General features: G+C 51.3%; 3 protein-coding genes and 1 long non-coding RNA gene across 4 annotated transcripts; 3 read left to right on the plus strand and 1 right to left on the minus strand.

Moving 5' to 3' along the window:
* Nucleotides 1-6,462: 6,462 nt before the first annotated feature.
* On the plus strand, nt 6,463-16,796 carry LAYN (layilin). Its single transcript, XM_038753715.1, has 7 exons — nt 6,463-6,547; nt 8,566-8,866; nt 11,250-11,407; nt 12,097-12,141; nt 12,744-12,824; nt 13,429-13,531; nt 15,573-16,796. Exons 1-7 carry the CDS (start codon nt 6,463-6,465, stop codon nt 15,982-15,984), a joined length of 1,185 nt encoding a protein of 394 aa, XP_038609643.1. The 3' UTR covers nt 15,985-16,796.
* Nucleotides 16,797-35,477: 18,681 nt separating this feature from the next.
* Nucleotides 35,478-108,772, plus strand: SIK2 (salt inducible kinase 2). Its single transcript, XM_038754099.1, has 15 exons — nt 35,478-35,642; nt 60,176-60,292; nt 62,176-62,239; nt 89,483-89,644; nt 98,431-98,555; nt 98,894-99,017; nt 99,762-99,982; nt 100,834-100,986; nt 102,006-102,203; nt 103,548-103,776; nt 103,884-104,168; nt 104,313-104,476; nt 105,047-105,172; nt 105,743-105,819; nt 106,475-108,772. Exons 1-15 carry the CDS (start codon nt 35,505-35,507, stop codon nt 107,067-107,069), a joined length of 2,778 nt encoding a protein of 925 aa, XP_038610027.1. The 5' UTR covers nt 35,478-35,504; the 3' UTR covers nt 107,070-108,772.
* On the plus strand, nt 49,219-50,064 carry LOC119934569. Its single transcript, XR_005452964.1, has 2 exons — nt 49,219-49,286; nt 49,647-50,064. It is a non-coding gene; the product is annotated as an uncharacterized LOC119934569 (long non-coding RNA).
* A 1,198-nt stretch (nt 108,773-109,970) lies between the features above and the next one.
* PPP2R1B (protein phosphatase 2 scaffold subunit Abeta) lies at nt 109,971-121,569 on the minus strand (the record flags this gene model as incomplete). Its single annotated transcript, XM_038754287.1, is given in 16 exon segments — nt 109,971-110,481; nt 110,846-110,937; nt 111,356-111,444; nt 111,446-111,499; nt 111,905-111,974; nt 111,976-112,148; nt 112,533-112,605; nt 113,245-113,435; nt 114,816-115,028; nt 115,462-115,653; nt 116,010-116,157; nt 116,456-116,664; nt 116,759-116,777; nt 119,464-119,539; nt 119,870-119,895; nt 121,235-121,569. Coding segments are annotated over 16 exon segments (1,977 nt in total), but the record flags the coding sequence as incomplete, so codon positions are not given.
* Nucleotides 121,570-126,101: the final 4,532 nt, after the last annotated feature.

Raw genomic sequence — 126,101 nt, forward strand, 5'->3', positions numbered from 1 at the left:
TAAAGCTAGATGCACATCATTAACAAAATGAATAGAATAGTAAATATGTACAAGTAAAATAAATAGAGTAATAAATCTGTACAAATATATATACAGGTTCTGTGGGGAGGGGAAGGAGGAGAGGAAAAAGGGGGCTCAGTCTGGGAAGGCCTCCTGGAGGTGGTGAGCTCTCAGTAGAGCTTTGAAGGGAGGAAGAGAGCTAGCTTGGCAGATGTGTGGAATGGAGGGCATTCCAGGCCAGGGGGAGGATGTGGGCTGGGGGTGTGTTTTTTGTTTGTTTGAGGTATTAAGTACTTACTGTGTGCTAGGCATTGTATTAAGTGCTGGGGTAGATACAAGATAATCAGGTTGGATGACTTGCCCAAAGTCACACAGCAGACAAGTGATGAGTTGGGATTCGAACCCAGGCGTCCTGACTGCCAGGCCTGGGTTTCTTTGTTTTTTATGGCATTTGTTAAGCACTTACAGTGTGCCAGGCACTGTATTAAATGCTGGGCTTGATACAAATTAATCAGGTTGGACTCAGTCCCTGTCCCACAGAGGACTCACAGTCTTAATCCCCATTTTACAGCTGAGGGAACTGAGGCCCAGAGAAGTTGAGTGACTTGCCCAAGGGCACACAGCAGAGAAGTAGTGAATCTGGTATTAGAACCCAGGTCCTTCTGACTTCCAGGCCTGTCCTCCATTTATTAGGCCACACTCATTTTCCACTAGGCCACATCCCGGCCCACGTCATCCCCCGGGCCTGGAATGCCCTCCCTCTGCCCATCCGCCAAGCTAGCTCTCTTCCTCCCTTCAAGGCCCTACTGAGAGCTCACCTCCTCCAGGAGGCCTTCCCAGACTGAACCCCTTCCTTCCTCTCCCCCTCGTCCGCCTCTCCATTCCCCCAACCTACCTCCTTCCCTTCCCGACAGCACCTGTATATATGGATATATGTTTGTACATATTTATTACTCTATTTATTTATTTATTTATTTTACTTGTACATATCTATTCTATTTATTTTATTTTGTTAGTATGTTTGGTTTTGTTCTCTGTCTCCCCCTTTTAGACTGTGAGCCCACTGTTGGGTAGGGACTGTCTCTATATGTTGCCAACTTGTACTTCCCAAGTGCTTAGTACAGTGCTCTGCACACAGTAAGCGCTCCATAAATACGATTGATTGATTGATTGATTGATTGCATCACCAGGGGCTCTTCTCTCTCCTTCCTCTACTGACTAGCTGGGACGACTCTGGTCTCTATCATGCTGCCGTGGCGGGGGGCGGAGAGAGGTGTGTGTGTGTGTCTGTCTTTCTCTCTTAATACCCCAGGGTGAGAATCAGCCCAGCAGGCAAAGTGGAGAGGGAGGGTGGGGGGGAGGCCGGGAATGACAGAACCAAATCTGAAAGTGCTGGATTATCTGGGAAATGATCCCACAGAACTAGGATGACATTCATCACCAACCAGATGCGGGGTGAGCACGTGGGGATGAAAACCACACAGCCCCAGTCTAGGATGGGGAGAGACTAGCCAGGCCTAAGTCCAGCATAAAAGGACCTGGAGGTCAGAGTGGACCAGAAACAGCATTGTCTTGTCTTATGCTGTCAGCTAGTCTCCGACCCATAGCGACTGCATGGTCATCGGGAGGAAAAAGTCATATAAAAACAGAAATCCCACCCAAATTAAAAGAACAGGAAAATTCATGGATCCAAATCCCAACAAAAAATCGGCGGGCAGATTACCGTCATATTTCCCTGACATCTCTTTGTGTTTCCTGATTTAAACTAACTAGTTTTTCATACTTGTCCTCTCCCCCTCCTCCTCCTCCCCATCCCCCCCCCCGCCTTACCTCCTTCCCCTCCCCACAGCACCTGTATATATGTATATATGTTTGTACGGATTTATTACTCTATTTATTTTACTGGTACATATTTATTCTATTTATTTTATTTGTTAATATGTTTTGTTTTGTTGTCTGTCTCCCCCTTCTAGACTGTGAGCCCGCTGGTGGGTAGGGACCGTCTCTATATGTTGCCAACTTGTACTTCCCAAGCGCTTAGTACAGTGCTCTGCACACAGTAAGCGCTCAATAAATACGATTGAATGAATGAATGACCCATCTCTCCCAGAGTGCCCCAACTCTACCGGCAATCGTTCTCTTAGTGGATCCCTATAGTTTTCTTGGCAAAAATGCAGAAGTGGTTTACCATTGCCTTCTTCCCCGCAGTAAACATGAGTCTCCACCCTCGACTCTCTCCTGTGCCGCTGCTGCCTAGCATGGGGGAGTTTTGAGCCACTGCCCAAGCTAGGAATGAAATGGGTATGCCTTGCTTGACTCTCCCTCCCATAGCCGAGACTGGTAGAGTACTGGAAACTCTCCGGGTGCGACCCTGAATGGGGAAAAACAGCATACAAGTCAATCAATCAATCAATCAATCAATCGTATTTATTGAGCGCTTACTATGTGCAGAGCACTGTACTAAGCGCTTGGGAAGTACAAATTGGCAACATATCATGCTGCCAGTCCCTACCCAACAGTGGGCTCACAGTCTAAAAGGGGGAGACAGAGAACAAAACCAAACATACTAACAGAGTAAAATAAATAGAATAGATATGTACAAGTAAAGTAAATAAATAAATAAATAGAGTAATAAATATGTACAAACATATATACATATATACAGGTGCTGTGGGGAAGGGAAGGAGGTAAGAGGGGGAGGATGGAGAAGTCTGCAATTTCCCGCCAGGTCTCCTGTAAGGTCAAGGTTGCTTTCTTGCAGAACGAAGCGAACTGCTGTTCCTAATGAAGCCAGCCTGAGGCCCAGCCTTGGGAGCCACTGACAGGCAAGAGATGTCCCTAATCTTCTACCCCTTCTCCCCTTACTGGACTTGCCCTGGAAGAACGGGCCTCATTCAATCGTATTTACTGAGCGCTTACTGTGGGCCTCATTTGGACCACGTCAGAAGTGGATTGAAAGAAGAACGGCAGGTCCTAGGAGAGAAGTCGGAAGGAGCTGGAGATGGAAGAGTTTAGTCCACTGAAGGATCAGATCTGCGAGTCCTTAAAAAACACCAATTCACCAACAGCAGCTCCTAGAGGATGCAGAGTGGGATACTGGGCACTTGTGAACATTCAATTGAAGTGAGAGGCAAGGTCCCTGCCCTCAAGGAGCTTGCCATCAAAACGGGGGAGACTAGCAGATCCGCATCGCCAAACCTAGAACGGCTAAAGGATAAGGATCCCAGTGATAAACAGGAAAAGGGAATTAAACAACCCGATGGGCTGGAGGGTCAACATCACGGCATTGGCCTCGCCAGGGGTTGAGTTTCTGTGGGGGCACTGACCAGCAGTTCTGCAGCAGATCAGGAAGAGATGGGCTGAAGGTGCAGCAGAAGTGATTATAGGCGGACACAAGGTAGAACCTTCTGCCTGTCAGGGGTGGGCGTTGGGGGAATAAACACTGAGAGGGACTGCACGTGGTGTGACTCATCCTCCCTGGGAATCTTTAAGGAAGACTAGCACCCCCTGACCTGTCCTGGTGGATTTGTCACCCACCTGCCAGGAGGCAGGGGGCTGGTCCTGACGGGCCGTCAGGATTACAGAGCCTGTCTCCTCGCTGACCTCCCTGCCTCATTTCCCAGATCATTTTTCAAGCCATGTTTCCCCCCTCCTCAAGAACCTCCAGCAGTTCCCCATCCACCTCCACATCAAACAGAAATTCCTCACCATCAGTTTTAAAACAGTCCACCACCTTGCCCCCTCCTACCTCATCTCATTCCTCTCCTCCTCCAGTCCAGCCCGTACACTTCGCTCCTCTAATGCCAACCTACTCACTCCAACTCATCTATCTCACCACCAACCTCTCATCTACGTCCTGCCTCTGGCCTGGAACGCCGTACCTCCTCATCTCCAATAGCCAATGACTCTACCCTTCTTCAAAGTCCTATTGAAGGCACACATCCTCCAAGAGCCTTCCCAGACTAAGTCCTCTTTTCCCTTTCTTCCACTCACTCAATCAATCGTATTTATTGAGCGCTTACTGTGTGCAGAGCACTGTACTAAGCGCTTGGGAAGTACAAGTTGGCAACATATAGAGACAGTCCCTACCCAACAGTGGGCTCACAGTCTAAAAGACTCCCTTCTGCGCTGCCCTGACTTGCTCCCTTTATTCATCTCCGTTCCCAGCCCCAAGACACTTCTGTCCATAGCTGTCATTGTATTTATTTTTATTAATGTCAGTCTCCCCCTGTAGACTGTAAGCTCACCGTGGGCAGGGAATGTGTCTGCTAATTCTGTTGTACTCTCCCAAGTGCTTAGTACAGTGCTCTGCATACAGTAATAATAATAATGATGGTATTTGTTTAGCGCTTACTTTGTGCCAAGCACCGTTCCAAGCACTGGGCTAGATACGTGGTAATCAGGTTGTAAGCAGCGTGGCTTAGTGGAAAGAGCCCGGGCTTGGGAGTCAGAGGTCATGGGTTCTAATTCCGCCTCCGCCACTCGTCAGCTGTGTGATTCTGGGCAAGTCACTTGATTTCTCTGTGCCTCAGTTCCCTCATCTGTAAAATGAGGGTGAAAACTGTGAGCCCCACGTGGGACAACCTGATTACTGATGATGATGGCATTTGTTAAGCACTTACTATGTGTAAAGCGCTGTTCTAAGCGCTAGGGAGGTTACAAGGTGATCAGGTTGTCCCACGAGGGGCTCACAGTTTTAATCCCCATTTCACAGATGAGGTAACTGAGGCCCAGAGAAGTTAAGTGACTTGCCCAAACTCACACAGCTGACAGTTGGTAGAGCCGGGATTTGAACCCCTGACCTCTGACTCCAAAGCCTGGGCTCTTTCCACTGAGCCACGCTGCTTCTCTGACCCCAGTGCTTAGAACACTTCTTGGCATATAGTAAACGCTTAACAAATATCCATTGTTAGGTAGGGACCGTCTCTCTGTGTTGCCATCTTGTACTTCCCAAGCACTTAGTACAGTGCTCTGCATGCAGTAAGCGCTCAATAAATCCGAATGAATGAATGAATGAATATGAAACCCCATTTTATAGATGAGGTAACTGAGGCCCAGAGAAGTGGAGCAACTTATCTAATCAGACAAGTGGCAGAGTCGGGATTAGAACCCAGGTCCTGTGACTCTTTCCACTGGGCCAGGCTGCTTACGATTGAGTAAGCAGAGAAGCAGCGTGGCCCAATGGAAAGAGCCCGGGCTTTGTAGTCAGAGGTCATGGGTTCAAATTTCGGCTCTGCCACTTGTCTGATTAGACAAGTTGCTCCACTTCTCTGGGCCTCAGTTCCCTCATCTGTATAATGAGGATGAAGACTGTGAGCCCCCCACGGGACAACCTGATCACCTTGTAACCTCCCCAGTGCTTAGAACAGTGCTTTGCACAGAGTAAGCGCTTAATAAATGCCATTATTATTATGAAGGTGGGGGGCGACGGAGAGAAGCAGAGAAGTAAGCAGAGAAGCAGCGTGGCTCAATGGAAAGAGCCCGGGCTTTGTAGTCAGAGGTCATGGGTTCAAATCTCGGCTCTGCCACTTTGATTAGACAAGTTGCTCCACTTCTCTGGGCCTCAGTTCCCTCATCTGTAAAATGAGGATGAAGACTGTGAGCCCCCCATGGGACAACCTGATCACCTTGTAACCTCCCCAGCGCTTAGCACAGTGCTTTGCACAGAGGAAGCGCTTAATAAATGCCATTATTATTATGAAGGTGGGGGGCGACGGAGAGAAGCAGAGAAGTAAGCAGAGAAGCAACGTGGCTCAATGGAAAGAGCCCGGGCTTTGTAGTCAGAGGTCATGGGTTCAAATCTCGGCTCTGCCACTTTGATTAGACAAGTTGCTCCACTTCTCTGGGCCTCAGTTACCTCATCTGTAAAATGGGGATGAAGGCTGTGAGCCCCCCATGGGACAACCTGATCACCTTGTAACCTCCCCAGCGCTTAGAACAGTGCTTTGCACAGAGGAAGCGCTTAATAAATGCCATTATTATTATGAAGGTGGGGGGCGATGGAGAGAAGCAGAGAAGTAAGCAGAGAAGCAACGTGGCTCAATGGAAAGAGCCCGGGCTTTGTAGTCAGAGGTCATGGGTTCAAATCTCGGCTCTGCCACTTTGATTAGACAAGTTGCTCCACTTCTCTGGGCCTCAGTTCCCTCATCTGTAAAATGGGGATGAAGACTGTGAGCCCCCCATGGGACAACCTGATCACCTTGTAACCTCCCCAGTGCTTAGAACATTGCTTTGCACAGAGTAAACGCTTAATAAATGCCATTATTCTTATGAAGGTGGGGGGGGCGACGGGTGGTCTGGGATGTAGGGGGTGGGGGCTCCGTCCCCGACGACGGAGGGGAGGAGAATGGGCGGCAGGGAGGGCGGGGGGCCGGAGTCCCCGCCCCCCGAAGTGACATGACGGGCTGGAGGTGGGGCGGATCCGCAGCTACCGCCCGGCCCGAGGGGAGCGGAGGGCGGACCATGCAGCCCCGGGCGGCGCTGACCGCTGTGCTGACCGCTGTGCTCCTGCTGGGGCCCCGGCCTGGACGGGCCCGGCTGCAGAGCGGTGAGGTCGGGGCCGCAGGGGCAGGGGGGCTGACCCCCGGGGGGGGGGGGGCGGACAGGACCTCACCCCCTCTTCACTCCTTCTTCCCCGGCCCCGAGTCCCCGGGGTCTCTGAGCTGGAGGGGGTCGGGGGGATGCCCAGTTGGGGCCGGAGCAGGTCTCTCCCTTCCCCCTCCCCAACCCCTTTCACTTCTTAGACCCCCACCATGAGGAGAGGGCAGAGGGGGGAAGAGGTTGCCGGCCAAGTTTCAGAATTAGCCTCCCCCCCCATTAAGCCCAGAAAAGAGAGAGCCACAGTAATGTCCTCATTGTCCAGTTCAGTCAGAGGCCAGTCTGGCCCCACATTTCCCCCCCAGAGTCTACTCCAGGCCTTGGTCACAGCAGAGACAGGGACGGGCTGTGGGGGACCCTGGGACAGGGGCTTGGACTACAATGGAGACAGCGACTTGGGCGGGGGGGGGGGGGGCAAGTTTCAGAATTAGCCTCTCTCCCCCCCCCGCCCCCATTAAGCCCAGAAAAGAGAGAGCCACAGTAATGTCCTCGTTGTCCAGTGGAGCAGGACCCAGTTCAGTCAGAGACCAGTCTGGCCCCACATCCTCCCCCCCCCAGAGTCTACCCCAGGCCTTGGTCACAGCAGAGACAGGGACGGGCTGTGGGGGACCCTGGGACAGAGGCTTGGACTACAGTGGAGACAGCGACTTGGGGTGGGGGCAAGTTTCAGAATTAGCCTCTCTCGCCCCCGCCCCCATTAAGCCCAGAAAAGAGAGAGCCACAGTAATGTCCTCATTGTCCAGTGGGGCAGAGGCCACTCTGGCCCCACATCCCCCCGCCAGAGTCTAGCCCAGGCCTTGGCTACGGCAGAGACAGGGACGGGCTGTGGGGGACCCTGGGACAGGGGCTTGGACTACAATGGAGACAACTACTTGGGGGTGGGGGGCAAGTTTCAGAATTAGCCTCTCCCCCGCCCACCCCCATTAAGCCCAGAAAAGAGAGAGCCACAGTAATGTCCTCATTGTCCAGTGGGACAGAGGCCAGTCCGGCCCCACATCCCCACCCCGGAGTCTAGCCCAGGCCTTGGCCACGGCAGAGACAGGGACGGGCTGTGGGGGACCCTGGGACAGGGGCTTGGACTACCATGGAGACAGCGACTTGCGGGGGGGGGGGGCAAGTTTCAGAATTAGCCTCTCTCACCCCCACCCCCGTTAAGCTCAGAAAAGAGAGAGCCACAGTAATGTCCTCATTGTCCAATTCAGTCAGAGGCTAATCTGGCCCCACATCCCCCCCCCCACCCCCCACCCCCAGAGTCTAGCCCAGGCCTTGGCTACGGCAGAGACAGGGACGGGCTTTGGGGTACCCTGGGACAGGGGCTTGGACTACAGTGTAGACAGCGACTTGGGGGGGGGGGGGGGCAAGTTTCAGAATTAGCCTCTCTCACCCCCGCCCCCATTAAGCCCAGAAAAGAGAGAGCCACAGTAATGTCCTCATTGTCCAGTTGGGCAGAGGCCAGTCTGGCCCCACATCCCCACCCCAGAGTCTAGCCCAGGTCTTGGCCACGGCAGAGACAGGGAGGGGCTGTGGGGGACCCTGGGACAGGGGCTTGGACTACAATGGAGACAGCGACTTGGGGGAGTCACTGGTCCCAACAGTGGAGACAGCGACCAGGGGGAGTTACTGGTCCCAGCCCCAGCAGCAAACTTCTGGCAAGTGAATCCCGAGGACGGAACGACAGGTGGACAGACGGGCAGTCAGACAGGGACTGCTGGCTCTGTTTGTGGAGGGCTGGGCCAGCTCCCCTGGAAATAAGCCAGGTTTCTGCTCTTTGGGGGACCTCCAAATGCTTACGAGACCCTGAAACCAGAAGCGGCTTTGGGGTCAGTGCAGGGAGTCCACAGGCTCAGGGTCTGTCTGAAGCCCCAGGCCTGCTCCCCTCTCCCCTCGCCCCCTCATCCCCTCCCACTTCCACCCTCTCATTCCCCCCCTCCCGCCCCCCACCTCTCACAGCAGGCTTCTCCTCTCCAGGACAGACGGTGTGCCGGGGTGGGACCCAGAGACCCTGCTACAAAATCGTTTACTTCCACGACGCTTCGCGCAGGGTCGGCTTCGAGGAGGCCCGCGCGGCCTGCGGCAGGGATGGCGGGCAGCTGGTCAGCGTTGAGTCGGAGGCCGAGCAGAGCCTGATGGAGAAATTGATCCGGAGCCTCGCAGCTTCTGATGGGGATTTCTGGATCGGGCTGCGGCGGCGGATGGAGGAGAAGCAGGGCCCCGGCCCAGCCTGCGGGGAGCTGTACGCCTGGGAGGACGGCAGCCCCGCCAGGTTCCGGTAACGGTAACGAAGGGGGGAGGCCTCTGACCCCCGCCTCAGCCGTGGGGACTGGACCAGACTGGACCCGGATCCCAGACTGTCCCCACTGGGCCCGTCGGGTTTGCCAGAGGGGTGGGACAGTTTACTCTTCCCACATTCAAAGCCTTACTGAAGACACATCTCCTCCAAGAGGCCCTCCTTGACTAAGCCTGCATTTCTTTTTCTCCCACTCCCTTCTGAATCACCCTTGCACTTGGGTTTGCTTCCGTTATTCACCCCTCCCTCAGCCCCACTGACCTTAGAGGAGCAGCATGGCATAGTGGAGTCAGAAGCTCATGGGTTCTAATTCTGGCCCTGCCACCTGTCTGCTGTGTGACCTTGGTCAAGTCCCTTCACTTCTCGGAGCCGCAGTCACCTCATCTGTGAAATAGGGATTGAGACTGTGAGCCCCATGTGGTACGGGGACTGTGTCCAACCCAATTTACTTGTGTCCACCCCAGCGCTTAGGACAGTCCCTGGCACATAGTAAATGCTTAACTTAACAATTATAATAATAATAATTGTGGTGTTGGTTAAATGCTTACTATGTGCCAAGCACTGTATCCATAATATATTTATTTATAATAATGTCTGTCTCCCCCTCTAGACTATAAATTCGTTGTGGGCAGGGAAATGTGTCTACCAACTCTGTTACAGTGTATTCTCCCAAGCTAATGCAGTGCTCTGCACTCAGGAAGAGCTCCATAAATAGGATTGTTTTGTTGTCTGTCTCCCCCTTCTAGACTGTGAGCCCGCTGTTGTGTAGGGACCGTCTCTATATGTTGCCAACTTGTACTTCCCAAGTGCTTAGTACAGTGCTCTACACACAGTAAGCACTCAATAAATACAGTTGAATGAATGAATGAATGATTGATTGTTTGAGAGGCCTGGCCAAGGTGATCAGCTACAGGTGGCAACCTCCTGTATCTGTTCCTTGTCCACCCACACTCCTCCTTTCTAGATACCACTGTTGGGTAGGGACTGTCTCTATATGTTGCCAATTTATACTTCCCAAGCGCTTAGTACAGTGCTCTGCATATAGTAAGCGCTCAATAAATACGATTGATGATGATGATGATGATAAGGGCCACAAATGAGACGGTCAGGGCCAGGCACAAGTGAAGGAACCTCAACCTCAATATTGTAAGCTCCTTGTGGTAGGGGAACATTAAGTGCTTGCTGTGTGCCAAGTACTGTTCTAAGCACTGCAATATATACAAGGTAATAATAATAATAATGATGGTATTTGTTAAGCACTTACTATGTGCCAAGCACCGTTCTAAGCGCTGGGATACACACAAGGTAATCAGGTTGTCCAACGTGGGGCTCACAGTCTTAATCCCCATTTTAAAGAGGATGTAACTGAGGCATAGAGAAGTGAAGTGATTTGCCCCAGGTCACACAGCAGATGTGTGGCAGGCTCGGAATTAGAACTCACATCCTCTGACTCAAGCTCTTTCTACTAGATCACGCTGTTTCACTTCTGCTCATTCATTCAATTGTATTTACTGAGTGCTTTCTGTGTGCAGAGCGCTCGTAGTAAGCGCTTGGGAAAGTACAATACAAACATTCCCGGCCCACAGTGAGCTCACAGTCTAGAGTTGGGGAGGCAGACATCAATACAAATAAATAAAAATTGCAACTATGTACATAAGTGCTTTGTGGTTGGGAGAGGGGAAGAGCAAAGAGAGCAAGTCAGTCAGAAGGAAGTGGGAGATGAGGAAAAGCGGGGCTTAGTCTGGGAAGGCCTCTTGGAGGAGATGGGCCTTCAACAAGGCTTTGAAGTGGGGGAGAGTGATTGTTGGATTAAAGGAGGGAGGGCATTGCAGGATGTGGGCTAGGGGTTGGTGGCGAGACAGGCAAGATCGAGGAACAGTAAAAAGGTTAGCATGAGAGGAGTGAAGTGGCTGTGTTGCAGAAGGAAAGAAGCGAGATGAGATAGGAGGGGGCAAGGTGATTGAGTGCTTTAAAGCCAATGTTGAGGAGTTTTTGTTTGATATGGAGGTCGATGGGTACCCACTGGAATTTTTTGAGGAGCAGGGTGACAAGTCCTGAGCACTTTTGTGGAAAAATGATCTGGGCATCAGAGTGAAGTATGGACTGGAGTGGGGAGAGACAGGAGGCTGGGATGTCAACAAGGAGTCTGATGCAGTAATCCAGGAGGGATAGGATGAATGATTATTTTAACGTGGTTTGCTTGCCAAAGTCACTTCTCTTGCTCGCTCTCTGCTCTGCTGGCCAAGGTTCAGGCTCCTGCACCCAGGTTCAGGTTCTCAGGCCCGGGCAGGGCCATTTCAGTCTTCCCCCCCCACCCCACCCTGCCCCTCCCTGGTCATGCCATCCACCCCCCTGTCTCCCACAGGAACTGGTACTCAGATGAGCCGTCATGTGGGAACGAGGTCTGCGTGGTCCTCTATCACCAGCCGTCGGCACCTGCCGGCCCCGGGGGCCCATACCTCTTCCAGTGGAATGATGACCGGTGCCACATGAAGAACAATTTCATCTGCAAATACTCAGATGGTAACGGCTCTTGCCCCTCCTGGCCGCGGGGGAAATCTAGTCTGGAGTCAGGTGGACTCCCCCTTGGTTCACCCTAGTCTCCCCCAACCTCCTCTGTCCAGACCTGGGCGATTCATTGGTGACTTTTCCACCACACCAGTTCCTCCCGCTTAGCCTTTCCCACTGCCTCAGACTTTCAGAGCACACTCTTCTCTACCATTAGATTCCCACTCCTCAGTGCCCACTGGTGACCCTGGACTCTCCCCTGAACCCTTGCCCACATGCTTCTCCTTCTCAGCCACCTCCCAGGAGCTGTCCCTCCTCCTCCTTCTCCTCCTCATAAATCCATTCAACCCCTTATCCGCACTCCTGACCCATCCCTTCTCAGCTCCCTAAAGGCCTGACTCCCCACTCCCTCTCCTCTCCTGAAATAGGTCAAAGAGGAGTACCCACCACAGCCCTTTCTGGTGATCCGTCAATTAATCAATCAATCAATCAGTGGTATTCATTGATGATTTACACTGGGTCACCTTTAAAAACACCCCCCCCACACACACACACCCCTCCACAACCCCTCCTTCCCCCAGTCACCTACACACTCGCACTTTTCCAGTTGCTGCCTGGGCAGCGAGGGGATGGTGGGTAGGGTTGGCGGTGCTGGGTCTCCCCAGACTCAGGTTTGATTGACATGGACAGTTTATTCCCTGCAGAGAGAACGACAGCTGCTTCGACGGGATGGGGAGCTGGGCATAGGGGTGAGCCGCCACGCCAATCGGGTCGAGCAAACCGGAGGGGCCCCACTTGCCCATATGTTTCTCTCCCCTCCCTGTTATGGAAATGCCTTGTGCTGAGTTGGGCATTGATGGAGCCCCACTGGAGGTGGGGGTCATGGCACAGGGGCCACAGGGGTCCCCAGGTGGAACCAGAGGGAGTCTTCAGCCGAGCTACCGGTTCCCGTTGGCCCTGAGGAAAGGGTTTAGCGTGAGGTCACGATGCAGGGAGATCCTGTTTGGCATGGGACTGGGGAAAGAGAGAAGCAAAGGCCCCATTCCTCACCTTCCTCTTCCCCCTCTGTTTTCTCCACCCCCACCCCCCACAGACTTTAAGGATGGGATACCCTGGCTTGAAGGCAGGAGGGAGGGACTCGGGGCTGGAGGATTCACCAGGGAAAGCCACCTGGAGGGGACGGCTTTGCCGGAGGGGAGGGACGTGGTTAGGCAAAGTTGAGGGGGATCCAAGCGCAAATGGGTCCCTGCGGAGCAAGGGATGGTCAGGGCGGGGGACGTTCCCAGGACGGGGAAGGGCCAACTGGGGCTATCGGTTGGTCCTGAGACCCTGACCCTGCACACTGCTGCAGGAGAGGGGCCCGAGCCGTTGACACCAACCTTGACAGGACAGCCCCGGAGAGACGCCAATGAAACGCTGAAAGAGACCAAAGGTAACCACAGGGCACAGACCCTGCAGCCTTCCAAGCAAGCCCACCCAGCCCAGAGTGTGTGCTGGCCCGAATCCTCCCATCCTCTGGTCCGAGCTGAGGAGGGCAGGGCAGTGGGGGTGACGGTTGGGAGATTCGGGCCTGCCCCTCAGCCCTTACCCCACCTTCCAGCCCAGCTACCTGCTCCTCAGATCAGCTCTCTGTCCCTTAGCTGGGCTCGCCACCCCTCAGCCTAGTTTTCCACCCCTCAGCCCCCGCTTCTCACCTCTCAGCCTGGCACCCTGCCCAAGGCCTGCTCCTTCTTGGCCAGCCTGGTGAAGTGAGGAGGGCCAGGGCCCTCTTGCAGCCCCACTGAGCCAACTCCACTCTAGTTGGCATCCCAGCTCGGCCAAAAATGCTGAATTTGAGACCCAAACACTCCTGCTTCTGTGGGCCTCGAGGTCCGGCCTGACCTAACCTGGCTTGGGGCAGGGATAGACAGGGAGCTCTGTCTCTCTCCACCCGCGGCTCCCCGGGACGCCCTGGGCTGGGTGGGCACCACAGGCTCGCTGGCGACAGCTGAAGTATCAGCGGCTGCCAAGAGTGAAATGAGCGTTTGTGGTTCCAGAGGCCGGTCTGAACATCCTCTCCATCCTCATTCCCAGCATCTCCCTGCTCCTCCTCCTGGCTGTCACCGCAGCCGTGGGCTGTGTTTGGATCGGTGTGAAGAGGCAGGTGAAACCGTCCATCGTCCGTGGGGAATGCAGAGAATTCAGAATCGGGGGTAGCCACACGAGGGTGGGAGCGGGGGGCATCCCGAGGCTGTCTCTGGGGAGTCTCCCTTCAGGAGCGAGAGCTGAACCTCCAACTTCAGGGCCAAGGGTCTGCGTGGAGGAATTGATGAAAATGCTAGTGGCTTGGATGATGCCATGGGTCCTCGCTGGGGCATGGAGTGCAATGAGGAGGCGGGCAAAGATGTGCCTTTGCCCATATTAGCTGCTACAGGCAGAACAGGGGCTGGAACCCAAGTGTCCTTGTTCCCAGCGTTGGCTTTGGGTCCTCCCCACTTCCCCCAGTTGCAGTCAGTAGATTGTGGTAAGGCAGACGGGGAGTCCTGTGTCCTTGGAGTAATTTTGGTCAGGATAAAGGGAAGTTGCCAATGTCCACTTCAGGGAAATCTGGATTTGGGGGTTTGGGTGGGCGTTTGAAGAGTGATAAATTTGAAGAGTGATAAATTCTCTACCCAAGAGATTTGCCGTCATGCCTGCCCTGGTCCCGGGGGAAGCACCAGTCAGTCAGTCAATTAATCATATTTATTGAGCGCTTACTGTGTGCAGAGCACTGTACTAAGCACTTGGGAGAGGACAATATAGAATTATACCAGACACATTCCCCGCCCACAGTGAGCTTACAGTCTAGAATGAGAAGCGTATGAGAAGCAGCATGGCATAGCGGATAGAGCACGGGAGTCAGAAGTTTATGGGTTCTAATCCCGTCTCTGCCACTTGTCTCCTGTGTGACCTTGAGCAAGTCACTAAACTTCTCTGGGCCTCAGTTACCTCATCCGTAAAATGGGGATTGAGACTGTGAGCCCCACGTGGGACAAGGGACTTGTCCAACCCGATTTGCTTGTATCCACTCCAGTGCTTAGTGTAGTACCTGGCGCGCTTATCAAATACAATAATAATAATAATTATTATTAGAAGGTTTAGGGTCAGGGCTCAGAGCTTGCCTAGTGTGGCTGGTCTCCCCTTTTCAGAGCAGGGATGGGGGTCATCACTCCAGTTTTCCGGATGTGGAAGCTGAGGTTTGGGCAGGGGTCTGCCCAGATGAGTGCCACAGGGGCAGGAGCGGGTGGGCAGAGGCCGGTCCCAGGCCATTAGTTCTAGTCCATCGGTCTGCTGGCCGTCGGTTCTCAGGTTTGCCAGTTAATTTCCCTCCAGCTCTTTCCCTATCTACTCCCCCAATGGACCAGCATGGCAACCCCGAGTGTCTGGGACCCCAGTTGGTCTCAGCGCAGCAGTTGTTACCCCAATCTCGGGCCCTCACCCTAACCCTGCTCAACAGCCATGCGGGCTGGAGTTGGTGCCCTGGCCTGCCTTTGCCCCCGAACTTCCCCAATCAATGGTATGTAGTGAGCGCTTACTGTGTGCAGAGCACTGTATTAAGTGTTTGGGAGAGTACAGTTCAACAGAATTGGTAGACACGTTCCCTGCCCACAACGAGCTACCAGTCTAGAGGATTCATCCCGGCTTCCATGTGGCCACCTTTGCCCCCGAAATGCCCCGATCAATCAATGGTATTTATTGAGCATTTACTGTGTGCAGAGCACTGTATTAGTGTGTGGGAGAATACAATTTGCCAGAGTTTGTAGACCCGTTCCCTGCCACAGTGGGGTTAACCATCTACAGGACTCATCCCGGCTTCCGTGTGACTGACTTTGCCCCCGAAACGCCCCAGTCAATCAATGGTATTTAGTTTGCGCTTACTGTGTGCAGAGCACTGTTCTAATCACTTGGGAGAGTACAACTGAACAGAGACACATTCCCAGTCCACAACAAAGCTTCCAGTCTAGAGGACTCATCCTGGCTTCCATATGGCCGACTTTGCGCCTAAAATGCCCCAATCAATGGTATTTAGTGAGCGCTTACTGTGTGCAGAGCACCGTACTAAGCACTTGGGAGAGCACGCTTCGACAGAGTTGGTAGGCCCGTTCCCTGCCCACAGAGGGGTTACCATGTAGAATACTCATCCTGACTTCCGTGTGGCTAGGAGGCGAGAGGGGGCTGGCCCCTGGCCGAAGAAGCAGAGCACCGGGGAGCCCCCCCGGCCCCCGAGCAGCCCCAACCTGGAGGTGCACAACGTCATCCGGAAACAGGACGAAGCCGATCTGGCCGGGACGCGCCCGGCCCCCGAGAACATCTCGTTCCTCCCCCGCCCGGGCACCGGACCCCGCCTTGGTCCTCCAGGGGCTCGCCACCCCGAGACCCGGGACCTGCCCGAGGCAGGGCTCGGGACGCTGGTGAGCCCGGAGAGTGGATTCGTGACCAACGACATCTACGAGCTGTCCCACGACCGGAGGGGCAGAAGCAAGCAGTCCGCCTGGGTGGAAAATGATATTTATGGTTACGAGCCAGACTGGCAGAGTTCCAACAGGCCCCCGCCGTGCCAAAAGGAGAAGTGAGAGGGTTTTCTCCCCACGGGCCGCAAGTCTGGGCCCCTCTGGCTCCAGTTTCTCAAGGACAAGGACCACGAGACACCCCCCGCTTCCCCCATCCCCTCCCGACACCTAGAGCATGGGCCTGGAAATCAGAAAGACCTGGGTTCTAATTTACATGTCTGCTGTGTGACCTTAGTCACTTCACTTCTCTGGGCCTCAGTTACCTCATCTGTAAAATGGGGGTTAAAGACTGTGAGCCCCATGTGGGAAAGGGACTGTGCCCAACCTGATTAACTTGTACTTACCTCAGCGCTTAGAACGGTGCTTGGCACATAGTGCTTAACAACTACCATGATAATTATTAATATTATTGTTATTATTCCTGGGTCTGGGCCTCTCTTCTTTGGCAGCCTCTGTCTGTGCTCCCAAAGCGCCTTTGCTCTTGGAAATAAAAAGCAAACCCACCCACTGGCTTCCAGGCCTCTGTTGCAAGGTTGTCTCAAACAGTAGCATGTTCTTCATCTGCATCACCTTTCACCCCTACCGGTGTCCCCCCTACTCGGCCAATATCTCCCTGAAGGGGGAGGATTTGGGCCCCAGGCCCCCAGAAGAAATGCTGCTATGTGATGGCAGCATAGGTGGACTGCAGAGGAACGGGCCTTGGGTGGGGCGGGCAGGGAAGGAGGGGTAGATCTGGGACTTGATAATGTTCTTGCAAAAGTCATTTCCCAAAAATCCAAGAGAGCAAAGCCAGAGAGTGGCTGGGATCAAGGAAGGAATTTACCTGCCATTGCTCAGGTGGGTCGAGCCATAATAAATTCTGTTTTTGCCATTCATTCAATTGTATTTATTGAGCCCTTACTGTGTGCAGAGCACTGTACTAAGCGCTTGGGAAGTACAAGTTGACAACATATAGAGACGGTCCCTACCCAACAACGGGCTCACAGTCTAGAAGGGGGAGACAGACAACAAAACAGAACGTGGACAGGTGTCAAGTCATAAGAATAAATAGAAGTAAAGCTAGATGCACATCATTAACAAAATAAATAGAATAGTAACTATGTACAAGTAAAATAAATAGAGTAATAAATCTGTACAAACATATATACAGGTGCAGTGGGGAGGGGAAGGAGGTAGGGCGGGGGGGACAGGGAGGAGGAGGAAAAAGGGGACTCAGTCTGGGAAAGCCTTATGGAGGAGGTGAGCTCTCAGTAGGGCTTTGAAGGAGGAAGAGAGCTACCTTGGTGGATGTGTGGAGGGAGGGCATTCCAGTCCAAAGGGAGGGCGTGGGCGGGGGGTCGACGGCGGGACAGGTGAGAAGGAGGCACAGTGAGGGGGTTAGTGGCAGAGGAGTGGAGGGTGAGGGCTGGGCTGGAGAAGGAGAGAAGGGAGGTGAGGTAGGAAGGGGCTAGGTGATGCCTTGAAGCCAAGAGTGAGGAGTTTTTTGCTTGATGCGTGGGTTGACAGGTAGCCACTGGAGATTTTTGAGGAGGAGAGTAACATACCCAGAGCATTTCTGCACAAAGATGATCCCGGCAGCAGCATGAAGTATAGACTGAAGTGGGGAGAGACAGGAGGATGGGAGATCAGAGAGGAGGCTGATGCAGTCATCCAGTCGGGATAGGATGAGGGATTGAACCAGCAAGGTAGCGGTTTGGATGGAAAGAAAAGGGCGGATCTTGGCGATGTTGCAGAGGTGAGACCGGCAGTTTTTGGTGGTGGATTGGATGTGAGGGGTGAACGAGACAGCGGAGTCGAGGATGACACCAAGGTTGAGGGCTTGTGAGACGGGAAGGGGAAGCCAGGCACTGAGGCTGAGGCTGTGGTTTGGTCAGGGTATGGCTCTGGCAAGGGCAGAGTCGAGGATGACACCAAGGTTGCAGGCTTGTGAGACAGTTCAACTCTAACTTTCCAGTCTTGGGCCTCAGGACATAGCTAGATGCTCCTTTTCCCAGGCATGTACAGACCCTCCAGAGGAAATATTCTCCCAGACCAGAGCAGTTACAGAAACCCCAGAGTAATTACAGAGGAGGTAAACACTACCCCGAGCAGATACACACTCCCCAGTGAACATACACACTACCCAGGGCAGATACACTCCCCAGAGCAGATACACTCTCCTCAGAGCAGATACACACTTCTCAGAGCAGTTACACACTCCCCACTGTAGACAGACACTTTTCTGAGCAGATACTCCCTTTCCAATACAGATACACACTCCCCAGAGTAGCTACACACTCCTTAGTGCAGTTACACACTCTCTAGTGCAGTTACACACTCCCTAGTGCAGATGCACACTCCCCTGCGAAGTTACACACTCCTCAGTGCAGATGCACACACCCCAGTACAGATACCCACTCCCCAGAGCAGTTATACATTCCCAAGTGCAGATATACATTCCCCGGAGCAGATGCACCTAAACACTCCTCAGAGTTGATACACATTCCCCAGGGCAGATACACACTCACCAGAGAAGTTACACACTCCCTTGTATAGACACACACTCCCCTGTGAAGATACATACATAAATAACTTTCCTCCTCATCTGTAAAACACTGTGAGCTCCATGTGGGACCTGATTACCCTGTCTCTACCCAAGCATTCAGCACAGTACTTGGCAAATAGTAAGTTCTTGACAAAAAGCACACTTCAATAATAATAATCATGATGGTATTTGTTAAGCGCTTACTATGTGCAAAGCACTGTTCTAAGCACTGGGGAGGTTACAAGGTGATCAGGTTGTCCCATGGGGGGCTTACAGTTTTAATCCCCATTTTACAGATGAGGTAACTGAGGCCCAGAGAAGTTGAGTGACTTGCCCAAAGTCACACAGCTGACGGTGGAACCGGGATTTGAACCCATGACCTCTGACTCCAAAGCTCGGGCTCTTTCCACTGAGCCATGCTGCTTCTCCAATAATAATAATCGTTATTATTAGTAGTATTAATAGAATAAATACCTGTTTTCCCTCCCCTTTAGACTGGGAGCTTCAGGTGGGGCAGGGATTGTGATCTACCGTGAGAAGCAGTGTGGCTCAGTGGAAAGAACGGGGGCTTAGGAGTCAGAAGTCATGGGTTCGAATCCCAGCTCTGCCACTTGTCAGCTGTGTGAACTTGGGCAAGCCCCTTAACTTCTCTGAGCCTCAGTTACCTCATCTGTCAAAGGGGGATGAAGACTGTGAGCCCCATGTGGGACAACCTGATCACCTTGTATCCCCCCAGCGCTTAGAATAGTGCTTTGCACATAGTAAGTGCTTAACAAATACCATCATCATTATTTTTATTATTATTATCTAATTAGAGTTATATCTGATTAGAGTTGGTACAGTATTTGGCATATTATGGTCACGGAACATGCCTGCTAATTCTTTTGTATTGCACACTCCCTAGCACTTAGTACAGTGATCTGCTAATAGTAAGGGCTCAATCAATATTCATGCATTCATTCATTCATATTTATTGAGCACTTACTATGGGCAGAGCGCTGGACTAAGTACTTGGGAAGTACAAGTTGGCAACATATAGAGACGGTCCCTACCCAACAGTGGGCTCACAGTCTAGGAGGGGGAGACAGAGAACAAAACCAAACATATTAACAAAATAAAATAAATATGTACAAATAAAATTAATAGAGTAATAAATATGTACAAACATATATACATATATACATGTGCTGTGGGGAGGGGAAGGAGGTAAGGCGGGAGGGGTGGGGAAGGGGAGGAGGGGGAGAGGAAAGACGGGGCTCAGTGTGGGAAGGCCTCCTGGAGGAGGTGACTTCTCAGTAGGGCCTTGAAGGGAGGAAGAGAGCTAGCTTGGTGGATGGGCAGAGGGAGGCCATTCCAGGCCAGGGGGAGGATGTGGGCCGGCGGTCGATGGCGGGACAGGCGAGAACGAGGTACGGTGAGGAGATTAGCGGCAGAGGAGCGGAGGGTGCGGACTGGGCTGGAGAAGGAGAGAAGGGAGGTGAGGTAGGAGGGGGCAAAGGGATGGACAGCCTTGAAGCCCAGGATGAGGAGTTTCTGCCTGATGCGCAGATTGATTGGTTGTGAGCCCCACATGGGACAACCTGATCACCTTGTATCCTCCCCAGGGCTTAGAACAGTGCTGTGCGCATGGTAAGCGCTTAACGAAGGCCCAAATTATTATTAATTATTATTCTGGAAGCCCTCTTAGGTCCAGGGCCGCCGGCTTGGCCCGAAGGGGCGGTCGGAGGCGTGTTGACAGGCGTTGGCCACCAGGTGGCGCTGTCCGGGAGCCAACTCACTTGTGCCAGTCAAGAAATCTGGGGGTCTGGTCCCCACTCATCATCATCATCAATCGTATTTATTGAGCGCTTACTGTGTGCAGAGCACTGTACTAAGCGCTTGGGAAGTACAAGTTGGCAACATATAGAGACAGTCCCTACCCAGCAGTGGGCTCACAGTCTAAAAGGGGGAGACAGAGAACAAAACCAAACATACTAACAAAGTAAAATAAATAGAATAGATATGTACAAGTAAAATAAATAAATAAATAAATAGAGTAATAAATATGTACAAACATATATACATATATACAGGTGCTGTGGGGAAGGGAAGGAGGTAAGATGGGGGGGATGGGGAGGGGGACGAGGGGGAGAGGAAGGAAGGGGCCAGGAGCCCCCTGGGCCGCCAAACAATCATTCATTTCATTCAGTCGTATTTATTGAGCGCTTACTGTGTGCAGAGCACTGGACTAAGCGCTTGGGAAGTCCAAGTTGGCAACGTATAGAGACGGTCCCTACCCAACAGTGGGCTCACTGGAAGGGGGAGACAGACAATGAAACAAAACATATTAACAAAATAAAATCAATAGAATAAATATGTACAAGTAAAATAGAGTAATAAATCCGTACAAACATAGTCCACCCCAGGGCTAGCCAAAGGGGCAAGCAGGGGGTTCATTCATTCATTCATTCAATCGTATTTATTGAGCGCTTACTGTGTGCAGAGCACTGGACTAAGCGCTTGGGAAGTCCAAGTTGGCATCATATAGAGACGGCTCCTACCCAAAAGCGGGCTCACAGTCTAGAAGGGGGAGACAGACAATGAGACAAAGCATATTAACAAAATAAAATCAATAGAATAAATATGTACAAGTAAAATAAATAAATAAATAGAGTAATAAATATGTACAAACATAGTCCGCCCCAGGGCTAGCCAAAGGGGCAAGCAGGGGGTTCATTCATTCATTCATTCAATGGTATTTATTGAGCGTTTACTGTGTGCAGAGCACTGTACTAAGCACTTGGGAAGTACAAGTTGGCAACATATGGAGATGGTCCCTACCCAACAGCGGGCTCACAGTCTAGAAAGGGGAGACAAACAAAACAAAACATATTAACAAAATAAAATAAATAGAATAAATATGTACAAATAAAATAAATACCTAGAGTAATAAATACATACAAACATATATACATATATACAGGTGCTGTGGGGAGGGGAAGGAGGTAAGGTTGGGGGATGGGGAGGAGGGGGAGAGGAAGGAGGGGGCTCAGTCTGGGAAGGCCTCCTGGAGGAGGTGAGCTCTCAGTAGGGCCTTGAAGGGAGGAAGAGAGCTAGCTTGGCGGATGGGCAGAGGGAGTGCATTCCAGGCCCGGGGGATGACGTGGGCCGGGAATCGATGGCAGGATGGGCGAGAACGAGGCCTAACGGTGAGGAGATTAGCAGCAGAGGAGCGGAGGGTGTGGGCTGGGCTGTAGAAGGAGAGAAGGGAGGTGAGATAGGAGAGGACGAGTTGATGGACAGCCTTGAAGCCGAGGGTGAGGAGTTGGGAGAGCCTGCCTGGGACCCCATGGTAACAGGAAAAATCCAAATCCTCTGCCCAGGTTCCAGGCGCCCTTTGGACGCCTCGAGCCACAAGGGGGTTAAGGTGTCGGCTTTGTCCTTTTTGGACTTCAAGGGAAAATGCAACAAACAGTCATGGGACTGGCTGGCCCCCGCCCAACGCCAGGGAGTCACCAGGAAGCGCGAACGGGCCAACAGGCTCTTGGCAGGATGAGTTGGGCCCGGAGCGAAAACAAGCGGCCGCAGGATGGGCCCGGGGTCGGAGCCGCCCGGGCCGGAGAGGCCCCGCGCCCAGGCCGGCCTCATCTCGGGCAAACGTTTAAGAAAAAAAATATTTCTCCGTTGCCATAGCTCTTTCGCTCTATTTTTATTCGTAAAGTGGAAGGAGGAAAGTTTGGCTCTCTGCGGCCCGTTTGACGGGGCCAGGGCCGGCGCTCCAGCGCTTAGAACAGTGTTTGGTACATGGTAAGCGCTTAACAAATACCATTATCATCATCATCATCATCATCCTGGGAGCTTGGGAGTGAGCAGAACTGGAACTGGGGGCCCTGGGCCGGACAGCGGCCCCTCCCCTGCCCCGCGGTCACGGCCTCACCAGGACTATCGGAGCTAGGCTAGAGCGAGGGGCTGTGGCGGATGAGGCGGGGTGGGTTTGATTGAGTGCCATGGCCCTGCTGGAACCCTAAAATCCAATCCTTCCCTGCCCACCCTGCCCCTTCAGCCCTCCTGCCAACCTTCCGTGGGTAAGGGCTGGAGTTCCTGTGCTCTATTGCTGAGCTGGAACAAAGCTCGCAGAACCTCGCTGGTCTCTGTCTCTATATGTTGCCAACTTGTACTTCCCAAGCACTCAGTACAGTGCTCTGCACACAGTAAGCGCTCGATAAATTGTATTTATTTTACTTGTACATATCTATTCTATTTATTTTATTTTGTTAGTATGTTTGGTTTTGTTCTCTGTCTCCCCCTTTTAGACTGTGAGCCCACTGTTGGGGAGGGACTGTCTCTATATGTTGCCAACCTGTACTTCCCAAGCGCTTAGTACAGTGCTCTGCACACAGTAAGTGCTCAATAAATATGATTGATTGATTGATTCTATTTCTTTTGTTAATGATGTGCATTTAGCTTTAATTCTATTTGTTCTGACGACTTGACATCTGTCCACATGTTTTGTTTTGTTGTCTGTCTCTCCCTTCTAGACCGTAAGCCCGTTGTTGGGTAGGGACCGTCTCTATATGTTGCCAACTTGTACTTCCCAAGCGCTTAGTACAGTGCTCTGCACACAGTAAGTGCTCAATAAATACGATTGAATGAATGAATGAATGAATAAATACGATTGATTGATTGATTGATTGCCCTGCCAGCTTATCCCTCTTGAAGCAGTGTGACCTAGAGGAAATAATAATAATAATAATAATAGTGGTAGTATTTGTTAAGCACTTACTATGTGCCAAGCACTGTTCTAAACTCTGGGGTAGATATAAGGTAATCAGGTTATCCCACGTGGGTTCACAGTCTTAATCCCCATTTTACAGATGAGATCACTGAGGCACAGAGAAATTAAGCGGCTTGCCCAAAGTCCACAGCTGATAAGTGGCGGAGCCAGGATTAGAACCCACAACCTCTGACTCCCAAGGCCGGGCTCTTGCCACTAAGCCACGCTGCTTCTCAAGGCCCAGAAAAGAGCCTGGGAGTCAGAGGACTTGGGTTCTAATCCCGGCTCCCCCACTCGTCCACTGTGTGACCTTGAGCAAGTCACTTCACTTCTCTGGGCCCCAGTTCCCTCATCTACAAATTGGGAATTATTCATTCATTCATTCAATCGTATTTATTGAGCACTTACTGTGCGCAGAGCACTGTACTAAACGCTTGGGAAGTACTAGTTGGCAACATATAGAGACGGTCCCTACCCAACAGTGGGCTTACAGTCTAGAAGGGGGAGACAGAGAACAAAACAAAACATATTAACAGAATAAAATAAATAGAATAAATATGTACAAGTAAAATAAATAGAGTAATAAATACGTACAAACATATATACATATATCATCAATCGTATTTATTGAGTGCTTACTATGTGCAGAGCACTGTACTAAGCGCTTGGGAAGTACAAATTGGCAACATATAGAGACAGTCCCTACCCAACAGTGGGCTCACAGTCTAAAACGGGGAGACAGAGAACAAAACCAAACATACTAACAAAATAAAATAAATAGAATAGATATGTACAAGTAAAATAAATAAATAGAGTAATAAATATGTACAAACATATATACATATATACAGGCATATATACATATATACAGAATTAGACATCTTTTCTTCCTCCTACTTAGACTGTGAGCTCCTCGTAGGACCTGATCACCTTGTATCTACCTCAGGGCTTAGTACAGTGTTTGGCACATAATAAACACAACGAATACCACAATTATTGCTTTGATTATTATTATTATTACTGCTATTCAGGCAGCAGAGGCACAGCTGTGCTCTGTCCTTCACATCAGGTCCTTCTGCTGCTGTGTGAATTGGGGCAAGTCAATTAGCCTCTTTGGGCTTCAGTTTCCCCATCTGTAAAGTGGGAATAAGATAGCTGGTCTTCTTGCCTCTTAGATTGTGGGTCAGACACTGGACTGGAAAGCTCACCTCCTCCAAGAGGCCTTCCCAACTAAGCCCCCTTTTCCTCAGCTCCCCCTCCCTTCCGCGTCACCTCAACTCGCTCCTTTTGCTCTCCCCCCTCTCCCTGCCCCACAGCACTTATATATATAGGTATATGCCTATAATTCTATTTTTTTATATTGATGCCTGTTTACTCATTTTGATGTCTGTCTCCCCCATCTAGACTGTAAGCCTATTGTGGGCAGGGGTTATCTCTCCTTATTGCTGTATTGTACTTGGTTATTGTATTTGGTACTTGGATTGTGGCTAGTACAGTGCTCTGCATACAGTAAGTGCTCAATAAATATGATTGGATGAATGAATGAACACTCCAGAATTTAGTCCAGTGCCTGGTACATTGTAAAGTGCTTAATAAAGGCCAGGACAAACTAGCAATCAATCAATGGTATTTATTGAGCGCTTTCTGTACACAGAAGCACTCTACTAAGCTCTCAGGTGAGGACAACGGTCGGTGGACACATTCCCTGCCCACAAGGAACTGACAGGCTAGAGGGGGAGACAGACATTAAAATAACTTATGGTTATGGACAGAAGTGCTGTGGGCCTGAGGGTGGAGTGAATATCGAGTACTTAAAGGGCAACAAAAGATGGATTTTTTAACACGCTGAATTGAACAAACAGAACAACTCAACCAGTTAATCAGTGGTATTTACTGAGCCTTGACTGTGTGCAGAACACTTAATTCCAGCCTCAGAGTCACAGCAGAATGGCATGGAAAGTCCAAGCTGACTGACACGAATGCTGAAACCTCCCTGCCGGGGCTGGCAAAGGAATTGGGGCATCTAGGGTCTTTGGCTGGGGGTCTGTTTCCCCATGCACAGCTGGGTTTAACAATAGCGTAATATCATAGTGTATCATCACACACTTATGTGCTAAGCACTGGGATAATAATAATCATAATTATGGTATTTGTTAAGTGCTTACTATGTGCCAGGCACCGTACTCAGCGCTGGGGTGGATCCACGCAAATCGGATTGGTCACAGTCCCTGTCCTGCGTAGGGCTCACAGTCTATTCCCCACTTTACAGATGAGGTAACAGAGGCACAGAGAAGTGAAGTGACTCGCTTAAGGTCACACAGCAGACAAGTGGTGGAGCCGAGATTAGAACCCATGACCTTCTGACCTCCAGGCCTGTGCTCTATCCATTATGCCATGCTAGGATCATCAGCACAGATTTAATCCCCCCTCCCACAAGGGGCTCACCATCAAAGGGAAGAAGGAGAACTGGTTTCTTAGCCCCATTTTATGGACGAGGAAATCGAGGCCCAGAGAGGTTCAGGGACTAGTCGAAGGTCGGCAGGCCGGCAGCAGGACTGGGATTAGAGCAGGGTCTCCCCTTTGCCCGGTCCTGTTGCCGAATTTGCCCGCAGAGGGGCCCCTCCCCAGCAATACCAGGGTTTCGGGAAGTTTACACTCTCTCAGTGTCTCATTTTTAAGGATGAGAGGGCAGGGCAGAATTTTAGAATATTTTGTTTGTTTGTTTGGCAGTGCGCTGCCACTGAGCCCAGAACATTTCCACTGACTTCTCCTCCAAGAGGCTTTCCCTGGCTAAGCCCTCATTTCCTCTACTCCCTTTCCCTTCTGTGTCGCCCTTGCACTTGGATTTGTACCCTTTATTCACCCCTCCCTCAGCCCCACAGCACTTTTCATTCATTCATTCAATCGTATTTATTGAGCGCTTACTGTGTGCAGAGCACTGGACTAAGCGCTTGGGAAGTCCAAGTTGGCAACATATAGAGACGGTCCCTACCCAACAGTGGGCTCACAGTCTAGAAGGGGGAGACAGAGAACAAAACAAAACATATTAACAAAATAAAATAAATAGAATAAATATGTACAAATAAAATAGAGTAATAAATACTTACAAGCATATATACATATTCATTCATTCATTCATTCGCTCGTATTTATTGAGCGCTTACTGTGTGCAGAGCACTGGACTAAGCGCTTGGGAAGTCCAAGTTGGCAACATATAGAGACGGTCCCTACCCAACAGTGGGCTCACAGTCTAAAATGGGGAGGCAGACAACAAAACAAAACATATTAACAAAATAAAATAAATAGAATAAATATGTACAAATAAAATAGAGTAATAAATACGTACAAACATATATACATATTCATTCATTTATTCATTTACTCATATTTATTGAGCGCTTACTGTGTGCAGAGCACTGGACTAAGCGCTTGGGAAGTCCAAGTTGGCAACATATAGAGACAGTCCCTACCCAACAGTGGGCTCACAGTCTAGAAGGGGGAGACAGAGAACAAAACAAAACATATTAACAAAATAAAATAAATAGAATAAATATGTACAAATAAAATGGAGTAATAAATACGTACAAACATATATACATATTCATTCATTCATTCATTCATTCACTCATATTTATTGAGCGCTTACTGTGTGCAGAGCACTGGACTAAGCGCTTGGGAAGTCCAAGTTGGCAACATATAGAGACAGTCCCTACCCAACAGTGGGCTCACAGTCTAGAAGGGGGAGACAGAGAACAAAACAAAACATATTAACAAAATAAAATAAATAGAATAAATAAGTACAAATAAAATAAATAGAGTAATAAATACGTACAAACATATATACATATATACAGGTGCTGTGGGGAGGGGAAGGAGGTAAGGTGGAGGAGGAGGAGGGGGAGAGGAAGGAGGGGGCTCAGTCTGGGAAGGCCTCCTGGAGCACTTCTGTCCATATCCGTAATCCGTTTTTTTATGATATTTGTTTTTTTTTAATGGCATTTATTAAGCACTTACTTTGTGCAAAGCACTGTTCTAAGCGCTGGGGAGGTTACAAAGTGATCAGGTTGTCCCACGGGGTGGGGGGGGGGGGGCTCACAATCTTAATCCCCATTTTACAGATGAGGGAACTGAGGCCCAGAGAAGTGAAGTGACTTGCTCAAAGTCACCCAGCTGACAATTAGCAGAGGAAGAATTCGAACCCAGACCTCCGACTCCAAAGCCCGGGCTCTTTCCACTGAGCCACGCTGCTTCTCTTATTTGGTGAGCACTCACTATGAGCCAGGCACTGTTCTAGGAGCTGGGGAAGATACGAGATTATTTATGTTAATGTCTGTCTCCCCCGCTAAACTCTAAGCTCATTGTGGGCAGGGAACATGCCTACCAACTCTGTTATATTGTACTCTCCCAAGTGCTTAGTACAGTGCTCTTCATGCAGCAGGCGCTCGATGAATACCCTCGACTCGACTGATTGATTCCAGCATGAATAGAAAGTATTTACCAATGAATAATAAGGCACCATGGGTACAAAGTCAAAAGAGCACAACTAAAAGCTAAGCTCCAAATGTAATGTTTCCCTCCCCTGGGCTTTTTCTGGGATCTGGTGACCTTAAAGGTTTGAGACTCTCCAGCCACCGGGAAACCCTCCAGGACCATAATTCAGTACAGTCCAAACCTTCCATGAATACAAAAAGATAAAAAATAAATTCCTGGAATTTAAAACCCAGGAAAGTCTGAGCTTTTCTCCGCAGGACAAATCTCATCTCCGTTTCCCTCCTCAAGCTTTTGGCCATCTCCACCTCCCCTTCCCCCGACTCCCCCACCCCCAGATGATTATTTCAGCTGCAGCCTTCAAGTTCCTTGGTTTTCCTCATTCCTCTGTAACCCGTTTCTCCAGCAACCCGTGCCCTGCCATGTGACTCGCCTATTTCAGCCTTCACTTTTGGACTTGGATTTCCTCTGCCAGTTGGGCGGGGAGGTTTGGAAGCAGCTTTCCAAGAGGGCCAGCTCAGTCACGGAGCTGGGAATTGAAGTCTCTCAAGCTCTGGGCTGAGCTGGGTGCTTGACAGAATCAAAAATTAGCCATTTTCTCCAGGCCCTTGGGCTCTCTAGGGCTCCAGACATCCCCAGGGAGGAAAAGGAGGACGCAGGATTGGGAAGACAAAAAACCTCCACGTTCCCCATGTCTTATATTGTTAGATGGTACTCTCCCAAGCACTTAGTACAGTGCTCTGCAATGCAGTAAGCGCCCAGTAAATACCATAGTCTGACTAAACCCTTGCAGGTCCTATTTGAATCCTATTTGACCCTGGCCATTTGGGTTTAGATCAGGGTAAGTGGTTAGAGAAGCTAGTGGAAAGAGCCCGGGCTTTGGAGTCAGAGGTTATGGGTTCAAATCCCGGCTTTGGGGGAGAAGCCAGAACTGTCTGGGTTGGATCCCCAGTCTTACACACCTCAGGTCAATAAACACAACTGACTTAATGACTGACAGAGAATAAGTCTATCAGCTATTGAACACTGCTCTCCTTAGCATTCGGTGCAGTAGTCTGCATGTAGTAAGAGCTCAATAAATATCACTGATTGAATGATTGTACTTTCCCAAGTGCTTAGTACAGTGGTCTGCACACAGTTAGCACTCAATAAATTCATTCATTCATTCAATCATATTTATTGAGCACTTACTGCGTGCAGAGCACTGAACTAAGCCCTTGGTAAGTACAAGTTGGCAACATATAGAGACGGTCCCTAACCAACAGCGGGCTCACAGTCTAGAAGAAATAATAATAATAACAATGGTATTTGTTAAGCACTTACTATGTGCCAAGCACTGTTCTAAGCACTGGGGAAGATACAAGGTAATCAGGTTGTCCCACGTGGGGCTTACAGTCTTAATCCCCATTTTACAGAAGAGGTAACCAAGGCACAGAGAAGTTAAATGACTTGCCCAAATTCACATAGCTGATAGATGGCAGAGCCGGGATTAGAACCCATGTCCTCCATCTCCCAAGCCCGGGCTCTTTCCATTGAGCCACGCTGATTGATTGATTTTGTTGTGGGCAGGAAATGTGTCTGCTAATTCTGTTGCATTTTAGTCTACCAACTGCTTAGTACAGTGCTCTCCTTCACATCGCTAAAATCTGTCATTCATTCATTCAATTGCATTTATTGAGCGCTTACTGTGTGCAGAGCACTGTACTAAGCACTTGGGAAGTACAAGTTGGCAACATATAGAGACGGTCCCTACCCAACAGCAGGCTCACAGTCTAGAAGGCTGTCCTTTCCTCTCCATCCAAACTGCTACCCTGTAATTACAATCGCTCAGGCTGTCCCACCTGGAGTACTAGGGTGATTCACTGCAAAGAGCATGGGCTTTGGAGTCCGAGGTTGTGAGTTCAAATCCTGGATCTGCCAACTGTCAGCTGTGTGACTTTGGGCAAGTCACTTCACTTCTCTGGGCCTCAGTTCCCTCATCTGTAAAATGGGGATTAAGACTGTGAGCCCTCCGTGGGACAACCTGATCACCTTGTAACCTCCCCAGCGCTTAGAACAGTGCTTTGTACATAGTAAGCACTTAATAAATGCCATCATTATTACTGCATCAGCTTCCTTGCTGATTTTCCAACCTCCTGTCCCTCTCCACACCAGTCCATACTTCACTCCGCTTCCCAGATCATTTTTCTACAAAAACAATCAGGCCATGTCACCCTGTTCCTCAAAAAACCCCAGTGGTTGCCCATCCACCTCCACATACAACAAAAACTTCTAACCATTGACTTTAAAGCACCTTGGCCCTTTCCTACCTCACCTCGCTACTCCCTTTCTACAACCCAGCCGGTACACCTCACTCCTCTAGTGCCGCTTACCTTCTCACTGTGCTTTGGTCTTGCCTGTCTCACTACCAACCTCTCGCCCACATCCTGCCTCTGGCCTGGAACAGCTTCCCTCCTCAAATCCGACAGACAATTACTCTCCCCTACTTCAAAGCCTTATCCGCCAAGCTAGCTCTCTTCCTCCCTTCAAGGCCCTACTGAGAGCTCACCTCCTCCAGGAGGCCTTCCCAGACTGAACCCCTTCTTTCCTCTCCCTCTCGTCCCCCTCTCCATCCCCCCATCTTACCTCCTTCCCTTCCTCACAGCACCTGTATATATGTATATATGTTTGTACATATTTATTACTCTATTTATTTATTTATTTTACTTGTACATATCTATTCTATTTATTTTATTTTGTTAATATGTTTGGTTTTGTTCTCTGTCTCCCCCTTCTAGACTGCGAGCCCACTGTTGGGTAGGGACTGTCTCTAGATGTTGCCAACTTGTACTTCCCAAGTGCTTAGTACAGTGCTCTGCACACAGTAAGCGCTCAATAAATACAATTGATTGATTGATTGATTGAAGGCCCATCTTCTCCTAGAGGCCTTCCCAGACTGTGCCCCCCTTTCCTCTTCTCCCACTCCCTTCTGCGTCACCTTGACTTGCTCCTTCTGTTCCTCCCCCCTCCCAGCCCCACAGCACTTATATAATAATAATAATAATGGCATTTGTTAAGCGCTTACTATATGCAGAGCACTGTTCTATACATACGTCATTTATTTCTACTGCTGTCTGCCTCCCCCCATACTGGAAGCTCATTATGTCTATCTATGTACAGCTTAGAACTCATTCATTCAATCGTATTTATTGAACGCAGAGCACTGTACTAAGCGCTTGGGAAGTACAGATCGTCAACAGATAGAGACGGTCCCTACCCAACAACGGGTTCACAGTCTAGAATATAAACTGAGAAGCAGCGTGGCTCAGTGGACAGAGCACGGACTTTGGAGTCATAGGTCATGGGTTCAAATTCCGGCTCCGCCAATTGTCAGCTGTGTGACTTTGGGCAAGTCCCTTAACTTCTCTGGGCCTCAGTTACCTCATCTGTAAAAATGGGGATTAAGACTGTGAGCCCCCCATGGGACAACCTGATCACCTTGTAACCTCCCCAGCGGTTAGAACAGTGCTTTGCACATAGTAAGCGCTTAATAAGTGCCATCATTATTATTATTCACAGTCTAGAAGGGGGAGACAGACAACAAAACAAGTAGACAGGTGTCAATAATATCAGAATAAATAGAATTACAGCTATATACACATCATTAATAAAATAAATTAGTACAGCTTAGGACTCTTCCAAGTGCTTAGAGAAGCAGCATGGCATGGTGGCTAGAATCAGAAGGTCATAGGTTCTGCCACTTGTCTGCTGTGTGACCTTGGGCAAGTCACTTCACTTCTCTGGGCTTCAGTTACCTCATCTGTAAAAAGGGGTTCGAGTCTGTGAGTCCCCTGTGGGACAGGGCGGGTTTTGAACCTGATTAGCTTATTCATTCATTCAATTGTATTTATTGAGTGCTTACTGTGTACAGAGCACTGTACTAAGCACTTGGGAAATACAAATCGGCAATATATAGAGACGGTCCCTACCCAAAAACAGGTTCACAGTCTACAATATCAGCCACAGTCTGGGCTTATATTACCCCAGGATTTAGTGCATTCATTAATTAGTTCAATCGTATTTATTGAGTGCTTACAGTCTTAATCCCCATTTTACAGATGAGGTAACTGAAGCCCAGAGGAGTTAAGTGACTTGCTCAAAGTCACACAGCTGATAAATGGTAGATCCGGAATTAGGACCCATGTCCTCTGACTCCCAAGCCTAGGCTCCTTCCACTGAGCCACGCTGGTTGATTGATTTTGTTATGGGCAGGAAACATGTCTGCTAATCCTATTGTATTTTACTCAACAAACACTGTACTAAGCGCTTGGGTGAGTACAATACAACAACAAACAGACCCATTCCCTGCCCACACGAGCTTATGGTCTAGTGCTACGGCCTGGCCCGTAGTAAGCGCTTAATAAGTAATCATAATAATGATGGCATTTGTTAAGCGCTATGTGCAAAACACTGTTCTAAGCGCTGGGGAGGATACAAGAGAAGAGAAGCAGCGTGGCTCAGTGGAAAGAACGTGGGCTTGGGAGTCAGAGGTCATGGGTTTGAATCCCAGCTCCACCACTTGTCAGCTGTGTGACCTTGGGCAAGCCACTTAACTTCTCTGAGCCTCAGTTAACTCATTGGTAAAATGGGGATGAAGACTGTGACACCCTCGTGGGACAATGTGATCACCTTATATCCCCCCACCCCCAGTGCTTAGAACAGTGCTTTGCAAATAGTAAGCGCTTAATAAATTCCATTATTATTACAAGGTGATCAGGTTGTCCCACGTGGGGCTCCCAGTCTTCATCCCCATTTTCCAATCGAGGGAACTGAGGCCTAGAAAAGTGAAGTGACTTGCCCAATGTCACCCAGCTGACAGTTGGCGGAGTCTGGATTTGAACCCATGACCTTTGACTCCCAAGCCCAGGCTCTTTCCATTGAGCCACGACTGTAAGCAACATGTTGGGTAGGGACCGTCTCCATATGTTTCCAACTTGTACTTCCCAAGCGCTTAGTACAGTGCTCCGCACACAGTAAGCACTCAATAAATACGATTGAATGAATGAACGACGAAAAGGCGGAGGCGGAGAACATTAGAGAAGCAGCGTAGCTCAGTGGAAAGAGCCCGGGCTTTGGAGTCAGAGGTCATGGGTTCAAATCCCGGCTCCGCCACTTGTCAGCTGTGTAACTATGGGCAAGTCACTTTACTTCTCTGCGCCTCAGTTACCTCATCTGCAAAATGGAGATTAAGACTGTGAGCCCCCTGTGGGACAATCTGATCACCTTATAACCTCCCCAGTGCTTAGAACAGTGCTCTGCACATAATAAGCGCTTAATAAATGCCATCATCATTATTATTATTGTTGTCAGCTGTGTGACTTTGGGCAAGTCATTTTACTTCTCTGCACCTCAGTTCCCTCATCTGTAAAATGGGGATTAAGACTGTGAGCCCCCGTGGGACAACCTGATCACCTTGTAACCTCCCCAGCGCTTAGAACAGTGCTCTGCACATAGTAAGCACTTAATAAATGCTATTATTATTATTATTATTTTATTATTATTACTATTGTCAGCAGTGTGACTTTGGGCAAGTCACTTTACTTCTCTGCGCCTCAGTTCCCTCATCTGCGAAATGGAGATTAAGACTGTGAGCCCCCCGTGGGACAACCTGATCACCTTGTAACCTCCCCAGCGCTTAGAACAGTGCTCTGCACATAGTAAGTGCTTAATAAATGCCATTATATTATTATTATTGTCAGCTGTGTGACTACGATTGAATGAATGAATGTGACTTTGGGCGAGTCACTTCACTTCTCTGGGCCTCAGTTCCCTCATCTGCAAAATGGAGATTAAGACTGTGAGCCCCCTGTGGGACAACCTGATCACCTTGTAACCTCCCCACCGCTTAGAACAGTGCTCTGCAACCTCCTTCCCTTCCCCACAGCACCTGTATATATGTATATATGTTTGTACATATTTGTTACTCTATTTATTTATTTTACTTGTACATATCAATTCTATTTATTTTGTTAATGTTTGGTTTTGTTCTCCGTCTCCCCCTTCTAGACTGTGAGCCTGCTGTTGGGTAGGGCCCGTCTCTCTCTGTTGCCAACTTGGACTTCCCAAGCGCTTAGTCCAGTGCTCTGCACACAGTAAGCGCTCAGTAAATACGACTGATTGATTGATTGATTGTATCCTCCCCACCGCTTAGAACAGTGCTCTGCAACCTCCTTCCCTTCCCCACAGCACCTGTAAATATGTACATATGTTTGTACGCATTTATTACTCTATTTATTTATTTTACTTGTACATATCTATTCTATTTATTTTATTTTGTTAATATGTTTTGTTCTCCGTCTCCCCCTTCACTTAACTTCTCTGGGCCTCAGCTGTGTGACTGTGAGCCCGCTGTTGGGTAGGGACCGTCTCTAGATGTTGCCAACTTGTACTGCCCAAGCGCTTAGTACAGTGCTCTGCACACAGTAAGCGCTCAATAAATACGATTGATTGATTGATTAATAAATGCTATCATGATAGAAGAGCGCTCAGTGAGAACCGTTGGAGGGACAGTGCCCGCCCCTTCGCCGCCAGGGGGCGCTCCACCCCGGCCCGGCCCCTGAGGAGAAGGGGCCGGGGGGGGCCCGCGCTGACGTCAGCGGAGCGTCGCCATGGTAACGGAGAGGAGCCCGTCCGTGCGTCCGCACGGGCCTGACGCGAGGGAGGGGGGAGGGAAACGTCTGCGGGCCCTGCCGAGCGCGCGAGGGAGCGCGCGTGCGCGCGGGACCCCCCTCCGCCGCGGCCCTGCCGAGCGCTCGAGGGAGCGCGAGCGAGTGCGCGTGCGCAAGCATCATCATCATCATCAATATCAATCGTATTTATTGAGCGCTTACTATGTGCAGAGCACTGTACTAAGCGCTTGGGAAGTACAAATTGGCAACATATAGAGACAGTCCCTACCCAACAGTGGGCTCACGGCTCATTGGGAAGAGGACGGGCTTTGGAGTCAGAGGTCACGGGTTCAAATCCCGACTCCGCCAACTGTCAGCTGTGTGACTGTGGTCAAGTCACTTCACTTCTCTGTGCCTCAGCTTCCTCATCCGTAAAACGGGGATGAAGACTGTGAGCCCCCTGTGGGCCAACCTGACCACCTTGCAACCACCCCGGCGCTTAGAACAGTGCGTTGCACATAGTTAAGCGCTTAATAAATGCCATCGTTACTATCACTCTCCATCCCCCTCTCCATCCCCCCATCTTACCTCCTTCCCTTCTCCACATCACCTGTATATATGTTTGAACATATTACTCCATTTATTTATTTATTTTACTTGTACATATCTCTTCTATTTATTTTATTTTGTTAGTATGTTTGGTTTTGTTCTCTGTCTCCCCCTTTGAGACTGTGAGCCCACTGTTGGGGTAGGGACTGTCTCTAGATGTTGCCAATTTGTACTTCCCAAGAGCTCAGCACAGTGCTCTGCCTATAGTAAGCGCTCAATAAATACGATTGATTGATTGACAACCTGACCACCTTGCAACCACCCCGGCGCTTAGGACAGTGAGTTGCACATAGTAAGCGCTTAATAAATGCCATCGCTCCTATCACGCCGCCGCGGCCCCGCCGAGCGCGCGTGCGCGCGGAGCCCCCCCGCAGGGCGCGCGACGGAGTGAGCGCGCATGCGCGCGCGGAGTCCCCCCTCCGGCGCGGCCCTGCCGAGCGAGCGCGCGTGCGCGCGGGGTCCCCGTCGAGCGCGCGAGGGGGCGAGTGCGCGTGCGCGCGGAGTCCCCCTCCGCCGGGGCCGTCGGTCGGTCGGTCGGTGGGTCGGTGGGTCGTGGCCCAGCATGGTCATGGCGGATGGCCCGAGGCACCTGCAGCAGCGCGGGCCGGTCCGGGTGGGCTTCTACGACATCGAGGGCACGCTGGGCAAGGGAAACTTCGCCGTGGTCAAGCTGGGCCGACACCGCATTACCAAGAGCGAGGCGAGTGGGGGCGGGGGCGGGGGGGTCCCTCAGGGAGCCCCCTCAGGGAGCCCCCTCATCCATCCATCCCTCCATCACCACACAACCCCGGCGGGGCCTCAGAAAAGTGGGCCTCCTCCAGGAGGCCTTCCCAGACTGAGCCCCTTCCCTCCTCTCCCCCTCGTCCCCCTCTCCATCCCCCCCATCCTTCCCTTCCCCACAGCACCTGTATATATGGATATATGTTTGTACAGATTTATTACTCTATTTATTTTACTTGTACATATCTATTTATTTTATTCTGTTAGTATGTTTGGTTTTGTCCTCTGTCTCCCCCTTTTAGACTGTGAGCCCACTGTTGGGCAGGGACTGTCTCTAGATGTTGCCAATTTGGACTTCCCGAGCGCTTAGTCCAGTGCTCTGCACATAGTAAGCGCTCAATAAATACGATTGATGATGATGATGATCCATCCCTCCATCACCACACAACCCCGGCGGGGCCTCAGAAAAGTGGGCCTCCTCCAGGAGGCCTTCCCACACTGAGCCCCTTCCCTCCTCTCCCCCTCGTCCCCCTCTCCATCCCCCCCATCTTACCTCCTTCCCTTCCCCACAGCACCTGTATATATGTTTGTACAGATTTATTACTCTATTTTACTTGTATATATCTATTCTATTTATTTTATTCTGTTAGTATGTTTGGTTTTGTCCTCCGTCTCCCCCTTTTAGACTGTGAGCCCACTGTTGGGCAGGGACTGTCTCTAGATGTTGCTAATTTGGACTTCCCGAGCGCTTGGTACAGTGCTCTGCACATAGTAAGTGCTCAATAAATACGATTGATGATGATGACGATGATCCATCCATCCACCACCACACAACCCCGGCGGGGCCTCATAAAAGTGGGCCTCCTCCAGGAGTCCTTCCCACACTGAGCCCCTTCCCTCCTCTCCCCCTCGCCCCCCTCTCCATCCCCCCATCTTATCTCCTTCCCTTCCCCACAACATATGTATATATGTTTGTACAGATTTATTACTATATTTATTTATTTATTTTACTTGTACATATCTATTCTATTTATTTTATTCTGTTAGTATGTTTGGTTTTGTCCTCCGTCTCCCCCTTTTAGACTGTGAGCCCACTGTTGGGCAGGGACTGTCTCTAGATGTTGCCAATTTGGACTTCCCGAGCGCTTAGTACAGTGCTCTGCACATAGTAAGCGCTCAATAAATACGATTGATGATGATGATCCATCCATCCATCAACACACAACCCCGGGGGGGGCGGGGGCCGGCCTCATAAAAGTGGGCCTCCTCCAGGAGGCCTTCCCAGACTGAGCCCCTTCCCTCCTCTCCCCCTTGTCCCCCTCTCGATCCCCCCATCTTACCTCCTTCCCTTCCCCACAGCACCTGTATATATGTATATATGTTTGTACATATTTATTACTCTATTTATTTATTTATTTTACTTGTACCTATCCTATTTATTTTATTCTGTTAGTATGTTTGGTTTTGTTCTCTGTCTCCTCCTTTTAAACTGTGAGCCCGCTGTTGGGTAGGGACTGTCTCTAGATGTTGCCAACTTGTACTTCCCAAGCGCTTAGTCCAGTGCTCTGCACACAGTAAGCGCTCAATAAATACGATTGATGATGATGATGATGATCCATCTATCCATCACCACACAACCCCCGGGGGGGGCGGGGGGCCGCCCTCATAAAAGTGGGCCTCCTCCAGGAGGCCTTCCCAGACTGAGTCCCTTCCCTCCTCTCCCCCTGGTCCCCCCTCCATCCCCCCCCCGTCTTACCTCCTTCCCTTCCCCACAGCACCTGTATATATGTATATATGCTTGTACAGATTTATTACTCTATTTATTTTACTTGTACCTATCTATTCTATTTATTTTATTTTGTTAGTATGTTTGGTTTTGTTCTCTGTCTCCCCCTTTTAGACTGTGAGCCCACTGTTGGGCAGGGACTGTCTCTATATGTTGCCAGTTTGGACTTCCCGAGCGCTTAGTACAGTGCTCTGCACACAGTAAGCGCTCAATAAATACGATTGATGATGATGATGATGATGATGATGATGATGGGCAAGACGCAGGTGGGCACAGACGGCCTTGCCCCCCCCCCCCCCATTTTCCCTACTATCAATCAGTCAATTTATTGATTATTGATTGATAAGCAGCACGGGGAAGACGCAGGTGGGCACAGACGGCCTTGCCCCCCCCCATTTTCCCTACTATCAATCAGTCAATTTATTGATTATTGATTGATAGCAGCGCGGGGAAGACGCAGGTGGGCACCGACGGCCTTGCCCCCCCCATTTTCCCTACTATCAGTCTTTCAATTTATTGATTATTGATTGATAAGCAGCGTGGGGAAGACGCAGGTGGGCACAGACGGCCTTGCCCCCCCCCCATTTTCCCTACTATCAATCAGTCAGTTTATTGATTATTGATTGATAAGCAGCGTGGGGAAGACGCAGGTGGGCACAGACGGCCTTGCCGCCCCCCCCATTTTCCCTACTATCAGTCAATCAATTTATTGATTATTGATTGATAAGCAACATGGGGAAGTGGAAAGAGCCCGGGCTTTGGAGTCCAGAGGTCGCGGGTTCAAATCCCGGCCCTGCCACTTGTCAGCTGTGTGACTTTAATAATAATAATGGTATTTGCCCACTGTTGGGTAGGGACTGGCTCTATATGTTGCCAGCTTGTATTTCCCAAGCGCTTGGTACAGTGCTCTGCACACAGTAAGCGCTCAATAAATACGATTGATTGATTGATCTATTAAGCGCTTACTATGTGCAAAACACTGTTCTAAGCACTGGAGAGGTGACAAGGTGATCAGGTTGTCCCACAGGGGGGGCCTCACTGGTTTAATTCCTATTTTACAGGTGAGGTAACTGAGGCCCAGAGAAGTGAAGTGACTTGCCCAAAGTCACACAGCTGACACTTGGCAGAGTCGGGATTTGAACCCATGGCCTCGGACTCCAAAGCCCGGGCTCTTTCCACTAAGCCACGCTGCTTCTCTGCTTTGGGCAAGTCACTTGCCCAAAGCACCCTCGCTGCTTTGGGCAAGTCACTTCACTTCTCTGGGCCTCAGTTCCCTCACCTGGAAAATGGGGGTGAATCAATCAGTCAATCAATTATATTTATTGAGTGCTTACTGTGTGCAGAGCACTGTACTAAGCGCTTGGGAAGTCCAAGTTGGCAACATATAGAGACGGTCCCTACCCAACAGTGGGCTCACAGGCTAGTAAGCGCTCAGTAAATACGATTGATGATGATGATAGAAGGGGGAGACAGAGAATGAAGACTGTGAGCCCCCCGTGGGACCACCTGATCACCTTGTAACCTCCCCAGCGCTTAGAACAGGGCTTTGTACGTAGTAAGCGCTTAATAAATGGCATCACTATTTATTGAGCGCTTACTGTGTGCAGAGCACTGTACTAAGCGTTTGGGAAGTACAAGTTGGCAACATATAGAGATGGTCCCTACCCAACAGTGGGCTCACAGTCTAGAAAGGGGAGACAGAGAACAACCTCCTCCAGGAGGCCTTCCCAGACTGAGCCCTCCTCCCCATCCCCCCCTTACCTCCTTCCCCTCCCCAGAGCACCTGTCTATATGTATATATGTTTGTACATATTTATTACTCTATTTTATTTGTACATATTTATTTTATTTTGTTAATATGTTTTGTTTTGTCATCTGCCTCCCCCTTCTAGACTGTGAGCTCCCTGTTGGGTAGGGACTGTCTCTATATGTTGCCAACTTGGGCTTCCCAAGCGCTTAGCACAGTAAGCGCTCAATAAATACGACTGAATGAATGACTGCTAAGCTGGCGCTTCCTGTGTGTGCACTGCACTGTACTAAGCGCTGGGGCAAGGCCAGGCTGCCGCCCCGCGATGACAATAATAATAATAATGATGGTATCTGTTAAGCGCTTACTATGTGCCAAGCACTGTCCTAAGCGGTGGGGAAGCAGCGTGTTTCAGTGGAAAGAGGACGGGCTTTGGAGTCAGAGGTCGGGGTTCAAATCTCGGCTCTGCCAATTGTCAGCTGGGTGACTTTGGGCAAGTCACTTCTCTGGGACTCAGTGACCTCATCTGTAAAATGTGTATTAGGACTGTGAGCCCCCTGTGGGACATCCTCATAGACGTGTAACCTCCCCAGCGCTTAGTACAGTGCTCTGCACTCACTAAGTGCTCAGTAAATACGATTGAATGAATGAATGAGTGATGGCATTTATTAAGCGCTTACTATGTGCAAAGCACTGTTCCAAGCGCTGGGGAGGTTACAAGGTGATGAGGTTGCCAACTTGTACTTCCCAAGCGCTTAGTACGGTGCTCTGCACACAGTAAGTGCTCAGTAAATGCAACTGAATGAATGAATGAGTGATGGCATTTAGTATGCGCTTACTATGTGCAAAGCACTGTTCCAAGCATTGGGGAGGTTACAAGGTGATGAGGTTGCCTACTTGTACTTCCCAAGTGCTTAGTACAGTGCTCTGCACACAGTAAGCACTCAATAAATATGATTGAATGAATGAATGAGTGGTGGCATTTATTAAGCGCTTACTATGTGCAAAGCACTGTTCTAAGCGCTTGGGAAGTACAAGTTGGCAACATACAGAGACGGTCCCTACCCAACAGCGGGCTCAACTATTATTATTATTTTCAGGTTGTCCCACGGGGGGCTCACAGTCTTAATTCCCATTTTACAGATGAGGTAACTGAGGCCCAGAGAAGTGAAGTGACTGGCCCAAAGTCACACAGCTAAGTGGCAGAGCCGGGATTTGAACCCATGACCTCTGACTCCAAAGCCCGGGCTCTTTCCACTGAGCCACAATGTTTCTCCTATGGGCGATCCCTGCCCATAAGGAGCGTACCCGGTCACAACCCTTCGAGGGTTGGCATCTCGGGACCCCGGGGACCCTCCGCTCATTCGACTCACAGGCCGAGCGGGAACGAAAACCCATTTATTATAATAATAAGAATAATGATGATGGTATTTGTTAAGCGCTTACTATATGCCAAGCACTGTGCTGAGCGCTGTTCTATAATCACCATGATCATGGTACTTCTTAAGCGCTTACTATGTGTCAAGCACTGTTCTAAGCGCTGGGGGAGATGCAAACTAATCGGGTTGGACACAGTCCCTGCCCCACAAGATAATAATAATGATGGTATTTGTTAAGCGTTTACTATGTGCCAAGCACTGTGCTGAGCGCTGTTCTATACTCACCATGATCATTCTCCCCCCATCCCCCTTTCCATCCCCCCATCCTACCTCCTTCCCTTCCCCACAGCACCTGTTTATATGTATATATATTTGTACATATTTATTACCCTACTTATTTATTTTACTTGTACATAGCTATTCTATTTATTTTATTTTGTTAGTATGTTTGGTTTTGTTCTCTGTCTCCCCCTTCTAGACTGTGAGCCCACTGTTGGCTAGGGACCGTCTCTATATGTTGCCAACTTGGACTTCCCAAGCGCTTAGAACGGTGCTCTGCACTCAGTAAGCGCTCAATAAATACGATTGATGATTGATTGATTAAGCACTTACTATATGTCAAGCACTGTTCTAAGCTGGGGGAGATGCAAGCTAATCGGGTTGGATACAGTCCCTGTCTCCCGTGATGATAATAATGATGGTATTTGTTAAGTGCTTACTATGTGTCAAGCACTGGGGGAGATGCAAGCTAATCGGGTTGGACACAGTCCCTACCCCACAAGATAATAATAATGATGGTATTTGTTAAGCATTTACTATGTGCCAAGCACTGTGCTGAGCGCTGTTCTATAATCATCATGATCATGGTACTTCTTAAGCACTTACTATGTGTCAAGCACTGGGGGAGATGCAAGCTAATCGGGTTGGACACAGTCCCTGCCCCACAAGATAATAATTATGATGGTATTTGTTAAGCATTTACTATGTGCCAAGCACTGTGCTGAGCGCTGTTCTGTAATCACCATGATCATGGTACTTCTTAAGCACTTACTATGTGTCAAGCACTGTTCTAAGCGCCGGGGGAGATGCAGGCTAATCGGGTTAGACACAGTCTCTGTCCCACATAATAATAATGATGGTATTTGTAAAGCGCTTACTATGTGCCAAGCACTGTTCTAAGCACTGGAAGAGATACAAGGTCATCTAGACTGCAGGCTTGTTGTTGGCAGGGGATGTCACTTGATTGCTGTATCGTCTCCCAATCGCTTAGTACAGTGCTCTGCACCCAATAAGCGCCCTATAAATACCATCCATTGACGGGTTTCTCCCCACCCACTACCCCCAGAGGTGTTGGAAATCAGTCTGGCAAAGAATGCGCTGTCATTCATTCAGTCGTATTTATTGAGCACTTACTGTGTGCAGAGCACTGTACTAAGCGCCTGGGAAGTACCAATTGGCTGTCGTAGGGAAAGTCCCGAAGTTTTGGGTTGGTGAGGGCTCCGGAGTGGCCTGACAGCTTGGCCCCGGCCCGGGCCATCGGGATCCGAGAGGGTCAGATGGCCGGGGCGACGCTGCCCTAGGAGCTGCCAAGAGTGGGCAACTCCTGAAGGTTGGCAGCTCTCTGAAAGGGTCATCTAATAATAATTATTATTATGGTATTTGTTAAGTGCTTACTATGTGCCAGGACTGGACTAAGCGCTGGAATGGGTCCAAACAAATCGGGTTGGACACGGTCCCTTGTCGGGCTCACAGTCTCCATCCCTGTTTTACAGTTGGGAAAACTGAGGCCCAGAGAGGTGAAGTGACTTGCCTGGGGTCACACAGCAGATGAGTGGTGGAGCTCACTGGAGCGGCTCGGACTCCTCCACCACAAGCGAGTCAAGCGCTTAGTACAGTGCTCTGCACACAGTAAGCGCTCAATAAATACGATTGATTGATTAATACCTGATTGTGGCGACTGCAGGCGCTGTACCGCCCGAGGCATGACGAGAGAGCACTGGTGGTACTTAGCTCTGCTTCCAGTCAGGATTATTTATTGAGTGCCTACTGTGTGCAGAGCACTGTACTGAGCGCTTGGGAGAGTACAGTAGAACAGAGTTGGTAGGCACGTTCTCCACTCAAAGCAAACGGACATCTAGAGGATAAATCAGGTCTTGTGATTTCTTTTTATGGTACTCATTAAGCGCTTACTATGTGCCAGGTATTGTACTGAACGCTGGGGTAGGTACAAGATAATCAGGTTGGACACCTGATTAATCCCCACAGTCTTAATCCCCATTTTACAGATGAAGGAACTGAGGCACAGCGAAGTAGTAATAATATTGATGATGGCGTTTGTTAAGCGCTTACTACGTGCCAAGCGCTTTTCTAAGCGCTGGGGGGATACAGTGTAATCAGGTTGTCCTACGTGGAGCTCCCAGTCTCAATCCCCATTTTCCAGATGAGGGAACTGAGGCACAGAGAAGTTAAGCGACTTGCCCAGGGTCACACAGCAGCAGGCAGTTGGGGGAGCCAGGATTAGGGGCCCAGGTCCTTTGGACTCCCAAGCCCGGGCTCTACCCGCTAGGCCCCATTGCTCCTCATCCATGCTGCTTGTGTCGTGAAGGCGCTTTGAAATCCTAGGGATGCTGTTTTCTTATCGGGAATGACGGTGTTGATCCTGAAGACTAGTAAATCTGAGATGCAAGAGTTAGATTAGATGCAAGATTAACTTCCAGAGTTCAATTAGGATTGGAATGGGTCAGCTGGCCTCAGGAACGCTCACCTAGGAGCTGCAAAGGTTGTTTATCGGTGGTGGTGGAGTGGGGTGGGGTTCAGCCATGTCAGATCCCTTCTTTCCTAGGTTTTTAGTTTTCAAACCGCCTTACGATTTAACAGGCCTCACAGGAGAAAATTTTACTGGAGAGAGAAATCGGTGCCGCCGGTTTGTGCAAGTTAGGCCAGGTTTGGGTTCTCCATTTGTGACTGAGCTGGGAAGAGCGTTGCTGTTTACATTTTGTGCAAGAGGCTTCTCTGGTTGGGATCCTGGATTATGCAGCATTAAGCAGGTGTGGAATTATGACCCTGGAGCTTAGACGGACTTTGGGGGTCTCTTTTTTACGTCTTTTAGTCCATCTCCCTCCTCCTTTCCCCTCGTGTGGGTCATGAGAGGAGGATGCAGAGTTAACTCTTGTCTTCACTGCCATCATGCTCGCCTTCCTTCCAGCCTTCACACTCCCCAGTCACTCTGGTGTTGCCAGGGCTGAATCAGTTGGCTCTGAGGGAGGGGCAGGGGGCCTTGATGCCCTCCTAAAGGGGCTCCCAGGTAGCGGGGGCTCTGGGGAAACCACTCCGACTTCCCTCACAGAGTTGTTTTCTCTGAATTTGAGAGGAGGGTGGAATTTAGATGGGACGTTTGCTTTTCTCACATTTGAACCCAAAGCAAATCACAGTACGTCATTCCAACATCTGCATGGGTAGTCAGTCATCATCAATCGTATTTATTAATCTATCAGTGATATTTATTGAGCCCTTACTGTGTACAGAGCCTTGTTTTGAGTGCTTGAGCGGTGTACTAAACCGCTGAATAGTGTCTATTTTTAACTGGTTCCTCTTCTCCTTCCTCGAGCCAAAAAAAATGGGTGTGGAGGAATATGTTCGGTACACATTTTAGGGAGTTCTAAGGGGTTCTATGACTCTTTAGCTATACCAATTGCCCCCTTTAGGTAATTGAACCAAATAATCTAGTACAATGCAAACGCTTAGTACAGTGCTCTGCACATAGTAATATGTGAATAAATATGATTGAATGAATTGATTGGTTGATGCCCTGACAGAGTGCCAGCATGGAGTCAGTTGAGGCTGAGCTAACCTACCCCTCCCAGCTGGGGGTGAGGGCGGGGGCGGGCCGGTGGATGTTTCCCACAAAAACAGCCGTGGTTATCATCTTGCACAAGGGTGGAGGCAGAAATCCCAGCCGGGCATCATTCCTTGGCCGTTTGCTGGGACTCCGAGCCCCAGCAGATGCGCTGCTCATTCCCCAACCCCTGTCCTCCACCATCTCTCCCATCCCGAATTTGGCACCCCAAAGGTTCGGACTCTTTGGCCCCGGTTCAAAAGGACGCCGGGCTGTTGACGGGCCGTTATGGGAATGTCCAGATTGACTCGAGGTGACCAGATTTTGGAGCTCCCGGATTGTAGGCAACGGCATAAAATGGGTTTCTTGTTTCCTCTGGGCCGCGGTGATTTTCTAGGGTGCCGTTTTCAGGCCTCCGCAGATGCTGGCTGAATTCACTAGTCAAACAAAGATACCACTTGTCAGGTGCTTGGCATTTAGACCGGGCCCAGGGTGGCCGGTGTTTACGGGCCTCTTGGAGAGCGGGGATTGGGGCAGGCAAGGCAAGCACGTCAATACCTCCCTGTACTGAGCTGACGGACGGAGCTGCAGCAGAGCCTGCTGCGATTTTTCTCTCTGCGTTTGGCCGAACCCCAGGTCCTATAGCCCAGGCTTTTAATAATAATAATGATAATATTATTAATAATAATAGTGTTAAGCGCATACTATATGCCAGGCACCGTTTTAACCGCTGGGGTAGGTACAAGATAATCTGGTTTGATACAGTCCCCGTCCCACAAAGGGCTCACAGTCTTAATCCCCATTTTACAGATGAGGGAACGGAGGCCCAGAGAAGTGAAGTGACTTGCCCAAGGTCACACAGCAGACAAGTGGTGGAGCTGGGAGTAGAACCCATGACCTTCTGACTTCTAGGCCCGTGCTCTATCCATTAATAATAATAATTTTGGTGTTTAAGCTGTACTATGTGCGAGGCGCTGTACTAAACGCTGGGGTGGACACAAGCAAATCGGGTAGGACACAGTCCCGCGTGCCATGTGGGGCTCACAATCTCAGTCCCCATTTTAGAGATGAGGTAACTAAGGCACAGAGCATTTAAGTGACTTGCCCGAGGTCACACAGCCGACAAGTGGCAGAGCCAGGATTGTAATAATAATAATAATTGTGGCATTTGTTAAGCACTTACTATGTGTCAGGTACTGTACCAAGCACTGGGGTGGACGCAAGTAAATCGGGGTGGACCCCATCCCTGTTCCACTTGGGGCTCACAGTGACAATCCCCGTTTTACAGATGAGGTACTGAGGCACAGAGAAATGAAGGGACTTGCCCAAGATCACACAGCAGAGCCGGGATAAGAACCCTCGCCCTTCTGCATCCCGAGCCCGTGCTCTATCCACTATGCCATGCTGCTTCTACAGCACCTCTACTGTAGAGGAGCTTCTACAGCTTTTACAGTAAGTGCTTAACAAATAACCATAATTATTAGGCTCTGGCAAACGCCCCATTAAAGCCTGTCCTACTTTTTAAAATTTTTTTGGAAGTGGTATTTGTTAAGTGCTTAATGTGTGCCAGGCACTATTCTAAGTGCTGGGGTCAGTACTACAGCGTGGCTCAGTGGAAAGAGCATGGGCTTTGGAGTCAGAGGTCAGCGGTTCAAATCCCGGCTCCACCAATTGTCAGCTGTGTGACTTTGGGCAAGTCACTTAACTTCTCTGTGCCTCAGTTACCTAATCTGTAAAATGGGGATTGACTGTGAGCCCCCCGTGGGACAACCTGATCATCTTGTAATCTCCCCAGCGCTTAGTACAGTGCTTTGCGCATAGTAAGCACTTAATAAATGCCATCATTATTATTATTACTAGCTAATCCGGTCGGATGCGTCCCTGTCCCAGAATGGGGCTCGCAGTCTTAATCTCCATTTTACAGATGAGGGAACTGAGGCACAGAGAAGCGAAGTGACTTGCCCAAGATCATATGCCTGACGAGGCAGAGTCTGGATTAGAACCCAGGCCCTTCTGACTCCCAAGCCTGTGCTCTATCCATTAGACCACACTGCTTCTCAGTCTCATTGCTGTTGAAGTTTACGGGGCAAGTACAAGGGAAAACAGTTTTCCTCTCCATCTCCAGACACAAACCCAGAGAGCAAAGCGATCAGGGCAAGGGGTTGATAATGGTGAATAATCGTCATTATAGTCTTTGTTAAGCATCTTCTGTGTGCCGTACTGATCACTGGGATAGATACAGGGTAATCAGGTAGGGCACAGTCTCTGGAGGAAGTCTGAGGAGGAGGAACAGGGATTGAATCCCCATTTTACCAATGAGGAAGCTGAGGCCCAGAGAAGCAAAGCGACTTGCCCAAGATCATGCAGCAGACAAATGGCGGAGCCCAGGATTAGAACCCAGGTCCTCTGACTCCCAGGCAGGTGCACCGTCCGCTAGGCAGCACCGTGAGGCGATGGCAGCGGGAAAAGAAAGCAGCACCGGGCTGACCGAGGGGCAACCAGCGGGAAAGAAGCAGAGGGATTTGTTTTGGCTACTGAGAGAGAACCGTTTCCAGCTCTCCTCCCCCACACAGGGAGAACCATAGAAGGTTTAGGAGGACCGGAGTGGATGCTGCGTCTCTAGGGACGGAGGGCTGGGGAACAGCCTCCCCTCTCCCCCCAATACTCTGGCTCTGCTCCAGCTCTAAGAAGGAATGTGAGGGTGGCTGGCAGGTGGAGGTGAGAAAATGGAGAAAAAAAAAAAAAAGCAAGCACTAAATTCCTGAAGCCTGGAGATAAGAAGCGAAGGCCTTTGAATGAGGGAGTGAAGTTTGCACCATTAGCTGCTTATCAGCCTTTTTTTTATGGTATTTAAGTGCTAACTAGGTGCCAGGCACTGTACTAAGCGCAGGGGTAGATGCAAGATAGTCAAGTTGGACCCAGTCCATGTCCCACATGGAGCACACAGTGTTAATCCCCAATTTTTACAGAGGACTGGAGAAGTGTAGCGACTTGCTCAAGGTCACACGGCAGAGAGCTGGGATCAGAACCCAGGTCCTCTGATTCCCAGGCCCCAGGCACCATCCACTGGGTCTCGCTGCTTCCCAAGCCTTGCTTGTTTTACTCACTAAAGTCCCATTGAGAAGTGGGTTGGTCGAGTCTGGCTTTGTGCCCTCATTCTCCCTGGATGGGTCCGAGTTTTAGCGATCAGTCAACCATATGTATTGAGCGCTTACTGTGTGCAAAGCACTGTACTAAGCGCTTGGGAGAGTACAATATCACAATAAACCGACACATTCAGACAGTAGAAATGGCAAGAGCGCTTGTCCAACAGAGCTCTGTACTAAGCGTTTGGAAGTTCAAAACAAGCCAGCGACACAGCCCCCAATTGCAAGAAGCCTTCCACTCTGAAAGTCACAACTTCGCCATCAAGTCACACATTTCAAGTGGGAACCTAGAGGACCCGAAGCGGAGAGCACTGCTGTGGTCGTGAACCACTGCCATTCACTCCCTTTTCAAGATCTCCTGGAACCATTACTCCGGTTTGGACTCCACCACACTGCTTTGGAAAGGGAACCCAATTCTACCCCACAAATCCCTCTCATTCCCCTCCCTCTTTTCTCTCACCTTCACTTCCTTCCCTTTCCAGTCAGTCAGTCAATCAGCGGAATTTGTTGGCCTTCATATCCTGGGCCACCTGCGTGGACTTAAGAGGTTGCCGATCGCGCCCCGGCCCCATCCATCGGACGGCCACGTGACACGACGTGGCTCCCGGGGGCCTCAGCGGCATCACGCTACACCGGATCCCCGTTCCGGCTCTCCTCTTCGGCACCGAGGAACCTCCATCCCAACCTGCCTCCCAGCGACAGGGTGGGAAGGAGAAAAGCAGGCACGGCCAGGAGCCGCCTCCGAAAAACCTTGGGGAGACTGTGGCGGCCAGAGCGTTCACTACGGTCGTGGTCGTGACTGGGAACTCTGAACCACGTGGAGTCTGAAATCCTGCCCCTCCCTGCCAACCCACCCTGTCGCTCTCCTCATGTTGCTGTAGTGTTTTGCTTCATCTCTCCTTAGGTACCAGTCCCCTCTCGCCCTTTTTATTTTTAGATCGTGAGTTCCCCAAAGGACAGGGTCTGTGTCCGATTCCCAACTGTGTATTCTTTCCCAGTGCTTAGTACAGTGCTCTGCACACAGTAAGTGCTCTTTTTTTATTTTTAATGGTGTTTGTTAAGCACTTACTAGGTACCAACCACGGTTCTGAGCCCTAGAGTAGGTAGAGAGTAATCAGGTTGGACACAGTCCATGTCCCACATGGAGCTCACAGCCTTAACCCCCATTTTACAGATGAAGGAACTGAGGCACAGAGAAGTGAAGTGCTTTGTCCAAGGTCACCCAGCAGACAAGTGGCGGAGCCAGGGCTTGAACCCAGGTCCTTCTAACTCCCAGATCTGTGCTCTATCCACTAGGTCATGCTGCTTAACTACTATTTAATGAGCATTCATCATGTACAGAACATGGTACTAAATGATTTATCCACTCCACCCTCAGCCCCACATCACTTATGTGCGTATCTGTCATTTATTTATATTTAAGTCTGGCTTCCCCTCTAGACTATAAGCTCCTTGTGGGCAGGGAATGTATTTATCAGCTGTTACATCGAACACTCCCAAGTGCCTAGTACAGTGCTCTGCACACAATAAATATGATAGATCTATTGGGAGAGTACAGTACAGTTGGTAGACAGATCCCTGCCCTCAAGGAGTTTCTACCCTTTTAACTCTCTTTTCCTCTCTAACCCTCTTTCACTTCACCTCACTCTACCCTCTCCCTCTTAGTCAGATCGCCGTCAGTGATATCGAATGACCATCTACCGTGGAGGGAGCTGTCACTTGGGAGACATGGTAATAATAATAATTATGGTATTTGTTATGTGCTGATTATGTGCCAGGCACGATGTACACAAGCGAATCGTGTTGGACACAGTCCCTGTCCTATGTGGGGTTCACAGTCTCAATCCCCATTTTACAGATGAGGTTCCTGAAACCCAGAGAAGCGATGTGACTTGCCCAAGGTCACCAAACAGAGAATTGGCAGAGCTAGGATTAGAACCCTTCATCTTCTGACTCGCGGGACTGTGCCGTATCCACCAGGCCATGCTGCTTCTCCTAAGAAACCCAAGATACAAGCCCTGCCCTTGAGGAGTTTTATCCCTTCTCTTTAACTCTCTTTCACTGTACCTCACTCTACTTTCTCCCAATTAGTCAGATCGCTGTCAACGATACCGAATGGCCGCCTATTGTGGAGGGAGCTGTCACTTGGGAGACGTAAAGAAGAAACCCAGAACGTGTTCCCTCAAGGAACTTAGGACCTGATAGGGAAGACAAGCAAGCATATCTTAACAAATGAACAATCGCTAAGCACATGAAACCAAGTGAAGCTGTATTTGGCCTTCGTATTCAAAGACAACGAAGTTCATCTTTGAGTGATTGTGGCCGGAAAAGCCAATGTGGGACCCACAACCCCAGCCATATTGAGCGCACGCTCAAAAGTCATCCCTTGCGTTGTCACTCTTAACGACTGCAGCATCTGGTGCTGTCTTCTATTTTGCCCTCTCATCTCTTGTTTCTTATAAAACTTTTGCTCCCTCATCTCTCCTTCCTTATAAAGCTTTTGCTCGAAGAGTGCCGCTTCTTTCTTGACGTCTGCTAACTCCGTTACTTTGTAATCTCCCCAAGGGCTCAGAACAGTGCTCCGCACATAGTAAGCGCTCAGTAAATACCATCGATTGATCGCTAGCGGTTCCTACTGCCGATCCACCTTCAACAGTCGACTCCCGGTTTTCGGCTGGGATGCAGCCCTTGTGGGAGGTTTTATGGGACCGTGTCCTTGGAATGTTTCCTCTGCCCTCTCTCGGTCCCCCCGTGCCAGCTGTCCCATCCAGCAGCTGTTAGGGGTCTCCTCCTGTCACTTATTTTCCACCCGACCCACCCAGCGGAGCCGTGTCAAGGTGAGCAGAGCTCTGGTGTTGGGAGATTGCCGACCTTTCCGAACTTCATTCTTGGAATCTTGTCTCGCCTCCTGATCCCGGGTCTGGTCCGTAAGCCATGCCCACTCCAGGAGCCAGATGGAGAGGTTGGTTGGTTTTCTGGTGTTTGAGCACTTACAGTGTGCCAGGCACTGTCCTAAGCACTGGGGTAGATACAGGATAATCAGGTTGGACACAGTCCGTGGCCCACCAGGGGCTCACAGTCGTAATCCCCATTTTACAGATGAGGTAACTGAGGCACGGAGAAGTGAAGTGACTTGGCCAGTGTCACACAACAGACAAGTGGCCAAGCCGGGACGAGAACCCAGGTCCTTCTGCCTCCTAGGCCTGTGCTCTTTCCACTAGGCAATGCGGATCAAGTCGACCGACTCTGTTATATTGGACTCCCTCAAGCGCATAGTACAGTGCCCTGCCCACAGGAAGCATTCAGCGAATACCGTTGATCGATCGGTACGTTTGTGCTGAGGAGAAGAAGAGATCAACCAGGGAAGGCCTCCCAAAAGAGGTGGCTTCGGAGCCTAGTGGAAAGAGCAGGGGTCTTAGAGTCAGAGGACCTGGGTTCTGATCCCGGCTCTGCCTGTTGCCTGCTGTGTGACCTTGGGCAAGTCACTTCACTTCTCTGTGCCTCAGTCGTCCCATTTCTAAAAAGGGGATTCAAAACTTGCTCTCCCTCCTAGATAGACTGTGAGCCCTGTGTGGGACAGCGACTGGGTCTGACCTGATTATCTTGTATCTAGAACAGTGCTTTTGGTACATAGGAAGCACTTAACAAATGCAATAATAATAATATTATTCTCTAGTCTAGAGAAGCAGCGTGGCTCAGTGGAAAGAGCACGGGCTTTGGAGTCAGAGGTCATGGGTTCAAATCCTGGCTTCGCCAATTGTCAGCTGTGTGACTTTGGGCAAGTCACTTAACTTCTCTGTGCCTCGGTTATCTCATCTGTAAAATGGGGATTAAGACTGTGAGCCCTCCGTGGGACAACCTGATCACCTTGTAACCTCCCCAGCGCTTAGAACAGTGCTTTGCACATAGTAAGCGCTTAATAACTGCCATGATGATTATTATTATTAATAGTAATGATGATGATGGTTTAGGAACACTTTGAAGGAGGGAAGGGATGTAGGGGTGGAGGCAGGGTAATCCAGCTTGGGTAGGGAAATGAAAAATGATTTGGAGCTATTAGGAAGTTGGCAAGAGTGGAGTGAAGACAGTGGGTAAGAAGGAGCTGCTGGAGAGCTGTGAAGGTGAGGTTTTTAGAGAAGCAGCATGGCCTAGTGGATAGAGCCTGGACCTGGGTTCTAATTCCGGCTCTGCTATGTGTCTGCCGTGTGACCTTGGGGAAGTCATTTCACTTCTCTGGGCCTGTTACCTCATCTGTAAAATGGGGATTAAGAGAGTGAGTCCCATTTGGGACAGGGATTATGTCCAGCCTGATTTGCTTGTATCTACCCAGCGCTTAGAACAATGCCTGGCACGCAGTAAGTGCTTAACAAATACCACAATTGTTATTCTTGTTGTTATTATTATTATTTTGTTTTGCATGGGGAGCTCTGACCTGGGAGGTTTGAGGAAAGGAGTGAATCACTTCAGACAGCGCCAAGAAGGACTAAAGGGCTACCTGGCCAAATGCAAGATTTGAGGAAGGAGCGTGGTAATGCGGGAAGCAGCGTGGCCTAGTAGAAAGAGCCCCGGCCTGAGAGTCAGAGGACCTGGGTTCTAATCCTGGCTCTGCCAGTTGCTTGCTTGGGTGACTTTGGGCAAATCCACTGGCCTCTTGTGTGTCTCAGTTCCCTCATCTAAAATGGCGATCCGTTCTCCCTTCCACTTGGACTGTGAGCCCCATTTAGGGCAGGGACTGTGTCTGATCTGATGGTCTTGTATCTACAGAGAAGAGCAGAGCAGAGAAGCAGTGTGGCTAAGTGGAAAGAGCACGGGCTTTGGAGTCAAGAGGTCGTGGGTTCAGATCCCGACTCCGCCACTTGTCTGCTGTGTGACTTTGGGCAAGTCACTTAACTTCTCTGGGCCTCAGTTCCCTCATCTGTAAAATGGGGATGAAGACTGTGAGCCCCACGTGGGACAACCTGATTACCTTGTATCTACCCCAGCGCTTAGAACAGTGCTTTGCACATAGTAAGCGCTTAACAAATACCAACATTATTATTATTATTGTTACCCCAGCTCTTGGTCCAGTGCTTGGCAATTAATAAGCTCTAAACACAGACCACCGTTATTAAGGGGGCCGGAACTAAAGCAGTTGGGAGTTTATGGGTGTAAAACAAGGTGAATCTTTCTCTCGTGATCTCACTCATTTCAGCTCATACGCACACGCACACTCTCTGCCAACCAAGGAGCAGGTAACCATGACTCCAGGCCCAGAGGCAGGAAGCTGGCATGGAAGCTCATTGTGGGCAGGGAATGTGTCTGACTAAGCCCTCATTTCCGCTCCTCCCACTCTTCTGCGTCACCCTGATTTGCTCCTCTATTGACCCCTCTCTCAGCCCTACAACACTTATGTCCCTATCATTTATTGATTTATATGAACACCCATCTCCCCCTCTAGTCTGTAAGCTCATTGTGGGCAGGGAATATGTCTGACTGAGCCCTCATTTAATAATAATAATGGCATTTATTAAGCGCTTACTATGTGCGAAGCACCGTTCTAAGCGCTGGGGAGGTTACAAGGTGATCAGGTTGTCCCACAGGGGGCTCACAGTCTTAATCCCCATTTTGCAGATGAGGGAACTGAGGCGCAGAGAAGTGAAATAACTTGCCCAAAGTCACACAGCTGACAAGTGGCGGAGCCGGGATTCGAACCCATGACCTCTGACTCCAAAGCCCGTGCTCTTTCCACTGAGCCACGCTGCTTCTCATTTCCTCTTCTCCCACTCCCTTCTGCGTCACCCTGATTTGCTCCCTTTATTCACCCCTCCCTCAGCCCCACAGCTCTTAGTTCCCTATTTGTCATTTATTGTTTTATATGAATGTCCATCTCCCCCTCTAGATCACCAGCTCGCTACGGGCAGGGATCCCGTCTGTCAACTCTGTCATATCGTACTCTCCCAAGCGCCTAGTACAGTGCTCCGCACACAGTAAATACCATTGACTGATTGATTGATGGGGAGGTGGACCCCAAAGTTTCCATAGCGGGAGGGGTTGGCAGAACAGCTTTAAGGGGTCTGCTTAATGTAACATCGGTCTTCAGGCGACCCAGGGTTCCGTAGTAAAAATAGCTCCAAAGCTCCGTCTTGGCGTGGAGTAATATGGTATTTATTAAAAGATGATCGTAAACCACGCCCCCAGGATAAAAGTAGAAAGGCTTCCAAAATGGTTGAAAAAACAGACCTACATCAGGGGAATAAAGGACTGAAGAAGGGAAATACAAGCTACTTGCCACGAAAAAAACAGACCTACATCAGGGGAATAAAGGACTGAAAAAGGGAAATACAAGCCACTTGCCACGAAAAAAACAGACCTACATCAGGGGAATAAAGGACTGAAGAAGGGAAATACAAACTACTTGCCACGAAACGAGGTTTGGGGAGCTCTGTTTTCAGGACAAACCCCATGTGGGGCAGGGATTGTTAGTATGTTTGGTCTTGTTCTCTGTCTCCCCCTTTTCGACTGTGAGCCCACTGTTGGGTAGGGACCGTCTCTGTATGTTTCCAACTTGTACTTCCCAAGCGCTTAGTACAGTGCTGTGCACACAGTAAGCGCTCAATAAATACGACTGATTGATTGATTGGGTCTGATCCGATTACACTGTAGCAACCCCGGGATTTAACACAGGACCTGGCACATAAACAGCAGCCTCAGTTATTTTTACGATCAGGTTGAGTTTCATGGTTTGCTCCAGCGTGTGCTCTGCACACAGGAAGCGCTCAATAAATATGATTGAATGAATGAATGAACGTGAAAATGCTTTCTGTTAGTACTAATGTTAGTATTAATGAGAAGTAGCATGGCCTAGTGGACAGAGTACGGGCTTGGGAGTCAGAAGGTAATGGGTTCTAATTGTGGCACTACTACTTGTCTGCTCTGTGACCTTGGGCAAATCCCTTTATTTCTCTGTGCCTCAGTTCCCTCATCTGTAAAATGGGGATTAACTCTGTGAGCCCTATGTGGCACGGGGACTGTGTCCAACCCCAATATCTTGTATCTACCCCGGGGCTTAGAATCAATCAATCAATCGTATTTATTGAGCACTTACTGCATGCAGAGCACTGTACTAAGCGCTTGGGAAGTACAAGTTGGCAACATATCCTGGCACTTAGTAAGCGCTTAACAAATACCACAGTTATTGTTCGAAGTAGTAGTAGGATGTACTACTCCAGCAGTAGTAGTAGTAGTATGTATTAAGCTCTTACTGTGTGCAGAGCACTGTACTAAATGCTGGGAGGGTCTTAGTAAGCTGTAAGCTAGAGAAGCAGTATGGCCAAGCGCTTAGTACAGTGCTCTGCACACAGTAAGCGCTCAATAAATTCGATCGAATGAATGAATATAGAGCACGGTCCTGGGAGTCTGAAGGACCTGGGTGCCAATTCTGCCTCTCCCATGCGTCTGCTGTGTGACCCTGGGCAAGTCATTAAACTTCTCTGTCCCCTTCAGGGGACAAAGACTGAGCCCCTTGTGGGACCTGGACTGTGTCCAGCCTGATTACTCTGTATCTTCCACAGTGTTTAGAACAGTCTCTGGCACATAGTAATAATAATAATAATAATAATGGTATTTGTTAAGCGCTTACTATGTGCAAGCACTGTTCTAAGCGCTGGGGAGGTTACAAGGTGATCGGGTTGTCCCATGGGGGGCTCACAGTCTTAGTCCCCATTTTACAGATGAGGTAACTGAGGCCCAGAGAAGTTAAGTGACTTGCCCAAAGTCACACAGCTGACAGTTGGCGGAGCTGGGATTTGAACCCATGACTTCTGACTCCAAAGCCCGGGCTCTTTCCACTGAGCCACGCCGCTTCTTGTAGCTTCTTGTTGCTTCTTTTAGTAAGCAGTTAAATACCATTTAATAGAGAGAAAAAAGTTCATTGTGGGCAGGGAATGTGTCTGCCACTCTGTTACATTGTACTCTCCCAAGTGCTTAGTACAGTGCTCTGCGCACAGGAAGCCCTCAGTACATACCACTGCTTGATTGATGGATGCAACAAGGCAGAGGGTGCCGGTGGAGGAGAGGACAGATGAGGGCTGAGCGATATTTCAGGGTGTTGATGCTTACAGTAGCCAAAAGCGTGGATTGGAGTGGAGACGGGCTTGAGGGTGTGAGACCAACAGGGAAGTTTAAATTGTTAACTTAGACTGTAAGCTCACTGTGGGCAGGGAATGTATCCGTTATATTGTTCCACTGTACACTGCAGAGCTTAGTACAGTGCTTTGCACACAGTAAGGGTTCAATAAATACCATTGATTGATTGTTTGAGAGGCCCCAGTGGCATTTTCACCAGATAACACTCATCTTGGACTGGCATATGGGCGAATCCCAGCGCTGCTTCAGAATAATTTCTGGGGTGCTTAAAAATACTCTTGTCACGCCAAAATTAGACACTTAGCAGTTATAATTGGAAGAGTATGTATCGAGCGCCCACCCGATTCAACACTCTGCGCTAAGCTCTTGGAAGGAAAGGCACTGAGGAGTGACTGCTCTCAAGCAGTTTGCTCCCGAACGGGATTTTATATTGCAGTTTCTCGTTATAGGGGTGCAATCTGTGTAATGCAAGCTGGTTGTGTTTCTTCCAGAGACAGTTTGACCAGCCGTTCAGCGGAGAATAGTCCTGGGAGTCAGAAGGACCTGGGTTCTAGTCATTTATTCATTCAGTAGTATTTATCGAGCGCTTACTGTGTGCAGAGCGCTGTACTAAGCGCTTGGGAGAGTATAATATAACAATAAACAGTCACACTCCCTGCCCACAACGAGCTTATGGTCTAGACAGGGAGACAGGCACCATTATAAATAAGTCCCGGCTCTGCCCGTTGCTTGCCGTGTGAGCTTGGGCAAGTCGCTTCACTGTTGTGTGCCTCAGTTCCCTCATCTGCAAAATGGGGATATCTGTTCTCCCTCCTAGAGTGAGCTCCGTGTGGGACAGGGACTGTGTCCAACCTAATTGTGCTACCTACCCCAGCGCTTAGCACAGTGTTCGACACAGAAGAAGCCCTTTGCAAATACCGTGAAGGAAAACACTCTGTTCTAAGTATCAGTCGAAATGTTTTTCAGAGGGAAGTGATGCGTTGGCAGACTAAGCAGTTGTGGAAGACGTTGCTATTTGGTGGAGATTTTGAACTCCCTCCCGTTGACCAGGCCCGAGGGGTCTGAAGCCGCGAGTTTCATGTGTTCCAAGGGCGAATCCCTCTCTCGGGAGAGTCCATCTCCAGGCAACTAGAAAACATGGAGCAATAATGGGAACTACCTCCCTTTTCCTTGAGTTCACACGGAATCATCGTATTGGGGGCAGGCTGTAGGTTAGAGATGGATTTCCTTTGGAGCTAAATGGATTCCAGAACTCCAATAGAGCGGTCTTCCCGATTTTTTTTTTTCCATCCTAAAGAAATGTTCACGACCAAGTGGCTTGGTTGGGAAGAAGTACGGCCTCCGTCACCCCGCTTAACCTGCACCGGCTAAGGGTTTGGAAGGAGAAAGTGAGTGTTGGGAGCTGAAAGATGAATTGGAAAAAAGCTCCGAATAGAGAAGCTGGCCCAGAATGGATCCCACTCAAAGTTTAATAAATGTAAAAATAGCCAAGCGCTTACCTCACGTGAATGGGGTTCTGTTGGCTTTTTCCAGGATTCTGATTTTTTTTTTTTTAATGGTATTTAAGGGCTCACTGTGTGCCAGGCAGTTCCCTAAGAGCTGGGGTCCGTACAAGGTGATTGGATCAGGCTTTGGTCTCATCTTTAAAACTGGGATAAAACACCTTTATTTGTGAAACACTTAGTATATGCCAAGTCTTGTTCTAAGTAAGCACTGGGGTGAATACAGGCAGATTGGGTTGGGCACAGTCCCTGTCTCACATAGGGCTCACAGTCCTAATCCCTGTTTTACAGTTGAGGGAATGGAGGCACAGAGAAGTTAAGTGACTTGCCCAGGGTCACACAGCAGGCTAGTGACGGAGCCGGGACGAGAACTTGGGTCTAGAACCCAGCTAGAGCCCGGGCCTGGCTTCTAATTCTGGCTCTGCCACTTGTGTGCTGTGTGACCAGGGGCAGTTACTTCAAATCTCTGTGCCTCAGTTCTCTCATCTGCAAAATGGGGATTAAGACTGTGAGCCCCCTGTGGGACAGGGACTGTGTCCAACCCACTTAGCTTGTATCTACCCCAGTGCTTAGAACAGTGCCTGGCACATAGGAAGCCTTAACAAATACCCCCCCCAAGAAAGAAAAACTGCTATCGCTAAAAGCTGTGCATCCTTATCACCCTCTCTGAAGCCAAATCTTGCAGACCATAAGCTCATTGTGGGCGTGGAATGTGTCTACCCACTCTGTTGTATGGTAGCTCTGTTGTAAGTTGTATTTTGCCGGTCGGTTGACTTCTCTATGCCTCAGTTCCCCCATCTGTAAAGTGGGGAGTAAGACTGTGAGCCCTGTGTGTGTCCAGTGTGATTACCTTGTATCTACCCCAGCGCTTAGAACAGTGCTTGGCACACAGTAAGCCCTTAACAGATACTGCAATTATTATTAATACTCTCCGAAGCACTTAGTACAGTGCTCTGCACATAAGTGCTGACTGAAGACCTTTGAGTGGCAAAATCGAGGACACCCCAGCTGAGACTCAGCCAGCTGGCACCCGAAGCGGTGTTCCAGGTGGAGGTCTCGAATCCCGGCTCCGCCACAAGTCCGCTGTGTGACCCTGGGCGAGTCACTTCACTTCTCCGAGCCTCAGTTCCCTCATCTGTAAAAATGGGGATTAAGACTGTGAGCCCCCTGTGGGACAACTACTTGATCATCATCATCATCAATCGTATTTATTGAGCGCTTACTATGTGCAGAGCACTGTACTAAGTGCTTGGGAAGCACAAATTGGCAACATATAGAGACAGTCCCTACCCAGCAGTGGGCTCACAGTCTAAAAGGGGGAGACAGAGAACAAAACCAAACATACTAACAAAATAAAATAAATAGAATAGATATGTACAAGTAAAATGAATAAATAAATAAATAAATAGAGTAATAAATATGTACAAACATATATACATATATATAGGTGCTGTGGGGAAGGGAAGGAGGTAAGATGGGGGGGATGGAGAGGAGGACGAGGGGGAGAGGAAGGAAGGGGCTCAGTCTACTTGATCACATTGTATCCCCCCCCCAGTGCTTAGAACAGTGCTTTGCACATAGTAAGCGCTTAACAAATGCCGTCATTATTATTTTGCCGGGTCCCACCCTACCCTTAGTTGTCCCTAGTGTAATTTAATCCATTGAGACTTAAGACCGCGAGCCCCATGTGGGACAGGGACCGTGTCCAACCCGATTTGCTTTTATCAATGTCAGTGCTCAGTAAAGTGCCAAGTGCTTAGCAAATACCACCACTGTTATTTCTGAACTCCGTCCTAAGCCCCTTGCGGATTGTGTCCAAACTTTTGTTTCTATCCCAGCGTTTAGTACAGTGCCTGGCACATAGTAAGTGCACATAGTAATTTTTTTTTTACTCTATTTTATTTGTACATATCTATTCTATTTATTTTATTTTGTTAGTATGTTTGGTTTTGTTCTCTGTCTCCCCCTTTTAGACTGTGAGCCCACTGTTGGGTAGGGACTGTCTCTATATGTTGCCAATTTGTACTTCCCAAGCGCTTAGTACAGTGCTCTGCACATAGTAAGCGCTCAATAAATACGATTGATGATGATGATGATAGTAGGTGCTTAACAAAGACCACAGTTATTATCATTTGAAACTTATTTGTCCACTTATACTAATGTAGTAATAATGATGGCATTTATTAAGCGCTTACTATGTGCAAAGCACTGTTCTAAGCGCTGGGGAGGTTACAAGGTGATCAGGTTGTCCCGCGTGGGGCTCACAGTCTCAATCCCCATTTTACAGATGAGGTAACTGGGGCCCAGAGAAGTTAAGTGACTTGCCCAAAGTCACACAGCTGACAATTGGCGGAGCCGGGGTTTGAACCCATGACCTCTGACTCCAAAGCCCGGGCTCTTCTCCACTGAGCCACGCTGCTTCTCTAAATGTCTGTCTCCTCCTCTAGACTGTAAGCTCGTCGTGGCCAGGAATGTGTCTGTCTGTCTGTTATATGATACTCTCCCAAGTGCTTAGTACAGTGCTTTGCACACAGTAAACGCTCAATAAGTAACAGTTGAATGACTGAAAGGAAGAGGAAGTGGGCACCTGGAAAATCCGACAGCTCCGAGATTCTCCCCAAGACAGCCACGACCCTTTGCCAGACTCAAACCAACCAGAGCAGCGTGGCTCAGTGGAAAGAGCACGGGCTTGGGAGTCAGAGGTCATGGGTTCAAATCCTGGCTCCGCCAATTGTCAGCTGTGTGACTTTGGGCGAGTCACTTCACTTCTCTGTGCCTCAGTTCCCTCATCTGGAAAATGAGGATTAAGACTGTGAGCCCCACGTGGGACAACCTGATCACCTTGTATCCTCCCCGGCGCTTAGAGCGGTGCTTTGCACGTAGTAAGCGCTTAACAAATGCCATCATCATCATCATCATCAACCTCTTAACCAGCTGGGTATCGGTTCTGTAGCCTAATGGGGGCCGGGCGGTGTCCTTGGTCTTTGGATGCAGGTGGCCATAAAAATCATAGACAAATCTCAGCTGGATGCGGTGAACCTGGAGAAAATCTACCGCGAGGTCCAGATCATGAAGATGCTAGACCACCCTCACATTATCAAGCTCTATCAGGTACGTTTGCCCCCGGCCGCCTCCGAGCCGCTCAGTACAGAGGCGGTCGGTTGACTGGCTCTTCGGCTGTCCCGGGGGGTGGGGACTTGGGTTCTCCTTACGGCTCCGGAGGGGCCGTGGGCTCCCCAGGACGGGCATGGTTCCGTGGTGAGCTCGCTATGGGAAGGGAATGTGTCTGTTGTGGTAGTGTGCTCTCCCAAGCGCTTAGTGCAGTGCTTTGCGCACAGTAAGTGCCCAATAAATACAACTGAATGAAGTGTTCGATCGGCATCTGCCCCTTTAAAAATGAAAGAGGCCTTGCGGTTCGACTAGCCGAAGCGGGGCCCGGGGCGCTGCGCGTGCCAATGGTCAGTGGCATTCATTGAGCACCTACTACTGTGTGCAGAGCACTGCACTAAGCACTTTACAAACCCTACCCTCAAGGAGCTTACAGGCGAGGGATCGTCAAACACCAGGTCAACCTTAGTGAGCGCTTATTGTGTGCAAAGCACTGCACTAAGTGCTTGGGAGAGGAAGATACACTCGAATTGGTAGGCACCAGCTTTACCCTCAAGGAGCTTACCGTCCAGTGGCTCTCTGGAGAACTCTGGGAGTAAGATTGTTATTCATTCATTCATTCAGTCGTATTTATTGAGCGCTTACTGTGTGCTGAGCACTGTACTAAGCGCTCGGGAAGTACAAGTTGGCAACATCTAGAGACGGTCCCTACCCAACAACGGGCTCACAGTCTAGAAGGGGGAGACAGACAACAAAACAAAACACGTGGACAGGTGTCAGGTTGTCAGAACAAATACAAGTAAAGCTAGATGAACATCATTAACAAAATAAATACTCGTTCATTCATTCAATCGTATTTACTGAGCGCTTACTGTGGGCAGAGCACTGTACTAAGCGCTTGGGAAGTACAAGTTATTACAAGTTACAAGTATTACCTCCTGTCAAGGATTTTCTAGGCTTTCGGGTACGTTCCAAAAAATGAGACAACTATGAGAAACTCTTGAGGTAGTCCGAAGAGCGTGGTGAATGGAGCCATAGTGAAGATTGGGTGTTCCCTAATCTTATTCAGTCACTCGATCAGTGATATTTATTGAGCGCTTTATTATGTGTGGAGCATTTTACTAAGTGCCTGGGAGAGTGCAACAGAATCAGTAGACATTCCCTGCCCATAACGAGCTTTCAGTCTAGAGGGGGAGACAGACACTAATATGAATGAATAAGTCATTTAGTCGAGCTGGGTAAAAAAGGCAGCAACCGATTTGTGTGAGTTGTGGACAGGCAATGCGTCTACCAACTCTGCTGTATTGTACTCTCCTAAGAGCTTAGTAATAATAATAATGATGCTGGTATTTCTTAATAACTTACTATGTGTCAAGCACTGTTCTAAGGGCTGAAATAGATGCAAGATAATCAGGTTGGACGCAGTCCCTGTCTCACATGGGGCTCACAGTCTTAATCCCCATTTTACAGATGAGGGAACTGAGGCCAGAGAAGTGAAGTGACATGCCCACGGTCATACAGCAGACCAGTGGCGGAGCAGAGATTAGATCCCAGGTCCTTCTGACTCCCTGTCTTTGAGACCTGTCCTCCCTCCTGCTTAGATTGTGAGCTCTGTGTGGGACCCGATGATCTGGTATTTACCCCGGAGCTTAGTACAGTGCTTGGCAACGTAGTAAGCACTTAACAAATGCAGTGATAGGTATTATTATTCTCCAGTGCCATCATCAATGGTATGTACTGAGTGCTTAGTATTTGCAGAGCACTGAACTAAACACTTGGAAGAGTACAACACAACAGGATTGGCAGATGCGTTCCTTGCCCACAGTGAGCTTACAGTCCACAGTCTAGGGTTTACAGTCTAATTAAAATTTTTGGTCCCTCAACAGGTGATGGAGACAAAGAGCATGTTGTACCTCGTGACCGAATATGCCAAAAATGGAGAGATTTTCGGTAAGTCGCATTTGCGTTCCTCCATTCGAAAAATATTGACTCGGTCACTGTCTTTCTGAGCATATTTCCCCCCAGGAAGGCTATAATTTTGGGTCTCTTCGATGGGGAATAAACATAACTGAGGTTTTGAGATTTAAAAGAGGCATTTTAATCCGCTCAATGGAAATGATGTGTAGGAAGATATATTTCATTTTCAAGAGTCAATTTGAACGCCTCTCTGGTACCCTGCAGTGTTTTTGAAACTGGGTTGCTTTGAACTAAATCTTAAATGATCACATACGATAGTGGAAGTTGTCATGTCCTGAGAGGTATTTTAGGAAATTAGACTTTCCTAGTGGCTGGGGGAGACCTGTTGTGTTAGAGGTTCAATCGGCTGGCTTCCCTCCCCACCTCCACTTCATTTCTTTTGGGACTGTTGGCCTTGTGGGGTGGGGAAAATCAGTTTTCTTTAATCCTGATAAAGTAATTATGCAATAGACATGGTGATGTTGTTTTATATTCGTTCAGGGATGTGGGAATTTTCCATAATGAATTGTTATGAAATGCCCAATTACACCAGTTATGGCACTTTAAAAGGAAAAGTAGCTTGCTTCTTGAGGTCTCGGTTGTCTTTAACCACAAGGAGAGCTGTGGAGAGAGAGTCTTTTTGGTATATTTTAGAGCTGTAAAGTTCCCCATTGTCTATTTTTATCTGGTGTTTTAGCAGAAGTGCTTTTTAAAACTTCCCACAATGGGTTATGAGAGGGAAAAGTTTGAGTGACGGAGAAGCAGCATTGGCTTAGTGGATAGTGCACGGTCCTGAGAGTCAGAGACTGTGAGCCCACTGTTGGGTAGGGACTGTCTCTATATGTTGCCAATTTGTACTTCCCAAGCGCTTAGTACAGTGCTCTGCACATAGTAAGCGCTCAATAAATACGATTGATGATGATGATGATGATGATGATGATGATGAGTTCCAATTCCGAGTCTGCCACTTGTCTGCTGTGTGACCTTGGGCAAGTCGCTCTGCTTCTCTGTGCCTCAGTTCCCTCACTGTAAAATAGGATTAGGACTGTGAGCCCTATGTGGAACAGGGACTGGATCGAACCCATTCGTTCATTCGATTCATTCATTCGTTTTTATTGAGCGCTTACTGTGTGCAGAGCACTGTACTAAGCTCTAGGAAGAGTACAATATAACATTAAACAGACATATTCCCTCCCCACAACCAGCTTAAAGTGTAGAGGGGGAAACATATTAATATGAATAAATAAATTACAGCTATATAAATAAATTACAATTGATTATCTTTTATAATAATAATAATAATAATAATAATGACATTTGTTAAGCACTTACTATGCGCCCCAGTGTTCAGAACAGTGCCTGGCACATAGTAAGTGCTTAACAAATTCCACAATTATTATTGTTATTATTATTATTATTATAAGAAGGCTAAAGAAGGTTGAGTAGACCCCCTCCCACCTCCACCCCCCTCCCGCCCCAGCTAACCAGTCCAGAGTGTAATGGGAGTGGATTTGGGAAGCCAATCCAAGTGCTTAGTACGGTGCTCTTCACATAGTAAGCGCTCAATAAATACGATTGATGATGATGATGCATGGAGCTGGTTATTCATTCATTCATTCAGTCGTATTTATTGAGAGCCTGCTGTGTGAAGAGCACTGTACTAAGCACTTGGGAGAGTACAATACACCAGTAATCAGGCACATTCCCCGCCCACAATAAGCTTACAGTCTAGAGGGAAGCAGCGTGGCTCAGTGGAAAGAGCGCGGTCTTGGGAGTCAGAGGTCATGGGTTCTAATCCCGGCTCCACCACTTGTCAGCTGTGTGACTTTGGGCAAGTCACTTAAGTTCTCTGTGCCTCAGTTACCTCATCTGGAAATGAAGATTAAGACTGTGAGCCCCATGTGGGACAACCTGATTACCTTGTATCTCCCCCAGCGCTTAGAACAGTGCTTGGCACATAGTAAGCGCTTAACAAATACCCAAATTATTATTCTTATTATCTTCCAAGTGCCTTTGGAGAGTCAGCCCCGTAGACCAGCCTGACTCAGCTTGAGGTTTTTGTGTTTTTGTGTCCCACCAACAGACAGCGACTTTGCCGGGAAAGCTCAAATTGCAGCCCAAGAGGGAAACCCCTTAGCAGAATCAATCAATCAATCGTATTTATTGAGCGCTTACTATGTGCAGAGCAGAAGGATTTGGTGCCTGGAAAGAGGAGAGAGAGTATCCAAAAGGGCTTGTGCCGGTCTAACGAGGGCAACCAGTCATGGAGGAGAGCGTGATTATGATGGTATTTATTAAGCGCTTAGTATATGCCAGGCACTGTACTAAGCGCTGATTACTACATGACCTCGTCTGTAAAATGGGAATTATCATCGGGAGCCTTGTGTGGAACCTAATTAGCTTGGATCTACCCCAGTGCTTAGTACAGTGCCTGGCACATAGTAAGCACTTAGTAAATGCCTTAAAAAAAAAAAAGTTGGGCACGATGCCAATTCCCACACCTCTCCGTGGCAAAAGGCGCAGTTCACCAAGGGGTTTGATAGAAGTAACCAACGTTTGGGAAATTTTGGAGTTAAGTCTCCTCAGGCTGCTTCCGTCCACGGGGTTGGCCACGAAGGGGATCGAAGGAGGGCCCCGGTGGCCCCGGCCAGTTGGGACCGGCGGTTGGAGAGCCAGAGGCCCCGACCAGCTGCGGGGCTGATAAGATGTTTGGCAGGCGGTTGGCAGGTTCCGGGCAGAGGAACACCCCGGAGCGAGGCTCGCTAAATGTCTGACCCCCGCTGCCTCGGAGTGCCACGCTGGGTGAGGGTGAAGTCATACTATTTATTAAAGCACTTAGTGTGTGTGCAGAGAAGGAGAGTGACCTAGTGGATAGAGCACGGACTTGGGAGTTAGAAGGACTTGGGTTCTAATCCTGACCCAGCCACTTGTCTGCTGTGGGACCTTGGCCAAGTCATTTTGCTTCTCCTTGCATCAGCTTCCTCATCTGTAAAATGGAGATTCAATACTTCATCATCATCATCATCATCAATCGTATTTATTGAGCGCTTACTATGTGCAGAGCACTGTACTAAGCGCTTGGGAAGTACAAATTGGCAACATATAGAGACAGTCCCTACCCAACAGTGGGCTCACAGTCTAAAAGGGGAATACTTGTCCTCCCAGCCTCTTGGGCAGTGAGCCGCATGTGGGACAGAGACCCCGTCATTATCTTGTGTCTCCCCCAGCTCTTGGTACAGCGCTTAGTACAAACACAGCCATATTCTTCCTCCCACTACTGCCATTGTGTCAGCTGCTTGACCTTGGGCAAGTCATTTCTCAGCTCTGGGCCTCAGTTACCTCATCTGTAAATTATTTTATTATTCTATTTATTTTATTTTGTTAGTACGTTTGGTTTTGTTCTCTGTCTCCCCCTTTTAGACTGTGAGCCCACTGTTGGGTAGGGACTGTCTCTATATGTTGCCAATTTGGACTTCCCAAGCGCTTAGTACAGTGCTCTGCACATAGTAAGCACTCAATAAATACGATTGATGATGATGATGATGATGATGACTGTGAGCCCCATGTGGGACAGGGACTATGTCCAACCCGATTGTATCCACGCCAGTGCTTAGTATAGTGCCTGGCACACAGTAAGCGCTTAACAAATGCCGTTATCATTATTTTATTATGGCATGGCACTGTCTCGTGGGCACTGGAGAAGCAGGAACAAGGCCACTGCTGCCACCCAAGTGGTTAACTGAAATAGTGCCAAGCCCAACAGGGGAGGCAGAACATGGGCCGAGACTGGAAGCTCATGGTGGGCAGGGAGCCTGTCTACGTATTCTGTTATATCAGATTCTACAAGTGCTTAGAACAGTGCCCTGCACACAGTAAGCGCTCAATAAATACCATTGATGTATTGAGTGGCGGGCAAGGTAGGGTGGTCAGGTCTACCTCGTCGACCTTAGGCTCTCCTGAGCCTGTCCAGGGCTCTGAATCATCCATTCCCAGAGCTGTCCTCCAAGAGACCTCCACTGACTAAGCCCCCCTTTCCTCTTCTCCCACTCCCTGCTGCGTTGCCCTGACTCGCTCCCTCTGTTCATCTCCCCTCCAAGCCCTCCGGCACTTATGTACATATCTGTCATTTCTTTTTTTCTATTAACACCTGTCTCCCCCACTGTAGACCATAAGCTCGTTGCGGGCCGGGATTGTGTCTTTTTTATTGTTGCATTAGATTCTCCTAAGCACTTAGTACAGTGCTCTGTGCACAGTAAGCGCTCAATAAATATGATTGAATGAAGAAAGGAATGAACGGAGGGGGTCTCCTCGATATCGTCAAGGAGCAGAAGGGAGGGATTCTTTGATAGCTGGCATCTGAAGACCTGAGGAGGCGGGGGGGCCACAAAAGAGTCATTGGTGTCCATGCTGTGCACACTGTAAGCCCTCGGTAAATAGCCCTGGTGTATCGATTGGCACGAGGATGTTTTCTTAGCCTCAGAGAGGCAGGGGAGCAGAACCCGTGGTTCATCTTTGTGTCAGCAAGAACCTTCCTGGTCAGAGGGGGAGGCTCCTGGGGGGTGGGGTGGATCGGAGAACGTGTCTCGCTCGTGCCACCCTCATGTTGGGCAGAGCCGGCTTGCATAATGCCTTCTGGCAAACTGACGCAAGACGTCAACGGTGCCCTGTGAGCCCACTGTTGGGTAGGGACTGTCTCTATATGTTGCCAGCTTGTACTTCCCAAACGCTTAATGCATCATCATCATCATCAGTCGTATTTATTGAGCACTTACTATGTGCAGAGCACTGTACTAAGCGCTTGGGAAGTACAAATTGGCAACATATAGAGACAGTCCCTACCCAACAGTGGGCTCACAGTCTGAAAGGGGGAGACAGAGAACAAAACCAAACATACTAACAAAATAAAATAAATAGAATGGATATGTACAAGTAAAATAAATAGAGTAATAAATATGTACAAACATATATACAGGTGCTGTGGGGAAGGGAAGGAGGTAAGATGGGGGAGATGGAGAGGGGGACGAGGGGGAGAGGAAGGAAGGGGCTCAGTCTGGGAAGGCCTTCTGGAGGAGGTGAGCTCTCAGTAGGGCCTTGAAGGGAGGCCCTACTGATTGAGTGAATGAATGAATGAAAGGTGTGAAAGGGGAGGCCGACGGGCCCGGCCCGGCTAGTCCTTTTGAAACCCGGCCAGTCCTCGGCGGGCTACCGGGCCGAGGTTTAATAATGGTATTTGTTAAGCACTTAGTATATGCCAGGCACTGCACTAAGCGTTGGGACAGGTACAGGATAATCAGTTCAGAAGCAGTCCCTGTCCCGTGTAGGGCTCACAGTCCTTCATCGCCTTTTTACAGATGAGGGAACTGAGGCCCAGAGAAGTGAAGTGACTTGCCCAAAGTCACACAGCAGACCTGTGGCGGAGCTGGGATTAGAACCCAGTTCCTTCCGACTCTCAGGCCAGGCCTCCGAATCTCTGTCGGATCACTTTCAGAAGCCCGTGGACGTTGGAAGCAGGCAGGCGTCACAATCGCCTGTCCCCCCGCTGGGGACCAATCAATCAATCAGTCGTATTTATTGAGTGCTTACTGTGTACAGAGCACTGTACTAAGCGCTTGGGAAGTACAAGTTGGCAACATATAGAGACAGTCCCTACCCAACAGTGGGCTCACAGTCACCATCGCCATAGTGCACGGGTGGCGGGGTTGGGCATTGAATGCCAGAGAGGGGCACGCAATGGGGGTCGGGGGAGAGTGGGGGGCCACTGTCAGATGACCCCAGGGCATCCCACCTCTGGTCTTAGCTCCTCTCAGGAGGTAGCCCAATACAGTGGACAGGTGGTGGAGCAGGGATTAGAACCCAGGTCCTTCTGACTCCTAGGCCTGTGCTTTATCCACTAGGCCATGCTACTTCAGTAGTGGTGATAATAACAGTAACTGTGGTATCGGTTAAGCCCATAATAATAATTTGTGGTATTTATTAAGCGCTTATTATGTGCAAAGCACTGTTCTAAGCGCTGGGGAGGTTACACGGTGATCAGGTTGTCCCACGTGGGGTTCACAGTCTTAATCCCCATTTTCCAGATGAGGGAACTGAGGCCCAGAGAAGTGAAGTGACTTGCCCAAAGTCACACAGCTGACAATTGGCGAAGCCGGAATTTGAACCCATGACCTCTGACTCCAAAGCCCGGGCTCTGCATGCAGAGGTATGCAGGTATACTGATGCAGAGCACTGTACTGAGTGCTTGGGACAGTAGACTATAGCAATAAACAGACACATTCCCTGCCCACAACGAGCTTACAGTCTAGAACTCCAGGGCACTCCGTGCGTGCCAAGGTTCCCCAAACTCTTTAGCGTCCCGGAGCCCAAAGGGCACTTGGAGAATTTGTGGGAGAGCAAACGGTGTTCGGAGTGAAACGGGCAGCAGGCCGGAAGCACCCCAAGCATGCCGGTCAAACTCATCCCCGGAGCGATTGCCACTGCGACTTTGTAGGAAAGGCCTCAGAGACGAGGTTGGTCTGGGGGTAGTTGTTTATTGCTGGGGGCGGGAGGAAGAGAAAGCGGGCAGTGTGGCCTTGTGGAAAGAGCACGGTCCCGGGGGTCAAAGGTCCCGGGTTCTAATGCTGGCTCCACCACGTTCCTACCTATCGCCCCGGGGCCTTCAAAGTCTTCCGGAAACCATTTGGCTCCCGCTGTACCTGTCTCTTCATCTCCCACTTCACACTCTCCATTTCAACTTAGCTTGTGGCTTTCTGGGACCCCGACACCCCGTCTTCCCTCCCTTCTCTCCTGAGTGACCTTGGACAAGTCACTCTCTGTACCTCAGTTATCAATGAATCAATCGACCGTATTTATTGAGCGCTTACTGTGTGCAGAGCACTGTACTAAGCGCTTGGGAAGTACAAGTTGGCAACATATAGAGACAGTCCCTACCCAGCAGTGGGCTCACAGTCTAAAAATTACATAATTTACATAATTACAAAATTTACAAATTTGCAAAAATTACATAAATTACAAAAATGACATAAAAAAGTTATGTCATCCGCATAATGCAGATTAAGACTGTGAGCTCCGTGTGGGACAGGAACTGTGTCCAACCTGATTAGCTTGTATCACTCCAAGTGCTTAGAACAGTGATTGACACATAATAGGCATTTAACAAATACTATCATTTTTATAAGTACTGTGTGACCTTGGGCAAGTCTGTTCACTTCTCAGTACCTCAGTTCCTTCATCTGCAAAATGGGGATTCAATCCTGTTCTCCCTCTTACTTGGTGAGCCCCATTTAGGACCTGATTATTTTGTATTCACCCCAGTGCTTAGTAAGTGCTGGGCACATCGTGTTTAACAAATTCTAGTATTATTATGATTATTATTACCGTTATTATGATCATTATTATTATAAGAGACTTTTAACCGTCTGCCCCCCCAGATGTATCCAGGGCTCTGGAGACCAAGAGGGAGGCAGTGTGACCTAGTGGAAAGAGCCTGGGCTTGGGAGTCAGAGGGCCCCATCTCCACCTCATCATCATCATCATCAACAATCGTATTTATTGAGCGCTTACTGTGTGCAGAGCACTGTACTAAGCGCTTGGGAAGTACAAGTTGGCAACATATAGAGACAGTCCCTACCCAACTCACTGGAGACATCACTTCATTTCTCTGTGCCTGTTTCCTCATCGTAAGATGGGGATTAAATCCCCCTCCCTCCGATTTAGAATTTGAGATCCATGTGGGACAGGGTCTGTATCCAACCTGATTATCTTATATCTCTCCCAGCGCTTAGTACCCTGCCTGGCACATAGTAAGCGCTTAACAAGTACCATTTATTAAAAAAAAAAAAGGCAGCGAACAGCGAATGGTCTTTTTGCAGTGGCCTTTTCCCTACCCCCAGCCCACCCCGTTGTATGAAACCTGATGCTTCAAACACCAGGTTTTTCCGTAATGATTGGCATCAGCTGTGAAGGCCCGGGAAGCCGATCGAGACGGGCCTTTCGCAGCAGCCTTGGGGAGCCATGACGGGTTACTAGGGAAGGAGGTTTAGATAAACTCAAGGATGAGAGAGATTTCTTTAGGGCTTGGGAGCAGTTCACAGGGATTCATGTAGACTGTAAGCTCGTTGTGGGCAGGGAATGTGTCTTATATTGTTCTATCGCACTCTCCCGAGCCCTCAGTACAGTGCTGTGTGCACAGTAAGTGCCCAATAAATACAATTAACTGACTGACTGACAAATGTGGCCTCCGTGAAACAGCCTGGCCTAGCGGATAAGAGTCTGGACTTGGGAGTCAGAAGGTCTGGGTTCTTATCCCGGTTCTGCCACTTGTCTGTTGGGTGACCTTGGGCAAATCATTTCACTTCTCAATGCCTCAGTCACCTCATCTGTAAAATGGGGATTAAAAGTGAGCCCCATTTGGGCAGGGACTGTATTCAACCTGACTATCTTGTGTCTACTCCAGCGCTTAGGACCGTACTTGACCCATTGTAAGTGCTTAATAAGTACCATTGTTATTCATGGAAGGTGAGGGCAAGATTGAGGGAAGGAGAAGGGAAAGGTAGGATGGTCTGTGGCGGCCATTTTCTTCGGTCGGAATTCAGATTCTCATCCCTGTTCTCATCATCGTCATCAATCGTATTTATTGAGCGCTTACTGGGTGCAGAGCACTGTACTAAGCGCTTGGGAAGTACAAGTTGGCAACATATAGAGACAGTCCCTACCCAACAGTGGGCTCACAGTCTAAAAATCAACCTCCTCACGTGGCCTCCAGTTGGGCAGTTTTCAGTAGGGAAAGCTTTTTGGCCAGCTGGCTACCGTCCTCCCTGCGCAATCACAAGATGGAGGGTGGGGGTCACGCCTTCTCCGATTAAACCCTCTTTTCCCCCGTACTCTCTCCCTTCTACATTGTCTGTGCATGTGCGTCTGTGACCTTTGGGCATTTGGTATTCATCCCCCCCAACCCCACAGCACTTACTCCCTCTCTAGACTGTAAGCTCATTATGGACAGGGATGTGTCAGCTAATTCTGTTGTATTTTACTCTTCCAAGTGTGTAGTACAGTGGTCTGCACATAGCAAGTGCTCCGCAAATATGATTGATTAATTGATCGATACATGATAATTAGGTCGGACACGGTTCCTGTCCCACGTGGGGATCACAGTCTACTTAGAAGGAAGAACAGGTTTTGAAACCCCATCTTAAAGAGGAGGGAACTGAGGCACAGAACACTGAAGTGACTTGCCCAGGGTCCCACAAGTGGGCAAGTGGCGGAGCCAGGAATAGAACCCAGGTCCTCTGGTTCCCAGGTCCGAGCTCCTTCCACTAAGGCACGCTGCCTCTCTGTTTCGCACCGAGTCCTCAAATAGCTGGAATAGCAGTGTGGCCTAGTGGCTAGAGCCCGGGCCTGGGAGTAAGAAGGTCCTGGGTTCTAATTCCGGCTCCACCACTTGTCTGCGGGGTCCCATTGGGCAAGTTACTTCACTTCTGAGCCTCAGTTACCTCATCTTGTAAAATGGGGATTAAGACCGTGAGCCCTACCGTGGTACAAGGGACTGTGTCCAACCCAGTTTGCTTTTATCCATCCCAGCGCTTAGGACAGTGCCTGGCACATAGTAAGCGCTTAAAAATACCGTAATTATTAATTAGTACCATTGTTATAGAGTCAGTTAACTTCTCTGTGCCTCAGTTACTTCATCTGTAAAAAGGGGATTAAGACTGTGAGCCCTAGGGACTGTGTCCAACCTGATTACTTTGTGTCTACCCCAGTGCCTGGCACGTAGTAAGCACTTAACAAATACCATTTTAAAAAAAACAGCCCAGTTGGGGCCTAAAATAGTTGCCGACAGCGTGCAGGAGACGCCGACTTGGCACGGTGACCCCGTCTGGACCTCCCAGTCCCCGGGGATCGGGACTGAAGTTCCCTACAGCCAGGGGTTGCGGGGGGCAGGGGAAGGGGGAGTCAAGAGGGTCCTCGTGTCCTGCTTGGACTGGAAATAGCAGGCAACATGGAATCGGACCCCGAACGGGGAGTGTGGCTCAGTTGGGCAGGGGGGGTCCTTCCTCCTCCGACCCACAAGGAGAGAGGAGTCTCGGAGACAGGCCAAGGGGGCTGGAGGGCGAGCGCTGGGATTATGCCGGGAGGAATTCCATGGTAGGGCCCAGACGACCCGTCAAGAGCATTCAGAAGATTCGTGATTCACAACACGGGCTATTTCGAGTCTTCTCAGAGTCTGGGGAAGATAAGCAGGCGGCAGAATCTGCGGTCGGAAGTTCCCGGTACTTTTATGGCAGTGGGGAGAGAGGGAGGGCAGAATCCCAGCAGCTGATGTGCCATTATCTCTGTGGGCTGTGGATCTGATATGCCGGCTGTCTGTCAGAAGGATTCCATTCATTCATTCATTTAATCGTATTTATTGAGCACTTACTGTGTGCAGAGCACTATACTAAGTGCTTGGAAAATACAATTTGGCAACAGATAGAGACAGTCCCTACCCGACAACGGACCCACAGTGTAGAAGGGGGAGACAGACAACAAAACAAGTAGACAGGTGTCAGTACCATCAAAATAGATAAATAGAATTATAGATATATACGCATCATTAATAAAATAGTGATTAATATGTACAAATGTACAAATATTCCCCCAGCTGATGATAATAATAAAGACAAAAATAATCACAGTGGTGTGTGTTAAATGCTTACTATGTGCTGGGCACTGTACTAAGCACTGAGGCACATACAAGTTCGTCAGGTCGGTCCCCGTACCCGTCCCACGTGGAACCCACAGTCTAAGGAGGGTGTCTCATCTCCGTTTTGCGGATGAGGAAACCGAGGCCCAGAAAATGAAGTGCCTCGCCCAAGGTCACCTAGCAAGTAAGAGGCAGAGCCGGAATTAGAACCTGGGTCCTTTGCCACCCAGGCCTGGGCTCTTTAGCCCACTGTTGGGTAGGGACTGTCTCTATATGTTGCCAACTTGTACTTCCCAAGCACTTAGTACAGTGCTCTGCACACAGTAAGCGCTCAATAAATATGATTGATTGATTGATTTCCACTAGGCTGCTCTGCTTCCTTAGGTCTCCGTTCTAGGTCTAACTGGGAGGGAGGGCACAGGTGCTCGCTTCACCGGTGGACGAGTCCAGAAAGGTCTAGAACATCACAGCTGCCTCTGGGGAGGGCATTGCCCCAAATAAATTCAGCACTTAGAACAGTGCTTGATGCATAGTAAGCACTTAATGCCATCATTAAATACAGCTGCCACTCAAAGAGAAATTCAGCTCTGCGAAGACATTTTGTGGAAGAGTCGTCTGCTCGATGTTGGTGGAGGGCAGAGCACCGACTGGCTTAGGTGCCCACTCCATAGGGTACCTTTTTAAGCCGGTCTCCTAGACTTGTCCATCCCGGGGGAGACCTGAGAGTTTCCAGTCAGGGCTGAAAAGAGCCGAAGTGGTGACTTTCTGGCCTATTGGCTTTTGGAAGCCTGCCCTCTCCCAGTCAGTTGTGTTTGTCGAGGGCTTACTGTGTACAGAGCGCTGTGTTAAACGCTTTGGGGAGTGCAATATAACAAAGAGCAGACACATTCCCTGCCCACAACCTCTGTCTTTCCCTCCCCTCCCCCCAGTTCCTGAAATCCCTAGTCCAACTTCACCCCAGCACTCAAAATGGAAAGCTGACACCTCTCCTGACAGCAGGCATTCTTTTGAGGAAGCTGGGTACGGCAGATATCCCGGAATGGTGAGCGATCTCGAGGAGGTGGTGAGAAAGGTATGCCGGTGTCCTGAGCCCCTCCAGACCATAAGCTCCTTGTGAGCAGGGAACATATCTTGCAACTCTGTATTGTTATATTGTACTCCCCCAAGTGCTTAGTACAGTGCTGTGCTCATGCTGTAAGCGCTCAATAAGTACCACTGATTGAGGGATTGATTTCACATCCAAGTGGATTTTACCTGCAAGCGGGAGAACCGTCTCCAATCCGGAGACTGGAGTGCGGTTGAATTGAGGAACCACTAAAAAGCAGCGTGGCCTGGGGGATAGAGCCTCGGCTGGGGAGTCAGAAGGACCTGGGTTCTAATCCTGCCTCTGCCAAATGTGTGCCGTGTGACCTTAGGCAAGGCGCTTCACTTCTCTGTGCCTCCGTTCCGTCGTCTGGGGATTAAGACTGTGAGCCCCGTGTAGACTAGGGACTGTGTCTGACCTGCTTAGTTTGTGTCTACTCCAGTGCTTAGTACAGCGCCTGGCAAATGGTGCGTAACGAATACCATAAAAAAGAGGGTTCGGTTTGAGATTCTTTCGGCTTCGGTGAGCAATAAAAGATTGATTTTCTTTGGGGCTTGGTCAGATGCAAAAACACGTCACCCTAAGGTAATGATTACGTTCGTAAAGGATTAAAAGACAGGGAGCCCTTGAGTGAATTTTTTTTTTCCATAAGCTACCCGGTTTGTAGCTCCCTCACCTAAGAATCTGTTCTCCCTCCTACTTGACTGTGAGCCCCACTATGGTGTAGTCAGTGGAGTACGGGCCTGGGAGAAGGACCTGAGTTCTAATCCTGGCTCCACCATATGTCTGCTGCGTGACCTTGGTCAAGTCACTTCACTTCTCTGGGCCTCCGCATCTGTAAAACAGGGATTAAGAGTGTGAGCCCATGTGGGGCAGGGACGGCGTCCAACTTGATTAACTTGCATCCAACCCGGTGCTTAGAACAGTGCTTGGCACATAGTAAACGCTTAACCAGTACCATCATTATTGTGTGGGACAGGGACTGTATCTGACCTGATTAACTTATTTCTCCCCCAGCTCCTAGAACGCAGCTTGACACATAGTAAGTGCTTAACAAATACCTTAAAAAAGAACAAAAAACAGAAATCAAACTCCATTTAGGAATGTGTTTTATACAGAGATGATCATTAGCCCGCCCTGTTGGGAAGGCAAGCGTCGATCTGCCTTTGTTTCTGTGAGATCCCAGGCTTTGGAATAAACAGCAGCCTCTTCCTACTACTCCCCCTTGTTTCATGTCTCCAAATATGGAATCCGCTGCTGAAAACGAATACAGGAAATGCCTCATTCCCAAGTGAAAGGTCCTGTTTATTCCAGCTATTGTTCGCCCTTTGAATCCAAGGTGGTTTCCAATGTCTCCCGAATTATCCCGGAGAAAAAACCCAGGCAGATGCAGAGATCCCGCCCCACTCCTCTCTGCACTTCCGTCGTCCGTGCTTCTTGCCGGTCTCGTTCGGTCCTTGTTTTATTATTTTGTTTCTTTCAATGAACGAGAGACAAGAATCCCTCAGCGAGACCTGGCAGCAGGTTTTCGAGGCACCTCCCAAGTGACCAGTGGACCAGGACTGTTTAACTGCCCACCTCAGCCCGAGTCCCATCCTGGAAAGATAAATAATGATTATTCCTTAATCACGATGAGAAGCAGCGGGACCTAATCAGAAGAGCCCGGGCCTAGGAGTCAGAGGACCTGGGTTCTAATCCCAGCTCCACCCCCTGACTGCTGTGTGACCTTGGGCAAGTCGCTTCACTTCTCTGGGTCTCAGTTCCATCATCTGTGAAGTAGGGGACTAAAACTGTGAGCCCCGTGTGGGACGGGGACCGTGTCCAACATGTTCAGCTTGTAACTAACTCAGCGTTTAGTACAGTGCCTGGCACATAGTAAGGGCTTAACTAATACTATTTTTAAAAAAATTGTGTCATCTTGGGAGTGAGGACAAACGCACAAAAAAACCTCAAAATGCCAGAAGAGGCCGGGCGGTAATTAGGAAAGTTAATAGTAGTAGTGAGAGAGGAGGGTTTATGTAGCTCCGTTTTCAAGGGGTCCTGCAACAGGTTGAGGTAGAGGGGAGGCAGTGTGGCACAGTGCATAGAGCTCGGGCCTCAGAGTCAGAAGGTCATGGGTTCTAATCCCAGCTCCACCATTTGTCTCCAGTGTGGTCTTGGGTAAATCACTTCACTTCTCTGTGCCTCAGTTACCTCCTCTGTAAAATGGAAATGAAGACTATGAGCCCCGTGCAGGACGGGGACTGTGTCCAATCCAATTTGCTTGTATCCACCGCCCCCCCCCCAGCGCTTAGTACAGTGCCTAGCACATAGTAGGTGCTTTATACATAGCACAATTATTATTATCATCATTATTATTATTCTGAGAAAAGCGGGTAAGTATCCCAGGCTGGGATTTGAATTGGATGGAGGTGGGGGGGTGGTCCTGCAGGAATGTAGACCAGCAGCTCATTGTGGGCAGAGATTGCATCTACTGACTGTTGTACTGGACTTTCCCCAGTGCTTAATACAGTGCTCTGCACTCAGAAAGCGCTCGATAAATACCACTGATGGATGGATTGAGTGACACAAGCGGAGCCTGAGTTGCCATGTTCCCAGTGTTGGCATTGGTAATAACTGTAGTATCTGTTAAGCGCTTATGGTATGCCAAGCGCTGTACTAAGGGCCGGGTTGAAGACAAGGCAGCCAATCAATCAATCAATCAATCATATTTATTGAGTGCTTACTATGTGCAGAGCACTGTACTAAGCGCTTGGGAAGTACAAATTGGCAACATATAGAGACAGTCCCTACCCAACATTGGGCTCACAGTCTAAAAGGTGAGCCACAGTCCCTGTTTCCCCATGGGGCTCACAGTCTAAGCGAGGAAGGACTAGGATTGACCCCCCCAATTTTACAGATGAAGAATTATTATGCACAGGGACTGTTCTAAGCTCTGGGGTAGATACCAGATAGTCGGGTTGGACACAGTCCCTGTCCCATGTAGGGCTCCCGGTGGCTCAGTGGAAAGAGTCAGAGGTCATGGGTTTAAATCCCGGCTCCGCCAATTGTCAGCTGTGTGACTTTGGGCAAGTCACTTAACTTCTCTGGGCCTCAGTTCCCGCATCTGTAAAATGGGGATTAAGACTGTGAACCCCCCGTGGGACAACCTGATCACCTTGTAACCTCCCCAACACTTAAAACAGTGCTTTGCACATTTTTAGACTGTGAGCCCACTGTTGGGTAGGGATTATCTCTATATGTTGCCAATTTGTACTTCCCAAGCGCTTAGTACAGTGCTCTGCACATAGTAAGCGCTCAATGAATACGATTGATGATGATAGTAAGCGCTTAATAAATGCTATTATTATTATTATTATTTAACAGATGAGGTAGCTGAGGCCCAGTGAATAATAATAATAGTTATGGTACTTTTAAGCACATACTATGTGCCAAGCACTGTTCTAAGTACTGGGGTAGATACAAGTGAATCAGGCTGGACACAGTCTCTGTCCCACATAGGCTCACAGTCTTAATCCCCATTTTCCAGAGGAGGTTACTGAGGCATAGAGAAGTGAAGTGACTTACCCAAGGTCACACAGCAGACATGTGGAGGAGCCGGGATTAGAACTCAAGTCCTTCTGACTCTCAGGCCTGTGCTCTATCCAATAAGCCTTGCTCCTTCAAGAGTCAGCTAGGCTGACCCAACTGTTTGATCTCCTTCTGCCGGGGGATCCCCCCATCAGGGCGACCAGGACCCCAAGCCTGTGTGGGGTTAGACCCCCAAACTTGTCCTGCATCTGAAATACGAGGAGAATTTCTCCAGGTGGAGAAACTGAACCGGAATCAGTCGGCCCGGGCCCGTCCAAACTCCACGCTGCCCCAAAACACTACCGGCTTTTCCCCCGTGTTCAACGGGCGGGCAGGAGACTCGAGAGGGCACCGGTGTCAGCCCTGTGGGACTGGCAAGGTGACCGGGCAGGGTGGCGTTTGCTTCTCAGTTATTAATAGTAATAATATTAAATAACAATTGTGGTTCTTGTTAAGTGTTTACTATTGTGCCAAGAACTGTTCTAAGCCCTGAGGTAGATACAGGTTAATCAGGTTGGACACAGTCCCTGTCCTACATGGGGCTCACCTTCTTAATCCCCATTTTACAGACGAGGGAACCGAGGCCCAGAGACGTGACGTGACTTTCCCAGGGTCACACAGCAGACAAGTGGAAGAGCTGGGATTAGAACCCAGATGCTTCTGACGCCCAGGCTCTAACCACTAAGCCATGCTGCTTCCTGTTGGGCTCGGGCCAGTCAGGACCCCCGATTCCAGGTCCCGGCCGAACGCTAGCCTGTTGGTTCACTTCCACAAAGCCAACACTCTGGTCTTATAAATGGACAATAATAATAATAATAAAGTTGGTATTTGTTAAGGGCTTACTATATGCCAAGCACTGTTCTAAGCGCTGGGATAGATACAGAGTTATTAGGTTGTCTCACTTGGGGCTCACAGTCTCGATCCCCATTTTCCAGATGAGGTAACTGAGGCCCAGAGAAGTGAAGTGACTTGCCCAGAGTCACACAGCCGACAAGTGGCGGAGCTGGGATTTGAACCCATGACCTCTGACTCCAAAGCCTGGGCTCTTTCCACTGAGCCACGCTGCATTTATTGAGCACCTCCTGTGTGCCGAGCACTGTACTAAGGGCTTGGGAGAATATATCACAACCGAATTGGTAGACACGTTCCCTGCCCACAACAAGGTGACAGTCCAGAGGGATGGGGGTGAGAGGGGTCCTGTGGAAAAAAGGCAGAATCGTTAAAACTCTGGGAGGGCTGCCGGAGGCAAAGGCTGCCTGGGAAATCCCGCCTTGTTTCTGGTGAGGCCCACATCCTTTTCGTGGCCGGTTGGGCCGCGACAATGGGTTTGTTTGGTCGGAAAATCCCCGGGGAGCTAATTATGTCTGCGAGGGCCCAGCGTGGCTGAGAGGGCGAAGTCTGTGCCCAGAGTGCCGAAAAACCCGTGCAGGAACTGCCCAAGCCATCTGGAGAGCTCCGTCGCCAATGGATGCCGATTATCATCATCATCAATCGTATTTATTGAGCGCTTACTATGTGCAGAGCACTGTACTAAGCGCTTGGGAAGTCCAAATTGGCAACATATAGAGACAGTCCCTGCCCAACAGTGGGCTCACAGTCTAAAAGGGGGAGACAGAGGACAAAACCAAACATACTAACAGAATAAAATAAGTAGAATAGACATGTACAAGTAAAATAAATAAATAGAGTAATAAATATGTCCAAACATATATACATATATACAGGTGCTATGGGGAAGGGAAGGAGGTAAGATGGGGGGATGGAGAGGGGGACGAGGGGGAGAGGAGGGAAGGGGCTCAGTGTGGGAAGGCCTCCTGGAGGAGGCCCACTTTTATGAGGCCGGCCGGCCCCCCCCCCGGGGAGGCCCCGCTGGGGTTGTGTGCTGATGGATGGATGGATCATCATCATCAATCGTATTTATTGAGCGCTTACTGTGTGCAGAGCACTGTACTAAGCACTCGGGAAGTCCAAATTGGCAACAGCTAGAGACAGTCCCTACCCAACAGTGGGCTCACAGTCTAAAAGGGGGAGACAGAGAACAAAACCAAACATACTAACAAAATAAAATAAACAGAATAGATATGTACAAGTAAAATAAATAGAGTAATAAATATGTACAAACATATAAACATATACGGATGGATGGATGGATGAGGGGGCTCCCTGAGATTCTGGCAGAGTAAGCGTGTGTGTTTGCGCGGGTGGACGTCCACACGCACGTGCTTATCAGGGCCCCCAAATGTTAGATGATAGATGAACAATGATAATCATTGGGGTATTGGTTAAGCTCTTATTATGTGTCAAGCGATGTTGTAAGTGCCGGGGTAGATACAGGTTAATCGGGTCGGATCCAGTCCTCACCCAGCTGAGAAGATAGATAGACGGATAGAGCCCGGGCCTGGATTGTGGTTCTGAACCCGGCTCCTCCGCTTGTCTGCTCTGTGACCTTGGCAAGTCAGTTCACTTCTCTGGGCCTCAGTTACCTCACCCGTCTCTATATGTTGCCAACTTGTACTTCCCAAGCGCTTAGTACAGTGCCGTGCATGCAGTAAGCGCTCAATAAATACGATTGAATGAATGAATGAATGTAAAACGGGGATTAAGACTGTGAGCCCCGTGAGGGACAGGGGCCGTATCCAACCTGATTAGCTTCTATCTACCCGAGCAGTCAGTACGGTGCCTGGCGTGTACTTAACATGGCAAGTGCTTAACAAATGCCATTATAAGAAAGATCCAGTCTTTGTCCCACACAGGGCTCACAGTCTAAGGAGGAGGGAGAACAGGGATTAAATCCCCACTGTGCAGATGAGGAAACTGAGGCCCAGAGAAGTTGTCCCAAATCACAGAGCAGGCAAATGGCGGGGCTGGGATTAGAACGGTCTTTCAACTCCCAGGTTCATTCAGTCGTATTTATTGAGCGCTTACTGTGTGCAGAGCACTGTACTAGGCACTTGGGAAGTACAAGGTGGCAACATATAGAGACGGTCCCTACCCAACAGCGGGCTCACACTCTAGAAGGGGGAGACAGAGGACAAAACCGAACATATTAACAAAATAAACCCACCCCTCCTATTTGACCTCACCGTTTCCCCAGCCACTCTCATCACATAGGGATTTAAAAAAAAAACATCTGTCTCACATGCACACACATTTAAATATTTATATCTTTGTTAAATTCTGCCTTCCTCCTTTAAATTGTACACTCCTTGAAGTCAGGGATCATGACAGGTTTATTCTGTATGGCCTACAAGCCACCTTATAAAGCTCCCTGCTAAGTGCTCAGTAAATTTTGTTGGTCAAGTGTGGCCTGATGGACAGAGCATGGACCTCAGAGTCAGAAGGACCTGGGTTCTAGTCCCAGTTCTGCCATTTGCCTGCTGTGTGACCTTGGGCAAGTCGCTTCTCTGGGCCTTAGTTATCTCATCTGTTCCTTCCTTTAGGCCGCACCGCGGCCCCTCTTGATTTCTTGATCCAAATTCCTTCGTTCTTTCAAAGCGGCAGGCTTTTCGCCGGCAGACCCAGCAGGCCGATGGGCTTCGGGGCCACTGAGTCACTGGATTTCAATCTTGGCCAAGTTCGTCACCCATCACTCTCCTTGCCCATTCCGCCTCTCGGTCCTGGGGCTCCCACCGTTAGCAAGTTTCCCTCGAGAACCCGGCTATTTCAGTGCTCTGTGGCCGACATTCATATCTACTTGGCAAGAGCTGCAGCTTTTGAGGAAGTCCCTACCGCAGTCAGAATCTAATCCCGGCTCTGCCAAGACCTTGCTATGTGACCTTGGGCAAGTCACTTAATTTCCCTGTGCCTCAGTTCTCCTGTTCTCCCTCCTACATAGGTCGTGAACCCCGTGCGGGACAGGGACCGTGCCCAACCTAATTTACTTGTATCTACCCTAGCACTTAGAACAGTGTTGGACACATAATAAGCGCTTACAAAGTGCCATTAAAAACAAGATTGATCTAGGACCGTGCGAACTAATTTAATATGAATAAACAGGTGGGTTCATGGCTTAAGGAAGTTTTTCAAATTAACTATTCTGTGCCTCGGTTTCCTCATCTGTAAAATGAGAATTAAGACTGTGAATCCCATGTGGAACAGGGAGTGTCCGATCTGATTAGCATGTGTGTACCCTAGTTCTTAATACAGTGCCTGGCACATAGTAAGCACTTTACAAATACCATTAAAAAAAAAGCTAAAATCGTCGGCCGGCCTTTCTGCTGAGTGTAATCTTTTCGGCCCCCCGATCCCGGTGGCGTGTACCCCTCTGCCCTGGCACAGCTCTCTCGGTGGGTGAGCATATTCGAGCCTCAGCCTGGACGGGGAAAGAAAAGAGGTCACATTCACTGGAGCTCAAACTGCCCAAAGCCACAAAGCCGGCCAAGCTCATCACTGCGCACTGCCCGCTACTTCTCCACTGCCGTGCTGACTTGTTAAGCTAGTACTTAATAAATGCCCACATCAGTATTAAGCCATGTGGCCTAGTGGAAAGACCACGGGCCTGGGAGTTAGAGGACATAAATTCTAATCCCGGTTCTGCCATGTACCTGCTGTGTGACCTTGAGCAAGTCACTTCACCTCTGGGCCTCAGTTCTCTCATCTGCAAAATGGGGATTGAATCCTTGTTCTCCTTCCTACTTAGATTGTGAGCCCTAAGTGGGACCCAATTATCTTGTATCTACCCCAGTTCTTAGTACAATGCTTCACACACAATAAAGGCTTAACAAATACCACAATCATTATTATTATTATTGTTATTGTTAGGGACCATTCAACACCCATGACTCTCCCTTCTCCATCCCAAACTCACCCCCAGTGATCCAGCATGGACCACCCAACACACCAGACACTCCCTTCTCCATCATCATCATCATCAATCGTATTGAGCGCTTACTGTGTGCAGAGCACTGTACTAAACGCTTGGGAAGTACAAGTTGGCAACATATAGAGACAGTCCCTACCCAACAGTGGGCTCACAGTCTAAAAGGGGGAGACAGCGAACAAAACCAAACATACTGACAAAATAAAATAAATAGAATAGATAAGTGCAAGATATGTTACCTGATAAGAACGATTATTATCATCATTATTATTATCACCTCCATTTTGCAAATGAGAAAACTGAGGTCCAGAGAGGTCCATTGACTTGCCCAAGATCACACAGTAGGCCAACAGTGGACCTGGGACTCGAACTCGCATCCTCTGGCTCCCCATCCCTTGTAGTCCCCGACAAAAGCCACACCACAGGCTCCCTGAGTGTCAGGAAAGGTGTTGGCTAAAAGTCTGAGAGGCAAATTGGAAACAGACATTAGTTATGGGCTGGGAATTTGTTGGCTAATTCTGTTGTATTTTCCTCTCCCAAGCACTTACTACAGTGCTCTGCACATAGTAAGTGCTCAATAAATGCCATTGATGGACTGATTTGAGATAGCAAACCCATCGGGGTGAGACAGTCTAACCCCAATCACGTCTCCTTATCCACACCCACACAGTGGGGCCGAGGTCCCCAGTGAAGGCTCCATCTTCCAAACTTGGATGGGACATAACAACAACAACAAAAATAATAATAATAATAATAGTATTTATTAAGCGCTATGTGCCAGGCACTGTTCTAAGTGCTGAGGTAGATATAAGATATTTGAGTTGGACACAGTCCTACAAAAGAGCTCACAGTCTTAATCCCTCTTTTACAGATGAGGGAACTGAGGCACAGAGAAGTGAAATGGCTTGCCCAAGGTCACACAGCAGACAAGTGGTGGAGCTGGGATTAGAACCCATGACCTTCTGACCACCAGGCCCGTGTCCTATCAACTAGGCCAACCCGCTCTTCGAGCAAAGCGGACACCAAGGAGCAACTGATATGTAGAACTAGCTGAAATTGTGGAAGCCAGCCGGCCCCAAGCCAGTTTTCTAAAATTACAGAAAGCTCATTGAGAGAGCGCAGAAAGTGGTCCCATCCATAATAATAATAATGGCATTTATTAAGCGCTTACTATGCGCAAAGCACTGGTCTAAGCACTGGGGAGGTTACAAGGTGATCAGGTTGTCCCACGGGGGGCTCACAGTCTTAATCCCCATTTTACAGATGGGGGAACTGAGGCCCAGAGAAGGGAAGTGACTTGCCCAAAGTCACACAGCTGACAATTGGCGGAGCCGGGATCCATGCCACTTGCCTGCCGTGTAACCTTGAGCAGGTCACTTAACTTCTCCGGGCCCCCAGGTTCCTCATGTGTAAGAAGCAGCGTGGCTCAGTGGAAAGAGCCCAGGCTTGGGAGTCAGAGGTCACGGGTTCTAATCCCGACTCCGCCGCTTGTCAGCTGTGCGACTTTGGGAAATCACTTCACTTCTCTGGGCCTCAGTTACCTCGTCTGTAAAATGGGAATTAAGACTGTGAGCCCCACATGGGACAACCTGATTACCTTGTATCCCCCCAGCACTTAGAACAGTGCTTGGTGCATAACAAGTGCTTAACAAATACCATTATTATTATTACCTGTTCTCTCTCCTACTTAGACTTTGAGCCCCATGAGGAACAGAGATTCTGCCTGACATGATTATCTTTTATCTATCCCAGGGCTAAGAACAGTGCCGGGCACAATAATAAGTGCTTAACAAATCCGTGGTGATAATGAGGATGATAATAATCTCGGACCATCATGATTTTCACATAAAATATGTGAAATGGCATGGATGTCTGTCTCGGTCAGTGGTATTTATTAATAATAATTATGGTATTTGCTAAGTGCTTACTATGTGCCATGCACTGTACTAAGTGCTGGGGTGGATACAAGCAAACCTGGTTGGACATGGTCCCTGTCCCACATGGGGAGAAGCAGTGTGGCTCAGTGGAAAGAGCGCAGGCTTTGGAGTCAGAGGTCATGGGTTCAAATCCCAGCTCTGCCAAATGTCAGCTGTGTGACTTTGGGCAAGTCGCTTAACTTCTCTGTGCCTCAGTTACCTCATCTGTAAAATGGGGATTAAGACTTTGAGCCCCACGTGGGACAACCTGATCACCCTGTAACCTCCCCAGCGCTTAGAACAGTGCTTTGCACATAGTAAGCACTTAATAAATGCCATCATTATTATTATTATTATTATTATTATGGGGCTCACAGTCTCAATCCCCTTAAGCGCCTAGTACAGTGCTCTGCACAAGGTGAGTGTTCAATAAATACGATTGAATGAATGAATGAATGAATATTACAGATAAGGTAACTGAAGCCCAGGGAAGTGAACTGACTTGCAAGGTCATACAGCAGACAAGTGGCAGAGCCGGAATTAGAACCCATGACCTAATGACTCCTAGGCTTACTTAAGCACTCACTATGTGCAGAGCACTATACTAGTACTTAGGAGAGTATAGTATAACAGAATCAGCAGGCGCCTTCCCTGCCCACAACGAGCATACAGTCTAGCGCCTGAGACACCATCAAATTGCTGGACTATGGCAAGTATGGCATCTTTTTTTCCAGAGATTTATGCAATTCAAAGCTTACTTGGTAGGAAACAGCTAAACTCTTCCTGGTGGCTTGTAAATTCATTGTTTTTTCACTTGTCTCTCCAAAGGGAAACCCTTGGCAATGTGGTGTCTCCTGCTGTCTATAAGCTTACTCACCCAGGCCACAGAGTATGAAAAGGGTTTCCTGATTTGCTAAATTTCCCCTCCAGGCACAGCACGGGAATTAGAGCCAAGTGTCCACCGCTTTTTCTGCACCATCCTTGGCACTTGCCAGATTTTCTTCTCTAAGTGGCACTGAGGCAGCCGTTTATCTCCCTTCGATGAGTAAGGCCCAGCTGGCTCTGGCCAAGAGGGAGGAAAAGGTTAAGGAAAGCAGTGCCTCATTGCGGGCACGGAATGTGTCTTTTTATTGTAATATTGTACTCTCCCAAGCGCTTAGTACAACTTACTGCACACAGTAAGTGCTCAATAAATACGATTGACTGACTGTGGTGTGGACAACAGGGGACACAGCTCGAGTTGATGTGGCATTTTTTCAGGTTCCTGTGAAATGAACAAACACAAACACACACATCCCCATCCCTGGATCCCCCTTTACTCAAAGACATACAAGTCTTGGGGTTCCAAGGCACTCCGGCCAGTGTGCCTGATTCCCAGTTAGTTTTTTGGTTTTTTTTATGGTATTTGTTAAGTGCTTATTATGTGCCAGGCACTGTACGAGGCGCTGGGGTAGATATAAGCTAATCAGGGTGGACACATGGGGTTCACAGTCTTAACCCCCATTTTACAGATGAGGTAACTGAGGCCCAGAGGAGGAACTGACTTCCCCTAGGTCACAGAGCAGATGAGTAGCAGAGCCGGGATTAGGACCCAAGTCCTTCTGACTCCGAGGCCTGGGCTTTATTCACTAGGCCATGCCGCTTCTTCTTAGTCATCGTCATCATCAATCGTATTTATTGAGCGCTTACTATGTGCAGAGCACTGTACTAAGCGCTTGGGAAGTACAAATTGGCAACATATAGAGACAGTCCCTACCCAACAGTGGGCTCACAGTCTAAAAGTGGCTAGTCGCCACTCCCTAGCCCACAGATTCAGCCCTTCTCCTCCCCGGGAAAGTGTGAGCTTGGTGAATGAAACGGCCACTCTGGACCCCTCTCTCACGCCACGGTTTCCCGACGGGGGCTTTTTCCTTTCTCCCCTGCCTCCCCTTGGGATGACGTCGCAGCGAGATTGGATCCCGACGTCGGCTTGGACCGACAGAGATTGGAGGTTCCACCTGAGAATGTGACTTTAGTCAGGTGTGGGGCATTATCAATCAATCAATCAATCAATCGTATTTATTGAGCGCTTACTATGTGCAGAGCACTGTACTAAGCGCTTGGGAAGTACAAATTGGCAACACATAGAGACAGTCCCTACCCAACAGTGGGCTCACAGTCTAAAAGGGGGAGACAGAGAACAGAACCAAACATACCAACAAAATAAAATAAATAGGATAGAAATGTACAAGTAAGATAAATAAATAAATAAATAGAATAAATAAATAAATAGACGGTTCTTTTCTCCTGAGCGGCAGGGAATGTGTGGAACGACTCAGTGGTACTCTCCCAAATGCTTAGGTCAGGGCTCTGCTTATAGTAAGCCCTCAATAAATACCGAGTGATTGTTTGGACGAGGGCCAAGGTAGGGGGACGAATGAAGCCCCGAGCTGGCCCAAATGGGAGAGTACGGTGGTGCAGGGTTTCCCAGGGAGGGAAGAGAAAAGAAGTTCGTTCTCCTCGCGCGGAGTGGCTGACGAGTTTCATCATCATCAATCGTATTTATTGAGCGCTTACTGTGTGCAGAGCACTGTACTAAGCGCTTGGGAAGTACAAATTGGCAACATATAGAGACAGTCCCTACCCAACAGTGGTTTCAGACTTGGGGATAAAACGTCTTTCTTCCAGGGGGGCTCCTTGGAGCAGAAGGGAAGCCATAATAATAATAATAATAATAATGGTGGCATTTATTAAGTGCTTACTGTGTGCAAAGCACTGTTCCAAGCGCTGGGGAGGTTACAAGGAGATCAGGTTGTCCCACGGGGGGCTCACAGTCTTAATCCCTGTTTTCCAGATGAGGGAACTGAGGCCCAGTGAAGTGACTTGCCCAAAGTCACACAGCTGACCACTGGCAGGGTCAGGATTCGAACCCGTGACTCCTGACTCCCAAGCCACGTCAAAGCTCTACTCACCCAGCTTCCAACTATGCTCCTGTCAGCGTGGCCTAATAGGAGTGGTAATACAGTCTCCCCCTCTAGACTGTAAGCTTGTTGTGGGCAGGTCTGTTTATTGTTGTATTCTCCCAAGCGGTTAGTACAATGCTCTGCACACGGTCGGCGCTCAGTAAATAAGATTGACTGGCTAACAGTAGTAATAGTATTTATCAAGCGCTTAGTGTGTGCAGAGCTCTTTACTAAGTACCGGGAGAGAATACCCAGCTGGGAATTAGACATGGTGGCCCGCCCTCAAGAGAGATGGAAAGAGCTCAGGCGTGGGAGTCAAAGGACTTGGATTCTAATCCCAGCCCTGCCACTTGCCTGCTGGGTGACCTTGGGCATTTCACTTCACATATTATTGAGAAGCAGCGTGGCTTAGTGGAAAGAGCCCAGGCTTGGGAGTCAGAGGTCGTGGGTTCCAATCCCCGGCTCCGCCATTTGCCAGCTGTGTGACTTTGGGCAAGTCACTTAACTTCTCTGGGCCTCGGTTCCCTCATCTGTAAAATGGGGATTAAGACTGAGAGCCTCACGCAAGACAATATGATTACCTTATATCTACCCCAGTGCTTAGAACAGCGCTTGGCACAGAATAAGTGCTTAACAAATACCATCATTTTGAGAAACAGTGTGACTTAATGGAAAGAGCATGGACTTGGAAGTTAGAGGACGTGGGTTCTAATCCCGGCCCCACTCCTTGTCTGCTGTGTGACCTTGGGCAAGCCACTTCTCTGTGCCTCAGTTACCTCATCTGTAAAATGGGCATTAAGGCTATAAGCCCCATGTGGGATGACCTGATTACCTTCATCTACAACAGTGCTTGGCACATAGTAAGTGCTTAACAAATACCATAATTATTATTAGTAGTATATATGTATATATATGTTTGTACATATTTATTACTCTATTTATTTTACTTGTACCTATCTATTCTATTTATTTTATTTTGTTACTATATTTGGTTTTGTTCTCTGTCTCCCCCTTTTAGACTGTGAGCCCACTGTTGGGTAGGGACTGTCTCTATATGTTACCAGCTTGTACTTCCCAAGCACTTAGTACAGTGCTCTGCACACAGTAAGCGCTCAATAAATACAATTGATTGATTGATTGATAGTAGTATCTCTGGGCGTCCATTTCCTCATCTGTAAAAATGGGGATCAAATTCCTGTTGTCCCTTCTCTTTAGAGTGTGAGCCCCACGTGGGACAGGAGTTGAATCTGCGCTTGGCACGTAGTAATCATTGTTATTACCCAGGCTGGGCCTGACCTCCACACCTACCCCCTCATCCCCAAATAGCTTGCAACCGAGAGCTTTGCTCAGAAAAGACTCTTGACAACATCTCAATTAAGGATGTTTCCCATTGCGGCAGCCAATCATCAATCGATCGTATTTATTGAGTGCTTACTGTGTGCAGAGCACTGTACCAAGTGCTTGGGAAGTACAAATTGGCAACATATAGAGACAGTCCCTACCCAGTAGTGGGCTCACAGTCTAAAAGGGGGAGACAGAGAACAAAACCAAACATACTAACAAAATAAGATAAATAGGATGGATATGTACAAGTAAAATAAATAAATAAATAAATAAATAAATAGAGGGAGGGTAGTCAAACATGCTAACAAAATAAAATAAATAGAATAGATATGTACAAGTAAAATAAATAGAGTAATAAATATGTACAAACATATATACAGGTGCTGTGGGGAAGGGAAGGAAGGAGGTAAGATGGGGGGATAGAGAGGGGGACGAGGGGGAGAGGAAGGAAGGGGCTCAGTCTGGGAAGGCCTCCTGGAGGAGGTGAATCTGCAGAGCTGAGTAAGGAATTCTCTGTGGCTGGGTCCGGAGCGGGACAGGCATGGTGAGATTGGAATCAGGATCCAGGCTGGACGGGACCGATGTGGCCTTGGGCTGGATTTCCAGGTTCTAAACCTCCTCTAGACTGTAAGCTCCTGGTGGGCAGGGAACGTGTTTACCAACTCTGTTGTGTTGTCCTCTTCTAAGCACACAGTAAGCACTCAATAAATGCCGTTGATCGATCGATTAATTAAGATGGTTGGGCGGAAAGGTGGCTAGGGCACGCAGCCGGGGCATGAAGGAGACATCCCCAGAGCAGGGATCGGTGGGGAGGGGCGGCGGAGTTTCCGCCCCTCGCCCTGCCGTCCACCAGCTAACCCTCCCCGTTGCTTCCTTCCTCCTAGACTATCTGGCCAACCACGGCCGGCTGAACGAGCCCGAGGCCAGGCGCAAATTCTGGCAGATCCTGTCCGCGGTCGATTACTGTCACAGCCAGAAGATCGTGCATCGGGACCTCAAGGCCGAAAACCTCCTGCTCGATAACAACATGAACATCAAAATAGCAGGTAATCGACCGCGGCCTCCATCCTGCATGGCACCCCTTCCCCTGGCAGGAGCTTGGCGGTTATGAGGACTGAGGTCCCCCCACCCCCCTGCCCATGTCAGTTGGACCCTCTACTTCTGGGGATCCGTCCCAGAGGAGGAGTTGGTGTGACCCCAGGTGTGGTAGCGGGTTGCGTGGACACAGGGAAGTTGTTCCGTGCTGGCTGTTCATTCATTCAATCATATTTGTTGAGCGCTTACTGTGGGCAAAGCACCGTACCAAGCGCTTGGGAAGTAATAATAATAATGATGGCATTGTTAAGCACTTACTATAGGCAAAGCACTGCTTTAAGCGCTGGGGGGATACAGGGTGATTAGGTTGTCCCATGGAGGGCTCACAGTCTTAATCCCCATTTTACAGATGAGATAACTGAGGCACAGGGAAGTGAAGTGACTTGCCCAAAGTCACACAGCTGACAAGTGGCAGAGCCGGGATTAGAACCCATGACCTCTGATTCCCAAGCCCGGGCTCTTTCCACTGAGCCACGCTGCTTCTCATAAAGTACAAGTCGGCAATGTATAGAGACGGTTCCTAACCAACAACGGGCTCACAGTCTAGAAGGGGATAGATAATTGTGGTATTTCTTAACTGCTTATTATGCGTCAAGCACTGTACTAAGCACTAGGGCAGATTCGAGATAAGAAATAAATAATGAATAAATAATTATGGTATTTGTTAAGCGCTTACTATGTGCCAAGCACTGTTCTAAACAATGGGGTAAATACAAGGTAATAAGGTTGTCCCACGTGGGGCTCATAGTCTCAATCCCCATTTTACGGATGAGGAAACTGAGGCACAGAGGAGTTAAGTGACTTGCCCAAGGTCACGCAGCAGACAAGTGGCAGAGACGGGATTAGACGCCATGACCTCTGACTCCCAAGCCCGGGCTTTTTCCACTAGGCAATGCTGCTCCTCCTTTGGCTATGTCCGTTCTGGTGGAGGTGGAGGAAGCAAAGCCCAGGACTTGGCTCTGCTAACTCTTCCTCAGCATTCCCTGAGAAGCAGCGTGGCTCAGTGGAAAAAGCCCGGGCTTTGGCGTCAAAGGTCATGGGTTCAAATCCCGGCTCCGCCAATCGTCTGCTGTGTGACTTTGGGCAAGTCACTTCGCTTCTCTGGGCCTCATTAACCTCTTCTGTAAAATGAGGATTAAGACTGTGAGCCCCCTGTGGGACAGCCTGATCACCTTGTACCTCCCCAGTGCTTAGAACGGCGCTTTGCACATAGTAAGCGCTTAATAAATGCCCATCATTATTATTATTCCCTGGTGTGCCTCCACACCCACCGCCCCAGCCTCCGTCTTTCCCCTCGGCTGGTCGTTGGTGGTAGATTTAGAAAAGATCCATCATCATCATCAGTCGTATTTATTGAGCGCTTACTATGTGCAGAGCACTGTACTAAGCGCTTGGGAAGTAAAGAGCCATCTGTGGCCAAAGGAGGAGTGGGGGGAAGCGAGAACGTTTCCCACCTCTTCCGAGGGGTGTTCCAGAGGCCGTGGCTCGGAGCCAAACGTGCCAAACGCAAGTCTGGGCTCAGAGTGGAGGGTCTCTGGCCCGGCTCAGGGGGACTGTTGGGTTCCTCCACGCCAGCTGGTGTGTATTGGTTTTCCATTATTATTATTATTGCTAATAATAATAATAATAAAGTAGTGGTATTTGTTAAGCACTTAGTATTCATCATCATCATCAGTCGTATTTTATTGAGTGCTTACTATGTGCAGAGCACTGTACTAAGCGCTTGGGAAGTACAAATTGGCAACATCTAGAGACAGCCCCTACCCAACAGTGGGCTCACAGTCTAAAAGGGGGAGACAGAGAACAAAACCAAACATACTAACAAAATAAAATAAATAGAATAGCTGTGTACAAGTAAAATAAATAAATAAATAGAGTAATAAATATGTACAAACATATATACATATATACAGGTGCTGTGGGGAAGGGAAGGAGGTAAGATGGGGGGAATGGAGGGACGAGGGGGAGAGAGATATTCATTCATTCATGCAATCATATTTATTGAGCTCTTACTGTGTGCAGAGCACTGTACTAAGCCCTTGGGAAGCCTCGAGAAGCAGCGTCGCTCAGTGGAAAGAGCCCGGGCTTTGGAGTCAGAGGTCATGGATTCAAATCTTGGCTCCGCCACTTAATAATAATAATAATGATGGCATTTATTAAGCGCTTACTATGTGCAAAGCACTGTTCTAAGCGCTGGGGAGGTTACAAGGTGATCAGGTTGTCCCCCGTGGGGCTCACAGTCAATCCCCATTTTCCAGATGAGGTAACTGAGGCACAGAGAAGTTAAGTGACTTGCCCAAAGTCACACAGCTGACAATTGGCGGAGCCGGGATTTGAACCCATGACCTCTGACTCCAAAGCCCAGGCTCTTTCCTGCTGTGCCCCGCTGCTTCTTGTCAGCTGTGTGACTTCAGGCAAGTCACTTCACTTCTCTGTGACTCAGCTACCTCATCTGTAAAATGGGGATTAAGATTGTGAGCCCCACATGGGGCAACCTGATCGCCTTGTAACCTCCCCAATGCTTAGAACAGTGCTTTGCACATAGTAAGCGCTTAATAAATGCCATCATTGTTATTGGGAAGTACAAGTTGGCAACAGATAGAGACGGTCCCTACCCAACAACGGACTCACAGTCCAGGCACTTCACTAAGCGCTGGGGTGGATACAAGTTAATCAGGTTGAACACAGTCCCTGTTTGACGTGGGACTCACAGTCTCAATCCCCATTTTACAGATGAGGTCACTGAGGCCCAGAGACATAAAGTGACTTGCCCAAGGTCACACAGCAGACAAGGGGCAGAGCTGGGATTTCATTCATTCATTCCATCGTATTTATCAAGCGCTTACTGTGTGCGGAGCACTGGACTAAGCGCTTAGGAAGTTCAAGTTGACCACATATAAAGACGGTCTCTACCCAACAGCGGGCTCACAGTCTAGAAGGGGGAGACAGACAACAAAACAAAATATGTGGACAGGTGTCAAGTCGTCAGAACAAATAGATTTAAAGCTAAGTGCACATCATTAACAAAAATAGAATAGTAAATATGTACAAGTAAAATAAATAGAGTAATAAATCTGTACAAATAAATACACAAGGGAGCGAGGGAGGATTAAAACCCAGGCCCGTGCCCATCGGCTCTCATTTTTTGGACTCCTTTTAGCCCTCCTTCGGGGCAAATTGGATTTCTGCATCCCCTCGAAGCTGGTGGCCAGAAATATCTCTAGCCACGCCGAGACCAGCCCTAGCCGCCACCGAGCTGGCCCGGTGGGGAACTTCCAAGCCGGAACTCCGGCCTCCGGGAAGGGATTCCCGGTCACTGTGGATCCCAGGTGTGGCCGGAGGGGCCGGAGAGGATCGCTCAGGCGATCTACCTCAAGGTTCCCCTGCCCAGTGTTGCGGCCTCTCTCGGAGCTGGGTTTTCAGAGCCGAGTGTGATTTTTCCTTTCCTCCACACCTGCCCCTTGCCTGCAGTGTGACACTGGGGAAGTGACTAAACCGCCTCACTGGGGAGATGTTAGCTATTCTCCCTCCTCCAGTGACCGTGAGCCCCACGACGGACAGGGACTGTGTCCCAACTGATTATCTCGGTTCTACCCCGTTGCTCAGTACGGTGCGTGGCCCGAAGTCAGGGCGTGACAAATACCGCAGCGATAGTTCTCGTTAAACACCATCCTCGGGAGCAGAAGGGCGAGAGCTGAATTGGCCGTCACTCCAAACCCCTAAGAGTCCTGTGGCTCCCTGCCCAGTGGGTGAACATGGAGCCGAAAACACAACAGTCCGTCTCGGAATCACTGGCGGGGCGGGCAGAGGGGGTGTGTGGCTGGGGATGGGGCCGTGGTTCTGCCCACTGCGCTCCTTCTGAACATTAACTGCTCTGGGAGCCGGAGCCTCGGGGCCGGCAAGCGTTTCCACCCCAGGGTGGGTCAGCCCGGCTTGGCCGAAGGGTCCCGGGGAAGTCGGCCGGTCATTCGGATCAAGGAGGAGCAGTGTGGTCTAGTGGCTAGAGCACAGGCCTGGAGTCGTAAGGAGTCACATCTGCCGCGTGACCCTGGGCAAGTCAAGAATAATAATAATAATAATGGTACTTGTTGCGTGTTTACTACATGCCAAGCGCTGTTCTAAGTGCTGGGGCAGATATAAGTTAATCAGGTTGGATATAGTCCCTTTACCATACGGGGCTCACACTCTAATCCCCCTTTTCCAGATGAGGTAACCGAGGCCCAGAGAAGTCAGTGGACTTGCCCAAGGTGTCACAGCACAGCGTGGCTCAGTGGAAAGAGCCCGGGCTTTGGAGTCAGAGGTCTTGGGTTCAAATTCCGGCTCCGCCACGTGTCTGCTGTGTGGCCTTGGGCAAGTGACTTAACTTCTCTGAGCCTCAGTTACCTCCTCTGTAAAATGGGGATTAAGACTGTGGGACAACCTGATCACTTTGTATCCCCCCAAGCGCTTAGAACAGTGCTTTGCACATAGTAAGCGCTTAACAAATGCCAACATTATTATTATTATTATTATTATTATTATCATCATCATCATCATTATTTTTATTATTTGGCAGAGCCGGGATTAGAATCCAGGTCCTTCTGACTCCCAAACCCGTGCTCTATCTATTAGGCCACATTGCTTCTCACATCACTTCTCCGAGCCTCTGTTACCTCACCTGCAAAATGGGGATTAAGACTGGCACATAGTAAGCACTTAACAAATGCCACAATTATCATTTTTATCATTATTAATATCATCCTCATTATTATCAGTGCTGACGTTATTGAGGCCCCCCAAGAGGTCTGCACCCAGATGATCCAGTGGGGCCGTGGGCACAGCTGAAATTATCCACACGGTGGGCCGGGCTCCATCGCTCAGGGAAGCAGTGTGGCTCAGTGGAAAGAGCATGGGCTGTGGAGTTAGAGGTCACGGGTTCAAATCCCGGCTCCGCCAATTGTCAGCTGTGTGACTTCGGGCAAGTCACTTGACTTCTCTGGGCCTCAGTTCCCTCATCTGTAAAATGAGGATGAAGACCCCTCCGTGGGACGACCTGATCACCTTGTAACCTCCCCAGCGCTTAGAACAGTGCTTTGCACATAGTAAGCGCTTAATAAATGCCATTATTATTGCTATTATTATTATGATCTGGGCCGAACGCCAGGGGATCCGATACGGATAAAGTGGACGAGGATCCCGGTGCCTGAGGCGGGGGGCTCCGTCTCGGGGGTTCTCTTGGCCGGTGCGTCAGCGGGCACTGCCAGCTTTTCTCCCCAGCAGCTGCTGCCCGCTCCGGGGGGCTCGGGCCAACGATTATATTGGCTTCCAGTCCCCTGGGCTCCGGCTGCAGGGAGGAGTGCCCCCCACCACCACCCAAAAGCCTGTTTCCCCCGTCCCAGTGGCGGCTAAAGCCCCGCCTAACAGGGAGGGTGGCTGTTTGGCAGAGATGGGGCGGGCTCCTATCCTGGCGGTCAGGGTGCCCGGCGGGCCTGGACGTCAGAGCTGCCTGAACGTGAGGTGAGCTTTGTTCCCCGGCCCACCCAAAGCCCCCCGCTCTGCTCCCGGCTCCCTCCTGACGATACATCCCCGCCACCCCCGCCCAGAACTCCCGGGCCCCCATCCAACCCGGCCATATTCGGTCCGAGAGGAGGATTTTCAGATTCTAAATTAGTGAGCGGGTCATACTTCTGGACGCCCCCCCAGTCCTTCCAGAGGCTGGTTGGGATCTTCGAAATAGCGTTCATAGCTCAGCCTGAAAAACGATCCGGGGTCTGCTTGGCTGGTTTTTGTTTTATATCCCCCACCCCTCAAGTCCCCGAAAAAGCGTGAAGGCAGCAGCGCCTACAGTCTGGCTTTGGTGCGACTCGCTAAAGTAGGATGTGCGCAAAAAAGGTGGACGTGATGCCCCGTGAGCCACTCGGAGGCTTCGGGGAAATCCCGTCAGCGATGTGCCCGCCGGCGGTGGCCGGCGAGACTGGGTATCTTCCACCTCAGGCGGGCACCCCTGAGGTATTTGTACTTCCCAGCGCTTAGTACAGTGCTCTGCACATAGTAAACGGGTCTGTTAATTCCGTTGTACTGTACTCTCTCAGGCGTTTAGAACAGTGCTCTGTATGTAGTAAGCTCTCAATAAATACCATTGATTGATTAAGGAGGCAGGCAGGCAGACAGACTGAATCTGAAGGCTCCTGTCCGTTTTCTCATTCCAGGTTGATTTTTGTGACTTTTTAAATGATCGTTAATCAGCCCACATGGGAGAGGGCTCTGATGAAGAAACCCAAATAAGCGAAGGAAGCAATCAATGAGTGGTATTTATTGAGCACTTACTATGTGCAGAGCACTGTACTAAGCCCTTGGGAGAGTAGAATAATGGTCTATATGTATATGTGTTTGTACGTATTTATTACTCTATTTTATTTGTACATATTTATTCTATTTATTTTATTTTGTTAATATGTTTTGTTTTGTTCTCTGTCTCCCCTTTCTAGACTGTGAGCCCGCTGTTGGGTAGGGACTGTCTCTATATGTTGCCAACTTGTACTTCCCAAGCGCTTAGTACAGTGCTCTGCACATAGTAAGCGCTCAATAAATACGATTGAATGAATGAATGAATAGTAAGCGCTCAATAAATACGATTGATGATGATGGCAGACCTGATTCGGGGGTGGTGTGGCAGCCACAAGTCTGGCTTTGGGCATTTGGGGACCAGCTAGGGGCAGAGAGCTGTTGGCATCACAGCCTAGAGGGGGAGAGAGACACTAATATAAATAAATAAATTAGAGATATGTACAGAAGTGCTGTAGGGTGGTCTAACCCCTCCTATCTCACCTCACTACTCTCTTGCTACAACCCAGCTCACAAACTTCGCTCCTCTAATGCCGACCTTCTCACTGTCCCTCGATCCTGTCTTTCCCGCCGCTGACCTCCCACCCGAGCTCTGCCTCTGTCCTGGAACACCCTTCCTCTTCATATCTGACAGGCAAAGACTCTCCCCTCTTCAAAGCCTTATTGAAGCAGAGAAGTAGAGTGGCTCAGTGGGGAAGAGCCCAGGCTTGGGAGTCAGAGGTCATGGGTTCAAATCCTAGTTCCGCCAAATGTCAGCTTTGTGACTTTGGGCAAGTCACTTCACTTCTCTGTGCCTCAGTTACCTCAAATGGGGATGAAGACTGTAAGCCCCACGTGGGACAACCTGATCACCTTGAATCCTCCTTAGCGCTTAGAACAGTGCTTTGCACCTAGTAAGCACTTAACAAATACCATTATTATTATTGAAGGCACATCTCCTCCAAGAGGCCTTCCCTAAGCCATCCTTTCCTCTCCTCCCGCTCCCATCTTGACGTGCTCCCTTTATTCCTCCTCCCAGTCCCATAGCACTTCAGTACATATCTATAATTGATTCATTTATATTAGTGTGTGTTTCCCCCTCTAGACTGTAAGCTCTTTGTGGGCAGGGAATGGGTCTGTATATCGTTTATATTGTACTCTCCCAAGTGTTTAGTACCATGCTGTGCACACAGTAAGCACTCAATAAACACGATTGAGGGAAAATAGGCATCCTGGACGGCGAGAAGGAAAGGGCTTCGGCGCTGCTGCTAGGGACCTAACCTGTGGGGTCGGGGGCTTGTCCCCAGGGCCGACGGGGCCGACAGCGAAGCCGTGGCCGTTCTGCTCATGATTTCATGTGAGAACCGTCCAAGGTCAGGCCCAAAATAGCTGGGACAGTCCTCGAGAGAGGCGGGCGGCTCCTCCGGGCTCCAGGAATTTCGGAGCTCTTAATAGCCCCATCAGACCGGAGATACGGGCCGACGGGGGAGCTCAGAGTTAACTCCCGGCCTGGCTGGCTGTTGGCCCTGTGGCCCGGACTGGGCAGTGTGGACAGAAACGGGGTCACAGTTCATTCATTCATTCATTCAATTGTATTTATTGAGCGCTTACTGTGTGCGGAGCACTGGACTTAAGCGCTTGGGAAGTACGAATCGGCAACATATAGAGACGGTCCCTACCCAACAGTGGGCTCACAGTGTAGAAGGGGGAAACAGACAAAAAAAAAAACCAAGAAGTAGATAGGGTGTGGGCAGCCCCTCACCCTCCCACAGTGGGGAAGGACTAGTCCCCTATGTTCTTCCCCCCATCCCAGCCCCACAGCACATATGTACATGTCTGTAATTTAATTATTTATATTAATATCTGTCTACCCCTCCAGACCGTAAGCTCATTGTGGGCAGGGAATGTGCCTGCTAACGCTGTTATATTGTACTCTACCAAGCACTTAATACAGTGCTCTACACATAGTAAGCGCTCAATAAATATGATTGAACGAATGATAGGAGGTGGGGCAGGGAGCAACAAATGAGGTGGTTGTCTTCGGCCAGGGTCCCCAGCAAGGCCTCGCGGGGAGCAGTGTTCCCGTCCCTGTCCGCTCTTGGGGATGGAGAAGAAGGGAAAAGCCCAAGGAAACCCCCATCGTCCAGCTACCGGTTACTTGCCGGGCAGAAGCCCGGCCCCTGTTGGGGTTTCCGGAACCCCTGCCCGTGAGGGTCCTGACTTGCTCTGGCCCCGGCCCTGTGGGCATCGGGGAAGTGGCACAGCCAGTGGTGCCCACCTTCCGGCTGCAGGTGGACTCTGCCCAAACCGTTTCCTCTCCTGGGCCGGCTCTGTGGGGACACTCCGGTTTTCCACTGCGGGGACTGTGGGGGCGGAAGGATCGATCGTGCCCTGATGGTGCCCAGCAACTGCATCCCTGTGTCTGTCTGGGCAGATTTCGGGTTTGGCAATTTCTTCAAGAGCGGCGAGCCGCTGGCCACGTGGTGCGGCAGCCCGCCCTACGCCGCCCCGGAGGTGTTCGAAGGGCAGCAGTACGAAGGACCCCAGCTGGATATCTGGGTAAGTGGCGGGCTGACGGGCAACTGGACCCCGAGTTGCCAGAACCCCGTGTCTTCCCCGACCCCTGGACTGGATTTTTTTTGGGGGGGGCCCCCAGCGAGCCCCACACTGACCAGAGGGACCTGGTCCAGACTTGTATCCGCACCCCACCAAGCTCCTTCCAGCCCACTGGGGCTCCTGCGTTATTTAAGATGTTTCCCTCACCTCCTTTGTTCTGCCAGTTACATTTTCATCTCCACAAAGTGCAGGAAGGAGAGCTGTCATCCCAGTGGGCCGGGGGGCAGCGGGGAGCCGGGGAGAAGGGCCGGGACCCGGACTGAGGACCGTGTCTCCCTCAGAGCATGGGCGTGGTGCTCTACGTGCTGGTCTGCGGCGCTCTGCCTTTCGACGGCTCCACCCTCCCCATCCTGAGGCAGCGGGTCCTGGAGGGCCGCTTCCGCATCCCGTACTTCATGTCGGAAGGTGAGTCCCGGCAAGCCAGGGCGCGGCGAGGAGAGCTGGAGAAGGGACACGACCCGGAACGAGCCCGGGCTTGAGAGGCGGAGGACCTGGGTTCTAATCCCAGCTCCACCAATTGTCTGCCGGGTGACCTTGGGCAAGCCACAGCACCTCTCGGGGCCTCAGTTTCCTCACCTGTCCGATGTGGATTCGATACATGTTCTCCCTTGCCCTTGGACTGTGAGCCCCGGGTGGGACCGAGACAGTGTCCGCCCTGATTGGTGTCTTTCCTAGTGCTTGTCATCATCATCAATGGTATTTATTAAGTGCTTTCCTTGTGCAGAGCACTGTCCTAAGCGCTTGGGAGAATACAGTACAACAGAGTTGGTAGACACGTTTCCTGCCCACAGCGACCTTCCATTCTAGTACAGTGGTTGGTGCAGAGGAAGCACTAAACAAATCCCAGATATCAAGAGTGTGAGCCCACTGTGGGACAGGGACTGCGTCCAGCCTGTTAAGAACAGTGCTTGGCACATAGGAAGCACTTAACAAGTATTATTATCATTATTAATAAATACCAGTGGTGATTATTATCATCATAAGGAGGCAGGGTATCAGCAGGTTGGGGATGAGCCCAAAGGGGGCTATTCTAGAGGCCCGGTTGGCTCCGCTGACAGGAGCGGCCAGTGCCCGGTGGCTCTGGACATCCCGTCTGTCCCCTGTCGAGCCTGGGGGCCACGCGCCCCTCTGACGCTCGGCTCCCCGTAGAGTGTGAGCACCTGATCCGGAGGATGCTGGTCCTGGACCCCTCCCGGCGGCTGACCATCGCGCAGATCAGGCAGCACAAGTGGATGCTGGCGGAAGTGCCCGTCCAGCGACCGACCCTGTACGTCCAGAGCCGTGGGAACGGCCCCACCCTCGGGGAGTACAACGAGCAGGTTTTGCGGCTCATGCACAGCCTGGGCATAGACCAGCAGAAGACCATCGAGGTAAAGCGGAGCTCCCGGCTGAGCCTCGGGAGGCCGCGGAGTGCGGGGCGGCGGGATGGGACTTTCGGCCCGGACCCACCCTCTGTGGCTGTGTCTGCCCCTCCCGTCCCCGGGTCCCCAAGGGGTTGGGTCACAGGGAGGGCGACAGGTTCCATCCCGTTGGCCTGGAGGAGGGACCTATGGGAGGTAAGTGAGGCCCCCTCGGGAGACCCAGAGACGTGGAAAATATGGGTCACGGCGTCTGAGGGTCAGGAGGCCCGGGGGCTTCAAGATGCAGAGAGTGTGGGTCACGGAGTCCGAGGGCCAGGAGCTTGGGGGGCTCAAGGATGCGGAGAGCGTGGGTCACGGCGTCTGAGGGATGGAGTGCTCTGGGGGCTCCCCGTTGACTGGCGGAAGGAGGGCACTGACTCCCAGGCCAAAGACGAGCCGATCCCATCCACCCCAAGGCCGCCTCTGGAGCTATCCCGTTCATGGAGGCGGGCTTCCCAGACGGGGCCCTGGGCCCTTCAGGCCATCCCGGCCCCAAGGCCGGCCACTCCTTGGCTTTCTCGTTGGGTACCCACTCTGGGGACTTCCGCTCCCAGGTCGGGAACGAGGGGTCGGGTGAAGAAGTAGGGGAAGGAATCTCCCCTTCTAGACTGTAAGCTCGTTGTGGGCAGGGAATATGTCTGTTACATCATTATATCGTACTCTCCCAAGCGCTTACTACAATGCTCCGCGCACACAGTAAGCGCTGAATAAATGCAGTTGACTGAGTCAGGGAAGGAGTCCTCCCCAGCCTCTAGCCAAGGGGGGAGTGGGGAGTCTGGGCAGAGTGGACCTCCGCATCTGGCTCGTCTATTCCCTTCCAGTCTCTGCAGGACAAGAGCTATAACCACTTTGCCGCTATCTACTACCTGCTGGTGGACAGACTGAAATCCCACCGGAGCAGCTTCCCCGTGGAGCCGAGCCTCAGCTCCCGCCAGCGCCGGCCCAGCACCATCGCCGAGCAGACGGTCGCCAAGGTAACGGCCGGCTCGCCTCTAATCCCGGCTGCCTGGCGGCCCCCTCGCCTTCCTCGTGAAAGGGCAGGGAGGCGGTGCCGGACTCAGAGGCCTCTGTTGGCCCATCCTGAGCAAGCGCCTCCCCCGTCGTGCCGGAGGCTGCGGGGTGGGGCACCGGCAGTTGGAGGGCCGGGCCAGGCCGGGCGGGGGGTTCTGGGTGGAAATCCCTGGGCCTGGATCTGAAGAGAAACATGCAGACGTTCATGGAGCCCCAATTCACTCCCACACTCCCAAAGCACAGCCAGTTTCAGAGAGGGTCAGCCCGGGGCGGCCTGGGTGGCCACTTGCAAGGCCTCCGACTTATGCTCGCGGGTCTGGGAGAGGAGCCGAAAGGGCTAGCGCAGGCCACGGGATAGGAGCCGAGTCACCGCTGGCCACCCCCCAGCACCCTACTCCTTCCCCGCTTCCCTCCCCAACACCCCGGGGTCCCACCTCACTGCTCCCACCAGCTCCCTCCCGTCCACGCACTTGAGGTCTCGGGGAGCCTCTCTTCCTGGAGTAGGAAAGAGTGAGGGCCGGTTGGCAGGAGAAAGCTGGGTCCTGGGGAACCCAAGCCCTCGGAGCCCACGTTGGCACCCACCGGACCCCTTCCTTATCGATCCACCCCTCTTGCCACCATTGTACCCTACGAACCAGACTGTGAAGTTCTTCCTGAAATCGCTAGCCAACTCCCCCACGTTGGAGCACCCATGTCCCACCTGGGAGCCAGTGATCACTGGGTTCCATTTCCGCCTCCACCCCCTTCTCCGAGGGGAGAAGTGAAAGGGAAAGCCTGCAAAACGGAGGGCGGGGGTTCCCTACTGCTTCCGTCCACTGTGACGGTTGAGCCCTCAGAGTGGGGGGTCGAGGTGAAAGCAGCAGGCTAGAGGGTCTTGAAAGGCATCGCTAGGCCGTGCTGCGCGTGGCCCCAAGGGTGGGGCTTTGCCATGGGATCCTTCCTTGGATGGTTCTGAAGACGGACTTTCCCTGTGTGTCCCCAGGCCTTGCCGGTGGGGTCCCCGGCACCTCTGAGCTCCCAGGCCCTGAGGTTAGGGCCAGCCGCAGACCTCCCTCAGCCTCCTCCTCCTCCTCCTCCTCCTCCTCCGCCTCCTCCTCCTCCCAGGGACAGCTTCTCCTTCCCCGGGGCCGCCTGCCAGTCGGAGGCAGCGTTCATCGAGGAGCACGTCGACACCCCAAAGGTACCGCTCGGAGCCGCGGGATCCCCTCCCAGCTGCCCTCTCTCAGCCCCTGGGGTTCATTCATTCATTCAGTCGTATTTATTGAGCGCTTACTGTGTGCAGAGCACTGTACGAAGCGCTTGGGAAGTCCAAGTTGGCAACATATAGAGACAGTCCCTACCCAACAGCGGGCTCACAGTCTACAAGGCGGGTTGGGGAGGGACCGTCTCTATCTGTTGCCAACTTCTAATAATAATGATGGCATTTGTTAAGCGCTTACCGTATGCAAAGCACTGTTCTTGTCCTTCCCAAGCGCTTAGTCCAGTGCTCTGCACACAGGAAGCGCTCAGTAAATACCACTGAATGAATGAATGAGGTGGCAGAGCCGGGATTAGAACCCAGCGCATAATAAAAACCATCATTATTATTATTATTATTATTACAGTTCGGGTTGGGGTCGGTTCCTTGGGACCCAGGGCCCTGGGGCTGGGGGAGGGGAAGCAGCCCTGCCGCAACTGGTGCGGTACTGGTCTGGGACAGGTCGTCGACGGGCCTTCCCCATTCAGTCACTGGTCCTGCCGGACCGGGCCGCCTGGCTGCCGCTCCCGCTCCCCGCTGGGCATCCAGGTGCCTGGCCCTCCACCCACCCCGCGGCAGGAAGCCCTGCCCCGACCTGACCAGGCCCGTCTCCGGGGCTCTCCCCTTCCTTGGCTCAGTGTATTTTCGGGTGGGTTGTCCCTCCCCACCGGAATCTCTACAGCCCCTGGGTCGGTGTCTCAGACCAGTTGGTGGTCCTTGCCTCCCCGTTGTGGGTACTCAGAGGCCAGCCCTCCAGGCTGGCAGGGGGGTTGAATCAAGACAGAAATCAGTCCGCTTCATGAGTCAGTCCGTCAGTCAGCTTCCAGGAGGCATTTAAATCAATCAATCAATCAATCAATCAATCGTATTTATTGAGCGCTTACTATGTGCAGAGCACTGTACTAAACGCTTGGGAAGTACAAGTTGGCAACACATAGAGACAGTCCCTACCCAACAGTGGGCTCACAGTCTAAAAGGGGGAGACAGAGAACAGAACCAAACATACCAACAAAATAAAATAAATAGGATAGAAATGTACAAGTAAAATAAATAAATAAATAGAGAAATAAATATGTATAAAATGTATAAATATGTTAAATTTATAAATAAATTTAAAACCCGAGAGCCCTCAGACCCAAGTAAACCCTGAGAGGCAGTGCCATCCTCTTCCCTGCTCCAGCTCCCTACCCTTGCCGGTGACCCCGCAAGCCCCAGCCTTGCCCTGCACTCCTGGCTCGGGGCTGGCATGGGCCCTCACAGTCCACCCGGCCCTTCCCCTGCGTCCAGGTGAACGGCTGCTTGCGGGACCCGGCACCCCCCATGGCGGGGAGGATGGGGTGTCCACCGCAGCCTGGCCCGCTGATGACGGCGTCCATCGACGAGGGGATTGAGGCTGGAGGGGAAGCGGAAGAGGATCCTACCGGGGCTTTCGCCACCTTCCAGTCGACACGCGGTGGCCAGAGGCGCCACACGCTAGCCGAAGTGACCAACCAGCTGGGGCTGGGGCCAGCCACGGGTAGGTGCCGGGCCAGGGGCCCTCAGTCGGGCCAGGATCGCCAGCCGATGGCCGGGAGGGTGCAGCCGGGGATGCCGGGGCTTACCGCACCGCTGTCTCGCTCCCAGGGAACGTATACTCGGCCGGAGACAAGCCGACCCCGGGCAGCGTGGACACCGAGTGCGGCTTGGGGAGCGGCCAGCCCGGCCTGACCTTCCTGGAGGACAGCCTCTCCCTGAAAGACCTGGTGTTGGCCAACCAGCCGGGCCCCCGCCTGACGCCTCCGTACGTCGGCCTGACGCCCGCCAACCCAGCCATGCAGGCCTTGAGCTCGCAGAAGAGAGAGGCCCACAACAGGTCGCCTGTCAGCTTCCGGGAGGGCCGCCGGGCGTCGGACACCTCCCTCACCCAAGGTGCCCGCTCCCCATCCTGCATGCCCGGCTCCGGCGGGGTCCCCCGAGGTCGGGGCACGGTCTCGGCGGCGGGGAGAGGGTCTCATGGGGTCTCACTCATGGAGACTGACTCACGGGGGCCTGTGGTTATTCCCCATCCGGCAGGGATCGTGGCCTTCAGGCAGCACCTGCAGCATCTGGCCCGCACCAAGGGGATCCTGGAACTGAACAAGGTACAGCTACTCTACGGGCACCTGGGACCCGAGACGGAGCCTGGCCTGGAGCCGGCCGCGCCCCCACTCCCGGACCTCGCCAGCGGCCCCTCCCAGGTGTGTGCGGGGTGGGAGCGGGAGAGCCTGGGGACCTCCAGGCGGGCCTGCTCGTTGGGCTAGTGATAACAATCGGGGCACTAAGCGCTATCAGGGTGCCAAGCACTGGATCGGGTGCGGCGGTTTAAATGGGATCATCAAGTTGGCCGTGGCCCCTGCCCCACTTGGAGCTCCCAGGTTGAGGGGTGGGAGCACAGGTATCGAGTCCCCATTTTACTGATGAAGAAACTGAGGCCCCAGGAAGCGACTTGCCCGTGGTCCCACCCCAGACGGGCAAGTGGCAGAGCCAGGGTGAGAACCCAGGTCCCCGACGTCCGGGCCTGGTCCGTCCACCGGGCCCCAAGCTCATTCCCCACTGGGGCATCCCTGGGCCGGGAACTCTGCCAGCTCTGTGGACTCCCAGCCTCCCCAAGGCCCGGCCTCGTTGGCTCTCCAGGAGGTGGGAGGAGGAGGCTCGATTTCCTCCCTGACGGTCCTGCCCGTCGGGGGTGGCACTTGGCCCAGCGTGTTCCCCAGCCGTCCCCAAGACCTGGGAGTGAAGTAGATCTCTCCTGCCCTCCTGCTCCCCAGGAGGAGAGCGTCCAGCTGCAGGAGGCGGCGGTGGCAGCCCCGGCCTTCCCCGGCACCCCCACGCATCCTCGGTTACTGCCCCGGCGCCCAGGTGTGGAGACCCCATTCCTGCAGCACCGGCTCCAGGTGAGAGCCCGGCCCCGCCCGGAGCCCAGACCCTCAAGGATGAGCAAGGGAGACCTCTCCAGCTCCTGCCCAACAGATGCCTGAGTCCGGGAAGCGGGTGGGGAGCAGTGGTGACGGGTTTGAGCTCCATGGAGGGGGCAGCTGCCCTCTGCCCTCAGGGAGCTGGATGGTAGCGCCCCAGAGACTCTCCTGGTGAAAACGGGGGTGTGGGGTCGGGAGCGATGAGGACCCCCTGAGGGAAGTACATTTTTGACTCCATTTTCCCGACTGGAAATCTCAGCCCCCGCAAGAAGTGGGAGTCCCTAGCTCTGCCGGGTGGTCAACTCTGGCTGGGCCACTCGGGTCCCCCGGTCTCTGAGGGCAGGGGAGCATGATGGAGCTGAGCCTCAGCCTCGGGACCCCCCCTACCTTTGTCCACCGGGTCCCCCAGCTCCAGACCCACCTTGCCGGGGCCCCAGCCGAACTCTGGGCGATCTGGTGGGCCCCGGGAGAGGGGCGGGCGGTGCCCCGGGCTGGTCCGTGTTCCTGACATCCTCTCCACCCAACTCAACCCACTTGATGCCATTGCAGAAACCCAGCCTACTGGGCCCACCCATGTTCGGCAAGGAGTCTCCCCGCAGCCTGGAGCAGCAGCTCCAGGAGCACAGGTGAGCTCAACCCCCGGGAGGCCGAGCCAAGCGGAGGTGGGAGTTGGGCCCCGCCTGCTCCTGCTGCGAGGCTCTGGCCCCGGCCAACCTCTGACCCGCAATCCGGAGGGTCTGCTGGCCCAAGGGAGCGGAGAAGTCCCACCTGTTCCTCCTCTGCCCAAGATGGGGGCCTTCTCCCTGCGGCTCTGCTAGGGCAGCTGCACCTTGGTCCGGCCGAGCTTGCTGCCCCGACCCCGGCTGGCAAACCTCCCCGTTCGGTGCCCCCTCTCATGGGCCAAGAGTAGGAAATCTATCAATGGTACTTCTCGAGCGCTTACTGTGTGCAGACCACTGGACTAAATGGTTGGAAGAGTACGGTAGAACAGAATTGGCAGACGTGCCCTGCCTTCAAGGAGCTTGCAGACTAAAGGGGAATAATAATAATAATAATGGCATTTATTAAGCGCTTACTATGTGCAAAGCACTGAGCACTGTTCTAAGCACTGGAAAGCGAGCAGACGGGTGGAGCTGGGCCCCTTTGGGCCTGATATTGCTCCCAGATGCCAGATAACACCACAGGCATCTCGTTTTGAGCCTATGGAGAGACAGACACCCATCCGGACTGGGGGGCCGGGGGCCGGGGGCCAGGACCTGACAGCATGCACTCCTCGTCCAGGCTGCACCAAAAGCGGTTGTTCCTGCAGAAGCAGTCGCAGCTGCAGGCCTACTTCAACCAGATGCAGATCGCAGAGAGCGCCTTCCCGCTGGCCAGTCAGCCGCACAGCCTGCCCCGCCAGGAGCCCCCGCCCCCAACCCTGCCCCCGTCCCAGCCCGGGCTGCCGTTCGGCCTGGGTCCCGCTCCGGAGCCCTCCCCAACCCCAATGCAGTACGAGCCTTTCCTTGGCCAGTACCGCTCCCTGCAGCTGCAGCCCCCGGCCCCCGGGCCCAGCCCCGGACTCCCTGCCCCGACCCCTCCTCCTCCTCCTCCTCCTCCGCCTGCAGCCCCGCTGCAGTCGCAGCCCCCAGAAGCCCCAACCCCCACCCAGTTCTCCCTGCAGACTGGCGAGCTGCTGCCCTACCCCGCCCCCTGTCCCTATGCCCTGGACTCCGGCCCCGCCGGCCCCCCGGGGCCCCCCGAGGCCGGCCCCACGCCCCACGAAGCGGCCCCTGGTTACGAGGCCCTGGCGCTGGCCGAGCTGCCCGCGCTGTTGGACTGTGAGATGCTGGAGGCCGTGGACCCGCAGCACGGCGGCTGCGTCTTGGTGAACTAAGCCGGTGGGCCGGGGCCGGGGCAGGACCGCTGGGGCGGCCCACGGCAGATGCAGAGAGATGAAGTTGAAGAGCGTTGTGTTCCCAGAAACCTGGGGCCCCACCTGGCTGTGCTGCCCGCCGAGGCCGCCTTAGGAGCAGAGTGGGCCAGGCCCCGGGGGCGCCGCCTGACTTGTGGGCAGCACATCACCATCCGGCCCGGGGCCACTGCTCCCCTCCAAATTAGGTCTGGCCCCTGGTCCTCTGGACTCACGCAGGCCCAGGGTGCCGTGGGAGCCTGCCGGCGCAGACATTCAGAGTCAGGATGGGCTGCCCTGGGGCCGGGATCCCTGCCCCAGGGTCAGCCCCCAAACCCGCTGAGCTGGGCTGAGAGGGGCAGAGATGGAGATCGCGGGCCTCCACCGAGATCCCAGCCGGGATCTGAGCCGTGGTGGGCCGGGCCAGGCCAACGGACTGGCGTGGGAGAAGTGTGAGAACCGACGCCACCCCTTTCTGCCGTTTGTCCCCAGGCTGAGTGGGGCCGGGCCTCTGAACTGTCGCCACCAGGGCCTCAGTGCCCTGAGGGTTTGCCGTCAGCCGTGTGGAAGGTGAGTGGGGGCTCGGCCCGCCCTCGTCCTCCCCAGCTCCCCACGCCTGGGCCCTTGTCAGTATTACAGCAATAGTCTCTGCCTGGCCCGGGCAGACCCAGTGTTAGAACTCCATCCCCGCCCCCTTCTCCCGCCAAGAGGTAGCACCAGTGTCTTCCTGCTCTGCCCGAAGGACCAGGCCGTGGCCAGCGCCGTAGCAGTGGCCCGGGGCGAGGCGGGGCGGGGGGACTCCCTCCCTCCTTCAAGCAGCACAGACCAGGGTGCCAAGCACAATGCAGCTCCGATAAAGCACAAGGCACCACCCCTCTTTTCTCCCTGTCCCCACCCCCCTCCCTGGGTGAAGGAGAGCAGCAGGTTTGTCCCTCAGTGATTTCCACTGTCCAGCGGGCCCAGCCCAACTTAGGTGGGCCACATGCTCCGGTCCAGTTTCTGTCCTCTCGCCCCAATGGTCCCCAGTGCCCCCCGGGCCACCCCAGCACCAACAAGGCCGGAAACACTAAGGGGCCAGCCCCTGCCGGGCACCAAGGAGGGAGAGAGAGGAGAGATGGGGTCCAACCACAGTGGGATGGCCCAGCCTGGCCCAAGACCTCCTGAGACCCCCTCGGGGGCTTCACCTGGGAAGAAACGAGAGGCCCACCCGATGCCCATACTGGCCCCGCGTGGGGCTCTGGGCGGAAGGCCGGCCTCATTAGGTCGACATCCCCGACTGCCAAGGATCGTGACCCGCCCGTTTGGGAACTGAAGGCACGGCCCTGGGCAGACGGGATGGAGCGGGCACGACACTAAAAGCAGCCGGGACGCCTCCGGGCCTCCCGGGACCGGCCGCTCCTCCCACCCCACGGAGGGGAGGGGGCCGTGAGCGGAGCGTCCTCTACACTACTGCAGCCACGGGCTCGGAGGCTTGGCACCGGACCCGTGCCAACAGACCAGGCGCGGGGAGGAGCCTGAGGAGAGATGTGCAATACGTGGGTGGGACGGTGGCTGGGGGGGGGACTGGGCCTGGGGAAGTGTTGGGAGGAGTGAAGGGCCGAGCCTCGGCTCCGCAGGGCGGTAGGATGGTGGCAGTCACAAGGTGTTGGTTCAATAAAGTGGGGGTCGTTCCCCTTTTTCAAACGCTGTGAGCGGCCCTGCCCCAGTTTCACACTGATGTGCGTCTAGGGGCAGTCGCGGTGGTGGGCGGGGAGTCTCTGGGCTGAATCACCCAGAGTGCAGAGGCCCGGGGCACCCCAAACTCAGCAACTACCACTGACAGAGCCCTGCCCCGGGGAACTCTGGCGATAGCGTGGCCTAGAGGCTACAGCCCAGGAGCCCTGGCAGTACGGAGGGTGACAGAGAACGATTACGAGGCATAGCGAAGCAACGGACAAGAGCCGGGCGAAGGGTGGCAATTGGGAGGGAGAAGGCTGTGGGAGGGGTGCCTTAAAGCCAAAAAGCGGCAAGCAGGGAGGAAAGGATGGCCTCCACCGGAGGCTTGCGTGTTTGGGGGGTTAGTGGGCAGAGCATTGTTTCAAGAAAACAAGCCAGGCAGCAGGGTGAAGAACAGATGAGCAGGGAGAGGCTGGGGACGGCTGGGACGGGCCCAAGGAGGCAGCTGACACATTGGACTCGGCCAGGGTGACGGAAGCCCATCCCGGCCTCCGCCTTCCCCGATTCAGTGTGGAGCCAGGCCCTGGGGGGAGAAGCCAGAAGCATCCTCAGCCAGCTTCCTAAAAAATCATTAATCGGGCTACTTGTTAAATGCTTACTGTGTGTTCTCGGCACTGGGGTAGGTAGGAGGTCATCAGGTTGCACAGTCCCCGTCTCACATGGGGCTCGCAGGCTAAGTAGGAGGGAATAGGATTTAATCCCCACTTTACAGCTGAGGACACTGAGGCACAGAAGTGACTTGCCCAAGGTGACACAATATACAAGTGGCAGAGCTGGGATTAAAGGGGAATGTCAGAGGGCCAAGCAGCCCACAGCTTGCACCGTGGTCCCTCAGAGACCCTGGGACATGTGAGGGTCCCGCCAGGAAGCAGCAGGCCAGACTGACCCCGGTGACCTCACCCCCCTCGCAGCTAAATCCCAGCACTCGGGTTTCACGGTCCCATTTCCAGCTTCATTTCAGGCCCCGCTGAGGCTGATAAGGATGAGCTGAGGCAGAAAACCTCGTCAGGGAGGCGGAGGGGAGAGACTTGGGCCACGGGTGAAGATGAAACAGACACCTCTGCCTCAGAAAAGACCAAAGGAAAATGGGGCACGATGCCCCACAATCCACTGGGGACATCAGCTTGTACTACACCATTCTACGGCTGAAAGACTGACCCTGAGTCAAAATCCGCTTTATCTCTTTCTTTCATGCATAAAGTCAGTTTTCAGTTCCTTCAAAAACAAAGACAGGATCTGTTGGGCCCCAAACTCTTACACTCAATAAGCCGCCGTCCAAAACAAACTAACCTTAGCCGGATCCATAAGGTAAACCGAAGTCTCCGACTCTACAGAGCGCCTGGCCCCTGACGTCAAACAGACCAACTCACGCTCAAGGGTCTGGGGGCTGCGGCCCTCTTGGGCAGAAGCCTCAAACCCAGCCAAGGGCGACCGTGGACTAAAGGACACAGTCATCACCCAAATGGAGCAAGAGAAAAACCAAAGCACTGAAGACCCGAACCCTTGGTGGGAACGAGCACGGTCCACCGTGGAAGGGGTGTGGGGCCAGCGGGTTCAAAGGCCCCAATGTGGCAAAAGGGCTCATGAGGGAGAGGGCAGCATCCCGACTGGGCTTCCAGGGGCTGTGGCCCCCGGCACCATCCCTCGGCCCCGTCTGGTCCAACTCATGTCAAAGCGAGAACTGAAAAAGCCAAAGAGGAGCAGGTTAGGGTTCTGGACATCTCCAGGCCCAAGGCATCTCTCCATACCACCCCACCATCTCTCTCTTCCTGGTTCTCTCCTGATGAGAACGTGACGTCTGAAAAGAGAGATGCAGAGGCTGCCTGTTTCTGCCCTCCACCTCCCCCTGGAAGGCTGGCCTGGGTCCATCCTGCTGCCTGGAGGCTCACCCTGTCAACAGGGCAGTTGCGGCCTCTCCCCGTGCCCACCCCGGGCACCTCGGCCCGTGCAGCCTTCCGAATCCGGCTTCGCCAGGCCACCCCAGCCTCTCTTTCACTGAAGCTCAGTCATCATCAGCGGCATGGGAGGGGGAGAGGAACACTCACCACTTATGGCTTCCTGAGCAAAATACTTGACATCCACGTCCTCATCCTGCCCCAACTTGTGCAGCACTGGCTTCACCTCCCCCAGCAGCGCCCTGAAACACGGGACCCCCGTCAAACCAGCCCGGGGCCTCGCCGGACAAGGAGGCTACCATTAGCAAAAACCATCCCGGACCCATCCTTCGCAGCCCTGGACCGCGGCAAATGTAACGTCAGGTAGGCCACGGACCCCGGAGGCCAGACCTTAGTGAACCCGTCCACCCCTGTCCCCAGCCACCGGTCAGACCCATTTGCACCTCACCACCACCTCGATGCCAGACTCCGACTCCGGGCACTCTCTGTGCCCGCCGAGGCTGGACGGACATATGCTAGGCTGGCGTGGGTGCCCAGAAGGCTGGAACTGGGGACTAAAGCCACCCTTGGGGGCCAATCTCAGATTCACCATAAAGGAGCGACGTTATTACAAGAGCACGGGAGACACCCAGCCCCACCGCCCGCCTGCCCGGGTCTTACCCACTTTCCAGAATTGGTCCAATTTTCTGGAGTGATTTGGCCACACTGAAGTGATCGTTTGCTACTTGGTCCCCTGCCATCTTTAATAAAGATGGGCAGCATCTGCTTGGTGGTTATTTCCTGACCACAGGCTTCAGAGAGAGCCTGGGGGACAGGAGGAAACCGTCAGCAGAGAGGCCTACCGGCAGGATGGTATTAAAAGATGGGGAGACAGGCAGGCAGGCCCCTCTTCATCTGACCGCTTCTAAAAATAGTCACAGAAGGTGAGGTCATGCCAACCGGAAACCTCATGTCTGGCAGCACGCGGTCACAGACCGGGCCGCTCCAAGTTCCGGGCGGGGTTGGGGGTGGGGGTCTGACCGTACCGAGAAGAGAGATACCCGCGGGACAGGCTTGGCACTGGGGCACACCGACTAACCCAGGGAAATGCCCATTTCCAAACCCGAACCCCCAGCTGGAGCTGGCTGTCTATCCCAGGTACCCCCACCACCCCCGGCCGGGTCCGAGCAGCAGAAGCCGGCGAATGGGGTGGGGCCCCGGTGGACGTACGTTGACGCAGAAGACCGTGGTCATCCTGTGCAGGTAGTTGGCGTCGTTGGCCATCACCAGTACCTTGGGTCCCAAACTTCTCCACCAGCTGCATCAGGTTGTTCGTGGCCGCTTCTCGAATGGCAAACACTGGAACACAGGCGGGAAATCGGTGTCGGGGGCCCGGTCCGGATGGCGGCTTCCGGCCGGGGGCCTTTCCCCAGGGGTCCAAGCCCCACTCCTCCAGAGTGGAGACGAGGGGAGCCTGCTCCCACCACGAGGCGACACGGCTGCTCCGGCCCGCCTAGCCACTTCTGGACCCTGGGCCTGCAGACGGCCTGGCACACGTGCCCGGGCTGGGGAACGGAGGTCCCCAAGCCCAGGCCCGAGGTCTGGCCGCTGGGCATCGCTGCTGGAGGGAGTTCCCGGGCCCGAGCCCCACGCCGGCCAGCAGCTGGGCCCCCCTAGGACTCTGCTCTCTCCCCGTTCCTCTGACCGGAGCCAGCGCCTGCCAGTTCAACGCCACCAACCCTGAATCTCAGCTCTGGGAAGAATCTTGGGTTCTCCTCGGGGGCCACGGCATGAGGACAGCCACCTGACACCACCCAACTCGGTGAGCGACGTGAGTGAGCCTTGGGCTTCAGAGTGCCTGGGGGTAGGGGTCCTTTTGGAAGCCTTGGCGCATCCCCAGTTCCCGGCTGAACACCCACTGGGTCATAACCCTTAGGTTGCCCCACGCACACCAAGAAGCCTGAGGCTCAGGGGCAAGTGGCAGGTGGGTGTGTGGATGTGCCAGCGTATATAAGTGTGGACAAGCACATTATGATGGCATTTGTTAAGCGCTTATTATGTGCAAAGCACTGTTCTAAGCAATAGGGAGGATACAAAGTGATCAGATTGTCCCACGTGGGGCTCACAGTCTTCATCCCCTTTTTACAGATGAGGTAACCGAGGCACAGAGAAGTTAAGTGACTTGCTCAAAGTCACACAGCTCACATGTGGTGGAGCCGGGATTAGAACCCATGACCTCTGACTCCCAAGCCCGGGCTCTTTCCACTGAGCCACGCTGCTTATCACAGCTCCACCACATATCTGCTGTGTGACTTTGGGCAATCGCTTCACTTCTCTGGGCCTCAGTTCCCTCATCTGTAAAATGGGGATTAAAATTGCAAGCCCCACATGGAACATGGACTGTGTTAAGCCTGATTAGCTTTTACCAAGCCCTGAGCTTAGTACAGTGCTAATATCATTACAATAACAACAAAAAAAAACCCGACACATCCAAGCATGCTTGTGCTGGCAGCAGGGTCCCCGCTGGCCTAGTCCAGGCCCGGCCACCCTAGCCCCCCATCAGTAGCCACCTAAGGAGGAAGCCACTGGTCAGCAGGGAGCATTGCCTGCCTTCCCGCTGCTGGCGCCGGTCCGTCCCCATGCCGGTACCCGCGGCCTGCCCGCAGGAAGACCGAGCGCCAGTACCCGTCCCCGGGGGGGCACGGGAGGAAGGACCCACAGGATCCACATCTACGCGCTGAGCGGGCAGGGACGGTGGCGTCTGCGTTGGTTTTAAGCCACGGGAACGTGGAGAAACCCGCCGGCCCCAGTGTCAAAATCACGTACCGTGTTCCACCAGCCAGACCGTGCACAGCGCGTTCAGCTTCTCCTCAAACAACTATAATAATGGCATTTATTAAGCGGTTACTATGTGCAAAGCACTGTTCTAAGCGCTGGGGAGGTTACAAGGTGATCAGGTTGTCCCACGGGGGGCTCACGGTCTTCATCCCCATTTTACAGATGAGGTAACTAAGGCACAGAGAAGTGAAGTGACTTGCCCAAAGTCACACAGCTGACAATTGGCGGAGCTGGGGTTTGAACTCATGACCTCTGACTCCAAAGCCCATGCTCTTTCCACTGAGCCACGCTACTTCTCTAACAACTCCATCCCCTGGGGACGGAGAGGGGCCAGCCAAGTCAGTGCCCACGCCCCCGGCTACCCCTCAGCCAGCCGTGGCTGCTCTGCATCTCCTGCATCCAACTGAGCGCTTAGAACCTCCTTATCCCAATCAATCAATCAATCAGTCGTATTTATTGAGTGCTTACTGTGTGCAGAGCACTGTACTAAGCGCTTGGGAAGTACAAGTTGGCAACATATAGAGACAGTCCCTACCCAAGAGTGGGCTCACAGTCTAAAAGGGGGAGACAGAGAACAAGACCAAACATACTAACAAAATAAATAGAATAGATATGTACAGGTAAAATAAATAAATAAATAAATAGAGTAATAAATATGTACAAACATATATACAGGTGCTGTGGGGAAGGGAAGGAGACAAGATGGGATGGAGAGGGGGACGACGGGGAGAGGAAGGAAGAGGCTCAGTGTGGGAAGGCCTCCTGGAGGAGGTGAGCTCTCAGTAGGGCCTTGAAGGGAGGAGGAGAGCTAGCTTGGCGGATGGGCAGAGGGAGGGCATTCCAGGCCCAGGGGATGACGTGGGCCGGGGGTCGATGGCGGGACAGGCGAGAACGAGGTACGGTGAGGAGATTAGCGGCAGAGGAGCAGAGGGTGCGGGCTGGGCTGGAGAAGGGGAGAAGGGAGGTGAGGTAGGAGGGGGGAGATGGGGACAGGGAGGGGCAGGGGGGAATTGGCAAAGAGCATGTTGGACTAGGCACGCCCCACCAGAGGTTTTGGGAGAGTCCACTCTGTCAGGGGAGGGAGGGGAGCAGGAGGGGCCATCCCTCAGCTGGGGCACCTCCCTTTGCATTCCCCCTCCCCGCCAGCCCTCCATTTCCCACACCGACTCCACCACTGCAGCCTGGCCTCGGGGCAGAGGCACTGTCCATCCACCCCCACCCCCCCAAGCCCAGGTTTGGCCTGGGCGGGCTACTGAAAAACAACCACAATTATTATCATTATCATAAGCGCATAGCGGCTTACCTCGTCCTTCAGCTGCACTAAGAAGACAGGGAGGAGATGCTCGATGGTGTTCTCTTTGCCTATGATGGTCGACAGGCCCATGATAACTGAGGCCAGGGCAGATTTGACGTGCTCACTGGTGTCGGATACCAATTCCTGACAAAGACAATGCCTGCTAGCCACTGCCCTCTCCCCTCGGCTGGCCCCGGCAGCTCCATGCCCTGCCCGCCTGGCCTCTCCCACCGAATGGAGAGATGATAATAAGAATATCTGTTAAGTGCTTACTATCAATCAATCAATCATATTTATTGAGCGCTTACTGTGTGCAGAGCACCGTACTAAGCACTTGGGAAGTACAAGCTGGCAACATACAGAGACAGTCCCTACCCAACAGTGGGCTCACAGTCTAGAAGGGGGAGACAGAGAACAAAACCAAACATACTAACAAAATAAAATAAATAGAATAGATACGTACAAGTAAATAGAGTAATAAATCTGTACAAACATATATACATATATACAGGTGCTGTGGGGAAGGGAAGGAGGTAAGATGTGGGGGATGGAGAGGGGGAACCTCTCCACCTCAGAGGAAAGCTGCTGGGTTCGGACCCCACAGCTTGGGTAGGTCACTCGACTTTCGTGGGCCTCAGTTTCCTCATCTGTAAACTGGGCATTCAATTCCTCCCCCTGAGACGGCAAGCCCCATGTGGGACTTATTGGCCACCATGTAGCGCACCCACCAGGACTTGTCCTCCATGGCCTGCCGTAGTGTGGGCATCACCAGCGCCTCCAAGTCCTCCCGGCCCAGCAGCTGGGCGATGCTCACACAGGCTTCCACTGCCAGGAGACGTACTGAATCCTGGGGAACAGATGGGGGCTCGGAATGACCGCGGAGGGCTCCTCCCGCCACCCCCTGCATCTCCAGACAATCCCAGGAAAGCCGCTCTAAGCCACAAGACTTTGGGGTCCTCCCCACCTGAAGTGCTGGCCAGGGCAGGTTTCCTGCTCAGAATCAGCCCCCCAGAGAGCCCTGAAGGAGCCACTGGTCCTGCCATGGCTTCACCGCTCCACAGCAAGGCTTTAATCCACCCTCAAAATCAGAGCTCTTTTATCTCTCTCCCTTCCTCCCGGCCGATACGCCTCGCTCTTCAGAAGAGGAGGAGGGAAAGGGGTCCCCGCACCCCCACCCTGGACATCAGCGGAGAGTCTGTTTACCTGTTCGTCTGAAGCTAGACTGGTGAACAGGGGGACAATTTCACTTTTGATGTTTTCGCTCTCCAGGACTTTGGCGAATTCTCCGAGTTTGGATGCGGCAGCGCGCCGGACCACGGGCGTGTCGTTGGTGCACAGGGAACGGAAGTGCCTGTACGGGGTGGGACGAGAAGAAGGCAGGGGGGCCCAGGGCAGCAGGTGAGCGATTCTGACGGTCCAGTCCCCTCTCCAACCATCATCATCATCATCATCAATCGTATTTATTGAGCGCTTACTATGTGCAGAGCACTGTATTAAGCGCTTGGGAAGTACAAATTGGCAACAGTCCCTACCCAACAGTGGGACCACCCACCACTATCCTTCCCCGTCGCCCCCCACCAGTCCCGGGCAAGGGGTCAGTCAGGAGTCGCCATAAGCCACCCAAGAGGAGTCCAGAAGGTGTCACTCACTGCCGGATCTCAGCCCTGACGGGGCTCGAGGCCCTGGGGTAGCAGGCGCTGAACAGGCCGCGGGAGGTGAACCAGTTGCCGCTGGCCAGGCGCTTCAGCAGCGGCACAAATTGGGCCTCCAGGGCCCCCGGCGTGTGCTCCTCCGAGATCTGCCTCAGCGACTCTACCGCCTTGTCACGGACCACCGTCGCCAGGCTTTCCAGGAGAGACTAGGAGGGGGGACCTCCCCGACCGGGGAGGGATGGAAGGGTTGCGGGAGCACTCAACTAGAGAAAACTGGAATGGAAGCCACCCCCTCCCCACCTCCACTCCAGGCCACAAGCTCCCTGCGGGCAGGGAATGGTGCCTTCTACCCCTGGGGTGCTCTCCCAGTCATGGGATCGCGGGAGCAACACACTGCTCTAAGCACTTGGGAAAGGACCACAGAACCACGCGATGCTTCCCCTGCCCCCAGGGAAGAGAAGCAGGATGGCCTAGTGGAGAGAGCATGGGCCTCGGAATCAGAAGGACCTGGGTTCTAATCCCGGCTCCGCCAATTACTGGCTGTGTGAACTTGGGCAGGTCACTTCACTTCTCTGTACCTCAGTTTTCTCAGCTGCAAAATGGGGATACCTGTTCTCCCTCCTACTTAGACTGTGAGCCCCACATGGGACAGGGATTGTGTCTGGCCTAATTAAGCTCTGCCCATCCTGGTGCTTAGAACAGTATTTGATGCATTTGACGCTTAGGAAGTACTTAATGAATACCATAATCAATCAATCAATTGCTGAACAGAAAATATTTACAAGTAGGGTCACTGAAATAAAGAAGCTGATTGCTATGAGCCCCATGTGGGACAGGGACTGTGTCCAACTTGAATCGCTTGAACCTACCCCACCACTTAGAACAATGCTTGGTACACAGTAAGTGCTCAAGAGATACCATATTTTAAAAAAAGGATAATAAATGGCCTCTCACACACAAACACACATTCATTCATTCAGTCAGTCAGTCATATTTATTGAGCTCTTTCTGTGTGCACAGCACTGGAATAAGCGCTTGGGAAGTACAAGTTGGCAACATATAGAGACAGTCCCTACCCAACAACGGGCTCACAGTCTAGACAGGGGAGACAGACAACAAAACAAAACATGTGGACAGGTGTCAAGTCATCAGAATAAACAGATGTAAAGCTAGATGCACATCATTAACAAAATAAATAGAATAGTAAATATGTACAAGTAAAATAGAGTAATAAATCTGTAGAAACATATATACAGGTGCTGTGGGGAGGGGAAGGAGGTAGGGCGGGGGGGATGGGGAAGGGGAGAGGAAAGAGGGGGCTCAGTCTGGGAAGGCCTCCTGGAGGAGGTGAGCTCTCAGTAGGGCTTTGAAGGGAGGAAGAGAGCTTGGTGGATGGGCAGAGGGAAGGCATTCCAGGCCAGGGGGAGGACATGGGCCGGGGGTCGATGGCGGGACAGACGAGAACGAGGCACGGTGAGGAGGTTAGTGGCAGAGGAGCGGAGGGTGCGGGCTGGGCTGGAGAAGGAGAGAAGGGAGGTGAGGTAGGAGGGGGCGAGGGGATGGAGAGCCTTGAAGCCGAGAGTGAGGAGTTTTTGCCTGATGTGTAGGTTGACTGACTGGTAGCCACTGGAGATTTTTGAGGAGGGGAGTAACATGCCCAGAGCGTTTCTGCACAAAGATGATCCGGGCAGCAGCATGAAGTATAGACTGAAGTGGGGAGAGACAACCCTCCCCACTGGGAGAGGGTATAAATAAAAAAAAAACTTGCGCGTGCTAGAGGTATCTGGCAAGTTGATGTGACTTGGATCACAGGGCACGGGGAGATCTTGCTGCAGGGAATGAGAGTTTTCTGAGGGCCCTGAAGGCGGAGAGGACACGCAGTAGCCTCTCCACAGTACAAACGGTTGATTGACCCCAAGTGGGGGACGAGCCAAATAATTCCAACTTCCGGCTCCCAGAAAGCAAATGGCGGGATGGGGTCCCCCGAGCGACACGCGTCGGGTTCCACCTGGAGTCGCAACTTCTGCAGGGCAACGGGAGGCTCCTTCATCGCCGTCCCCAGACCCCCACCCCAGTGGCCGGGGCCACAGATGGGCCATGAACGGGAAGGTACTGCTGAAAGGCTCGTGCTAGGCCCACGACAATTCGGAAGCAGATGGCCAAAACGGGAAGCCCGAAGAGGCACTCGGTGTGTCTCAAGAGGGAACTTTACCGGGATTTTGCTTTGCAAAATGACCCTGTTCACACTTTTTACTCACGACGGGCCATACCCAAAGAGTAGGCTTCTAGGCCAACTTTTTCCATGCTTAGATAAGAAGGGGGCTAGTGGACCTTGGAGGCCTTCCCCGACTGAGCCCCTTCCTTCCTCTCCCCCTCGTCCCCCTCTCCATCCCCCCCGTCTTACCTCCTTCCCTTCCCCACAGCACCTGTATATATGTATATATGTTTGTACATATTTCTCTATTTATTTACTTGTACATATCTATTCTATTTATTTCATTTTGTTAGTATGTTTGGTTTTGTTGTCTGTCTCCCCCTTTTAGACTGTGAGTCCACTGTTGGGTAGGGACCGTCTCTATATGTTGCCAACTTGGACTTCCCGAGCGCTTAGTACAGTGCTCTGCACAAAGCAAGCGCTCAATAAATACGATTGATTGATTGATTGGACCTGATGTTTTAACATGAGGAAACCAAGCGTAAATCAATTCCGTTTACTATCCTTTCCTCCACTGAACCTTAGAGGGAACTGAATTGCAACTACATTCTGTGGGAAGCCACAGCGGTATCTGGGGTAAGGTGGAGAAAAGACCCTTTTCCTGGCAGGAAAATGTAAATTCTTTTTTGAACTGTGAGATGGCCCCAAGGACTTCTTTTCTGACCTCCAATCGGTCCTAAAGCTTCTTGGGCAAATATCGAGCTCGAGGGTATGAGGCAGGGGGACCCATCTGTCAGTCTGTCACCCCCAAGGCCGGTGCAGAGGAGGGTCCGCGGCCAGGACCACTCACCAGGAAAAGTGGGCATAGTCGGGGCCTCCCGCCAGCACGGCGAAGTTTCCCAGCTGCTCAGCAAGGGCCAAGAGCAATCAATCAATCAATCAATCAATCGTATTTATTGAGCGCTTCCTATGTGCAGAGCACTGTACTAAGCGCTTGGGAAGTACAAATTGGCAACACATAGAGACGGTCCCTACCCAACAGTGGGCTCACAGTCTAAAAGGGGGAGACAGAGAACAAAACCAAACATACCAACAAAATAAAATAAATAGGATAGAAATGTACAAGTAAAATAAATAAATAAATAAATAAATAGATGGAGTAATAAATATGTACAACCATATATACATATATACAGGTGCTGTGGGGAAGGGAAGGAGGTAAGATGGGGGGATGGAGAGGGGGACGAGGGGGAGCACCTCGTCTTCATCGTATATCGTATCAAATTGCAGCAACGGAGTATTTTCCATTAGGGGTGGGCCGACAAGAAGCGATGTAGCCTAGTGGAAAGAGCACGGGCCTAGGAGCCAGAGGACCTGGGTTCTAATAATAATAATAATAATAATAATAATAATGGCATTTGTTAAGCGCTTACTATGTGCAGAGCACTGTTCTAAGCGCTGGAGGTGGATACAAGGTGATCAAGTTGTCCCATGTGGGGCTCACGGTCTTAATCCCCATTTTACAGATGAGGTAACTGAGGCTCAGAGAAGTTAAGTGACTTGCCCAAGGTCACACAACAGACATGTGGCGGAGCCGGGATTTGAACCCATGACCTCTGACTCCAAAGCCCAGGCTCTTTTCCGCCGAGCCACGCTGCTTCTAATCCTGGCTCTGTCACTTGTCTGCTGTGTGACCACAGGCAAGTCGTTTCATTTCTCAGTGCCGCAGTTAACTCATCTGTTAAAATAGGGATTAAGAGTGTGAGCCCCATGTGGGACAGGGACTGTGTCCAACCTGATTAGCTTGTATCTACTCCAGCACTTAGTACAGTGCTTGGCACAAAGTAAGCATTTAACAGATAGCATTTAAAAAAAAAGGAGCTATAACAGCGTTCCTGAAAATCCCGTAAATACAAATTTGATAAGCACATGATATGAACAGTGGGACAACAGTGGGAAGCAGCGTGGCTCAATGGAAAGAGCCCGGGCTTAGGAGTCAGAGGTCATGGGTTCAAATGCCGGCTCCACCAATTGTCAGCTGTGTGACCTTGGGCAAGTCACTTAACTTCTCTGTGCCTCAGTTCCCTCATCTGTAAAATGGGGATGAAGACTGTGAACCCCACCTGGGACAACCTGATCACCTTGTATCCCCCTCCAGCACTTAGAACAGTGCTTTGCACATAGTAAGCGCTTAACAAATGCCATTATTATTATTATTATTATTAAAACCACAAACTGACCTCTCACAGACCTGTTATTTGTATGGGAGCAGGAACACCTGCTCCCAAAAGGGCATGCTGTGTGACCTTGGACAAGTTACTTATCTTCTCTGGATCACAGCTTCCTTCTCTGTTAAATGGGGATGTGATACCTGTTCGCCTTTTCCCACAGACTGTGAGCCCCACGTGAGCCAGGAATCGAGTCTACCAACTCTGTTGTATCGCACTGTCCCAGGCGTCTAGTACAATGCTCTGCACACAGTAAGCGCTCGGTACATAGTTGATTGATAGCACAGTGGCGGGCACTAAGTGTTTACAAAAAACCGCCCTCCTCAATAATAGCACGGGAACAAAACCTGTTGCAGGAGATGGGGTGGGGGGCCTTTGGGAGGAGACGCAGCCGTGAGGAATGGGAGCAGTTCGGTTCGAGTCCGTTCCGCTTCTAGGGCTAACGCAATGGTGGACAACTTCTTAATGCTGTTGAGACGCACCTGGAAGGACACAAAGGCGAAGGGAAGGTTTGGCGTGGAGGTGGGAACGGGCCTGAGGCCGGAGAGGGACAGAGAGGGGGACGGAAAAGCTGAGGTTGGAAAGGGTCGGACGCGGGGAAGGACGGACAGAGGGACGGACAGAGGGAGGAATGGACGGAGAGAGGAAAGGAGGGACCGACGGAAGGAGGAATGGACGGAGGGCCAACGGTGGAAGTTGGGACGGACAGGGGGAGGAATGGACGGAGAGAGGAAGGAAGGGGGGGACGGACCGAGGGAAGGACGAAGGAGGGACAGACAGAGGAGCAGGTGTTAGGAGGGATGGACCAAGGGAAGGACGGAGGGGCAGGTGAAAAGAGGGAGGGACAGACAGACCTCCCCACAGCACCTGTATAGATGTTTGTACATATTTATTACTCTATTTATTTATTTATTTTATTTGTACATATTTATTCTATTTATTTTGTTAATATGTTTTGTTCTCTGTCTCCCCCTTCTAGACTGTAAGCCCGCTGTTGGGTAGGGACTGTCTTTATATGTTGCCAACTTGTACTTCCCAAGCGCTTAGTACAGTGCTCTGCACACAGTAAGTGCTCAATAAATACGATTGAATGAATGAATGAGGGAGGAAGAAGGGACGGACGAACCGAGGGAAGGACGGACAGAGGGGCAGGTGGAAGGAGGGAGGGACGGACAGGGGGAGGAATGGACGGAGGGAGAGAGGAAGGAAGGGAGGGAGGGACGGGCCGAGGGAAGGATAATGGCATTTGTTAAGTGCTTACTAGGTGCAGAGCATCATCAGTCGTATTTATTGAGCGCTTACTATGTGCAGAGCACTGTACTAAGCGCTTGGGAAGTACAAATTGGCAACATATAGAGACAGTCCCTACCCAACAGTGGGCTCACAGTCTAAAAGAGCACTGTTCTAAGCGCTGGGGGGGATACAAGGTGATCAAGTTGTCCCCCGTGGGGCTCACAGTCTTCATCCCCATTTTACAGATGAGGGAACTGAGGCTCAGAGAAGTGAAGCGACTTGCCCAAGGTCACACAGCAGACATGTGGCGGAGCCGGGATTCGAACCCATGACCTCTGACTCCATAGCCCGGGCTCTTTCCACTGAGCCACGCTGCTTCTCTGCCGCGAGGGACGGACAGAGGGGCAGGTGTTAGGAGGGACGGACCCAGGGAAGGACGGACGGAGGGGCGGAGGGACGGGCGGGCCGAGGGCAGGACGGAGAGGGGGTCAGAAACATCAATCGATCGCATTTATTGAGCGCTTACTGTGTGCAGAGCACTGGGCTAAGCGCTTAGGACCACACACCGGCCCAGCTCCTGATCCTGATGCTCCTGACGATCATGATGCTGATGATCCTGCTGCTGCTGCTCCCGCCGCCCTGCGCATGCGCGCGCAGACCCCCCTCTCTCCCCCCACCCCGCTCCGCTCCCGCGCACGCGCACACAGCCCCCCTCCCGCCCCCCTCGCCTCCGCCCTTCGGCGCATGCGTGCTCAGACCCCTCCCTTCTCCCCCCCACCCCGCTCCGCTTCCGCGCACGCGCACACAGCTCCCCCTTCCCGCCCCCCTCGCCTCCGCCCTTCGGCGCATGCGCGCTCAGACCCCTCCCTTCTCCCCCCACCCCCGCTCCGCTCCCGCGCACGCGCACACAGCTCCCCCTTCCCGCCCCCCGCCTCCGCCCGTCGGCGCATGCGCGCTAAGACCCCTCCCTTCTCCCCCCCCCACTCCGCGCACGCGCACGCAGCTCCCCCTTCCCGCCCCCCTCGCCTCCGCCCTTCGGCGCATGCGCGCTCAGACCCCTCCCTTCTCCCCCCACCCCGCTCCCGCGCACGCGCACACAGCTCCCCCTTCCCGCCCCCCTCGCCCCCGCCCTTCGGCGCATGCGCGCTCAGACCCCTCCCTTCTCCCCCCACCCCGCTCCGCTCCCGCGCACGCGCACACAGCTCCCCCTTCCCGCCCCTCCGGGCCGCCCTTTGGCGCGTGCGCACACGGTCCCGGGCCGACCCTCCGGCGGCGGCGGCGGCGGCGGCGGCGGCTCCCCCTAGCGGCCGGGCGCCGTATCGCGGTCAGACCGCAGGCCCGAGGGGTGACCCGCCCCCATCGCCTCTGCCCGCTGCCGAATTCTACTTCCCCATCGCTTAGTACAAGCGCTTTCACACGTGAGGAAACCAAGACACAGAGAAATAATAAGAAGACATGATGATGGCATTTATTAAGCGCTTACTATGTGCAAAGCACTGTTCTAAGCGCTGGGGAGGTTACAAGGTGATCAGGTGGTCCCACAGGGGGCTCACAGCATAGAGAAGCAGCGTGGCTCAGTGGAAAGAGCCCGGGCTTTGGAGTCAGAGGTCATGGGTTCAAATCCCAGCTCCTCTAACTGTAGGCTGTGTGACTTTGAGCAAGTCACTTCACTTCTCTGGGCCTCAGTTCCCTCATCTGTAAAATGGGGATTAAGACTGTGAGCCCCACGTGGGACAACTTGATCCCATTGTATCCCCCCAGTGCTTAGAATAGTGCTTTGCACATAGTAAGCGCTTAAATGCCATTATTATCATTCATCCCCATTTTACAGATGAGGGAACTGAGGCCCAGAGAAGTTAAGTGACTTGCCCAAAGTCACACAGCTGACAATTCATTCATTCATTCAGTCGCATTTATTGAGCGCTTACTGTGTGCAGAGCACTGTACTAAGCGCTTGGGAAGTACAAGTTGGCAACATACAGAGACGGTAAGGGCTCTGAAGGGAGGAAGAGAGCTCACTTGGCGGATGTGCGGAGGGAGGGTATTCCAGGCCAGGGGGAGGACGTGGGCCGGGGGTCGGCGGCGGGACGGACGAGAACGAGGTACAGTGAGGAATAAAAAGAGGCGGAATTTGAACCCAGGACCTCTGACTCCAAAGCCCAGGCTCTTGGCAGAGCCGGGGTTTGAACTCATGACCTCTGACTCCAAAGCCCGGGCTCCTTCCACTGAGCCACACTGAGAAGTGAAGTGACTCACCCAGGGTACCACAGCAGGCACTTTCCGCGGCCCGAATGAGAACCCGGGTCCTCTGGCTCCCAGGCCTGTGCCGCTTCCCAGAGGAGGGGGCAGCGAGAGGCAAGGGTGGCCTCCCCAGGGGCACGAGTTTCTCCCCCCTTCTAGACTGTAAGCCCACTGTTGGGTAGGGACTGTCTCTATATGTTGCCAACTTGGACTTCCCAAGCACTTAGTACAGTGCTCTGCACACAGTAAGCGCCCAGTAAATATGATTGATTGATTGAGGTCCTGGGCGGGAAACTTCATTCGTTCAGTCAATCATATTTATTGAGCACTTACTGTAGTAATAATAATAATAATGTTGGTATTTGTTAAGCGCTTTCTATGTGCAAGGCACTGTTCTAAGCGCTGGGGTAGATACAAGGTAATCAGGTTGTCCCACGTGGGACTCACAGTCTTCATCCCCATTTTACAGATGAGGGAACTGAGGCCCAGAGAAGTTAAGTGACTTGCCCCAAGTCGCACAGCTAAGTGGCAGAGCCGGGATTTGAACCCACGAACTCTGACTCCAAAGCCCGGGCTCCTTCCACTGAGCCACGCTGCTTCCCCAGTGTTTAGAGCCCTGTGTTTAGAGCCCTGTGCTAAGCGCTGGGGATGTGCAAGTTGGCAACATATAGAGACGGTCCCTACCCAGCAACGGGCTCACAGTCTAGAAGGGGGAGACAGACAACAAAACAAAACAAGTGGACAGGTGTCAGTACCATCAGAAATGGGAATTAATACCTGTTCTCCCTCCTTAAGGAGCAGCATGGCCTAGTGAAAAGATCCTGGCTTTGGGAGTCAGGACCTGAGCTCTAATTCCAACTCCGCTATGTGCCCGCTGTGTGAACTTGGGCAACTCACTTCACTTCTCTGTGCCTTGGTTCCCTCACCTGAAAATGGAGATTCAATTCCTATTCTTAGATTGAGAAGCAGCATGGCTCAGTGGGAGGAGCCCGGGCTTTGGAGTCAGAGGTCGCAGGTTCGAATCCCAATTGTCAGCTGTGTGACCTTGGGCAAGTCACTTTTAACTTCTCTGTGCCTCAGTTACCTCATCTGTAAAATGGGGATTAAGACTGTGAGCCCCCTGTGGGACCACCTGATCACCTTGTAACCTCCCCAGCGCTTAGAACAGTGCTTTGCACATAGTAAGCGCTTAATAAATGCCATCATTATTATTGTGAGGCCTGTGTGGGACAGGGACTGCATCTGACCTGGTGATCTTGAATCTTCTCCAGCGTTTAGAGCAGTGTTTGATGCACAGAAAGTGCTAAAAGCCACCGCCATTATTATTATGGTAACTACAAGCTCCATGGGAGCCATGGACCGTTTCCAACCTGCCAGGGCCAAGTGCTGGATAGGGACAATCAATCAATCAATCAATCATATTTATTGAGCGCTTACTATGTGCAGAGCCCTGTAATAAGCGCTTGGGAAGTACAAATTGGCAACATATTGGGACTAGCCTCAGCCTAACCTGGGGCCACCTCCCTGGGCCAGAACAAGCCACACCGCGGGTCTGGATGGATCTGAGGCAATTGGTCAGCTCCTCCAGACCCCGCCTGGAGTCCCCAAAGCCAGATAATAATAATAATAATAATAATAATAATAGTATTTGTTAAGCACTTACTAGTGCCTCGCACTGTTCTAAGTGCTTGGGTAGATACAAGGTAATCAGGTTGTCCCACATGGGGCTCACAGATTGAGGCACAGAGAAGTTAAGTGACTTGCCCGAAGTCACGTCCCCCTCTCC

The sequence above is a fragment of the Tachyglossus aculeatus genome, chromosome 11, assembly GCF_015852505.1.
Source record: "Tachyglossus aculeatus isolate mTacAcu1 chromosome 11, mTacAcu1.pri, whole genome shotgun sequence".
NCBI lineage: Eukaryota > Metazoa > Chordata > Mammalia > Monotremata > Tachyglossidae > Tachyglossus > Tachyglossus aculeatus.

Bases quoted from the DNA above. Each gene is read 5' to 3' on its own strand.
- LAYN (XM_038753715.1), top strand. From the start codon at position 6,463: ATGCAGCCCCGGGCGGCGCTGACCGCTGTGCTGACCGCTGTGCTCCTG. The intron at 6,548-8,565 runs GTGAGGTCGGGG...TCTCCTCTCCAG, and splicing joins ACGGGCCCGGCTGCAGAGCG to GACAGACGGTGTGCCGGGGT. The intron at 13,532-15,572 runs GCAGGTGAAACC...CCGTGTGGCTAG, and splicing joins GTTTGGATCGGTGTGAAGAG to GAGGCGAGAGGGGGCTGGCC.
- SIK2 (XM_038754099.1), top strand. From the start codon at position 35,505: ATGGTCATGGCGGATGGCCCGAGGCACCTGCAGCAGCGCGGGCCGGTC. The intron at 99,983-100,833 runs GTAAAGCGGAGC...ATTCCCTTCCAG, and splicing joins ACCAGCAGAAGACCATCGAG to TCTCTGCAGGACAAGAGCTA. The intron at 104,477-105,046 runs GTGTGTGCGGGG...CCTGCTCCCCAG, and splicing joins TCGCCAGCGGCCCCTCCCAG to GAGGAGAGCGTCCAGCTGCA.